Source organism: Rhipicephalus microplus, chromosome X, assembly GCF_043290135.1.
Source record: "Rhipicephalus microplus isolate Deutch F79 chromosome X, USDA_Rmic, whole genome shotgun sequence".
Classification (NCBI taxonomy): Eukaryota; Metazoa; Arthropoda; class Arachnida; order Ixodida; family Ixodidae; genus Rhipicephalus; species Rhipicephalus microplus.
The window spans coordinates 79,686,767-79,788,491 of record NC_134710.1 but is presented as its reverse complement, the minus strand read 5'-3'; the positions used below and the strand labels follow the sequence as shown (position 1 = coordinate 79,788,491).

Genomic DNA, 101,725 nt, shown 5'->3' with positions numbered 1-101,725 from the left:
CTCCTTCAGCATTTGATCTGACTTATTTGAAAATAAGTAAGGATACTGAGGGGGTAGATATGGCGATACCGCGGCTTCTGTTTCCAATGTTCCAAATGCGCCTTTAAGGACAACTTTAGCTACGGGAAGGCACTGACTGTTTGCTTCTACGGCTTGTCTAATCCAGGCACAGTCTCCTGAATACTGTCCGGACTGAACAAAAGACGGATGAACTACGTCCATAGTGGCTGCGGAGTCTCTAAGAACCCGACACTGCTTGCCGTTCACGGTAAGGTCGTACATATAGGGCTCTAACAACTTCATGTTCTCGTCGGCTTCATTTATAGATAAAAAGGCCACCTTTTCTTTCGGGCAGTGTTTCGCGAAGTGCCCTGTTTCGTGACAATTGAAACAAGCAGCCGGTTTTCTCGCCTCAAATTTCCTTTTGCTTGCCTCTGCCGACGCCCCAGGGTTAGATGAATTGTTTTCCTCACCCTTTTGTGCGAGACTTGTTGGTTGTTTTCTAAACGGCGCCTTATTCGGTAGTAGGAATTTTTCCCTTTTAGGCTCGCTGTTTGCCCCGAGGGCGCGGCGCGTAACGAATTCTTCAGCGAGCTCTGCGGCTTTTGTTACGGTGTTCACGTCTGGTCTATCCTGCACCCAGAAGCTCACCTTTTCTGGTAACCTTTGATAGAATTGTTCCAGACCGATACACTCGAGCACCTTGTCATGATTCCCATACGCCTTTGCCTCTTTGAGCCACTCCCCCATGTTGGCCATTAACTTGTAAGCAAACTCCGGGTATGAATCATTGTTCTCTTTTACGGCGTTGCGAAATTTTTGTCTGAAACCTTCCGCTGACAACCTGTATTTCTTGAGAAGGCTCGACTTTACCTGACTGTACTCGTCAGCCTCCTCTTTCGTGAGGCGCGCGATTACTTCTGAAGCCTCCCCCGGAAGTAGGGACAACAAGCGTTGAGGCCACGTATCCTGGCTGAAACCTTGCCTTTCACAAGTTCTCTCAAAGTTGACGAGAAACAGCCCAATGTCCTCCCCTAGCTTGTACGATCTCATTAGGTCCGTCATTTTGAACCTGACCCGCTCTGCGGTACCGGATGCCTCGCTGCCTCCTGTTCTACTATTATGGCTAATCTCTAGCTCGAGGCGCTTCATTTCAAGCTCGTGCTTTCGCATCTTATCTGCCTCGGCTTCTGCCGCTTTCCTTTCGGCCTCGGCCTCGGCCGCCTTTCTTTCGGCCTCTGCCGCTTGCCTCTCCTGAATCTCCTCGACACATTCTGACAGCTCGTCATCCTCCGCCCCCAATGCGAGAATCGCCTCTATCAGCTCTGGCTTTCTTTGAGAGTCCGACACCTCCAGATTTAACTCCCTTGCAAGAAGCAACAACATGGACTTTCGCAGGGATTTCAGATTCATGGCTGCCTCCAGTACCGCTGTCTCTGTTCCACAAAGATTCCTGTCCTGCAACTAATTAACCTTGACGGCAACGACAGCTCTAGATACCTGCCTTGCCTCAAGTTTTCCGTTAACTTAGTCTACAAATAAAGCTTCAAAAGCTCTTACACGGAATCCTGCCCTGTCACTGTTAACCTTGACGCCACTGACAGAAAGAGCTTAACCAAGCTATCACACAATTTCTGCCTGACGCAAGTTACCTGTTAACCCAATGACCAAGACAGCCCCTCTCTACCAGCTTTTACTTAACACATAGAGTAAATGCCTGGTAAAATTTAACAGAGAAAGCCGGCACTCACCCAGTTCGCAGTCATGTCTCCGGCGTCGTGCCTCTCAGAAGTGCCGTTCGATTCCCTCTGGCAGTCGATGAGCTCGTGTCCTCCTTCTCCTGTCGTCCCGTTGTTGAACTTCGGGCTCACTCCGTCCAGTGGTCGCTTTCGGGGTTATCGGCATCCCGCCGCTGCCATCCAGTTGTTGTGACTCCGGGTCCTGCCGGTCTCGTTTTCGGTAGCTGGCCCCGTCGCAGGATCCATCGTCCAACAATTCAGCGAGAAAGAAGCGCCCGAACGAACAACAGAGATTTATTTACATGTGGAGAAGTGGTCAACTGACCCAAAGAGAGAAGAGTGCGTGTGATACAAAACGTCTTCGGCATTTTATAGCGCCACGTTGTTGACACTGGGCGCCTTGTCCGCATCGTCAGCCAATACGGTGTCTCCGGCACCTCGGCCACGAGGGAGGGGAAAACACCTCTCACAACACAAGGAGTGGCACAACCCAACACGAGGTCCATATATGGTCCCGGCGCCCCAAAATGTTACCAAATATGGTCACGAACGCACAGCAGACCCCGTAGCTCTCCCGGCGAGGAGGAACCCGAATGGGGAGGTGGGGGTGGACGACACCGTCAGGTCAAGAACCGGTTCTCCCCCAAACTCTCCCTGTTTGGCTCCCCAGGGCCGGTCGTAACAACGCATAGCCTCGAATGGAAACGCCGTGAACGTCGTCGCATGTGAGGTCTTACAACGTTACTCCTTGTGATGGTATAATCACTGCTTCACCTGAACTGGATGACTTAGTCGAGACATTCACATGCAAATGTGCACGTGGTTACTGTAGTTCTGGTCCCGTAGGATTAGACTCGGTTGTTTGAGGGCATGTATTGGTAGGTCTGATTTACTCCGCATTCCTGGGATCATTAAGACTCAAGACCCAAGGAGGAAGCAGTGACTTTGATGCAGGTGCGTAAGCCTCAGTAAATGATGAGTGTTGCTTGCTGACAGTGGCACCAATTGGTCGAACATCCGCGTGCTTAGATTTAGGTGCACGTTAAGAACCCCAGGAGGTCGAAATTTCCGGAGCCCTCCACTACGGCGTCTCTCATATTCATATGGCGGTTCTGGGACGTTAAACCCTAACAATTATATTATTATTCCTCCACACTACAGAGGAAAGTGCAACATTTACCTATCCTACACACCGTATAACATATGTTGCTTGCGAGGCTCGGTGGTTTACTTCAACCAAGTTTAATGCAATTTTTGAATGCAAACCACCGAACCACCTGACATGCTATTATGTTTTTTTTTTTAGAGGCTCATGGTTAATGCCCATGCAATAAACTCCCTGGGTTTAGCGTACTGTTTGCGAGAACTTGGACGAAACACACGATACATATATCATTTCCAAAAGTTTGCACTTTCGTCTTCTTTTTTTTCCTGTATAGCAATAACAAACATCGCAATCCCCACTTTTATCTCCGTTAAGGCCTGCGCAGCAGAGATCAAGTTTTGCCGAGACGAAAGTGGGTGTGTTCCAATACTCACCGTAGACGGCTAAATAGACAGCTAAATGGACGGCGGCCATCTTAAGTCCCATTCAAATTTTCACGTAGCCGGCAACATAGACAGCTCGGAGAAGACCGCATCGTAGACAAATACGATGAAGGCTACATTGCTGTCTAAACAAGATGGCGGCTCAGCGAATCACTCAGATAGATCAAATCTCGCCGGAATGATTGTCTGCATACAAGCAGATGCTTTCCCAGACGCTAAATATGAGTAACGTATACTTTTTTTTGTTTCAACACGAAATAAGCCAGCAGTTACAACTGTTACGTTTGTATATTTTAGCTTTTTCTTCTCGACAAGAGGTGGCGCATTGTCGCATAAAAGCCGTCTAATTGTGCTCCAATTCTCGGACAGCATGGGCTCGATGCTGTCTTCTAAGCAGTCTTCGTAGACTGTCTACGTGCTGTCTAAGAATTGGAACACAGCCAGTAAATCGAGGAATCGTGTACCCATACTTGTTCTTCTCGTAAGAACTTTCTCAAGGGCAACTTCTTTTATGCCTTCACTACTGGCTTCAATGAGCCCGTGCAAGTCCACACTTTGCTCGCGCATGGTCTCCATGTAGTTCTGGAAGGGTTCCATATTTGGCTTGTTTAGAACTTGCATGATGCCCCCCCCCCCCCCCCCCCTACCGAGGTGGTCTAGCTGGTGGTTATGGTGATCGGCTGCCGACTCGAAGGTCACAGGATCGAATATTCACCTCGTTGGTCGCGTTTCAATGGAGGCTAAATGCTGGAGCTCTGTGTACTTAGGTTCACGTGCGTTAAATAACGTCAGGTAGTCGAATTTCCCGTATCCTCCGCTACAGCGTCCGCCATAACCGAATCGTATCTTTTTTTTGGACACAAAACCCCCAAAATCACTGTATGCGCCCTGATGACGTATGTCGTTTCACCCTTAAATTTTTTTTTGCCATCAATTTTATTTCTCCGCCGCGTGCCTACTCCGTTCGATGTCATGGGTCGCGACTTTTAGTGGCTGCTACACTTCGCCACTCGTCTATGCTGGTACGGATTTAGAACTTTCTGAATCCTTTAGTTATTATTTTTTCTTGTAGACTCCCGTCTTGTCGTTTGAATGCGTGGATCATCGAGCCATATACTCTACTTGGCCTCTTCGCCGTCTTTCCATGAGCTATGGTCCCAATAACTGCAGCTTATGTGCGCGATTGTGGGGCATGTCGTGTCGCTGAACCTATATTTTACGGCCTAGCGCATAGTTAGGACCCAGGTAATAGTGGCTCATATAAGAGACAGAATGCGAAAGCAAACACAGTATTTTTTTTTTGGCAAATCGTTCCGACTGACACCATCTTGGCATGCGACTGCGATGCCGTGGTCAACAGCAGAAATTAAAAGAAATCCTTTTATTATGGCCTGCGTCTGGACTTCCATGGTAAACAGCAAAATTACAAGAATGTAATACCAGGAAATAAAATAATCGCATACCATAAGATACGCATATCTTACGTATATCTCAAGAGTGACTCGAAGACACATATCTTTAGATTATAACAACGTTTAGCTTGTGAGGTGGTGATAATGTAAATGCAGTCCCGGCCCGCGGGAGCTAGCACTCGCATCGAATAAAACACACCCGCAGGTCACCCTCGTCCGCGCTTATATTAAGCACTTCCGGCAACTAAGAAATAATATATGTCTCCATGCTCTTTCAGCGCGCCGTCAGGGCACACGTGAGGCGTGAGCAGGTCCACTTATAGGGCCAACCAGGAGATCGTGCCTCCACGATGCGGCGTAACACACATGATGCGTTGCGAATGGCACGTTTTCTTGGCTCCATTCACACTGTGAACAACGCCAACCGAGAACATTGCAGTCGCCTTCATGGGGTCGACCTTGCCGGGCTTCGCGCGGGGTGTATGCGTCGTTACTGGTGTAGTGACGATGGGGTCAAGTTGAAGACGAACTGTGGGAAACGCCTGATACCGAAGCCTACCAAAGATTGTGTGACGGTTACCTCGTACTCTGATGAAAGAGGGGCGCACTCATTCACTCTTATTTGAATAACCAGAGCTTGTACGCATGCACTCTCTTCAAAGGTATGTGGCGTCGCGCGTGCAATGAATCGAATGATATTATGCAAGTACCGCAGTTGGTCGTATTTGATGTAAATAAACATGATGCTTCCATGGTAGCCATCTTGTGGATGCATCTTCATGTACGTGAGCAATATATGTACAAGTTTTGCTCGCACTGGCTATGATTTGGCGGGCCGTTTAATAGTTCCGAAATATTACGCAATCTTGGGAGGTCGCTATATCCGCGCAGAAGACAAATGACACAACAAAAATACTGCGAGGCAGGGATTGCGTGAAAGAAATTGCTGCATCCGGTCGGCGTGTTGCAGCCGCGTGGGACACGGATTCTCTTGCGACACTGAAAGACTCGGCCGTGGTCGCCTTGTCTCGTTGCGCTCGCGTTTTCGGAAGTCCTTGTCGGGCGCTGGGCTTTCGTTGCATGCTGCATTCGCCGCTGCTCTTGAGTAGCGCGGGGTTTCTTCTCGCTGGCTTCCTCGCGTCGGCGGGGCGAGGGTCGTTCGGCGTGCGGCCGCGCTGTGCGTGTCCGCGCCAGCGAAGCCGGACATACGGTGTCGTGGGCCCACAAAGGCGCCGAGGCGCGCGGCGAGGGAAGGCACAAAATGGGGCTTTCCTCGGGTCGCGCTCTCGCGGGCGGCGTTCAACCTGGTTGGCTGGCTGCGAGTGCACTGTCCTACTTTGGACGGCGTCACGGGCCTTCGCCGCCTCGGCCAACTCCAGTCGGCTCGCTGCAGGTGCGACAACACACACACACCCAGTACCATGGACAAGGCCCAGGAAGCTGCTGCCGCCGCCGCTGGCATGGCGCAGATGGACTACCCGGCCAGTGAGCTGGGTTCCATCGGCAGGGACCTCCTGCCACCACCGGTAAGCCTCGGACGTCAGGGCCCCTTTTGTTAGCTCTGGCGAATCATCCGCGATGACCACAGCTGAGCCCTGTCTTCCTCTTATCCCACACGATGCGCGCGTGACTGAAATGATGTATCATAGGTGTCGCCGCACTTTGAGGTTAAGACAAAGAACTGGTGTACTTAAGATGGTGCCTTATGCGTTTTACGCTCTTAAGCGTTTATTCGTTCCAGTTTTGCGCATAACGCGTATTTTTGTTGTGTTGCTTCTTTGGAGTTCGTGCTGCACGTCGGCCAAATGAACTCTCCCTGATCCACGTTACTTGTGGAAGTATACGCTCCCCGTGCATGGCATACGTGCGTTTCTAGAACGTTCGGGCGCTGTGCGGATGCTTGCCAGCGTGTTCTCTTTTTAGCAATTAAAAAATATATCGCTTGCTTTATTTCGCAGCACACTACTCTAGCATTCTGGCCACAAACGTGAACATGAAGCTTAATTATGTGTTGTCTTACGCAGTTCCTGATAGGTTACATGGTACTGTGGCTTGGCACAGTTTCTTGGTGAAACGAAACTCTGGTAATATCGAAGTAAAACGGTATTCCGCTTCATAATAGGGGGTTTCTTTCCGGTCGCAATATCTACTGAAGACGTGACGCCACAGAAGGATGGGGGCTCACTGACCGGCCTGGTTCTGTATCCTTCCGTAGCGTTCATTAACAAACGGCACTGATGTACCCTACATGCTGCCCGCGGAAAGACAAGTGAATTGCGTTAATGCACTGGCAGTTAACAGTGAGAAGTTCGATCTTGCCACCCCGGCTTGACTTTACTGTCGGCGTGCGACGAACAATCCGTCTGACGGGTTCCCTGAAAGGTACAATGGTATGTCGTTTTCGCATCGCAGTGGCAAATAAGCTGCTCATTGAAATGCCTTAATAGGGTCATGGGGGCGGAAGGGGGACAAGTTTTAACTGCGTGAAGAAACTTTTCGATGTGGTGCATTTATAATGGCGACATTTAGACTTAAAAAATGGAGGTGAGAATGTATGTCATGCGGGGTCTTTATGGAAAACTTCACTCTTGCTGAACGAAGTGCAGACGCGGAACAAAGTATGACGACCAACAAGTATACCGAGAATTATGTGTGATTTCTTTTGCCGTTCTGAGTAGCACCCAGTGCAGCAAGCTCGTTGATCAATGCTTCTGCACTTCGTTTTATCTGAACGACTGCCCTATTGTGTTGCAATTCTCGAGCAACGATCATTCGAATTCATGATTGCAGCCCCGCCGCGGTGGTCTTACTCGGCTGCTGAACCGCAGGTCACGGGTTCGAATGCCGGCTGCGGCGGCTGCATTTCCGATGGAGGTGGAAATGTTGCAGGCCCGTGTGCTCAGATTTGGGTGCACGTTAAAAAACAGCAGGTGGTCGAAATTTCCGGAGCCCTCCACTACGGCGTCTCTCATAATCATATGGTGGTTTTGGGACGTTAAACCCCACATATCATTCAATCAATTCATGATTGCAGTTCTTGTGCTCTTGCTGTTTTCTTTCTGCTAGAGACTAATAGATTAAAATGACATCGTATGTTCTTTAGACGTTTCATTGCCCCGTTTCGTGTACCATCACTCATGCACCATCCTTTTTGAAGTAACGTGCGCCGATGCCAAGCTTGTATAACAGGTAGGAGTATGATGCGAAGCTTTCAGTATAGGTAACCAGAATAGCCATAGGCGTGTGCATGAGCGCAAGGCCTTCTAGGAGGAGAGGACATGTTTGGAAGGGGGGACGCTGTGACTCGGGGTGGGGGCGCAATGCCCCACATATTGACATAATAGGGAGGGGAGCGCTGCAATGAACTTTCGCCCCCCCCCCCCCCTCTGAAGGGAAATCCTGCGCACGCCTATGAGAAAAGCCTCATGCAAAACAAGATGCGGACATAAAGTGTCGTTTTATGCAAGTCGTATTGTTTTGTGTCGTAGCCTATATATAGCTACTGCACGAAGGTCACGCATCAAGGTTACTTTTGTATGGAGCACCATGCGCACAGTGTGTCATCACTGCTATATGGGTGGTGTAATAGGTATATATGGATGAACCATCATTTGGAAGGTGTTCCACGCATGCGCAGTTTATAGCTTGGTTATGTAGTACAAAATTTTGGCGCTATAGCTGTGGACGCATATTCGCAGCACTTGATTTGGAGAGGCAAATAATAATAATAATAATAATAATAATAATAATAATAATAATAATAATAATAATAATAATAATAATAATAATAATAATAATAATAATAATATAATTATTATTATTATTATTATTATTATTATTATTATTATTATTATTATTATTATTATTATTATTATTATTATTATTATTATTGCTGTTGTCGTCATCATCTCTAAACTGCTGGAAGCCTTGCAAGAAATAATTAACAGCAGATATACGTATGAGCGACGCGAGTGAGTATAGACTTGCGCACCTCATCTGCGTGCCCCGCCGCGGTGGTCTAGTGGCTAAGGTTCTCGGCTGCTGACCCGCCGGTCGCGGGTTCGAATCCCGGCTGCGGCGGCTGTATTTTTGATGGAGGCGGAAATGTTGTAAGCCCGTGTGCTCAGATTTGGGTGCACGTTAAAGAACCCCAGGTGGTCAAAATCTTCGGAGCCCTCCACTACGGCGTCTCTCATAATCATATGGTGGTTTTGGGACGTTAAACCCCACATACCAACTACCACCTCATCTGCGTGCGTGCGCTGTCAAGCTCTTGGTCTATGTCGTCGACCGTGATTTGCGCCCTGAATTCGATGCAGAGTGGTAATAGCTGGATCGAAGGGCGAGATGGACCCAAGGCACAAGCTAAAGTGACATTTTCCTCCCACGGGATATTTCTATATAAGAAACAGGCGTGCTTCGGTTTTAGTTCTCGTGTTAGCGCTGAAGCGGGAACAGTCGTGTGGTCGAGACAGCAAGCTAGAAAGAAGCGATGACCACCTGTGGTTCAAATTTGTTCTCACTGTTCGACTTTCTTCCCCTCTAAGAGTTATAAGGGCCCTCTGTATTGAACTTGATGAGCTGCACAGAGAGGATGAGTTGCCGGCAGGCCTTGTGCGAGCTTAGGTCAGTCCGTAATGGTTTGCCTTCAGTACCCTTGCTGCTGCTCCAACACCACCACTTGTCTTGAACCCGCCGTGGTACACTGCGGCTACACTGTCGATGATGCAGCACAGCCTTTAAGTCGCTTATGCGCCGATAAACAGAATTTCACGAACACATGTGTTGCGCTGCCAAGAATGAAGGCACGGGTTTGATATATACCTACCTTCGTGGCCGCGTTTCGGTAAGGACGAAATGTATAAAAAACACCCGTGCTAGGTTTGGGTGAAGGTTAGAGAAGTCCGATCAGCATTGACACGTAGCCCACCATGCACCGTGCACTGGTATTCACGTGTAAAACACCACAAGTTTGAACGCCACACCACTAGCATCATTATCATATTGCTATCCCGCCGCATTTCGGAACTTGCCAGCTTTCGCGCCACAGGTGAGAGTGCGAGGCGATTACAATCGGCGCAGTGGTCGGCAGCATGCTGCCATCCGATACAGTCTGCAGGGTTTTGCCGCACTTCACAGAGATGTCACTCGTGCCCTTCTGATGCGAAGCGAGCAAGTTGCTCGCTTTGGCGGCAAAATCGGCAAAACACTGTGGTATGCAGTGTTATCTATAATAACGGCAAATTTTCAGAATGTTTAGATATGAGCGCAATTTTTAAAAAAAACATTCAGTGTATGTATACGGTAACGTTTTATGATGTGAAAAGCGCACCATAAACCTAGTTTTGTCGTCGTTATATTGTTCTACGTAATTTCGATTAATAAAAAGTTTTTTTAACTAAACTTTTTACATTATCCACTAGGGGGCTTACACACCAACATATTTTTTTCGCATAGTGCCCCCCCCCCCAACCCCTTATTTGTGACAATCTTCTTTTTTTTTGTAGCGGGAAACATTGCTTTATTAAGCCGGAAGAAGTAGCTTTACACTGCACCTGCGCTCGTACATATTCGATCAATATATATCTTCGTTGAACAGCCATACATTTTTTAATTCAAAAAGTCTTCAATATATGTTAATTAGTACGACTTTATTCCTCGTATAAAATTAGGAACAGTAGTTATCCACAATGTTTGTGAAACGTATGTCAGAGTCAAATGAAGTCGCTATCCTTATACGTGAACACATCTACACAAACAAATTCAATTTAACTACCAGCCCGCCCCTCTCCTTCCACCCAATAGTTTATATTCACGGGGAACTTCCTGCATGCTCTGTGTGCACCGTGTGCAAGATCTCACGACCGAAACAGTTACGTCCTTCAGATCTTTCTAAGGAAACAAACAAAAAAAAAAGCGTGAAATCAGTCATATGGCTATTTTAAATAAAGTATGTGTCTGTTGCAACAATGAAACAACTTATAGCACCCGGAGTAAGGAAAATTCGTTCATTCATTGATCATTTCGCAAAGCAACAGTTATGGTAGTCGCCGAATAGTGGAGGGCTCCCGACTAGTTTTTCGTAAAGCCACATACGCGTTTGTTGATCGTGTGCTCCTTTCGTTGTTCTCTCTCTCTCTCTCTCTAATCTTCTTACTCCCGGCCCTTTCCTTATACCCCGGTGTAGGGTAGCCAACCGGACTGCTGTCTGGTTAACCTCCCTGCCATCTCCCTTTTCCATTCCTTCCTTCCTTGGGTTTGGTGACGTGCACTTCAATCCAACTTCGCAAACTTTGTTACATATTCGTTTCCTATTGACCGCGTGGCCACCAACAGATGTCGACTGATCCATCGCTGAGAGAAGAAAACTTATCCCGAATAAAAGGAATGACGTGGGCTTAGGCAGAACAACACGTGCTAAAACAGGCGGGCAGATGTTCACTTAATAAAAAAGTTAGATGAGTCACCGTTTTTAACGGGGTATGCAACAGCCGCAGTAGCTGCTTATGCTGCCGCTGATGGTAGTGATAACGAAGATGATGGTATTCAGGTGGTGGCATGTATGGTTGTAACCAACGAGTAATGTTGGGTTGTAACACTAACTGCAAACATTTGGGTAAGGCAATAATATAATAATTCTTGGGGTTTAACGTCCCAAAACCACCATATGATCATGAGCGACGCCGTATATAGTGGAGGGCTCCGGAAATTTCGACCACCCGGGGTTCTTTAACGTGCACCCAAATCTGAGCAGCATAAGGGATATATACAAAATTTTTCTCTGCATCGAAAATGCAGCCACCGCGGCCGGGATTCGACCGTGACCGACGGGTGGGCAGCCGAGTGGCTTAGCCACGATACCACCGTGGCGGGCTTGGGGTAAAGTGGTACACATGCATGACGGAAACTTCAAAAACGCAATGTCTATCACAGACAAAAGAAAGGGAAAAAATAGAAAGGCATAAACGCCGTTTCTTTGATAACCTCGTATATATAGTTGTAACTTGTATACACGTCACGACGCGGGTGCGATTTTCTACTCGATAACGGTCAGGAAAGATCGAACGCTTTGCTTTCCAGTACGCATAAGTACTTTTACAGCGTGAAGGATCAAACACCAATCTTTTAGCGTGACAATTAACGTTTCGCTTTGGAGAATATAGCTGCTACTATTGAAAACTGATCTGTGTACCAAAAATGAGATCCCATCAAATTCGACCTTCGGTACGTTCTCTATATACTTATACCAAGACTACCTAAACACTGGCGAGCTTATATTCTAGTCCCCCCCCCCCCCCTATACCTGCTTCTTTTCATTTATTGAACTTTAGAAGAAGCTTGGGCTAATCGGTTTGTGTTCATGGTGGTGAATTTCATGGTGCGCAAAACATAAACATCAGTTAGAAGTCAGTGCCTTTTTCCAACTCTGTTTAGTTGTTTTCCCTGTGTTCGCACACTGTGTAATTCGCAATATTGATTTATGCCTTCATCTCTGGTATTTCAAAGCACTATAGGAACCTTTGCTTCGCTGGATGCAATGGTGTTATACTACATTTCTTCAGTAAATCTGAGGCCAAAAAGACTCCGCAGTGCAATACAATTCGCTTGTAACGATGTTTCATCAATGACCATCCAATGTGAATCACAAACCATTCATTGACTCCATAATTGTCGGTCGTCGACCAGGGCGCTTTCAGGCCTTATTTGCATCTCTCCTTCAGACCAGCCTCCATCGTCGCGCATCGCACTCGTTTCATACTCCCACAAGCAGCGCATGCCCGAGGTTTTAGCTATGTCATGCGTGACAAACGTCTTTCGAGTTGAATTTTGACGCCGCCTGCGCTGTAAACAAGCCTCGCATTGTGCCCCGTCACGAGCAGATTTTCAGGCCACTGTCAAAGGATCTCAAGAGATTCTTGGTCGCTAGACCAGCATCGGGCGTCTCTATTCCACGCGAGCTTATAGAAAACGCTCCGCCACGCATGCGCGGCCAGATTTTTTCTGAAAAACACCGTGCACTTGCCAGCTGTAGCCAGAACATTGTGGTCGACACCACGTCGTACGAGGCCGGCCATCGCGTGATGAGGCCGCTTCACGCCACCGCCATGTCGGGCGCTTTGCATCCCACATCGCTGCGCCAGGCCGATTGGCTGTGGCCTATTCGCTTGGCTTACAGAGCGTATAGGGGTCGGTTAGAGCTTGCGCTTGCCGATCGGCGCCACGTTGATGTGCGTGGCCGTTCCCGTTGTGAGCAGTCCCACCGAGGAAGCACCATACGCAAGCGTCGCGCCTCCATCGACGGTGACAAGCTGGCCTAACAGGGTATAGTTGTAGCCGGTATCACGTGCACAGAGCACGACGCTGTCGACGCATGTGCACAGGACGACCCGCCTGCCTGACCGAAACGTCACGTGCTCGTGTCATCGCGAATGTAACACGCTTTAATTTATACAGCACAAGGAACTGCTCATCGAAAGAGTGTCGACGGGAAGTATGTCAGGCACCCAAACTTGTCCTCCATAACGTCCGATTCGCGTTTCAGGATGCAGTTTGACGGACGTGGTTTATGAGGTCAAGCATGGTCAAGCAGACTCCACTCATTGGAACCACTCCTCCTCTGCAGAGGCGCACAGCCAGAATTTTTTTTTTTTGGGGGGGGGGGGGCACCTCTTTGATTTGGGGGGGGGGGGGGTTAGGGTTGGGGGGAACCGTCGTAAAATGGTTATTTTTCGCTCTCTATGACATGGCGAAAAAAAATTCGGGGGGGGGGGGCACGGGTTTGGTGTGTGCCACCCCCTGGCAACGACCCTGCTCCTCTGTTCATATGGGGTCTCACAATCGGCGTCAGGTTCAATGCTCAATGCCACTGTGTCCTCTATTTTCCCAAATTAGTTATCGTTGTTTGTACGAACCGATCACTCACCGCGTGTTTTTGTTTCTGGTATGATTGTTTTTCTAGTATTGTGTACATTGTATTTATAGAATTTCATACAATAACACCTATAGAGCGGAATCTGGTGCTATTGTCTACGCAGGCTTCTTCAGTGGCGCTTGTACCCGCATAGGAATTATGGGAAGTATAGGCTTCGGATCTGGTGCGGTTGGATCACGTTCTTGAGATTCACGACGCTTCTTTTCCCAGTGTAAAACAAAGTAATATGAAGTTATAATAAATGGAAACTTGCTTCATTTTTTTGTACGCAAACTTTATTGCAAAAAGAGTTTGTGACCATGGCATAGAGGTGAAACATGGGCAAACGTCACCACCAGGGTACGTATCGCTCTGTCATTGCGTTCCAGATTTGGCGCCAAGATAGAATCCATTCTTTTTTACCACACTTGAAAACAAACGTGCTTGTTTTTCTATCAAAAGTGTGCTTTATCTATTAACAGAAATAACAGTACAATATCGGGTGAGACACACTTAGATTTTCGTCTTCTGCCATGCTATGTACGTATATATGTCCAAGTGGTATTCCCCCAATGCACCTCTGATTTCGTTGTGAAATCGAGTCAGTGGAGCGTGACGATGCGTCTATTCAGCTTCGTCATCGTTTTGCAGTCAATTTAAAACGAGTTTATGCCAGATGCGCTCGTGAAAAGACATGAACTTGATGCAATATCTTGCACTGGCATGAGACGCTATACGTGTATATGCGCAGCGGTGAGTCGACGACGCTTCGTTTGAACTGTCAAATACGACTCGTAAAGCTCCAGCGTCGCAGCAAATCAGGAGATCTAAAAGCCCTCAGCCTCTTCGAGTTACAGAGTCACTGCTTCAGCCCTTTCCACCGCACACCACTAGCCGCGCTGCACGAAGAACGGAACGGAAACTATAGAAAAATGTCTGTAGACAGTTCGCTAGTTAACCCTATCCAATCTAAAGCCTGTGCTTCTCATAATTCCTACGGAGGTACACAATCGCAGTGTCAGATTCCTCTCGAGGTATTATTGTATGAAACTGTATGATGGTATTATAACCCCACCTCTTGCCCCGCCGCGGTGGTCTATAGCAGCTAAAGTACTCGGCTGCTGACCCGCAGGTCGTAGGAGCAAATCCCGGCTGCGGCGGCTGCATTTCCGATGGAGGCGGAAATGTTGTAGGCCTGTGTGCTCAGATTTGGGTGCACGTTAAAGAACCCCAGGTGGTCGAAATTTCTGGAGCCCTCCAGTACGGCGTCTCTCATAGTCATATGGCGTTTTTGGGACGTTCAATCCCACATATCCTTAACGGCACCCCCTAAGTAGCACCCCTATAAACGGGGCCTTTAAGGTATACCTGACCTGTTCCTTTTTTATTCGTCAATGGCACGACTGCGAATTCAAAGTATGTTCTTTTGCCAAATTTTTGCTAAATCATTAAACGTACACTGACGTTCGTTGTTACACAGAAAGCGAGTGGGTCCCGCGTTGTGGCTTAACGAAGATGCACATGAAGCGTCGGTGCTCGAGAGGTGCAACATCAACACGTCACATAAATCGCGTTTACACCGCTTCCTTATTTTCTTTTGCTCGTTAAAAACCCGTCGTTTTTCTTCCCGATTCGATATGCGTTCCTAAGGAGTATGTATACCTGAGGGGAGTTCTAGAGGACTAATTATTAGTGACGTATCTATCCTCTATTTATGTGACAATGTATGGCGTCAGGTAAAAGGGGCGCCGACAACGTTCACGCAATCTGCCTTCGAATGAAACTTTCGCCACTTTATGCGGATTTCCGCATGAGCTGGGGGCGTATTTCGAAAATGTATTCCGTTTAAGTGCCGTTGGCCATTCTCCATAGTGTCATTTCCAGCATCGGTATTGGTTGAGGTGTTCTCGTCCATTTTTACCATATTGAACGTTCATTTATGAATTTGGTCGTTCAGTATTCCTTCGTTTGCAGCCGTCGGATTCGGAGGCAGCAGGGATCGCTCTATGCCGGCGACGTTTCCTTGAGATTTACATCACAGTTACTACAGCATACTCGAAACACTACAATTAACGCCGCCATATACCTACGGCCTGGCTTCATCATCGGCTCGTTTTTCAATAAGGGGGTGTGAAACAAATAATCAAGCCCCCCCCCCCCCCCCCCAAAGTACTTTTTTTTTCATTCACTCGTTTCTCCGTTTAACTTGGCTTCTTGAGTCTCGTGGTTAGCTCGAACATGACAATTACACATAAAATAACTGCCGCCTACGTAACCATTTTTCCCCTCTCTTTCCTTCATAACACGCAAATCCACTCAATGGAGGAACCTTCGTGGAAGGTGAAAAAAAAAAAAGTCATCCTCAAGAGTTACTGTAGCACAAAACTATAACACGAAACATATACAGAGTTGATTCTCAGAAGGAAATACTCGCCGCTGAAAAATAAGGCTGGAAAATGGCCCAGCTCTTGTCAGCAGGGGTGCGCGCATAATCGAGTTTCGTAATCGAATCGAATAATACCTAATCGAATAGTTCGATTCGGTTTTCGAGTAGCGAATATTTGAAGTTTCGAATAATTCCATGGTACGAATGTCCAATACGCCACGAAGGCCGCTTGCGCAAATTGGTTAGCGTGGAGTTACGAAAATGAACGCTGACGTCGTTATAGACGTTGGCGTTCAATGGTTACCGAGTAACCCTTCGTTAAAAAGTTCACCGACGTCCTGATTTAAAAGCGTGTGCATGTTCAATTTTAATATGTCATTCTCGCATGCCATGGTTTCAGCAAACAAAGCCAGCGAAATGTCTGGAGGCTGGGAAACTGAAATTCTACATGAAATGTTGTAGTTTTTCAGTAGCAGCCACTGGCTGCGTTAAACGTTCTCGAGGAAATGAGCAGATTACATTTCCGTTCTCTTTCTTTCAATTTTCAATAAAGTACTTTGTATTCGATATTCATTGGATATTCAATATTTTTGCTACTATTTAGCACTATTTGAATCGAATTCGATCCGAGATGAAATTTCACTATTCGAAAACCCCTATACTTTAAGGCGGGGGCTGAGAAAATAAAAAGAAGACAAAGAAGCCTGTGTAGGGGTTTTACATTGCAGTTTAGTACTACGCTGTGCGACAGTTTTGCCACCGTTCACGCCCATTCCTCCTCTCTGCGGTTTTCCGTACGAAACTGGCTATTTGCGCAATGAAGGAGGGAGGAAAGAAAAAAAATATGCAACGTGACTTCTTTTGCTTTCGTGCAGAGCGATTCGCGAATTCATTACACATCATGCCGGCTATGTGTCCCCATTTGTCCAACAGCAGCCGAGTGTGTCGTCCTTTCGCCACGTCCCACTGCGGACGCCGTCAGGCGGAAGTGGTCCGGCCGCAGCACGCATGGCGGCCATTTCCGGACCGATTGTGCATGGCGGCGGGTAAGGACACCAGAGCAAATGGAGGAGAGGCAAAAAAAGAAAAAAACGAACGTGGCGCGATTTACTGGGAGCACACATTTTGTCAACGTCCTCTGCTCTAAGACACTTGACTTGAGCTTGCGGAAACCCTGCAAGGAAAGAGTCATGGATCTGTGTTATTTGCAGGAAAAACGCTGTACTGATTGATTGATTGATTGATTGCTATGTGGGGTTTAACGTCCCAAAACCACCATATGATTATCAAAGACGCCGTAGTGGAGGGCTCCGGAAATTTCGACCCCCTCGGGTTCTCTAACGTGCACCCAAATCTGAGCACACGGCTTACAGCATTTTCGCCTCGCTGTCGAAAAGGCAGCCGCCGCAGCCGAGATTCGATCCCACGACCTGCGGGTCGTGTGACCTAGCCACTATACCACTGTGGCGAGGCTCGCAGTAGAAATGCAGAAAATACATATGCCACACACCAGCCATGATCAAACCAGCCACTGTCTCGCGTAAGCACTACACACAAAAACACGAGGTCACGGGAAAGGCGTATCTATTCAAGCAACGAAGAGAGAAATTGAAACCCAGACATGCGCAATACCACTGATGTGTCCTTTATACACAGGCTGCCTTACTTTATCCGAAGCGCTTCCATTATTTACTGTGGTGTATTAGGCGTTAGAATATCGCCTCATTATGATGCACCAACTAGCCCAGCAAAAACTACGTCGTTGATCTGTACCGGCTTATTTCGCATTATTGAACTTTGTTAAGAGAAAGATACGTTGAGCTGTATAGCAGGATTAAGCTGTATACGTGTTAACTATTGCAGCGAAAGCTGTTATGAGATCACAACAAGGTTCGTGTACACCGTAGTTGTCTGCCGCCGCCGCCGGTGTCCGTAACCACTATCGGGCGAAATAAGAAAAAAAACGAAATAAAAACACTAATGACACTATGAAATTTGAACCCGGGTCCACTGCGTGCAAGCCCAGCATTCTACCATCGAGTCACGCCTGCCTTCGTTTTTCTTTAATGCATGAAATCATGACCAGTAATTGTGAACTACGCACAACACATTTCTTCATAAGTGAGGAAAATGCACACAAGTGTCCAGTGGGAAAAGCCACTCCAGAACGGGCTCAAAAGTCTCAAAAACACTGTGCACTTGCGCAGCTGCTTCTCGGAAAACGGATCTAGTCGACAGTGGTGGCTCGGCGCGTCCATCAATCATGCGACTTTTCCATAGTGAATGAAGTCTCAACAGCCTAAAAAGGTGATATGGAGTATTATCGGTCAAACTCTTCTTGAAAGGGAGGGACCTGATACCATGCGTTGGGATTGGAAGTTTTGTTGTCTGATTGTTCTTTTCAGAATGTACAAAAATACAATTCGTCACGACAATGAATAAAGCAATGGTTTATCGTCTCAGGTTGGTTGCAGAGTCTACAATTTACTGTTCAGGGCACATTTATTGATTTTTTGTTCAGCCACGTTTTCACTGGCAGAGTGCTAGTGCGCAGTTTAAAGAAAAACGCTTTCTCTGAAGGAGATATTCACATTCTACGTACACGAAATAATACATCGTGACCAGACAGAAGCCAATATGGCATTAAATAAACGAGTTCAGGGAAAATGTCATTCACAAGTGCAGCAGTTAACTTTGTTCTGTCAATAGTGTACAAATACTCTACACTAAATGTGGCTTTCAAAATATTTGCAGTATCAACAATTTATTTTAAAAATTCCCACAACGACGATTCCTTAGGAACGCCTGTTGTGACATAAATAAAAGGAAGGTGGTAGTCGAGACGGTTTTGAAGGTTGGCTAAAAGAAAGGAGTGGCAAACATCCTTGACGTAAAAAAAGTCGCAACACCAACTGTCGCAAAAACAAATGCTTCAGGCCGCTCGAGGCCATGCACCTTTTTCAAGTGGAAGAAACAGGTTTTCTCTTCTGATAGGTTTCCAAGAAGAGCTCCAAATAAAACAGACAAATATCCCACGAAAGGCTTGAATGGGCACACGAGAGCAGTGGAACACCTGAACATAAATTAGCTTTGACGCAAGGAAAGTATTGCACGCTTTCGCTCTCGCAAAAATCGAAAGCTCTCGTCCGTGCCATGTTGCTATCTTTCAATGGATCGTAGTTGTCGCGTGGTCCAGTGTGGGCCGCTGTTACGATAGTTATCGAGAGGCACAACAAGGTACCGCATAGGAGTCGCATTCCAATGGATATCTGTAAAGACCGAAGGAGTTTGGGTCCACATGCCTTGCCAGAATCCTCTACTTTTATCAACATTTATGCTGGTTCTATAGCGACTTAACAGAAACGTACAGTAGCGTTGACTGCCTCCTGAACGCTGGGTTTATCAACGCAAAAGAAAGCAATGTCATTCGCATAAGCTAAACTTCATCAACATCATATCGGCATCCTCTCATGCTAGAATTTAGAAGCACACTTGAGCATAATGGTTCCAGATAAATTGCAAAGAGCAAAAGCTGAGAGCTGACATCCCTTACGTACAGATTAATTTGACTGTATTATATTGGAAAGAGTGCGATTTACAATAAGTCTTGTTGTGCACTTCTTATGACCGGGTGGAATACCATTCTACAGTACATCAACCAACTGCAGGAGTCTTAGGGGCCGGAACAAAAAGGCATGCTGTACCTTATCAAATGCTTTAGCAAGGTCTATTTGAAGGAGGGCTACTTGGTCCATGCTACAATCAATACACTCAGGAACTGACCGTGCAACATGAATATTTGTCTGTACAGAGCTACCGCGATTTCCACATGTTTGGTGGTCACCTACACATTTATAATCACTGTCTGTAGCCGATTTGTCAGCAATTTCGCAGATATTTTGTAGTCAACGTTACATAACGATATAGGCCTATATCCGTTAACTTTCTTTAATGCTTCAGGATCAGTACTTTTTAGGATTAATGTTGTATGGCCCTGATAGAAAGAAGGAGGAAGTTCACCGTGTTCATAAGCCTCTTTAAAAAGTTGCTCAAGGAACAGTATCAGAAGTTCCTGAAATGCTATGTAAAAATAAGGCCATCTGGGCCAGGAATTTTGTTCTTCTGCGACGTTGTTATTGCGAATCGAATTTCTTCCCTCGTTATGGGCCCATCACCAGTGAGTCTGCCATCTTCTTCTAAGTGGGGCACAAGGGCAATGAAGTGGTCAGCTTCTTCCTCAAAATTCTTGAATCTCAGCCACGGCAAACAAACTTTTGGAATAATCTTCGAACGCGGCTCTTATTTCACATGTCTCAGTGCCCAGTGACTCAATTTGCAGTATCTGTTTAGAAAGTGCATATCTCTTTTCATCCCCGAGAGCTTTCTTAGTGGATTCCTCTTTAGTAAAATGAGTAACACGGGAATGAATCATTGCTCCCATGTTTACATCTGTATCGTATTTCTGTATCTGTGCTCGAACCACATATATCTCATGCACGTACAATCCCGGCTGTTGACTTGGAAAAGTATAGAGCTGAAGTAAATCACGAATATAGCTTTTCAGCGCTTTTTTAGCTATTTTGTATGAAATATTAATCACCTGATAATTAACCTTTTCTTTGAACCTTTCCCATTGAGCGAATATTGAAAGCTGTCGACACATGTGTCACCTCTTGTACGAATTCTTGAGCTATTTTCACAAAGAAATCCTCGCGCAACAACTGTACGTTAAGCTTCCATATAGGTCCCAGTTTAGAGGGACCTTACGAAAATCTTTAGGACCCCAAGAAATGGCGACCATGCAATGGTCTGTAAAAAAGATGGGTTTTACAGCATAATTATGAATGTGAGACCATATGCTTATAGATACGTACACATGGTTGATCCAAGCATGAGAGACATCCTGAAAGCGTGTAAACCTCATTGAGGGTGCATGCGCTCCAACATCTATTAAATTGTGGTCATACACTAATTTCTGGGGTAAAGCTGTACTTGCATCCTAACGATTTGTTATATACGAATGATCTCTAGTGTCACAAACACAATTAAAGTCTCCCAAAACTATCGAAAGTTCTGTCAGTGCTTAGCAGTGAAGTTAAAGAGAGGAAAAAAATTATTCATGTAATTTACTTTGGAGGGAGCATGACACAGATAAATCCCCAATTATGGGAATGAAAAAAAGTGACAAAAAATGAGGCGTCCTTGCCCATCAACATGTAGTGACGTGAAAATACGATTCAAGCGCTTCCTAACTACAAATAAAAATCATCCATCAGAAGCACCGCATGCAGGCTCGGATGATGTATAAACTATATTCTCGTAACACTTCCAGTGCAAGATCGGTGTCACGAGATACCAAAAACTTAGTCTCTTGCACTGCAGCTACACCAATGTTGTACTGCTCAAGTACGTGGGGCAACTGCCACTGACGCCTTACATTCCTCAAACCATGTACGTAGAGGGTCGCTATATACACACATGGGAAAGGTTAGCGCGGTAGTCACTTTGCTCTCTTAAAACTTTTGTATGTTTTCTTTCCTTAAAACTTGGATAGCTTTAAATCTAGTCAGAAATGTGTGCACTTCTGCGAACGCTTCATCACCTGCAGCGAGACTTAGTGTTCGCACCGCACCGAACCGCTACACAGTATATACGCGCAGTGTCGGTGTGCTCAGAGAGTGAACTTGCCGCGAATGTGCACGATGAACTACTGCGCCAAACTTTATTTCTATGTTTTATTTTACCTGCAAGATATTTGTTGCATTGACTTCGTATTTGCTCGCTACGAGCGCTTGAATAGGGGATTACCACTCAAACAACCTAAGACGGTTTCGCACTTAGTACCGTATAGCAAGGTAGTGGGAAAGTTAAGAGGGAAGTGGGGGAGGGCGAGAAAGAGAGGAGAGAGTAAAGCATAACATAGAAAAAAAGAGAGAGAGAATCAAAGAAGGATAAAGAATCATAAGGCATAAAGAGCGAGAAAGAGAGAGAGAAAGAAATAAATAGAAGAAGAAAAAGACAAAAATTAGATGGAAAAACAGAGAAAAGAAGAGGGGAAAAAAGAAAGAGGAAGATAAACAAGCCAAGCCGCCCAGCTCCGCTATTCCTCCAGGCTATATACAAGGCTGTGTTACGCTCTGCTATATAGCGGGCCTGGATACCCAGTGGTTACGATGCTCACTTTCGGGTCGTGGGTACGCGGGTTTGAATCCCGCCCCGCAAAAAAAAAAAAAAAAAACTTTACCGCCAAAATTTTCTCTCTTTCTCTCGCTGTACTCACTTTTTCAGCAAGGAAGAAATGAACGAAAAGTGCACGTGCTGGTTGGATGATAGTTTTTGTCGACACATGACGCTCGGATCGAGCAGCTCCACTGTTGAAATGACATGTTTTTTTCTTATTTTTATATTCACATACTCCTTATAGACAGTGGTATGTGCCATCGACGTTCTGAGGCGCTCGTAGCTACGTTGCGGCTCGTAAGCTCCGCCCAGCCCAAAGCGTGCCACCTCCCTGATCCCGGGCCAACTGGTACAGCAGCTGCAAAGCTGCCTCCGAGCACAGCGCGTCGGGCGAGCCTATACCGCTGTTTACAAAAATGGTATAGGTCTACGGCGTCTCTAATTGTGGTGTTCCTTTTCTGTATTTATTGGAGTCTAACAGACAATCATGCCAAGGGATTTATAGGGGGCGTTATTTGAAGTAATTGTAATGTATCTATGAAGAAAGAGAAGTTGACGAAAAGATGACTTGATGGGCAGGGATCGAATCTGCGACCTTCGAATAACGCGGCTATCCCCCCATGCACGTTGGATACCACGTTGAAACTCGCATTTCATATAAACTACTTCAACGAAAAATAAAAGGCACCGAATAACACTTTAAAAACAAAGTAGCTTTATCTTAGCACGGACGCAATACTTGTATCACAATAACTTACTTCGTTTGTTTAAATTAGATGAGAAATGCCGGCTTCATTCATGGTATAGAGACGTATGTATAAGACACAACTTTTGCTCTTCTTTTGTGTTCACATTAAAGCGACAACATAACTTCGCCAGACTTTCACAAAGTTTGTGTTATCGTGTCGACTTGGCGGGGCCCGGCATTTATGCCAACTCTCAATGACCATTTCTGTAAAGTCATTCTGACGAAACATTGTTTCGCCACTCACTCGACGTCGCCGTAACCGCTGTAGGTGAACAAAGTCAAGCAAACAAACGAAGTGGTTACAGCACGCCTCCACGTGTCAACCCTTTCGAATGCATCCCCGAACAGGTGGACCGTGTCGAAGTTGCTTCACCGTCGTATAGTTGCAGCCGCGTTACGCAGTTTGCTGGTCGCCCGGCAGGTGGCGTGGCGACTGCTGATGACCGCTTCGAAACCGAACTAACACAAAGGGTGTGCACATCTTTTTATCTCTGTAGTTGCGAAGCCATTCGACCTTGAAGTCAAGCCCTGAGGTGTACCCTCTTGTAAGCAACATCTGCATGCTTATCTCATTGCAGTCACGCCAGGAGGATGATGTATAGGCCAGCAGACGACTTTTTGAAATAATCCCACGCGAATACGGAAGAAGAATAAAAGCAAAAGAGTAAGCAATGACGTAAACAAACAAACCAATAAATAAATAAATAAATAAATAAATAAATAAATAAATAAATAAATAAATAAATAAATAAATGATGCAGCTACGGTGGAACCACGTCCTAAGTATCGGCTTAGATAACTGATCACTTGGTGAAGACGTTCTACACGTACAGCTAATTGACCTGTTTAGCGACGATTGATGTGTCTCGCACAGACGGTTTTCATTATCTCTCACATGCTTTAAACCTGCAACAAGGTTTCAAACATGTCAATAACCGCTCTACCAAAACACTGCCTGACTGTAACAAGTGTTTCGACAGCGGAATTCAGCCGGGATGCAATAGGGTGCAAGTATCTTAACGCGCTTTACTTTGTGTTACTCGGGTGGTTGCAAAATGATGATGATGATGATGATGATGATGATGAAAGCAGCAGGTGGTTGAATGCATAATTAAAATTTTGGTACAGTAATATTCAAATTGAGTCAGTCTCGGTTTTATATAATTGTTTATACTAAGTCTTCAGTAATCGTTATTCACTTTTCCGCAAGAGTTATCTTGGTGACATATTGAGTAGCAAATGTACGGTTGGTTTTGTTGGGCAGATACAACAAGGACGAACAGCGAAAAAGAGAAAAAAAAAGGGGGGGGGGGTTGCACTTTATTTCATAATTCACGACACCAACTCGGCAAACTGTTAGTGTTGTTAAAAGATGCAGAGCGGTTGCATGATTGCTGCACCGTGGTTGACGGAATGTAATTTACGCATGCAGCATGCTGCGCACAGCTTCTACTCCAGCACGCTTTCAACAATGGGTGTCTGCGAGCGTGGGGGTGGGGGTGGTGAATAAAATTAGGGGAGCCCAGCTTTAAGACGCAGAAAATGCTCCAATCCTTGCTGGTCGTTGACACGTTTTGGGGGGAAAACGATGAGTTTAAAGCATAGGTCGGCCAAAATTGTGGAGCTCACTCGGACTCACTCATGAAATATATATTTTCAGCTTCGTACTCACTCGGACACAGACAAACCGGCATTTTCCTGAACCGGACTCACTCAGACACATGCTCACGAAAATTTTCTTTAACCCGACTCACTCGGACTCACACCAACCAAAATATTACTCACCCGATCTCACTAAGACTCAGACTCACGGCTTGACCTGAGTCGGAGTGAGTAGACTCAAGCGTGAGCTCACCTAACCTAACCTAGCCTAACATAACCTAACTTAACCTAACCTAACCTAACCTAACCTTATGGTTGAAAGCGCCCACACACATTTGATACTTTTAACTGAGACAGTAACTACGCTAGCAAAATCAACAGCACCATAAACAATAGATGAGTCACTCGAAGAAGGAAAAAAAAAGGAAGGCATTGAAACACGGAAGCACAACAACGAAGCAATGAAGAAAAAAAAAGTCATCATATATATTTAATGGCTACTAAGAAACTATTGGGAAATAAAACAGTTCGTCGGGGAAATAAAATATTGAAAGTTCTTAAAAATAAATAAAACAGTTGTTCTATTGAGAGAAGAAGAGCAGCGTGGACATTTACTTAAATCTGTTCAACGCATTCACTTTGCCTAACGTTGCGGTGGGTTATCTCATACGGGTATAGCATAATGAGAAAAAAGAAGATGAAGTCAAACGTGGGTGTTTTCACGGTGGAAGTCGTCTCAATACGGGTTTGCTTTCTACTAACTAGTCACGGGTCGCGATCGCAGTTCGTAGTTTACATCTCGCTGATATGGTCGAGCCTCGTGTCCTCCCGGTTTCATTACAATCAAACGGAAACCATTAACCGAACATAGCAGAAAAGACTGCGCGTTAGCATTTTTTTTTTGCGATCCACCTTTTTTACGTACTACATTCTCTGCCTAATAATTTATTTGTTTGCATATTTCACACTTCAAAAAACATATACAAGATTTCACACATCAGGATAGGTTGACTACATACATTACTAACTTTAATAATTAAAGTGTCTGAGTAATCACTTTCTAATGAGTGGATAGAAATGGATAAGGATGTTGTTTGGGAGTTTATTGATAAAAAAAAAGAAAAGCAGGCCTCACAAGACACGCGCAGCCGGTGCGTTTCAAAGCTTATTCCCTTACACGACGCGACTTTCATCATCATCATTATTTTTTTTTTTAGTTTTGCCTCCACTAGCAACGCAACGGAACGTTGACCTGGATTACGTGGGGATGGTTGAGTGCGTCTGCACGGTGACGGATGGAGACGCCTCCCACGGGAACACCGCGGCGTGTCGCAAGGTGGCGCGCCTTCCGCGAGCGTGTTAAGTATTAAGTATTACGGCTCAGTGGCGCTAGCCACCGCCCGATCTAGAGGGTACAGCCATATCCATCCATCCATGTTGTGGGCCTCGCATGCTCCGAAGACGTGCGCAAATCTCCCGCGCAATATTACCCGATATCACACTCGTATCAGACGGAGACCAAAATTAACAAAGTGCCGAGTATACTCGGCGAAGCGTTGCCGCGTCGACGGGGCCACCCGTTTGGCCACCAACAGCTGTTTTACGTGATGCCTATCGCGATGCCTGTCGTCGATGCGAGCGTTACTGTGTCAGTAGCTGGCAAACATAACGCTCCTCAAACCTGTGTGTCTGCTACATTTCGATTTCAGTTTCAATTTGTTTATCTCAGATATGTATACACAAGAAATATGTCCACGAGCTAAGGCAAAAGGAAAGCCATTTGCCTCCTGACGAGGCCTTTACTCCGCACTTACACGTCAGACAGCAGGAACAAACAAAAGCAGAGAAAACATGTCGAATTATACAAATAATGAACTCCTCATTAAGCAGTATGCAAACAAGAATGAAATAAAAGAAACACTTTGACATGAATATAAGGATAATGTTTGTACAAACTGTAATAGAGAAAGTAAATGTGTTTGTATATGAAGTACATACAATAGAAGGCAAAAGGTAAACATGTGGATTTCATAATAAATCATTAAAAACTTATAAACTTATACATTTTTTAGGAGACATGAGAAGTAGTTTAACTTGTTTTTAAAACGAGAAATACACAATGGCTTCATTGGCCAGTTTAATTAATGACGGGTGTGCATTACACAAAGATATTACTTCACAATTTAAAGAAGTTTGTGGATATAGTTTCTCTCACAGATTTGTTCAAACTGCAAGCCAGCTTCGTGGCAGGCTAATTGACCAGCTTATACGCTTGCGCACTTAGCGACCTTCTCTCCCCCACAAAAAATAAAAATAAAAACACAACTAAAAATCAGTGGCGATGCCGCTGAGAAGTTCACCCACCTATATTCACTGTTGCATCACGCTTCGATAGCCCCCTCAGGTTAATGACATAATTAATCTTTTATTGATAAATAAAAACTGCAACGTCAGTCTCAAAGCACTAGTGCATAATTTAACCTATATAGCGCTTCTGAGAACGTTTTTCTGTGCCAAGCTGGTCTATGTAGGCAGTGACACACTTGACATTACGCTGACGTGAGGTTTTGGTAAAAAATGCAAAATAAAGGTGAAAGCGCGGCTTTCATTTTCAGCAATACCGGCAGCTCGCGCGTGATTGAATCCTGCAGCCGCTGTGGCCGAACTTTGGATGGTGACGAAAAATATTGAGGCCCGTGTGCTAAGATTTAGGTGCGCGTTAATGAATCCCAGGGGGACGAAGTTTCCGCAGCCTGGCATTACGGAGTCTGTCATGATGATATGACGATTGTGAGACGTTAAACCCTAACAGTTACTATTTATTTTGGGGAGGGAAAGGGGGGGGGGTGCTTCTTCGACTAAATTGACGGGAGACAATGATGTCGTCGCAACGACTATGGGGCATGCCGTAGTGGAATGGCTCCGGAATGTTCGACAACCTTCAACGTGCAACGATACATTCAAGGACAAGCAGCGAAAAAAAGGAGAAGCGAATGAAGGAAAAAAACATTCCCTTGTCCACAGTTGAGGGGGTATCAGGTTGCGACAGGACTCGCACCACTTTTCGTCGCATGACGAATCTATATGGATTAGCATAACACGCCCTTTGCTCAATATAAGCCATTTTGTTAAAAACCTATAGCTGTATACGTTCGAGGTGCAGCACCCTTCAACTGGATTCGAATTACGTTTTATACTGCTGTATAGCTATACACTCCTCCCCCTTTTCCTCCTCTTTCTAATATAGGGACAACTACGGCTTCTACTGGATTTGTTTTTTTTTTTTTCCTGTAGAGGCTTATCTCGAGCTCGAAAAAAGCTGCGCTATATGGAACTACAGACACTCGGTGATAATAAACTGAGCGAAAAGGGACAGCAGCTTCGTTCCCGGACGTTGCTGCACCGAAGACCTGGTGCATTTTCTTTTCCTTTCTGTCTCTAAAAAAAAGCGGGGAAAAATGAGCGAGCTGAAATTGGCGCTGGAGAAGAAAGAAAAGAAAGAAATGGATTCATAAATAAAGGCGAAAGGGGCCGTATTGTGCGCGCAGGCGCTCCACTTTCCAGGATCGTTGTGCAGGCGGGCGGACCTAGATTGCGCGTCGGGGCCGCTGCATGCGAGCGTCTAGGCACTAACCAGTTTCTTCTAGACCGAAGGATAATCTTCTTCCGCCTCGATAACTTTTCAGTGCACTCAAAGGGCGATCGTCGAGGCGCCCTCGCCCGGAGAGTCGTTCGTGCATGCCTGTGCAAAAGGAAGAACTGCGCGCAGCCGACAAAAAGCACGGGCCCCCGAATCGGCGCCTATATCCCTGCCCGTATCTTCCCGGACGCCCTGCTTAGCTGCGCGGGTCACACAGGTCCGCTGTGCTGCAGTGACTGCAGTGATCGCACGCATTCTGCCTAGCTCGTGTACAATTCAACCGTGCAAGCTCGATACGGATATCCCTGCAGATCCGTCGGTGTGTCGGCGAAAGGCGCGGCCTATTTGGCATCGCACAGTGACTATATAGCGGCGATACGGTAACACGGCGCGATATCATCTGTTCTACAACTCCCTTCTCTCTCGTTCGAGCCGCGAGCCAGGGCAGAAATCGTGCAGTTTACACGGGATTATCGGAGTCGCGAGCGTCCGCCTCTATACGGCGTCTTATAGGGAGAAAACCATCGCGGCTATAGGCTCGGACTAATTCGAAAGTGTTGAGCGCACATGTGGAAGTGCATATGAAGTTGTACGAACGCGCGCCGGGGTCATATGGCATATCCCGTATGCATTCTACGAAGACGCACGTATTTAACCATAATATGACGCTGTGTACACATGGCTGGGCGCCAGTACATCGCATCTGCTGCACGTGTTAACAAGGCTGTGGGATTTTAGAAACTTGACGCGTGTACGAGACGTCCCATGGATCAATCACCTTGAGTTATATAAATAATAAAAATTCGGCAGATCCCACGTACTTGGAAATCGACGTTATGCGAAGCATGCGGAAGGAGGTGACCGTGTTTCATTTTTTTTTATTGAGCGACACGTCATGAAATGACGCTAAATATACGTACTATACAAATGTTGCGCGCACAGACATATGTTGAAGAGTTGCAGATGTTTATATAAGCAGTTGTTTGCACTTGCGCAACGATGACAATTGGAACATGCGTCTTAGCAACACCAGAATCTGATATGAAGCACTGATGCTCGCGAGGATGCTGGCCCTGGACACTGCTATACATAAATCAACTTCAGCGCATGGCAACTAACCACAATTGACGTTAAGCCGACGTGACGGCTGTATCAAAGGAGTACGTACTTATGTAATGTTCATAAAATCGGGTAGGCAGCACTGAAACCCCTACTGACGTTTCACGAAGATTAACGTCTATTTGAAAAGTATAGTTTGAAGACCTGGCGTAGCTCTGTGGTAAAATGCTTCATTGCCACGCAAAATGCTTTGGTGCGATTCCAGCTGGGACCCTGGCACATATTCTTTGCATTCGTCGGCATGACGCTGCCAATGCCGGGTATTTATTAACGCTCGTGCGTTCAAACTGCCCATGCGTGTTCTCGTCGTTCCTGGTTAGATACTAAGTGTCAATCACCTGTGGCACATACCCGCGTACCAGCGGCGCATACCAGCCCGTGGGTATATGCCCCTGTCTAGCGGGAAGTGTTTGACGACGTACGCGACGGGATTGTGAGATTATTCATGTCTTGACCAGCGCGTCATATTCGTCCTACCATCTTACCTTCCCAAGATAATTTTGGTTCACGCCAAGTTAAGGGGGTAATCACGAGAGCACCCAAACGTAAGCGGCTAGATAGATAGATAAATAGATAGATACGCTCAAAGTCACCTAAGTCCGTAAAAAAAAAGCTTTGCATTAAAAAAAAACATAGGAATTACTTTGAGCTAAGATAACCTATGTACATATTGCTCCAAGTATATGCAGTGGAGCACCCAGCAGTGATTTGTTTGATCAGTCAGGTTTAGTTAGTTAAACATACCTTTTTATCTACCAAGATAAATACTGAAATAATTATCAGTGAGACATTTGTAGGTATTTTTTTAAGAAACGCTCTAAATGCGGGCTCATTTTTACCAGTTGATAAAGAAAACTCCCGAAATATGAAAAAGTAACACATGAATACCACATTTTTTTTTCTTTATGAAACTCTGACAATACCTCCCAATCAATGTGTTCGAAGATGCTACTTCCCGGTCCGTGCTGCAGTGCATTTACAGAGTATTACCCATTTATCGCGGGCTTTCTTTATCAGGCGGACAAAAATATCACGCAATTAGTACGTCGTTGAATTAAACGCAGACGTCTCTTATAGATGCGTACAGATGCCTCGTTTACGATTTGATAATCAGGAAACTGTCAAACTTCACTGTTGCATCACGCTTGTCATTACCGAATATGGTTAACCGATGTTGCACAGCACGTAATCCCCCCCCCCCCCCTCGCACACCCGGTGAACATGTTCTCTTTGCCAAGCACGTGCACATCTATATTACTATATTTTCCAATTTCCATATACATGCATAATGTACCGGCATTGAAAAACCAAGCAAAAAAAAGGTAAATAAATAGAAAGCAGAAATGAGCACGTTACATCTCGATCAAAAGTACTTTTAAAGGGCATACGAAAAAAAAAGGAGTGATGAGGGGTGATGATGGGGAGAGGAAAAAGTTATGCGTACATACAACAACCACGCAACATACTGGCTTCGATAGCGCCTGGTGTCTATGGTCCTGTGCTCTTAAAAAAAGCTAGTGGCACAAATTAAGGCATATTAGTGGTATTCCTGCTAATATCCAGCTACAACCCGCGTCTAAAAGAAAGAAATCAAAGAAAAGTCACGCAGCATTTCCAGCGTGTGCGGTGCACTTCATTCAGAATGCATGAGCTCTCTCCGAAGTCGGTGGTCTCGCCCCGCGGCACCCTCGCATACACGTTCTGTGATATGACGGCCAACCAAACCAGCGACGAAAATAAGTGATTTTCGCAGTCTCGGCGCAGGGAGAGAGAGAGAGGCACCAAATTGGGTCAATGAGCCGCCCGGCTCGCATACATCGCGTCTGGTGAACACGATTCGTCGCACTCTTTTCACGCGAACAAAAGAACGCCACAGGTTCAATGACCGCGCTCGGCGGCTCTCTCACACAAGCCTGGTAACCCGTCGGTAATGAAACGTGTGCAACAAAAGGAGTGACACGAGAATCACGCCGCGATGACCCGCGCAGCGTGCCGTTCGAAGAAGAGCTGCAGCCGCCCTGGAAGCTGTCGCAGGTAGTTTTCTGTCCTCACTCATGGACGACACGTACCTGAAGCAAGAGTACAAGTTAGACGTTTCAATCGTGTACAGCCGACGCCTATACATCAGAATGTTTGGACGACAGCGAGGCGCGCGCAAACATTGTGAATGTGGTCTCCATCAGATCCTGATCGCCAACGCCCGATTTCTGGGCACATGCTTTTCAACCAAGTGACATTTACAGTTCATAAAGAAGTTGTAAATAAAAATACAGCCGGCTCGGCAATGTAATTTTCTGGAGTCTAGTGCCAAGGAAACGTGATGACGATACCTGCCACCGATGCCACAAACGTATAAGTATACTAAGTTTTCATCAGCCATGATGTGCATATAGATAACTTCACAATGATCATAAAATAACGTCGCTCATGAACTGCCTGATTGCGTGGTCATTGTTATGAAACGAATGAGGGCAGCAGTGCAATACTGTCAAGAACAATAACGTCAAGGGTACAGCCGTGACGTCTCGCCCTGCAGGAGCACGAAAGAACTTCGAAGCGGGACTGGTCTTCACGCTCCAAGGCGCCAGTCGCTGTTCTTCGTCGTGCAGTGCACGCAAAGACTGTGTCTCTCAATCTGTAGAGCCGGGAAGGCCTTTTTAGCCATCGTTCTCTCCAGGGTTTCTTGAGGGTACGTTGTCTGATGGCGGTTCATTGAGGCCAGGTGGTCGGTGTGGTTAAGGGAAAACTTTATCACCTGGAACTTTCTGTTTCGGCGCCACTCGAGCTCCTCGGGTTGGAATAACTTTTGAACGCTAAGCCACCCATGAGTCGTATCATTCAAGAGCCAACTCGCCGTGGTGGCCCATTTGCCCAGAATTGAAACGTCGTGCGACTGTCTCAAAACACAAAAAAAACGATGTGAAATCGCCAATACAGAAAAGCGTCGGCCCAAGATGTCAGGTTGCAAATTCGAATCACGGTCACGAAGGTTGCATTTGTGCTCAGATTTGGGCGCACGTTAAAGAACCCCAGGTGGTCGAAATTTCCGGAGCCCTCCACTACGGCGTCTCTCATAATCATATGGTGGTTTTGGGACGTTAAACCCCACAAATCAATCAATCAATCAACGAAGGTTGCATTCACGCGTAGGCTAACTAAAAAACAATAAAAACTGCTTGCGTACTCAGATGTAGTTACCATGTTAAGCTACGGCGACCATACATGCAGAGCGCCCAAAACGCGTTAAGCAAGCACGATTTGGAAGCACGCGCTCTTCAAGGATCTGCGTTTTTTTTTTAATATAATGCGTGGCAGTCACGTAATGCCTTCTCATATCCCGGCATTACTCGTAACATTCAAGATTCCTTGAGAAAGCACGCGCTTTTGGGCCGCTTGGTCAGTATAGTTGCTATAGGACATGTCTCGTGTTATCTCCTCTCTCCCTCGACCGCAGTAAACAAAACAGAAATCAGAATCTCTACCCTGTATACGGTGTACCTCACAATCGTATACCGTATTTTGGGCATATGAAGTCGCAGAATTTAATTTTAGTCACTGTGTATTTTATCGCGAAGACATGTATACATTCTGCAGGATGTGCTCGGGTATTGTTGGCGGGAAACAACCGTGCCGAATAAGATTATAATCGTTTCGTAAACGTAAGCCGTAGCACGTGCCTAAGATTGAGCACAATGATGAAACGCATAAAAACTCCACAAGCGCACGCAAGTGGGCATTTGCCGCCATCGTGTATGCGTGTCACATAGCGTATAACATGCGGAGTATATGTATATATAGCCCCACGTGTCATGTCTCCAGCAGGACTTATACGATCCAGACATACTGCAGTGTGTCGTTGCACTTTCTTACTATGCAGCCTTCACACCAGGGCTGCTACGCTAAAAACAAGCAAACAAACTACTTTTTTTATAGCGGCAATAAGAAATGAACTTTCTTCGCATGCATCGTAAACGCATAGCAGGACCCGAGTGTTCCGGAAACCACGCGTGCAAAGCCCGATGCGATGACAGCATGCTTGAACCTTTCTCCACAGCACACCATGCAAATTGGGGTGTCAGGGAAACGCTATACGTGAAGCCGAAATTAACCCACATGTCTTAACTGAACAGCGTCGCTCGTAATTAAATGGCAGGGCAGAAGAGGAGATTACTTGATAATTAGTTAATTACTTATTAAATATTTGAATTACTGAGTCATACATGGTAAAACTTGTAAACAGGGTTCGACGTTTCGTCAAAACCCCTGTTTACGGATTTTTGTCGCAAGCTTTTATCTTCCCTTTCTATACCGTTTTTTTAGAGTGATGCATAGCAATTTAGCGTTTCCAGTGTCGGGTCTCTGTAGTCAGTATGCGAATCATGACGTATGCATAACGTGGCAGTGGTCTTCGGTTAAACTAGTCAAGCATATTTATCAAAAATCACAATTTGCACGGGCATATATATTTTTTTTTTTGTGCTAGCTGAACTCTTCGGTGTGCGGACTCAGGCGAAGATGCTCCTACGTGGCAAACCGCCATCTACTGCTAGTCGAGAACCTCTATCCAATTTTTTAGCCGTGGTCGCCACGGTCAGCGGCAATCACCTTCCATACGCGTCGAGTCTTGTGCGCCGGAAATCGAACCTGCGACCTCGTGCCCAGAAGCGAAGCGCCCTATCACGCAAGAGACATAGCGCGCGTAGGACGAAGCCCACACAAAAGGCTCATATTCCCGCGCCTCCTATAAGCGACGTTCCGGCCTGGTGGCCTGTCAGGGCTAAATATAGTATCTTGACTAAGCCGAGCAAAATGGTGGCCATGCGGAAAGAGTGTATATGGGTGATGTGTGGCAGCAGTTCATAGTGGTAACCATGCAGTCGACGAGAAAGGGTTCCTGCCGCTGATCGCCTCGCTGGCAGAGGCGGCCTTGGGGTCTTTGGTCCAGCGGCTAGCGCGGCGAGGCGGAGGAGGCCGGCCGAGAAAGCCTACGCCTGGCCTCCAGACGTTTTTAGTTTTTACATCTCCCTATTTCGTTAGGCAGCATAAATAATAACAAATAAAACATATCTGGCTCAGTCTCTTTGCGGCTGGAGTAACATCTAGACCAGCAGGAAGCTGGCGGAGGCGGACTGGAAGAACGGGCGATAGAACCGCCGGCGCAATCTAGCACCGCGAGGAAGTCTTACTACAATTTTTTTTTGCCTAACTCCGCGGTATTGGGGAAGAAAATAAAATAAAAACGAATTATAATGGGCGCGTGCGCAACTCGCCGCGTTGCCGCAAAAAATAAAGTATAGGAAGTGGTGGAGCTGGGCTGCGGCAATGGGGGCTGATTGTTCTCCGCTCGCCGGGGGCCATTGTTTGCGCTGTCGGCTGCAGCCGGGCGTGGTGACGAGGGTTATATCGGTGAGAAGGGGGTCAGCCGGCCATCAAAGCTAGCTGCGATGGCGAGACAACGGGGCCGTGACTCAATAGCCGGCGGCGGACGAGTTCAGCCGGACCACGGGCCGCCATCCATCGACCGCGCACGGTGTGACAGCCGATGCGCTCTCTAGCATCATCCTCGATGTATGGACCGTCGTCAAAGGGCGTTTTACGGAGCTCCTCGACGTCGCCTTTTATCGCCCGCCCGACAGGAAATGAAGCGCGGCGACGATTCTTTATTGCGCCACGTATACAAGCGATGGCCTGCGCGTCCTCGCAGTATCGGCGGTCGCCGTTATCCGCTGTTTGCCCAATGGCTGCAATCAACGGCGGTCATATATTGCGTCTCTCCCGAGAGCTCGCTTCGTCACGACCGTCCTCGCCGAAACCGCAATAACCGGGCCCGTCTCCCGTGATTGCATGCAGTGCGGCTCGTCGGTAATTGCGTATAAAGTACGGCCACTGCTGCAACGTCGCTTTCACACCCACCGTGCGCAGGGACTCGCCCCGTGCGGGCAGACCGACTTGGCTCGCCTCCCGCACTGCGCGCCACTTCGTGGTGGTGGAGTGCGCGTCGGGGGCGCCTTCCATGGTCAGCGTCCAAGGATGTAATACCGGGCGGCCTTTCAGACAAGCGCTAACTGAATGCGCCGCGCGACTCCTCCTATAGGGAAACGCCTTCTCGGAACCGCGCGCGGCTGTTCCATACTAAGCGGTCGCGCATGCTCATCACAATTCATCACTAAAACACATGAGATTGCGATCGTCTTTGTTTCGCAATTCTCGCCTCCCCTTACCGTGTTCTTGTTTTGGCGTGTTCAAAATTCGCTCGTAAAGTTGGCAGCTCGTTTCTTGTTCCGCTCTTAGAATAGTTGCTGCATTTTTGACGAGTAAAAGTAATGCGTAACTTCTTGTCTGTCCTCGTTGCATGTCGATCGTCCATGTAGCACGTCTACACAGTGACTTCGGCCACATCGGTCGCCAAATTTCAACGTTCATCATGTCATCTTGCTGAGAGGTGTACTAATTACTTACTGTTCTGTGAACGTTACACTTAGAGAACCACTATTTTACTATTGCAGAATGGCTTGCTTATGCAGCTTTGTGGTAATCTTAGAACATATACTGGGGAGAGGAAGAGAAAAGCGATGAGGGGGGGGGGGTTGTGATGAGAACCACGGAAAGCTTAAGTAAAAAGTAAAGGTGGTCATGTGTGCAGCACAGTGACATTAGCGTATGAATCCGACTTAGGTCGATGCTTAATGCACTTATAAGATTTAGCTACGTAGGAAATTGCTGTGCCACGCACCAATATGTTTCAGTGCATTGTGGCGTGCGTGATATACGGAGACTGCCGTGATTCAGGTCCCCCGAAAATCTCCTGCACCGGCGCTGTCTTGTATACTCGCGGTTTCGCTGATAGAAGCGCAACTTATGTTCTTTGAAGCATTACGCTCCTTTTTGCTTCTATTCGGTTATAAGAAAGGAAAAAAACTTTTTCGTCCAGCTTCTCGGCGCGCGCATTCAGCATCACTTTTTTTAACCTGCGATAAAGTTTACAGTTTCCGTTACTGTCAATACTGTTTACTACTGAGCAGCTATATTTTATAATATTATGCCTAGCATCACTATTGCCTATAGAATTCTCGCTTAGCAGTATCTCGTACAACGAATTCTACGTACGTGTATACGCCAAAGCTTTTTTTTTTTTTTTTTGTAGAAGGGGCTCCTCAGTTGTGGCGCAGGGCTACAGCAACAGGCGGAGCTTCCTCTTTGAAATGAATTCTACGCAGTTTCTCTTTTTCACTGTCATGCTTGCTAACATCGTCGTCTGGCATTGAAATCTTGCAAACAGCCTTACTTAAAAAGAAACAGGAATGAAACGGTCGACGTGAGAAGCCACATGTGCGCCTCTGTCATGTCACACACACACACACACACACACACACACACACACACACACACACACACACACACACACACACACACACACACACACACACACACACACACACACACACACACACACACACACACACACACACACACACACACACACACACACACACACACACACACACACACACACACACACACACACACACACACCACACACACACACACCACACACACACACCACACACACACACACCACACACACACCACACACACACCACACACACCACACACACACACACACACACACACACACACACACACACACACACACACACACACACACACACACACCACACACACACCACACACACACACACACGCGCGCATTTTTTGTGTGCGTTTGTGTGAGAGAGAAAGAGACATCATGTCTCCCTTCGCATGCGTGCATTCACAATGTAGTGCAAAACAGACAGCCGTTTAAGAAACAACCTTATGCCCAGCTGCTCTCGCGGTATGTGAACTAAACGTTTCCGCGTGCCCGCCAGCTGATCCAGAATATTTTGACTTTTCAAAACGAACATTAAGTTATTTTCTGAATTTTTTCTGAATTTCAACATCATTAAAACGTAGAGAACTAATGTGCTTTTTGTTCCCTTCTTAAGCGATTTTTTACCAACGAATATAAACTCCGTGTTTCAATTCTCGAGAATGAGTAAACTGCTATAACCGTGTAAGTTCAACATGGTATGAAAAAGCATATCACAGCTGTTCGGATAAAATCAGTCGTTATATCGTAGAAAAATGGTAATGATAGAACAGATGTCACAGAATTACGGCGTATATATACGCCGTAATCTGCTTCAGTATACTGAGGCGGACCCCAATAACGAGAACAAGCTCCCACGAGCCGCTTGGATTCGAACACACGTCGATTTTTGTATTCCCGCGCGATAATCCTGCGTTCAGATCCCACCTGCGGCTGTGGTTATGATTTTGTACACAAATACACAATATATATATATATATATATATAAATATATATATATATATATATATATATATATATATATATATATATATATATATATATATATATATATATATATATATATATATATATATATATATATATATATATATATATATATATATATATATATATATATATATATATTGTTGTTTGGCGCACTGCACAGAATACAATGTAACGATTTCAGTTCAATTTCAGAGATACCTGCAAGAAAACTATTGCTGACAATTCAAAATAAATCACAGCTGTAGGTTGTAGACAAACTGAGGATTTTTCAAAAGTATGAATGGGTTGAAAATGATAAAAAAAAAAGAGAAAGAATAAGCTGGAGGAGGAGAACCAATAATTTTTACACTACGAGTTCGCCGTCTTACAATGGTTTCTATATCACGCTGGTCTCCACCGCGAAAAACCTACAGTTTTTTACATGAAAAAATAGAAATCGATATCACAGATATTCTTTACACGGCTTCAGCTGAATGAAACACTTTACACGAAATTGGTGCATCATGGACAAATGTGAAACATACCGACATTTTGGGAAGTATACAACTCTCGCAAAACTCGCATCAGCGATGAGAATTTTTTTTTTACCAGGCGATGCCGCTGGAGCCGATGTTTTGACAAGTGGCCTCGTATTTGCAAGGTCAGCAATTTGACGAACTCAAGCTACCACTTGTCGAAGCGTCGGCGACAGCGACATTGCCTAAGAAAATATTTTTGCTCACTTGAAACTCCCCACTTTCCTCCGTACTTTATACTTGTTTGGATGATTCACACAAGGAATTTAGGGACCGCAGTGGTGGTACAGTGCATGTTGCAATGCTCGGCTGCTGAGCCAATCGACAGTCGCCGGTCCCTCTGGAGACGAAAGTGCCACAGGGCCGTGTCCCTACATTTTTTCTCCGTACCCTACATTCATGTCCGTGTTAGAGAACCCCGATCGGTCGTGATTATCCGGAGCCCTTCACTACGGAAGTGCCCCATGATGATATCCTCGTTTTTGGTACGCGAAACCTCCCGCAATTATTATTTTGTTATTATTGAGGAATTCAGAGATTTGACGTAATCAGTAAAGTAGGACGTATTTGTCTGCTTTAGGCAATTTGACCAACACAAGTTCACTGAGCTGTAAATTCTTTGTCTTCTCGTTTTTTCATATTTATTCATTTTTCATTCCTCATCCCACCTCCTTCCTCCTCTATTTTGGCAAAGTTCGTGAAATAAATGAAAAGTTCCATGTACTTCTTTCTCTCTTTGTTTTTTCTTTCCTTCCTTCTTTCTTTCTTCTTTCTTTCTCTCTTTCTTTCTTTCTTTCTCTCTTTCTTTCTTTTTTTCTTTCTTCATTTCTTTCTTTCTTTCTTTGCGAAAATCTGCCTTCCCCTCGTGAATGCAACAGAATTTTATCACATTCGTTCAAGGCTTAATTTTTTTGTAAAGGTAGTCCTGTCTGAATTAAATGTACGTTTCAATACGGGAATGTATGTATCGTACAGCTTCCCGCTCGTGGCACGCTTACATGGACCTACACCTCCGATAGTGAGAGAGAAACAACAAGATAGGCAGGTAACCAGGTTAATATATGTGGTGGGGTATAATCTGCAAGGTAATGGGAGAAGAGATCGAGAAGGGATGAGAAATACCCCAGGATTGCCTAAGAAAGGACTGCGTTTATTAATTAATTTACCTTAGGAAAACGACTGCACTCATTAATAACCATTCAATGAGGACACCATGAAGTGTTTCTTAATTGATCGAAGCGGAGCCATCAGCGACCCAACAGCAAGGCGGGTCGGTGCTCTTATGACTGGGCGTATTAATCACGACAGAGCCGATGACCATGTTTTTCAAAAAAAAAAAAGAACAGAAAAGAAAATGCGTCAGAATATGTATGTCTTTGCGTTCGTAGGCGGTGTCAGAGTGACGTCATGTGTGGAGGAACCACTTTTTTTGTTGTTATTGTTGTTTAAGTAAAGATAAAGAGCTCGTATTTTCTCTTCTTTTTCTTCACTATATCGTTACCAATGGGGCACAGTGCATTTGAATGTGTTAGCGAGTTCCAGCTGCGCCGCAAAAACGGTAAATTATAGACGTGGTCTGCGTCATCTGTTTAAATCTGGCCGCCTCCTACAAATCAAGGGCAAGTGTCCATGCGAGCTTTCGACAGTGCACGCCCACACTGAGTGGGTGTTCACTAAATAAGGTCGTACATACGGAGGGCGTACTAGCTTATACTAATCTAGTCGTGAGTGTAAGCGTGCCACTTAATACCTTTCATTCGGAAAAGAAGGGGAAAAAATGCACTTGCACCATGGCCAACAATTCGCAGCTGGAAGAGAAGACTTTTGGCGTATTGGGAAAATGCAAAAATAATATAGACGTGTACTAGGCATTTGTGGCTGAGTTCAATATTCACAGGAGTGAATCAATTATGCCGGATTTTGTTGCATGCGTTTCATTATGTAGATGTGTGCCAAACTTGCATACATGCAGGTTTGCAGAATATTTTGCGCGCTTCTTTAAAAGACTGCCTCAATCGCTTCAGTCCATTTATTTACATGTGAGCGAAATTTGCAAAAGTTTTAGATACGCGACCCTCTTCTGTGCTTTTTCACATGTCAAACTTTCAATAATAATAATAATAATAATAATAATAATAATAATAATAATAATAATAATAATAATAATAATAATAATAATAATAATAATAATAATAATAATAATAATAATAATGATAATAATAATAATAATAATAATAATAATAATAATAATAATAATAATAATAATAATAATAATAAGAACAATAATAATAATAAAAAGAAAACAGCGGTCACCGGAAAGGGCGTGCGAACGAGTGCACGATTGGGTGTAATAGTCATCGACGCTCCTTACTATTCGAAAGCTTATGTATAGCAGTTTCAGCCTGAAAAGAGAAGCCGCAGTTAAGTATTTCATGAATAGTGATTGCCCTTGTCGCAACTTTTTTTCTCTTCAGAGCGTAAAGTCATGGCAAAGTAATTATTAATAGGATGCTTTCCCATAAAAGTTTTCACACTGCACTGCCTGTATAAATGAAACTTGTTAGCGTGGTTCCTCTCTTTTTGAAAAAAAATGTGTTTTGGATTCAGCGCAGCTCCACATTTTCCGCCACTCATGTGTGTTAAGTTGTACAGTTATTTTCTTCAGAAACGAGACTATAGTTTCTTTTAGCGGGGAGGACGCACATTCAAAAGCGAACGTGTGTGAAGATAAATATATATGCCTGAAACTCCATAGTACTGTTGTATCATTGGAACAACAACGTAGTGAGAGTTGTTTCGTGGCCCTGATGTTTTGTTCGTTCATGCATACGCGCGAGTGCGTATATACGCGGTAAATTGTGCGCAAAGCACGTTCGCTAGTCGCCCCCGCTTGACTCGACGACGCCGGTGTTTGTGCGCAGGCCTACCAGCGTCCGGGCTCCGATCGTCTGAAGGTGAGCGTGGTGCTAGCCAGCGCCCTGGTCGCCATCAGCGTCGTCGTCGGCGTGGTCGTCGTGCTCGTGGTGCACCTGCGCGCGCAGCAGCAGATGCACTGCGCATGCGCACCCCTGCCCCAAGCCGCCGCCCTCAAGGTACGAACCTCGTGCGAGAACGCAGATACTCCTCGTTCCGATTCAAACTGCCGAGCGAACCCTCTTGCGAATGCTTGAGGATAACCCATAGAATCATGCCTGTACTGTCTCTGTCTTACTTTCGATTTCCAACTTCGCGCGTTGGGTGGCAAACTGAACAGTGTCCGATATGCCCTTGCCATTCCTCCATTCAACCACCACCAATGTGGTGATTCAGCCTCTCTCTCTCTCCTACCACTTTCCTGTGACACGTGGAGGCAAGCATGAATGAATATTATCGAAGAAAGGTGGCCCTAAGTGATAAATGTAGAGATCAGAACTCAAAATAGATTCCGGTTTCCTGGGCGAAAGATCGATTGCTCATTGGAGACTCACCTTTCGGAGGGAGGCGAGACCAAGTGCTTTCCGCAGGTGCCCCCCCCCCCCCCCCGAACAACTTTGCTCCCACGTATGGTGACGCAATTTTTTGTAGACACCCTTCCTGAAGTTGTGGCACCTTAATGTCGAGATATGCTTACGACGCCGGCTCGCCGTCGTTATTTAATCCAACCGCGTGTAGGAGGACCTCTCTAAGATGACCGTCTTGTTGATTCGGAGGTAAGCGCAACCGACATCCATTAGCCATTATATATACGGAAAGGAGAAAAAAAAATACGTGAAACGCAGCTTTAGATATGCTTACGCGCAGTTTACGTGCGCAGCGCTGAAACAATCCCCTCCTTCCGAAGAAGGGAGACGGGACGCTTATCTCATTGGTTCATCACGAGCGGTTGCGCAGCCGCATTTATATTCTTGCCTTAAACCTTAAACTTCTCTTCTCTCTCTCTTCGGCCATCAACTTCCAAACTTTTCTTCGTGATTTCGTGAAAATATATCTGACCTCGAACAAGTCGGCGCGCAAGAGGAAAGTGTAGAGCAAAAAACAATCACTGCCCCCCCCCCTTCCCCCGCTTTCTCTCTTGATTGCATCTTATGAGTAGGAATTACCTGAACGCCGTGATTCGCGCAAGATGACGAAATCCCGTCGAGAAGACGCTTCAACTTGGAAACACAGAATAACAAACAAAGCATTGCTTCGAGACAAAATGTTCGTCATGGAAAGACTACAGGGGTAATCTGCGGAGCGGTGTAGTCGTACGGGATACCGCAGAAGACATGACTTAATCGTATTTTCTGACTGTTTCTTCATCTATACGGAGACGCTTTCGAGAATACGGCGAGAGAGAAATAAAGTAAAAAAATAAGGCCTGCAAATGGGCTGCGCGAATATACGGCCGCGTTCGTGAGCGCCGTCGTGGCGCGCTGTTCGGCAGCAGCGGCCCTGCACGCCGTCTCTCCTCAGAGAGCAGTGTAGTCTAGAGGTGCACACCGGCTGACCTCGCGCACTGCGTGCCCAACACTCATGTACGGTACACGCACGCACTACAACAGGTTGGAGCACTGCAGCCGGTTTTCAGCACGTTTGACCCGCGAAGAACGGTGGCCGCCACGATCTCGAGGCCACTAGGCTGCGAATAGCGCCGTCCGAGGCGAGCGAAAGTGTATGGAGCCCCTCTTTTGTGCGGTACAGCGGGCCGTCTAAACGGCCGATTGCAAACTGCGGGTCTCTGTTTCTTTACCGGGCACTCTCTTTTCGTGTCGACGACCGCCGCGTTATTAGGGAGTTTTAGTGCTGGGTACACAAGCGGCTTGCGTACCCAGGACGGAATAGTATACGGGCCCATGCAGTCGATTCAGCAACGGAACACATGTGCGTGTCAGCGCGCTCGCGCCAAGTCTTCGGGTCCAGGCCGCGGGCTCCGATACCGGCCGTGGCGGTCACATTGCGGTGGAGGAAAATGCTCGATGCCCGTTTGCTGTGCGATGCCAGAGCACCTAAAAACCCATAAGTTATAGTTAGATACCGGACTTATGCAATGTCAAGTAACCCCCCCGTTGTTCTTCGCTTAATAATAAGCTGGCTTCATGCAGTAGTGTCCTATCGAAAACCAGTGCCGTGGCCCATCTCCCTTCTTTGGTTTATTTTCATTACGAAGGTCTCGGGCGTGACAGGTTTGATACCTTTATGCGAGGGCTTATTGACCAGCCACCTCACGTTCTCCGTTATGCAATGAGAATTCTAAAATCTCAAGGAAGCGAATTCTAAAATCGTCACCTGGGCCACGAGTGGCGTTTACTAACACTCACATGGTTACGCTTGCATCGATACGTAATAAATACCCGATAAAGTGGACGTGGAAAACGGCCGTCGCCGTTGAACAACTGGTAGTGGTTTCTTTCCCCAACGAAGGCAAGTTGATTTCCGTTTATCTTATAGCATAGCTCATATAAGAACTACAAATGCGTTACTTGGCTTCATAGTAATAAGTGCGCGCAGGCGACACGCTTGATGGAACGGCTGGCTACGCGACGCAACTGTTACCTGGGCTCGTATACCTGGCTGAGCCCTATAGCTGGGCTTAATTTCTAGCCCTTGGCATCACGGCCGTCGGAGAGACGTATGGGGTAGAAGCAAGGATTATAGGGCAATAACTCTCTATTTATAGGGTAATAACTTTCTATTGTCCACTGCTGAAACTTAAGACATTTGATGTTAGACGGACTGTTACACTCTCTCAAATCTTTCGTAAAGTCTACGAACCACGTACACCACACAAGCAATGATGCAAGTTTTGCGAAACTAAAACTCTGACAGCGAAAAAAGACAGCGAGGTTGGTGATTGGGTGGTTTCAAACAAATGCGTGCAAGGGAAAATATGGGGTTACCTGTGCCACTGTCTTATCGCGACACATGACGATACACATCCGAGTGTACTTGCTACGTGCAAGCACAATCAGATTTTTTTGTATAAATACATGTGGTCATTTATAAACGCTGCCAAACAGCATTCATGACGATCTCGTGTTGCTTGCAACTGCTGCACGGAACTAGTCGCCTCTGGAGGAGACACCGAGTGTCAGCGATTAAGTTCATGCAGCGACTATACCGTGTACACTGCAGGTTCTCACGGAAGACAATGGCGTTGAGACGTCTGTTGTCGCCAACTGAATCATGCAAGCGTTTCTCGTATACGCTTACTTGATGTGTTGTGGGCGTATAGGCAGGTAGTATATAAAGTGCTATTCTCCACTGGATTCCAGCGCCGTATTGTGCCGCAGATATCGGAAGTACATGATGTAATGAGACTGCGTTGTAGATGGCGTTTTGTCTTGCTGTAGACACTGCGCGGAAATGGACTATATAGAGGCAATCGAATGGCGTAGACTATACTGCCCTCGTTTGCGTGTTTTGTCTGGTTCCGCGTTGCGTATCAAGACGACGTCACGGCTACAGGTCTCAGCGTCGATACAGCACTCCTAAATATATGCCTTCATGTCGTTGACTCTCAGAGTTAGCCCATTCGAAATTATGTTCGTATTAAACGAAAAATAAGCAAAGCAAGTGAGGACTGTGAGCTTCGCGCGCTGCACATAGAAGTTGTCTCGTATCATCTCTGTGCAACGCACCCGTCAAAAAAACAGACATGTATATACCTGATGACGTTGACGTCTTCTCGACATACTGCTCTCTGGGTAGTAATTGCGATGTCAGAGAACGCATTTTACCCTCACCAAATGTAAAATTATGAATAGATCTCAGTGAATATAAAGAGAGAAGAAGAACAGGAGGGAAATCTAGAAATGTTAACCAGTGCATATATTTCACAGCTGAAAAGGCGAGAGAAAACAATACTCTGCCGTATATTGGCTGCTCTGCTATCTTTGAGTTGAAATGTGCAGATACTCTTGCGCTAACGTTGCACGCGCTTATGATCTGTATACTTCGGCTTCAGATGCGTGCAAATGCGTCGGTAGTGAAATTTTTGTTTTCGTAGCACTGAGATGGTGCTTGTTGCGTTCCACAGGGAAGGGCTGGTGACCTGTCGTCGGCTGCCAGTGGCAACATTGTCTCCAAGCTGCCCATGCCGCTCAAGCTGCAGTTGGATCCCCTCGCTGGGGTAAGTATATCCTCCGAGATGGACAGCCGCAGTCAGCGGAAGCGAACGTTGCATGGAGAAGGGTGCTGAAGTGGATCCGGGAAACGGTGGGACTGGAGGAATGCGCAACTGTTTACGCGTACTCTATATACACCTGCGCTTTAAAGATATATACTTCGGTTATAGGTCGCTTTTGACAAGGCGACAATAAACGCATGGATTATTGCAGAGACAAACGTTCATTTTTACTGCTGTTATTATACGATAAGTGCTCTCTAACGACCGGCCGACCATGGCATGTCAAACGCTTCATTGACTGGCGATTGCCATGACGCTGGCCAGTGATCAGGTGCCCTCATGTAAGTTTCCGGAATACTATATCCCCAAGGAAATGTAAGCTTTTTGTCCCCCCCCCCCCCGCCCTCCTCCTTTTCAGCACATCTCCAGCAATAGCTCGTAGCTGTGCGGATTCCCCAGCAGACCTCATTTGTGTTGTCTCGCAGTCTTGAAAAGTAATTTGTTGCCCTGCCTATCTTCAGAATAGACTCATTTTGTTAGAGCAGGAGAGCTAGAAATAGTCACTGGCGCTTGGGCGAGTCAGTGTGGCTTCATAGTTATGAGCGGCGAAAAAAAAAAAAAAACACGGGACACAAAATGATGACAACACAACTGTATACGAGTGCCAGATTCGGCGCTCGTATAGTTGTGTTCTTATTATTTTCTGTCCCGTCTTTTTTTGCACGGCTCACAACTAGCAATATTCAGCTGCATTTAGGGCATTAAAATGTACCTGCATACGGAACTAATAGACAAGGAGCTCCGCCTACGCTGTCGCTACACGCCTAATGACCCCACTTCTGTAACGACCCCCACGGACATGAAAATCGACGAACAATGCCGGCGAAACCGAGACACGTGAGTGAGACCGCCAAGCGAAGAACAAGACATTCGACTCGCTCCGACAGCGGCTTCCATACGAGTCGGCGTATTGTTTCTGCGAGACACGTACCTAATAACAGAGTCCGTCCTCGACGGTTCGCGTAGCGGGCCGTGTTGAGAGAGAAAGACATTTCCTGGCACCGTCAGCGCCCCGCCTCTTGGATCGAATGCGTCCCGTTGTGGCAACCCCTGTGTCGAGCGTAGATTATCTTGCAAGGTTTTAAAGCTTATAGAAACGAAGCATAAAATGAGGTAAAGCAGGACTGCAGCGGCAGGGTTATCTCTCTGCTGACACGCTTGACAGCTGGAAGAGAAGACTGAGGTAACCACCAGCAGCCTCCTTATACAGAAGAAAATCAAAGCTTGTGACCGCGACCAGGAAAGTTCGCCATAACCACGGCAACGGGTACACAAATGACCCGCCAGAACCTTGATTCCCCTAGTTCGTCAGGTATACTACTCGTTCTTCGATACTCACTTGTTTACCCCGCATCAAGGTATGATAGGTCGTGCTAAAGGAAACTCAAAAAGGAAGACGGAGCTCCACTTGACGACGTTTGTCACGAGAAATACGCAGCATTCAGCTTACAGAAAATAATACTACAGCCGTTGTGTCAGTTACTTCTCTCATTCCGCTGATTGTGTCTTAGTTAAATAATAAAAACGAATGCCAAGCTACCAGAAGTGCCAACAGCGCTAAGTCGCCAAGGCGTAACGATAGCTGTTTCCGCCGTCTCGTTGACCTCGCCTGCAAATGCCCCCAATGCGGTTTTCTGTAGTGCCAGCGCGTACCGTGCCAACGGGGGCCCGTGTCTGCCAACTAAAGGCTCGCATTTCGCCTCACTCTGTTTTTTTTTTTTTGCCGCATTCAGCAGCTGGCGAATCTCCCAGGAGCAGTGAAGCAACCTGCACTTCTCGATGCGTCATGTCTTTCTGTGCTGCTTTATCATTTTCTATCGCCACAAAGTAAAAAAAAAATGTCTCGATTCATAAAGACGGTGTCCTTTATTTCAGCCATGCATGCCATCTTCTTTGTGTACAACTAAAAAAAAAACAGCTTTTCATATTGAGAGAGGAGGTAAGAATGTAGGTTAATACTTCTTGAAAGTAATTAAAAAATAGCGCAGTGCTTGTTGCGTAGCTGTAGCCATAAGAAACACAAGTGCTCGGCGTCCATATGTATAGAGCGACGTCGATATATATATATATATATATATATATATATATATATATATATATATATATATATATATATATATATATATATATATATATATATATATATATATATATATATATATATATATATATATATATATATATATATATATATATATATATATACGGCACCGCGGCACCGCGGCGACAATCTTGGGTGGCCCGACATACGTCGAGAACTGAACAGCACGTGATAAGAACCGTATGTAGACGTACACGGACAGTTGGTTTCGTTCTCAGTGTTGACAGTGGTTCTTCCTCTTTTTTACTTTCTTTCTTTTCTTTTTTTTCGCCTTTTTTCTCCCCTTTTTGTTCTTTTTGTTTTTTTTTTGTTTTTTTTAGTTCTCTCTCACTCTCGCAAACATGTTTCAAGGCGAGAGGGACGCGGCAGCAACGAAGTTTGGAAGTTCATGTCAGTATAACTCATCCCCTGATGAAGGAAGGACCCCTCCCGAAACTGTTGGGAAATAAATATATTTATCCTTGTTGACAACGCTCCCGTTGTGCCATATCCCATACCTATATATATATATATATATATATATATATATATATATATATATATATATATATATATATATATATATATATATATATATATATATATATATGTGTGTGTGTGTGTGTGTGTGTGTGTGTGTGTGACATCTTCGAAAACGACTTCTGAGTGTTTACAAACCAGTAAGGTCCCTTTTCTTATAAGGGATGACAGCATAAGATGTAATAGTCAAAAGCTTCTCTGGAAGAATTGGTGGGGGAGAGGTCAAGACACCCCCCTACGTAATTCCTCTCTAATTAATAAATATTGAAATGTTGTATGAATGACACTGCTTTGGAATACATGTGAGTAGACGCGAGTATAAACGTGAATCCAGGTAAAGCTGAAAGTAATGCTGAGGATGAGTGGACACAACCTTAGGTTGGCAAAAGAACGTGGGACTCACTCAGACTCTACCAAGGAATATATTTTGAGCTTTGTACTTGCTCGAACTAAGGCTTACGAAAGTTTTCCTGCCACCGGACTCACACTCACGAAAATGTTCAAGTGGTCTAGCTCGGACTCGGACTCGCGAAAATATTACTCACCCCCAACTCACTCTAACTCTGGGCTCGATCTGAGTCCGAGTGAACCGACTCATGAGTGAGTTTACGAACCTATGGTCACTACACAAGAGAAAAATTGCGTAGGTGTAGTTCATCCATGTTTGTTAACATATGTGCACCATTCATGCTATAATTGCAAGCATCACCTGTACACCTACACAACAAAGTTGGTTGATGGTTGATATAACAATGTTCACTCAATGTGGGTGCCTTAGAATAATATGGCAATTACGCTCTTCCGTGTTCGGGTTTCGCCACTGAATTTTGATGAATTTCATTAGTTCACAGCTCATACTAGAGGCCGCTTTTTTCGAAATCTCAAAGCTATAATGGATTTTTCTCATAAAGGACTTCTATTTGTCTACTTGACATAACTGCCGTACTCCACTAATTAAAAAGTTAATTTTAACTTTCTTACTGAGCATAACAAATGATATCTTTAGCCACCTTATGACGTTTATGGCTACAGAATAAGTATTTGGGAAGGCAACAAAGAAATATTGCATTTCCCAGATTTTTTTAGAATTTGGGGCATATCTTGAAATATCTGCCACTATATAACAGCACTATGAAAAAATGCATGTAGCTGCTAAGCTTTAAAAAAAAAAAACTTCTATTTCCCGATAACTTCTGTGGCCTGAAAGACAGTTCTGGTACAAGAGGTGCTCGGTAAACTCTGCGGAGGCATGCAACAGGTGCCTTAGTTGATATATAGTACAGCAGTGTTCACAGGCCTCTATATAAGCAGCCACAATAAGAAGAGAGCAATGTAGGTGTACACCTCCAGCCTGGTGAAAATAGCCTCGGTTAATTACACGAAAACTCTACACTTTTTTCTTCAGTACGATGATGCATTTCCTAGCTTCAATGTTTTACTTTTTGTGAACGCCAACCAATCACCTTCAAGCTTTAAACATACAATCCTTCTTGAAAGTGTTGTAGCCTCAGACAAGTTTTTATGGGCAATTTTCCAAAAAGTCTTGCTAACTGAAGATTGTAGTGTCAATAGAGTTATGTGGCACATTGCACTGGAATTACTATCAATATGTACCTGGTATTCAACATGCATTCCACTGAAATAGAGCACTTCCCATTAATCTTCAATGTGGAAGTATTGAATTCCACTGTAGTGAGCACATATAAACGAAAAGACAAAAGCTATTCCAGTGCGTCTTCCAACTGTGTGGCTAACTAATTAACCCATTCAATAAATGCATTCCAGAATTTTTTTTTACTTTTTTCTATGACCTCTTTTTTTTCATACACAACCCATTAAACAAAATAAACCATCATGCTGAAATGCCAGAAGCAAAATGATTTTGTGCTTGCTGCAGCGGTGGCCTTTAATAAGTTCAACAATCCAAGGTTTACACTATGCGGAAATAGATTTGCATAATTTTAAATAGACATAGCATAATACCATTCCAATTTTTCTCTTATGTGCACCAGTAATAATAACTATACAAAGCTGACTTCCTGTCATTTTGATTGATTGATATGTGGGCTTTAACGTCCCAAAACCAGCATATGATTATAAGAGACGCCGTAGTGGAGGGCTCCAGAAATTTCGACCACCTGGGGTTCTTTAACGTGCACGCAAATCTGAGCACACGGGCCTACAACATTTCCGCCTCCATCGGAAATGCAGCTGCCGCAGCCGGGGTTCGATCCCGCGACCTGCAAGTTAGCAGCCGAGCACCTTAGCCACTAGACCACCGCAGCGGGGCTCCCTCATTTTAACTGCAACTGTACCCTACAAAACTGCTTGGAAAGGGAGATAGACACATCTCTTGACAAATTTCCAGTTTAGAAATGTGCATACTTGACACATCACAGTTTTACATTATATATTGAACGCACAAAATAGTGACTGTAAGCATCTGTCTGCCGAATAGTGGTGCCTTCTTTTTTTTTCAATTACTTTCCCGGATACATTTGTGCGATGTCTCATTGGAGTGACGGTCACCATAGATTTTCCTAAATATACGTTAGAGAGAACTCTGGTGCTAGTGTCTATGCTTCAGCTAGCATGAGAATTATGGGTAGTACATGGATTTGCCTAGTCTTCGTACTTTAGGTTCCTTCAGGCTCCGCGTGGCTTTAAGCTGCTTTGTCACGAAACAACAATCGGCAAATGTTGAGCATTTACACTTCAACTTCACCTTTTAGGATTATTATTTCAAATCAGCTCACGAAGATCTAAAGTGTTTGTTCTTTCATTTGATACAACACCAAAACAAAGCAATAAACAAAGCCACAAGTGAGATTCGCTGCCCGCTAGGAGGAAGACTAGGCAAATCTATGTCATACCCAAACTTCCCATGGTCGCAGAACGATCGCAGCACCAGAGTCCCATCTAGTTAATTTTAGAAAACTCTATGACGGTCACTGTATGTTGCCTTATCGAATGATTGTACAGCGAAAGTGACCAAGCGAAAATCGAGGCCATGTGCCAATGAAACCTTAATAGGTGGCACACGGGCACTTCCCATCTAGGTCGATTCTCGAACGCAATAGGCTTCCTTCCGTTTTTAACACAAATCAGCCAATTGCGATCAGGAAACTCGATTCCGATGGGGGCTCAACCGCAATCTAAGCTGCACTGTGTGGCATCCTATCAAAGCAAGCGGGTGTTCGTGTAACGTTAATTAATGCAACGCGGAGCATAGTATGCTGGCACCACAGGCAAAGGCAGAAACAAGTGAATTTACTGGAGACAGCTCGTGTGTGTAGAAAAAAAAGGGGAGGTGGCGTAATACAGTACTTGTGACTCCTAGGCTGGCGAAGTGTCCGCAAGATGATGAAGGAAAAAAAAAAAGGAAACTGCACGAAGGCACTCACGCAGTTTCAGTCTCAAACTTTTGAACAGCGTCTTTCGGGCCCATTGTCGGTCGGCGTCCCTTGCTCCATGCCAGACTAGACAAGTGTTCACCCGGATCACGGGCAAATGCGCGGCCTATACTTCACCTTGATGAACTTGTGCTGGAGATCGTAGATCCCAACGGCTTGTTTCCCTTCTTCGTCGTACTCGGCCCACTCCTTGCTCTCGAACTTCACGTCGTCAAAAACAGTTCCACTTTCAGCAGCTGTAGCAGTGAAACCATCCTTGGCGTCAAAAGCGACCGGTTCCACTCCGCGGCACTCAAAGACAATGATGGTCACGAACTCGAACGAGTTGTCAGCGCTGTAAGCTTGTATCGTGTCGTTCAGAACGTCCATGCTGTTCACACGGTTGCACAACTTGCACCTGAGAACTAAATTCGCCTCCCCGCGACTGCCTTTCATTGGTGACCGGTTGGAAGCCTCCACGGTTTGCCAAGCGCTGGTCTGCTCGCCGCAGTTCAAGCATTTCAGCCGAAGGTACCATACGCAGTCTGGATTCGGCTTGAAGCTTGCGACATTTTCTAGATTGGCGCGAAGTTGTAGTGCAATCTTCACCATTCTTTTCTCGATGAAACGTATATCTTTGCAGCGAGCCTTCACTTACCAAAGGAGGTCGATCTTGGAACCGATGCCTAGCAAACGTTCGAAAACGAGCAAGATGTCAGTGGCGATGGTGCTAACTACCGTTTTGGGCATTCGTCAGTTTCGTCAGCTTCCGCTAGTTCGATAGTTTGCTTTATTACTTCAACACTGCGTGATAATTCTGTGGTCATTTTCTTTTGTTATCAGCATGCAAAATATCCAAGAAGCATATGTTTTACGCATATATTTTCTTATTTTGTGTATGTGCACGAGTGTTCAGCGCACGATGAAGGAGCTCGTCGTGATTTAGTTTAGCATGCCATGTGAGCGTACACCAACAGGCGGGAATTTCAAAAGTGCGTCCAATCCGTTCGTCTGTCCGTCAATTCATGATGCTGCTAGAAGACGCGCTCGTGCATCGGCAATTTGCAAGCGAAAGTTCCCAGATTACGGTCATTCACTCCGTAGGCGCTTCGTGAAGGTTCATCAGCACCTGCAGGCCCAATGCACGAGCTCGTTTATTTTGGTAGACTTGTATCTGTATATTGCCACAAGACAGTAGTGGGATTGGGGCATAAAGAGGTAGAGGGTCTCTGCCTGAAAGAAAAGACTACGAAGTGGATAGAGACTGGTCCATAGGCAGTGGCTCGAGCTTTCGATCAACGGCTGACGTTTGCCTGCTCTGAGGGTTTGGCCAAGAATTCAGTAGTTGTGATTGATTTTGTTCATTCTTTTTTTTTCGTAAGCGTTTCTATAGTGTCCTGATTGATTAGCGAGTGTATTTTCAGATAGTACGACCAGGCAGATGCCGTTTTCCTCACCTGGACCAGGGGCTTTCCTCTGGTCTGCTTCTCTTCCTTCGCAGGAATTGCCAGTGGACTTGTTTTTACGCAATGGCATCTCATCCGTTCCTGTGGCATTGGTCCCAAACAACGATGGTATTATACGGATGAAGAATCCAAAAATGATTCAGACGGAGTTGAGAGCCGCTACAACTCACTAACAAAGCATCACAGAGGTCAGGCAGTTCGGCAAGGGTGGCATTCTTTGCTTCTCGTCTGACCAGCTCTGTGTTCGAGACCTCTAAAATGCTCGGTATTCGCTACCAACCCGGTGAGCGCATTCATTCCACCTCACCTAGCTTGCGTCAAAGGCCTCGTTCGGGGTGTCGATGTCAACTTGACCCCAACTGAGATATTAGATATGTTTTCAGAAGCAGGTGTGATAGCTATCTATAGATGTAGTCGAGTTGTGGACTAGAACAAGGTCCCAACGGAGTCCGTGATTGCTACATTTGCCGGGTCGAATCGCCCAACCGAAATCAAAGCGTGGCCTTTGATATACAGAGCGGAGCTACTATCACCTCGTCCCCTACAGTGTATTAAGTGTTGGCGTTATGGGCATACAGTGAAAGGGTGCAGGTCAGTACCTAGATGCAGAATTTGTGGTGAGACGCACAACTCAAACGACTGTAAAAGTAATGAAGAAAAGTGCTGTCTTTGCCATGAAGCACACTGCGCTGATAACCCAAACTGTTCAGCCAAGGCACGTGAAATCCAAATCCTTGAAATTGTAGACAGAAGGCGATGCTCCCGAAAGGATGCCATTGCCGAAATCCAAGCCCGAACTCAAGGGTATGCAGGAGCAGCTGCCCGCCATAACATAGCAATGGAAGCATCCTTTTCCCTATCAATTGCGGACATGATCGAGAAGGCTGTGGATAAGGCTATGCAACGCCTTGCTACCACCCTATGTGAGTCGCTGTCGCACATTAGCATCCTTTTCCCTATCAATTGCGGACATGATCGAGAAGGCTGTGGATAAGGCTATGCAACGCCTTGCTACCACCCTATGTGAGTCGCTGTCGCACATTGTGAATAACCAAATCGCACAAGTCTATGGAGCACAGATAGATATAAGTACGGCTGTAAAAAATGCTGAGTCTGCACACCCGACAAGTGAGGCAGAATCTGAGATAACTCCACCGGATGCACAGTCTGCAGAGTCCTCTGGAGAAGGCGTTCAGAGGCAAAGCGAGAGAGCACAGGAAGCTTCTCAGGACACACAAGATATGGACATAGATCTCAGATGCCTAAAGCGTTCTAGATCCCCTGTATCGAAAAAACCTGGCTCGCCGAAACATGTAAAAAGCAAGAAATACCAGAAAGACAACCTTTCAAAAACCGATTATCTAAAAGAAAGTATTTTAGATAAGGTGATTGCCGAAACCATTTTAACGAAATCATAGGGTCTCTTAAAAAATATACATTGGAATTGCCGATCTCTTCACTCAGCCATAACAGATCTGTTATACCTGTCTTCCAAATTCGATCCGGATATTATTGCATTACAAGAAACTTGGCTATCCACACATCATGTATTTCACCTACCCAACTTCCAAACCTTTCGTCTAGACCGCCCATTCAAAGGTGGAGGTTTAGCTTTCTTTATAAACAATAAAATTAGTTTAAAAGTCAAAAACTCATACAAATGTATGTCTTCTGAATGCGAAATTTTCGCGTTAGATATTACCTTGCCAGGATACCTGCCTTTCTCGCTAATAAACGTCTACTTTCCTGTAGGCGTTCAAGACACGATATTGTTAGATATGGCTGCTAATTCAGGCTGTAAAGAAAAAATTATAGTTGGTGACTTCAACTCTCACCATACCTGCTGGGGTTTTAGAACAGATCAGTGTGGACAACGGTTGTGGGACTGGTCGGTAGACAACAACTTATTGTGCCTTGACGCTAGAACTCCCACATTTATTCGAGGTCATTGACGCTCCGCCTTAGATTTAAGCTTTGTAAGCTCGGCCATTGCTAGTACATCGGGGACAGCCCTTGATTGCGCCTCCAACAGTGACCACTTTCCAATAATGTTCGAGATCGCTTGCCCCGTCAAACCATCATGCTTCCATGCCCGAACCTATATAAATTATGCAAAATTTCAACATGACCTAAAAACTGCTTTAGACGCTCCTTCTTAGGATGGAGATGACACTAAAGCTATGAAAATAAGCGCAGTAATCAAAAGGGCATACAAAAACGCTGAATTCGCTGTTAAATCGGCGAAGAGAATACCCTATAGCCCCTGGTGGAATTCCAACTGTTCACGAGATCACAGACGAAGACAGGCAGCTTGGAAGAAGCTAATACATAATCAGTCCCCTAAGAACTGGTCAGATTATAAATTTCTATCCGCTGTATTTAAACACACGGTGGCCCAAGCTAAAGAAGAATATGATAAAAGACATTTCGATTTGCTCTCGAAATCCAAAAATAAGAAAGCTTTATTTCAATATATGCGATCTCGCAAAATCTTGCCGTCTACATTAAATACTGATTATGAAAAACTATCATTGGAAGAAACGAAGAACTCTTTAGATTCAATTGGCAGAGGTCTAGAAATTAGATTTTCTTCGATTATGGCTTTCAACTGGCAAAAGTCTAGCATAAGCACTGACTTCGAAAACGTAACGCTGTCTGAAGCATCAAAAGTCATTCGAGATCTACCATCGTCAGCTCCTGGTCCAGATGGAATCACAGTTCCTATGATCGAAATTTTATTCAAGCTATCCCCCGGCGACGTCCTCAATCTTATAAACTACTCTTTAAAGAATGCCTGGATACCGTATGACTGGAAAATAGCTAAGGTAATCCCATTAATGAAAAAGCAAGGATTAGGTTTTACCATAGAAAATATCAGACCCATCTCGCTAACTTCGAACATGGTGTAACTCATAGAGAGGGTTCTAAAGGGCCGAATAAACTTCTGGATGACGAATAAGGTCATATTAAAGCCAAATCAAATTGGTTTTCGTTGTGAATGCTCAATTTGGTGTGCCCATGTGGATTTAGAGAGTCAAATACAGCTTGCTCGTAAAAGGAAAGAGTACGCCGCATTAGTAACTCTCGACATGGCTAAAGAATACGACAGTGTCGAGCCCTCTATTCTACTGACCACCTTGCAGAGTCTAAAGTTTCCTCAGTATATTACTGAGTGGATAGCAGAATTCCTAAAATCAAGGGAATTGTATTGCGTGGAGGATGGTTGTTGTTCGCATAAATTCAAACAGGAACGTGGTGTTCCCCAAGGGTCCGTCCTATCTCCAGCATTATTCAATATATTGATGAGCTCTATTCCAATTGTTCAGGATGTCAGTGTCTACATTTATGCAGATGATATCGCGTTCTTCGCTGCAGAGAGCGACATTTACTCACTACATCAAAAACTGCAAAGATATATTAATACACTAGAAATTTGGTTGCAATCCATTTCATTGTCATTGAACATCAGTAAAAGTGCGCTCTTGGTGTTTCCTATAGAAGATACAGTTTCAATTTCTGTATTGTATAATCGGGAACCTATTCCACAAGTTGATTCAGTCAAGTACTTAGGAATGATTTATAATGAAAAGCTAAATTGGAGCCCACACATTGAATATATAACAGCAAAGGCACAACGGGCGTTAGGTTCATTACGCAGGTTAAGAAACAGAAAATACGGGCTGCGCAGACACACGATGTTAATAATATATAAAATGTATGTGCGACCAATATTGGAATTTGGGTGTGTATTATTCTCGGGGGCCGCTGGTTATAAAATTAAACCGCAGTAATGTTAGAGCGAGAAGCCCTGCGAATATGCCTGGGACTTCCCAGATTCGTGGCGAATAATGTATTGTATCAAGAAGCGCGATTGCCAACACTCCTCTGTCGATTCCGCATTCTAACGGTTCAAACCTTCTTAAAGTTCTACAGTTTACCAGCGCGAAGATCAGAGTACGCATTTATCAGCGACCCTGACTCTTTCTTTCTTGCACATTGGCCTCGATTTCCTACCCCTCAGATAATTTTCGTCAAAAAGAAACTGGATTGCATAAATGTAGACATTAGCACAGTAATTGAAACTAATTCCTCAACCACCAACATTAGAATAGAGTACGATGAAATCTTCCCCCCACAAGCCAAGTTGCAATCTCTAGATTTTTGATCACTACATTAAACGATTACTTGGCACATGCAGAAACAAAAAATGTAATAGCTATAGATGCTTCTGTCAACAATGAAAAGGCAGGCGTAGGGTCTGATTTCTTCGGCTGGTCTTTTTCGGTAAGGCTTCCAGATTTCACTCCTATATTTGAAGCCGAGCTAGTAGCTATTATTTTAGCTCTTCGTAAAATTCCTATGACCGAGACCAGTGCAATCATCCTAACAGACTCACTTTCGGTGTGTGCAGCTCTGACAACCTCTGAACAATCTCGTGCCCTAGCAGCGTTCCACACATTAGCACCGCCGCATTTAAAACTCCTCAAATTAGTGTGGGTCTCAGGTCACTGCGGATTACAATTAAATGAATTGGCAGATGCTTTGGCACGAGCATCACTCGATGGACCAGTAATTTCAGTACTTCCCGAGTTAGAATACTTATCAGGGGTTAGATATAGAAAATTTGGTATTTTTACAGATAGTTTAGAAAATATCACACCATGGACAGATTATCAGCACCTCAAATTTCCATGGAAAGCCCAGTGGAGTCCGTCAAAAAAACTTGAAATTATAATCTCCAGATTCCGGTGCCGTGTCCCCCCATTAAATTTTTATTTACACAGAGCTGGTCTGACACTTCCCCCCCTTTGTCCGTTCTGCGAAGAATCAGAAACTATTGAACATTATTTTGGCTCATGTCGTAACTATGCATTAATTAGGAAACGACTTTTATATATTCCATTTACGAAGCTAGGTTTAAATTTAACCACAGAAAATGTTCTAAGTTTTGGTGCCTCTGTTTTGGGAAATTGCCACAGAGATGCATTCGATGCGGTGTGTAATTTTATTCAAGACTCTAAACGTTTTTCAACATAAAGCCCACGGTTAACAGATACTCAAAAAAAAACGGGTCGAAAAGTAATTTTCAATTCTGGATAAATCCGTGACATACCAAATTAATTGGGTTTGGCAAAACCAGCTGCCTGGTCGGCTCCCAAAATCAAGTTGTAGCTATTAGTGTCTACTTTGTTGTTGATTCTTTTTTCTCACTATCTAAATCTTTGGTTTCTTTCTTTTTTTAACATACTGTCTTCACTATACAACTCCCCCCCCCCTTTTTTTTTTCATTATAAGCAATAATGCAGTTATCGTCCATATGAGACTAAATGTTCTCTTGGCCAATCCCCCATCAGAGTGGGTGCGAGCCATGGATTAGAGGATACAAACAAACAAACAAACAAACAAACAAACAAACAAACAAACTGGTCCGAAACCGCCAGTGTGCCAGGCATTGTCGTCGCGTGTAAACGTCGTAAATATCCGCAAATATACGTTTCCTTGTAAGATTATTGGTGGAGGTGCTGGGTACGCCTACCTGGCTTTCCCGGCAAACCAACACGGAACTTCGGAGTGGTCGCCACCTTCATTTTCCTGCAATGGCTCAACAGGCCCACCCACAAGAGCAACAGCAGCCGCAGCAGCAGCAGCAGCAGCAGCTGCCTCCTCTGATTTTCCTGCCTCCACGAGACCCCGGAACCTTCTCGGGCACAGGCAAAAGGACAAGGTGAATGTTGAAGATTGGGTCACATTGTACGAGCGCGTGAGCGAATACTATAGGTGGGACCCCACGTTGATGCTGGCCAACGTTGTATTTTACTTGCGGGATGCGGCGCTCACCTGGTATGAGACGCACGAGTCGGAGTTGACCAGCTGGGACATTTGCAAACTGAAGCTTGTCGAGTTGTTCAGCAGGCCATTTGGGCGACAGCAGGCCGCGAGGAAAGACCTGGAATGTCGCGCGCAGACATCGACGGAATCGTATGTATCTTACATACAGGACGTATTGGGCCTCTGTCGAAAGGTGGACGAGAACATGTGCGAAACTGACAAAATCGCTCACATATTGAAGGGAATTGCCGATGACGCCTTCAATTTGTTGATCGTTAAAGATTGCGCCACCGTCGACGCGGTTGTGAAGGAGTGTCAGCGCTTCGAGCACGCCAAGAACCGTCGCATAACCCACCAGTTTGCGCGTATGCCTAATACTGCAGCCACTTCGACCTGTGAAGACAGCCCCAAGTTCACGCAAGCTACATCGTCCGAAAATGTCACCCGAATCGTTCGTCGTGAACTGGAAGAAATGGCTCCTGCAGCCATCGCCTCTGACGGTCCTCAAGACAATGCATCCACCGTCTCCCTCATCCAAGCCGTCGTTCGCCAAGAAATAGCAAATCTTGGCATCACACCTGTTTGCGCCGTTCGCACTACCGAGAGCTCGGCTTCTGTTAACCAGATTCCGGTGTACCCTTCCCGCTACCCTTCCCGCTACCGGAACCCTGCTGAATGGAGAACGTCGGATGATAGACCGATCTGCTTTCACTGCTCTCGCGCCGGCCACATTGCACGCTACTGTCGCAATCGTTGGTCATCCAATTCATCTTGGAACACTGGGACATGGCGTCGCTTTGAAGGCAGTTCTCGCCGCCTTTCTACTCCGTACGATCCACAGCCTGCTCCTACTAACGTTCAGGGCCGAAGGTTCAACCGGTCACCATCACCCCAAGGCCGCCGATCTCTCTCGCCGATGATTTCTCGATCCAGGTCCCCTGCACGACCTGGGCCCTCAACCTCGGGAAACTAGACCATGCAGCTCCCGGAGGTGACGCTGCATTAACGACCCATTCTGCAAATCCTCTGTTGACGATTCCTACACGCCGCAATATTTTGGACCTTTTGGTGGATGACGTTACCGTTACAGCCCTCATAGACACTGGTGCACACATTTCAGTCATGAGCGCTGCTCTCTGTAGTAAACTGCGAAAAGTGATCACGCCTCCTATTAAGTGTGCAGTAATGCTTGCCGATGGGAGCACATCTGCCGTTCTCGGCATGTGTACCTCTCGCGTGTGTATTGCTGGGCGCCAGACCGTCGTATTGTTCACCGTGCTTGAGCAGTGCCCACATGACGTCATTCTTGGCCTCGACTTTCTCTCTGCGCACTCCGCCCTTATCGACTGCTCGACGGGTCTTCTTCAGTTGGAACTGCCTTTTGACGCCGCTGTTGCCCATGACGCTCAAAGTCGCCTTTGTGCCACCGAGTTCCTGCATCTTCCGCCGCAAGCCGCGACTTACGTGCAGCTCGTGTGTGATCCGCCTGTGCGCGATGGTGAATATGTCATTTCACCTATTACCGACGTTGTGCTAAAGCACTCCATTGTTGTCCCGCACACCGTGGTGAGAGTATGCCACAATCAGACCCATCTGTCTCTTTGGACTTTGGTTTCTCCACGCATGTGCTGCCTGCTGGTATTAAACTAGGCGTCATGTCGTCGTTGCAAGAGTGTGATATTTCTGAACTGTCGGCTCAGCAACCTACTCCGCACGTCAACTTGCTCACTGCGCCCAACCTGTCAAGCATTGACATTGCCAAAATGATAGCACCAGATCTTTCGCCCTCCGAAGCACAAGACCTCCACCGTCTGTTGACATCCTATGCGGACATATTCGATCTTGACAACCACCCTTTAGGCCAGACATCAGTTGTGACCCATCACATCAACACCGGCGATGCCAACCCAATTCATCTCCGCCCTTACGGCGTCTCCGCTGCCGAACGCTCTGTCATCCAGAAAGAGGTCGAGAAAATGCTCGCCAAAGGCGTCGTCGAACACTCATCTAGTCCGTGGGCATCCCCGGTCGTGCTTGTCAAGAAGAAGGACAACACATGGCGGTTTTGTGTCGACTATAGACATCTCAACAAGGTCACTAAGAAGGACGTTTACCCTTTACCAAGAATAGAAGACGCCCTTGACTGCCTTCATGGCGCAAAGTTTTTCTCATTCATTGACCTTCAATCTGGTTATTGGCAGATCGCTGTTGACCCACGGGACCGAGAAAAAACAGCATTTGTAACCCCCGATGGGTTATACCAATTTAAAGTAATGCCGTTTGGGCTTTGTAATGCGCCGGCCACCTTTGAGCGCATGATAGACTCCCTTCTGCGCGGCTTCAAATGGTCCACTTGCTTATGCTACTTAGATGATATAATTGTTTTTTCACCGACGTTCGCAAGACATCTTGAGCGACTGTCCAGTATTCTCCAAGTATTCCGCAACGCTGGTCTCCAGCTGAACTCCTCCAAATGCCGTTTCGGCCGTCGCGAAATAACTGTACTTGGTCACCTCGTTAACGCATCTGGGGTACAGCACTATCCGGACAAAATTCGCGCAGTGACCCAATTTCCCGTACCCTCTTCTCCTAAGGATGTCCAGAGCTTCCTTGGTTTGTGCTCCTATTTTCGCCGCTTTCTCCGGAATTTCGCCGATATTGCGCCGCCTCTCACCGAGCTTCTTAAAAAAGACGTTCCATTTACTTGGAATTCGCCTCAAAGTGCTGCATTTTCGGTGCTTATTGCAGCCCTCACGACTACGCCAATATTAGCCAACTTCGATCAGACTGCCCCGACAAAAGTTCGTACAGAAGCGAGTGGCCACGGAATTGGTGCTGTTTTAGCTCAGCGTCAGTATGGACGCAACTGTGTCATCGCCTACACCAGCCACCTTTTATCCGCTGCCGAGAAGAACTATTCCATCACCGAAAGAGAGTGTCTTGCTCTTGTTTGGGCTGTCGCTAAATTTCGCCCGTACCTGTTCGGCCGCAGTTTTACTGTTGTAACTGATCATCATACACTCTGCTGGCTTTCATCGCTCAAGGATCGCACGGGACGTCTTGGTCGTTGGTCTGACCGCCTCCAAGAATACACCTTCTCGGTCGTATATAAATCTGGTCACCTCCATCAAGACGCCGACTGCCTGTCACGGTATCCAGTGGATTCACCAGACACCACAGAAAGAGCTACTGAGGCTTGCCTCTTCTCAATATCAGACTTTCTTGATATCGCTTCTGAGCAACGCCGCGACCAGGATTTACTTCCCATCATAGAAAGCCTGAGTTAGGCTACTCCACCCACTTCTCTGAACTTGTATTTCCTTCATGAAGGTGTTCTCTACCGCCACAACATGCGCCCTAATGGTCCTGACCGCCTTCTTGTCGTGCCTTCCCATTTGCGTGTATAGATGTTCTCCGACAGCTTCACGATGAACCTGCCGCTGGTCACTTGGGAGTCGCCCGCACTTATGATCGCGTCCGGCGCCGTTTTTCCTGGCCACGCCTATATCGCTCTGTGCAAAAGTATGTCGCCAGCTGCGACCTTTGTCAACGTCGAAAACGACCAACATCGCTTTCAGCTGGCCTTCTTAACCCTATTGAGATCCCTGCTGAAACATTCTACCGCGTAGGGCTCGACCTTCTCGGGCCGTTTCCCACTTCTGCATCTGGGAACAAATGGGTTGCCATGGCGACCGACTACGCAACACGTTACACGATCACCCGCGCTCTTCCAACCAGCTGCGCTACCGATGTCGCCGACTTTCTACTGCATGACATCATATTGAATCACGGTGCTCCTCGACAGTTCGTTACTGACCAAGGCCGATACTTTTTATTTCGCGTCATCCAGGATATGGTACGTTCCTGTTCCACGAACCACAAGTTCACAACGGCATACCATCCACAAACTAATGGACTTACAGAGCGCCTGAATTGCACTATCACCGACATGTCAATATATGTTTCTCCAGACCACCGTGACTGGGACGCAACGTTACCCTACGTCACCTTCGCTTACAACTCCTCCAGACATGACAACGCAGGCTATTCCCCGTTCTACCTTCTTTTTGGATGTGAACTCTCTCTGCCTCTTGATACACTCCTTCCCGCTGGTTCATGATCCCCTGTCACATACGTCCGCGATGCCATAGAGCGAGCCGACGCAGCACGACAGATTGCCCGAGAACGACTCATACTTTCTCAAGCCTCTCAGAAAGATCGATACGATCGTCACCACCGCGAAGTTTCATATGCACCAGGTTCTCTCGTACTCTTGTGGACCCCATGTCTTCACATCGGCCTCTCAGAAAAACTTTTATTTCGCAATGACAGACCATACAAAGTCCTACGCAAGATCACCAGTATGGCGTTGCTACCCCGCGGCGCTTTAACGCCGCGGGGTAGTGCCACAAGGCAGTAGCGGGATTGGGGCATAAAGCGGTAGAGGGTCTCTGCCTGAAAGAAAAGACTACGAAGTAGATAGAGACTGGTCCCAGCCCGCCAGTGTGCCAGGCATTGTCGTCGCGTGTAAACGTCGTAAAGATCTGCAAATATACGTTTCCTTGTAAGAATATATTTGAGCATGGATGTAGACTTCGGCCGAAGGGAGCGACTTCGTCCCGTTGAAACGCATTCCCGAGAGGCAGATGACGCTCCTAAAGCAGAGCCTCTCATATATCAACTCTAAGCTCTTATATGCCTCCTCCAGGAGCGTAGCCAGAATCTTTTTTTTTTGGGGGGGGGGAGGGGTTACAATTACACATTATGAATGTTCGTGTATGTGTTTGTGTGTGTGTCGCGATGTATTATCTTCACCGTATCAGGTTCTTCCCGAACCTGATACGGTGAAGGACGAAGCGGGCGTTATCAATAGCACACACACATTCAAACGTTTAATTCCTGAAAATAAAAAAAAACTAGACAAGCCACTCGCGTTCTATGAAATAAAGAGATAAGGGTCACTAGTTATAAATCAATTCACAGTTCACATGAACCGAAGCAAGAAATTCAAGGACCGCACTTCACCGTGCGGATTGGCCAGAGAAACATGGAGCGTCCCAGATGCAACGCCAGCAGCGTATACGTTGAGTCACTCTCGATGCTCCGCAGGGAGTTAAACAATGGGTCTTGGGGGTGCCTTAATTGTGGCGACTCACGTTCGGGTGGACTCTGGGGCGGCCCGTGGACTTCTTCTTGGCGATTCAGAGCCACAGGCTGCGAGGCACCAGGCGTCGGAAGGAGCCCCGGGATCTGTTCCTGCTGCTTCCGCCAACTCTCCTCTCCCCACGCGCTGCCCCTCCGCTCCTCTCTTCTCCTTCCCCGGTGCTCGTGCCATGAGGATTTCCCGCGTCTCTCATCTTATTTTCTTTTTGTTGTCTGTGTCGCAGTGACTCAACAGCATTCTCGTCTTTGACGCCATCACTTTCCCGGAGTCCTTACACTCAACACATGACACTGTGTAATTAAAAATTTTCGGGAGTTGACCCCCTCCCCCCTCCCATGGCTACGCCCTTGGCTTCCTCTCAAGCGCGCGGCTCGCGACTGAGTAGCGGACCAGACCGATAACAGCTCTACGGACTTAAAAATCAATATAGGTATAGCTTCGCAGCTCTTTTGAGAAGTCATTGTACCACCACTGCAGTTAAATAATAGCTGATTGGTGTCACAAGAACAGTTATTCGTTCTGTAACCCCTTTCATCGTAGCTGAATCGCAGGGCTGGGCAGTATCGCGATAGTATTTGAGAGATAATTTTGAGTATCTGTAATCTGTATGGAGATACATTTTAAAACTGCATTTGTATCTCAATAATGAATGTATCGCGACACTACGCAGGGCACGAGGTCTTTGTGTGTGTGTGCGTGTGTGTGCGTGTGTGTGTGTGTGTGTGTGTGTGTGTGTGTGCGCGCGTGTGTGTGTGTGTGTGTGTGTGTGTGTGTGTGTGTGTGTGTGTGTGTGTGTGGAACACGGAAGAGAGTGCGAGGACAGGCATAATCTTTGCGGCATGTTAAATAACAAAGCTTTGATAGTGACAGGCACCGGGAGCTCGTCAGTATTGGGCATTTTATTTTCTCTTGCTACGTCAATGACGAACACAATTATTTGACACCGTTTCCACGTAGCGTGTATTCTATTGTTAATCGTGGAACTCGGCACAAATACGCGGTATAGCGCTTCAAGTTTTGATGTAAACAACAGTTTTGCGAAGCTACAGAACGTGTAATATAATCCATGCTTATTCAAGCGTGAATTATGCCAAGAGCTCGAAGATTCAAGTCAATGCCGTCTGTCTGTCACTCCTTTGTAGGCTGAGCCTGTTCCTCGTACCGTTGGATCACAAGGTATTTGCATGTTTTCAGCGAGGGTAACGGTTATGGAGGCGTTGCTGCAATTAATCGCGCGCACGTGCTCTTCTGTATACAAGCACAACCGTCTTACATAAAACTCAATACGCTGCATGTACACGCGAGAATTGGGTGAGGATAAGTACAGCCGTTGTGCAAAACGATCATTGCTGTTCTCAAAGCTACTCCAACGAGAGCGAGGAAGGAACAGGTGTATCTGTAAAACGCGCGGAGGAATTACAGCCCTTGAAAGATTGCTGGGCAAGACCGCGGCTGGAAACTTCGATGGGACGGCCGTTTGATGGGAGCGAAAGCTATTTGCATCGCACACCCCGTCCATCGTGCAGTGCTTTCTTACAGGTTCAAGGACTTTCATGTACGATACAGGTTGCCACTGCGAATGCCGTGCCGGTGCAGAGAGCTATTAAGTGAGGCGCGCGCCCAGTAGACAGGCGTGTCTCCCGCTTCTAGCGGTCAACTTTTCCGCCAGCAAGTGCAAAGAAATGGCCATCTGTCTCCGCGCCAAGTTAGCGGTGTGCTTGGTTTGCCTTTCTTAGTGGTCGTATTTTCTCGCTATCGCTCGTGCGAGCAAACAACCGACGCCTGCGCCCGCGACTCTCCTCTCGTGGCCCGGCAGGCCTGTTGAGCTTTTGAGGACGAGCTTTTGAGAACATCCAACAAGCGTGTTTGTTAGTCGCTGCTCGTGCTTCTCTGCTTTTCTTCGTCTCTCCTTTTGATTAGCTCTAGTCTGCTTTTCAATTCATATTCTCATCCAATGTCGGCGCTGTCAGATTTTAAATTCACCGAGTAACTCAATCACATCTTTTACTTGAACACGGATTTTCACCTTAGCGCCAAGTGAAAACAGTCACTGCGCAGAACGAACCAATAGAGGACTGATGACGTCGAGCGCAAAAGCAGTGTCTGTGTTTGCTTAGCGAACCTTTGAAGGTGTATGAACACCAATTCTATACCCCACCTTGCAGCTCTATACTCAGAACATGGACGTTTCCTGAAACTTCTTTCTCCGTATTCACAAAGCATCCAGTGAGTAATGAGGGCTAGCTTACGAAAAAGTAGCCGCCATTTATGAAGGCGGAGATATGGCTCACCATAACTATATACTGGAGTGTTTTGTCAATTCGGCCTCGGGTACGTGTACATTTGTGGAGCGTTTGTTGCGCGCGAACAGGTTGCGGCACCATGACGAGGTGATGGTGTAATCAGGTGTCTTTTTTTCCGTTCCTTGTTGCGCAGCAAATGCTGAAAAAGAACCAGCGGGCCCAGGTGAGCTGCGTGGTGGAAAAGAAGAAGGCCAGCGAGGTTATCGCCCACGAACCCCGCACGGTGAGTATATACACAGATGACCCACACATTCTTAATCTTCTGTTTGTTTTTATACAGTTTCTCTTACTTAAAACAGGTTTCGTTAATTGCGTAAAAAATATCGCAGAACTCAATCTGTTCAGATAGATTATAGACTTGCCCGACAAAACATACTGTCTTGAGAGAAAAAGGTCGCTAATCGAGTTTGTCATTAGCCACTTTAGCCCGAATGTTACACTACCGTAATTTAGGATGGATTTCATTTAAGCCAAGTGCGACTAATGGAAGCCCTGGGAATATATGGTGTCACTTTTGACACATATACATCCCCGAAGTTTGTTTGAAAATGAAGCATTATGCCATTCCATTTCCTCCAAAACTGCTTCAAGTATGCTTTTAGAAGCTGTACCAGCGCAAATATGCTGAGTGATGAATTCACTACGCCAAGAGGTATACCTCTTGGCGTAAGCGGTGAATTGGCGTAAGTGGCAAGTCGTATATATACCATATACGCCTTACCGCGTTAAGAAAAGGACGTCAAGTGTGCTTGCGCAGCAACACAATGAACCCTATTGAGCAATGTGTCGGTCCTTAAGTCTATACACGACACGAAAGGCAGGGAAAAACCTTTCGCACTCGTCTGAACACTTTATATCGGCAGATAGGTATAGTTGTTTGTGCAGGAACCTCTTGTACCGTCAACGGGCCGAATAAACAAAGATTAGGTCGCATGGTTCTAGTATATTTTCTCGTAGACAGAGAACTGATTAACGATATAGTTAACGAGCAATTTTCAGTTGCTCTGTGCATTCCCATTGGCATTATACGCTTGTTATTCATGTAGTCTATCTGTTCATGTGTCTGTATGGCTCTGTATGAGTAATCTTGCTGCTGGGGTTTCACGAATTAAAACCACGTGATATGATCATCAGGCATGCCGTATAGTGTAAGGCCCCGGAAGACACCGTGGAATTTTTAACGCGCACCAAAATGTAGGTACACAGGTTCTCCACATTTCGTCTCCATCGAAAATGTGACCGCCGCGGCTGGGATCGAACACGTGACCTTCCGGTCAGCAGCCTGTCACCGTATTCACGGCACGTGGTCGGTGGCCGTGTGTGTGCGCGCGCGTGTACTTATGTTTGCGTTTAGTCGTTTTGTTATCATCATTTCGCTGTCTTTTACGGCTTCATTGTTGACCATCGTGATAATTCGACGGGTAACGTGCTGAATTACCGTAAGATCTAGGACGCTGGTGCGATCTCCGAACACGTCGGCTGCACCAAATAAACACAAGAAGGGAAGCCACGTATACACATACTTTTAGGTGCCCGTTAAAGTGTCGCAGGTGGTCAGAATCAGTCCCGGAACCACGCTAAAACGGTATGCCTCATAGTCATCATGTGGCTTTGGCACGTGAAACCCCAGAACATGTATATATTTTGTATACTTTCATTTCTCTTGATATGTTGTGGTTGAATTTCATGCGTACAGCTTTGAAACATCCGGCACTAATCATGGCAGAAGCCCCTCCACCAACTCCCAAATTTTCTCTCTCTCTCTCTTAATAAAAGGAAAAAAATTGTCTTCAAAGTGGAGAGAACTTGTCTACGAAGTGCAACGCACAACAGGAAGAAAAACTTTCAATCTTCACCATTATTTTCTTGCACACGCCACTATAATACCTCACGCAGAACAATAAAACTGTGGTGAAGGTATTTTACAATTATATTACGTTACTGAGAAAACATTCGTAAGTTTGCTACAGTTTAGCACAGTTTCTCTCTATCTTTCTCCCAAATGTTTCAAAGCTACTTCACGGGAGGCAGCGGCTGTCTCCGGGCCAGGGGCAGCATCCATTTTTTTTTATTGCGATAGCAATTATATGCACACTTTCGGCTGGATTTTGCCGCCGGTGTCGACTTCGGCGTCATTCACCATACATGTATACGTATCTATATATATTAAAGCACAATGAAAAATAATTCAGTAAAAGACTACGGCGAGCGGAATATAAGGTCCGACCCCTTGCGTGTGAGTGCGAGCGTTAGCCACTGAGCCGCGAAGGAGCACCTCCTTCGACGTTGAAACGGCAAACTATTTATATCTACCACTTAGCACTGGCGAAGGACATCTTGGGGGAAGTATCTTGTTTTCAACATTGCTAGCGAGATGGTGCAATGAACGCGCGTCGCCAGATCGTCACGGCGCGGTGGCGCACGCTCTCATCTCCTACGCGTACTTTGGCCCCCAAAGAGGGGGTGGGTTGGACGCTCACGCGTGCGCGCGCTTATCTCGCGGTGGGGATAATTGCACGCGTTGGGCTTTCACCGGAACGATTCTGTTGTAGTTAGCGGGCGCACAAAGGTCACTGCCCTCGCTGCACAGTCTCCGTTTGTGAAAAGGGCGCGCTTTTCAGACCCAGCGAAGTAACAACCGAAACGCTTATTCGCGTTCAGCTGTACCCTTGGGTACGTTTCGTGCGTCACATGTGCGTGAGAAACTCGGGACACGTTTCAATCTGCTTGCCAATGTTCGCGTGGCCTTCCAATTTGTTGCTATTACATTCATTGCTTCGCCTTTGCGGCAAAGCTGTGACTTTCTTAAAGCAACTATAAGCGAGCAACAGCGCGTCTCTCAAATGGTCTTCAATGCTTCGTGGGCATGAAATTCGTTTCAACAGAGGTCCTCCCGCACGCATCCTGGTGTTTGAGATCAAGTCCTGCGGCGCACTGGCTTCGAAGCATTCGGCCCTTGCTTGGTGCGGCCACACAACGCCGACTGGGCGTTGGGCGGCGCTGACCCGCTTTCATAGCGAAGCGGCGCTTCCTTGCCGCCGCCACTGCCGGCAGCGGTGATGCGTCCTCTCTTCCGGCAGTGGCCTTTCACTCGCTTCACGACAAGAAGGCTGCACACACCTGAGAGAGAGAGAGAGCGCTCCCATTTTGTGACTCATTTTCGTCAACCGCGAGGCTTAGTGCGTGGAAATTCGCTTTGAAGCCTACTCCATCGAGGTTTTCTGTACATGACTGCGCGACCGAGACAACTCGCCTCTCCTTCTAGATGTGCATTATCTTTATGGAAATGAAACTCAACGGAGAAGATTTACGCTTCGTGTTTGCAAACACGGAAGATGTGTGTCGCTTCATTCAACCAGTGTACGGTCTTGATCGGACTAGTGACTCAGTCTAAACGGAAGCTTCGTGCAAAACTGTGCAGAACAGAACCGTGCAGTATACAGCCCTCGCTGCACTGCACTGTTTTTTTCTTGCTTTATATATCATACACTATCAATGTGCGTACTTACTTTTTTGAGTTCTATCGATTCCAAGCACGTAAAAAGCACAACTTCCTCGTCTGAGTGCATGGTTGGCTGGTTACATGCAGATGAAGATAGCCTCGTGACACATTTGTGTCGTGCATTACCGATATGCGTGTAATATGCTTAGCACGCCGTCTTTTTTTTACCTTTGCTCTCTTTTCGGTTCAATCTCTTTTCCTTTTCTTCTGAGGCACGCAGTCTCGAGGCACGTGTTTTCCATGTCAAGTAAGTCTACTTCATAGTGAATGCCGGAAAAGCAACGCTACGCCGCGATTTTCTTGCTCGTTTTTTTTTGTGACCCTTTTAGAGCGCACAGCGTAACTCGCTGCCTCATTTACATTCGGCGACGACAGGTGGTCACTTAAAGGTGCGGTAATTTTATAAAGTGGTTTTTAACGACCGAGAATGAATACGTCCATGGTACCAAGTGGCGCACTGCATATGAGAACATGCCGAGTTTTCGAGCAAGTTCTCTTTATCAGAAAGTGCAGCGAATGTTGCTTGTGCTGCATATATTTCGATAACACGCCGTAACGTAATTAGGGCGACGCATATTGCGACAGCAAGGCGCCTTGATAAATTGAGACCACTTTTAGTGATGTTTCCCGACTGGTTTCTCAGGCCGCTGTCGACCTTCAGCCAAATTACTTTACTGCCGGTGTGTCTGGAATATATGTATATAATATCGGAAGTTGGGATGTTTCTTTTTCTTTTTTTTTCGATTATGGATTGTATAACTCTCACGGCTGCACACGAGCGTTTCGGATGGGTAATTGTCTACTGGTGAACGGAGGCTATTGTGCTGCAGTTAGATCAGTATGCGACGGCAGACGGTTGGTGGCGCCGTTGATATTTCTAAGAGTTCAGTGAAGATGCTCTTATGTGGTACTCTGAGATCAGTCCACGTATGGAAAGTAGAGGTAGGGAGGAGAAGAACTTAATGCCTACACTCATAGTTCACGCGATCTGGTCGATGTTGTAATTCAGAATTGTAGGTATTGATACAACTGTAGACTGATTGATATGGGGGGTTTAACGTCCCGAAACCACCATATGATTATGAGAGACGCCGTAGTGGAGGGCTCCGGAAATTTCGACCACCTGGGATTCTTTAACGTGCACCCAAATCTGAGCACACGGGCCTAGAACATTTCCGCCTCCATCGGAAATTGAGCCGCCGCAGCCGGGATTCGATCCCGCGACCTGCGAGTACCTTAGCAACCGAGTACCTTAGCCACTAGACCACCGCGGCGGGCACAACTGTATACTGCTACAGGTAACACAGTGGCTCAGGCGTTGACTCTGTGAATATTGAACTGAAAACGAAGCTTCCTTTCACCTGTTCCCAAAACTGCGCCATTGACTCAACAGAAGTACCAAACAGTATTACGAAATACAAGAATGAATTAAGCTACATCCTACAATCTGCTTTCGATTTTTTTTTGAGTTCAGGAGTTTCCTTACGCAAACAGAACTAGATTATGTTGCGTCTTCTAACGTAAAAGTGTTTATTAGTCTTTTTTTTCCTGATAGAGAAATAAATAAAAGCAAGAGACAGGGAGGTTAACCTAGACGAACTGGTTCGCTACCCTGTACGGGGGTGGGGAAAAGGGTCGGAAAGAGGATAGATATAGAGGGATATAAAATAAATTACCCGGTACCTAATAGAGTAACTGGAAAATGAAGGGCAACACCTGAAAAGTTTATAACTGCATGTATCGACGCATTTGTCAGTATTGCGCGTTGAGGGTTCTCGTGCCGCGGTGGATGCTCGACCATTTGTGTCGTTCTACTGCGGTGCAAGAGGTTCCCTTCCAAGCGAGGCGGTCGGCCCATAATGTGTCGATTCGGAGATCGGTGCTGCGTTTACAACGACATCGAAGCGCGGCTCACCTCGAACTTTCTTTTTCTGCCTGGTCGTCGCACATTGGAAGCGAGAAATCAGCGTAACGAAGTGGCAGGGCGTTGCTCTCGCGACTCGGGCCGTGCAGCGAGTATGCGTGTGTCGTGACCGCACGATCTGATCCGTCGACGAGGCGCTGCGGGCATCGCGAGGCGAAATGTGTAGCACGACACGAGGGCGGCCCCGTTTCGCAGGGAATCATCGTCTGCGGAGACCAAGCAACCTGCTCGAGTGACCGAGGAGGACACGAGGTCGGCGACCTACTCGCGCGCACTCGACCGGGAAGGTGTTTGCCCCCTTTTGTCCAGCCACGACGGGGCTTATTTGCAGAACTATAGATAGCACGCGTCACTCACTATCGCCGCGAAGCGTCTACTACATTTACGATCACCGATTAGCGCGCGCAATCTTTCACCGGCGTTACGAGACACAAGGTTATCGTAACTATTTATAGTATACGTGCTTCAACGTGCTGCTAAAAGGGGTGGAAAAAAAAAACACGCGACAAACGTGAACAAAGAGCTTTCTGTGTCGGTCGAGTCAGACAGACAGACAAAGAACTTTATTGTGGTGCCCTCAGCAGGAATCGAATGTTGGTCGAGTTGCGCATTTCCTTCACGTTGCTGTGAGTTTAATCTCTCTGGTTCGCCCTTCAGTGCGGCTGGCAACAAGCAAGCGAAGCAAATCACAGAAACAAAGAAGAAGACTTTCTATTCGCTGAAACAACTAAGCTTTTCGTCATCTCAGTGTTCGCCGCGGTTTCGAAAAGACAATGACGCCGATACGGATATGCCACGCTTGCGCCTTTCGCGCAAGCGTGGCGTACCCGTATCGGTGTAATTGTCACTGTGCAACCGAGAACTTCGAAGTGTACATAGCGCCCTATTAAAAAAAGAGGCTCTCGACTAACTTGAGATAAGCCATACAGCACGTTATCAGTGTCGTGTCCTTCCCGATCTCGACTGCTGCCAACGGGCGGTCGTCCTTTGTTTTCCGGTTGCGAAGTGGGCACGGTGCGTGCTTTGAGGGTGCTCGAAAATGCGCGTGACCCAGACGCACCTTTGCGGGCTACGTGGCCGCCTGCATGACGTGATAGCGAAGCTTTTTTTGAGCTGCACAGTCACGCAGGCCGAACAAGCTGCACTTCGCAAGTGCTCCTGATCACCGTCACGTGGTACCCAATGGGATGGAATGCCGGCACTCGACAGTTACACGAAATGCCAGACGCACGCACTGTGCAGTAATAAAACGTTTCGAAATGAGTCACGCGGCGAAGGCCCAACCATGCACGTGCCGCATTAGCCACCCAGACTTATTCACGAACAGCAAGATGATGTAGCACATTAAAGAACCACAGAAAGTTATCGAAAATAGTGCGGTGTGCGTCATAATCAAATCATGATTTTGACAAGTAAAACAGCAAGTTTTGTTTTCGTTTGTTAAACGTGTTTGTTGTTAGCTTCTGCCATCCCAAGGTGAGCCAATGGATACAGAAGGACACCATATAGTGGAATGCTTGAGATAAGGTTTATTCAAGTCTAAGTAAAACAGCTTTTATGGACTCTCTATTCTACCTCGTGCTATATACCCCACTGGTCTATATATATCGTATACTTGGTTCTAGCTCGAACACCCTCACCATATCACATCGGAAGCGACGTGCTTCATTTGTGGTTTCCTTCACTTCCACTACAGCACCATGACCGCTATACATTGTGACGGTGACCATGTGCACACCAAGAGCAAGTTGTCTCCAACTCTCCACTCCACATAACCCAGTCTTCATTGAAGCTACTACGATGACACATGCAAAAAAAAAAAAAGTTGAGCGATTGAAACTCCTTTAAAACTGATTCCCATTACGGACCAGAAAAATATTGCAAGGCAGCTTGTCATCACTCGTTAACACCTGATGCAGTCAGTGGCGCATTATTTATACCGCTATGCGGTTATACCTACCGCCATGTCTTTTTAATTTATTTTTCATGTTGCGAACGTGCCAATATGTGACGGCGCCGGCCTTTTCTGATCCCAGAATAAGTAAACAAGTAAACAAACGAAGATAGAAAAGAGAAAAAAAAAAAACTCGAGGGAGTTTTCGATCGCGAACGTGCGCAGAATTGTTTTTTCAGACGAAGAAGGAAACACAAGAAGTCTATCGAAAAATGCAAGCGCCGTTTGTATGACTTAATTAATTACTGAAACAACGGTAATGAATGAGGAATTTCGCCACGAACTTCACAACACTGCCGTATCGAACAGTGATGCTCTGTGCAGAGAATTTTCCCTTTTTCGGGGAATTTTCGCCGGTCATCTTGAACCAAAGGGATAAAGAAAACCTTCGTGATATTGCAGCGAATTTCAGGAATGGTTAAATTCTCCTATAATGACCGAAATAAAGTGGTCACAGTGTGCCTTCATCTGCGATAATCGATTCTGGCGCATGCACCCCGCAAGCATAACCGTTGAGTTTTGTTTCTGATGTTTACGTGGAGCGATTTCTATTTCACCAGTGGTGTTAGACTTGAAGCCCACTATGTGCAGCGTACTAACAGTATATGAATCAATAAAGTCATGCTTTTGATGTGCGGCAGTGGAGGGGCTAGTTCATGGTTTCAAAAGTCGCCAGTACGTGAGGCACGTGTAAATATAGTATGTGTGTGCACGTATGGGGGCGGGCATTAGTACTGTTGTGCAGAGAAATATGCTGGGAATTTCGTCAACGTTTGTAGAGGAAAATCACATAAATAGGGAGTTTTCCATGTCTCTGAGGGAGATTTCTTCGGCGTATAGTACGGGACAACACTGGTCTCGAATGCATCCGAGGAAGACATAGGGCGCAAATAATTTACCTATTAACGTCCATAAATATGCGTGATATCCCGCTGCCACCTCATTCCAAAGGTCTGCTGACGCCAAGGTCACTGGTTCGATCTTGTCTGCGCTGGCCGGATTTCAATGGAGGTGAAGTTCTGGAAGCCCTTGTATACTGTAATATGTTAGTGCACGCTATAAAAAAACCTCAGGTGGGAGAAATTTGCGGAGCACTTTACTACGGCATCACTCATAGTTGTAATGTCGTTTCGAGAAGTGAGACAATAGTTGACGTTATAATTATTAAAGGGCTTGAAACGTCCTCTAAATTGCTGGCTTCACGTTTACTGCAGTAAGCCAACTGTATGTATAAGCGAAGTCAAGTGAACCATATAATTCTGCATCGAGGCTGCCTGAGTCGAGATATGACGACGTTATTCCACATCCATATAGCGTTGATGTGTTTGAAGATGACAAGAATTTCCGGTGACAGCGGTTCGGAATTCACAGGGCCCTCACCTCAACAAATGAAAGCGAACACGTTCTGCGATTGTTTCACGAAGTCATTTTTAACTGTGCGAGAAAACACCGGTTATTAGCGGTTCTTCAATGAACACTGCTGCTTTTCCCATCGGAAACTGCAGAGAAAGTGGTGCAAGTAAGCAAGTTGGTGGTGCCAGCCTCGAGACAAAAGGGCGCTCACCTCCATCCACCCCCTCTTTCTATTTCCCCTTGTGTACTGGCACTAATCTCGACCGTGGTCATTTCTCCAGCATATAGATAAGGCGCACTCGCGGTTGGCGTCCTTCGTTCGGGAGGGAGTTCACGAAGGGTATTTTAGAGAGCGCCGTTAAGGACCGTTGTCTGACACGTGGAACACGAGGAGCCCCCCCCCCCCCTTTTTTTTTTCATCGAATCACTCATCCGTATGCACTGGACGGCTGGGTACGCTGTTCATACTGCAGCAAGCCTACTGACGGTTCATGGAGTGATGAAATAACGGTCCGGGACGCATCACTGATGTGGCGACTGAGACACGTGACACATTCTCCTAGTAAAGTTTTCCTGTAGTGAGCAAGCATAAGCAAGGGCAGACCTGAATGATTTGAGCTGAATAACGGTAATTTACTTTGTTCTCGTTCCGGAAAAAGAGAAAAAGGGAGACAGAAAGATAGATATATAATATCCCCGGCGCATTCTTCAAGATGGCGCATTCTTCGTCTACGGTTCCAAACTGAGTGCGGCGATGATACAGACTTAATGCAGACTAAGCGTCTTCCTTTCTCACTGTACACTCGATTTTGTCGTAGTGAGACTGTTCATCGGCGTCTTAAGTGTCTGCAATTTTTTAATATTTTCTTACTTTTTTGTTTGCTTCTTGAAGAGTTGTGAAGTCTTGATATCCGCGAGCAGAAATTTACGCAGAATCTTAACGGCCGTAGCTTTCTGCAAAGAGAGCAGTTTAACGTAAGCTGGTGTACACAATAAACCGCGCCTTTGTTCCAAAAGGGCGAATGGTTGAAACAGCTTTAGATCGAATCATTTAATTCATCAGTTAGTCTTTATTAGGATACTATTTCGGTGCGTGGCAATTGATTGATTGGTATGTGGGGTTTAAGGTCCCAAAACCACCATATGATTATGAGAGACGCCGTAGTGGAGGGCTCCGGAAATTCCGACCACCTGGGGTTCTTCAACGTGAACCCAAATCTGAGCACACGGGAATGCAGCATTTAAGCCTCCATCGAAAATGCAGCCGCAGCAGTCAGGATTCGATCCCACGACCTGCGAATCCGCCGCCGAGAACCTAGGCCACTAGACCACCGCGGCGAGGGTCGGTGTATGGCAATCGCACCATAAATTAAAGGCCAGCACGTATATATAGCTAAGGACAGCGGAGGGCGCGTCGTAACGTCACCTTGGACTTACCTGATATCCGTAACGTTCGTCAGAAGTAACTGATTGATTTGTGCGGTTTAACGTCCAAAACCCACCATATTATTATGAGAGACGCCATAGTGGAGGGCTCCGGAAATTTCGACCACCTGGAGTTCTTTAACGTGAACCCAAATCTGGTTCGTCAGAAGTATTCGACAGCGTCTTCTTGTTGCTATATTGGCCGCGAGGGCCTCCACTAGGGAGGATAGTTTTGACGTCACAGATAGGGTGAGTAGTTGTGGAATACGGCAGCTCTGCTTTCGCGACACCACTTGCATCGTCCCCCATGGCTGCACCGGCTCTAAGTCGCGATTTTACGATGCAAATTAGACACGAGATTGCCACCGGGGGCACCGATTCGTAGTTTGCTTGCCCGTATTATCAAGTCTTACCGCTTCTTTAAGCACTGAGCTTCAAAATAAAGGGAAGCACGCATGGTGTCTAGGGCAAAAGCGTAGAAATTCGGTGTTCTAGCAGACAACACCAACTGGCATCCTATGAGTGACGTCATCACGTAGGTGGCGCCACGGTATGTCTTCGAGGCCAATGGTATAAGCACTTTGCATCGAACAGAATGAATATAACGCGTGATAAATAGGCAAAAAAACAACAAAAGCAACACGTTCATTGAAGCTTTGCAAAAAAATGGCAATAAAAAGAAAGAAAAATACAATGAAAATGATAATGCCACACTAAAGTTTATCGCTACATGAGTTTTGGGCACACAGTATATGCAATGGAAAAGTTTTGCACCCGTTTTTCCTAGTGTTTTTCTGCCCTTATCCGCATAGCGACCCCACGAAAATGCCATTTTGATTGATTAACGTTGATTATTCGCGCCCCGCCGCGGGTGTCTAGTGGCTAAAATACTCGGCTGCCGACCCGCAGGTCGCGGGATCGAATCCCGGCTGTGGCGGCTGCATTTTCGATGGAGGCGAAAATGCTGTAAGCCTGTGTGTTGCAGACTTGGGTGCACGTTAAAGAACCACATGTGGTCGAAATTTCCGAAGCCCTCCACTACAGCGTCTCTCATAATGATGTGGTGTTATTGGGACGTTAATTAAACCCCACATATTAATCAATTACTCTCGACCTCAGGCTATATTGCGTTCTGTAGCTGAAGGTATAGTGGCTTTGATTCGTGGCAGCCACCATTCGGTTATAGGAGTGCAAGGCAGAGACGTTCGTACGCCGAGGGTTGTGCGCACCATGGCGACCTTCATGGGCCACCAAAAATTAACGCTGGGTTCTCCCGTTGACGAGAAGTCCAACCAAGCTACATGTAAATTATCTAGTATTGTTTATTTTACACGTCAGTCATTCCTTGCGTTTTGAAAAGACGGATACATATCTCTCGCGTCATATACCAAGCAATCAGTCCGAAAATAGCTTGCTGTTGCAGTAGCTATATATACACATTGCCGAGAGCAGCGGTCTTCCGGCCTTTCGCCTCAAACCGAGCCTTGAGACTATTCGAGCTATTTTGCGTCTCTCAATTGTAGATGCCAAGCTTACCCGTCGTTCATCCGACAACCTGGTGTCACACCACTTGTCACTGCCATAGCTTTACACTATACATGTACCCACTACGCGCTGCAACACATCGATTCATTTTAGGCCTCTATACATACAGTTGTAAAACACCCTACCTTCGAAACTCACTCGTCAACGCGAACACGACATCATCAGTGACGGCACTCTTTGGCCATCCATGGCCCCTGCGCCCCGAAACACCCCTAATATTCATTTAAATAGTGTTGATTTCATTGATCGGTTGGCGTCCCGCCGAGGTGGTCTAGTGGCTAAGGAACTCAGCTGGTGACCCGCAGGTCACGGGTTCGAATCCTGGCTCTGGCTGCTGCATTTCCGATGGAGGCGGAAATGTTGTAGGCCCGTGTGCTCAGATTTGGGTGCACGCTAGAGAACCCCAGGAGGTCGAAATTTCTGGAGCCCTCCACTATACGGCGTCTCTCATGATCATATGGTGGCTTTGAGACGTTAAACCCCACATATCAATCAATCAATTGACTGGTTGGCTTCTTGTATATATATGCGTAATTACACTACGCAAGCGGCGCTCAACGACTGTGCGCACAGATTGGTACATTCCTGTCTGCAGCTCAAGGCAACCGCGGTTATTTATCGCTTACATACTATTACAAGCAAGCCAGTCGCACTGACAGATTCTCTACAGGTTCCACCATTCTCGAGCTGTCCTTGAATGCGTGCATTTGCGTGCGCGACAAGAAGAGCTAAAGCGGCGGTGCCTGTGATTCAATGGAACGAGATGATATGCAGCCCTCGTGCGTGCACATACAGCACTTTTCGCGAAGTATTCTTCCCACTGTCTCTCGCTCCAACAAGCATGCACAGTGATACGACAAGCACTTGTCGCCAAAAAGAAATGTATCACTTTCCCCGCGGTTGGTGTTTCATTGTTTCTTCTCTTCCACAAAAAAAGAAGAAGAAAAGAGAAGAGATTTCACAATGAGACACTCAAGCCCAGTATACCTTTCGGTCTACGACAACAGAGGCCGGGTATGCTACCAACATGGCCATGGCCTTGTACTCTGGAAGTTTTACAAAAGCCACCTCTTATATCTAACAGTGTCAATGCACAGCGATCCTGGTAAAATGAAGTAACGTGCAATGACTGTGAAATTGACAATATATATATATATATATATATATATATATATGTGTGTGTGTGTGTGTGTGTGTGTGTGTGTGTGTGTGTGTGTGTGTGTGTGTGTGTGTGTGTGTGTGTGTGTGTGTGTGTGTGTGTGTGTGTGTGTGTGTGTGTGTGTGTGTGTGTGTGTGGTGAACCTAACAGCACCAAAGTCCTCCAGTTTTGCGAAAGTGACGATGTTTTCAAGTTTATCAAACTTTATTTTGTCGAGCGAACATGTTGGTCTCAGTAATTTGCTACTCTACATTTGCTAAATTTAAATGCGCACACATCTATACGCGTGCTTTCTATAGCAGCAGTCAAGAGTTCCACGTCGTTTCGTGTCGGTAAATAAGCGACAAACTCAGGGCGGCCGTGGTGCTCGACTTTCCACGTTTCAAAAAAGCGAGCTTGTCGAATTGGCGCTTTCCCCCACCTGAACTTCCTCCTGAAGGACCACGTAACATTCCTGTCTACTTTTTTCTCTTGTGTTTTTTTTTTGGTGATTAGGAGATATTTCGCTGTTGCTTTGATCGCCCTCATGTCTGCACACGTGTGCATCCGGTGATATTTATGAACGAAGCCCGGAAGCACCGAGTTCAATGTGAACTCGTTGCCACTGAGTCAAAACAACAAAACAACAGGTATACACATCCCTCACCTTTCTTCTGCTCTCGCTCCCCACTCCACCCCGCTTTTTTTTAATTTTCAGTGTTTAGCTTTTTCTCGTTTAAAATTATTGTATCAGCGACAGTGGTGTCGGTAATCATTGTAAACGCGCATAACATAATGGCGACTTGACGCTAAATACTCAGCGTTGTGAAGACGCACCAAACGTCTCAACGCGGGTGTCTTTCCTCGTGTGACATTCTCTATGGTGTTCAATTCCACCAGATATAAGTTCTGGTAGCGTGGTGGTTCAAGCATCTGGCTCAGGTACTAAATGTCCAGCGGTCAAACCTTGCATGCTTACATAACAGTGTAAACATTTTTACTCCTGTTTATTGATGAGCATCATGCGTTTCGCTGATGCCACTCGCGCACGCTTGTGTGTGATGTCGCTCGCGTGTGTACGTGACGTCACACCCGAAGAAAAGAGAAGTGATTTCACATTGAGACACTCATACCTTTCGGTCCGCGACAACAGAGGACGGGTACGCTACCAACGTAGCCATGGCCATGTACTCTGGAAGTTTTAAAAAAGCCACCTCTTATATCTAACAGTGTCATTTCACAGCGATCCCAGTAAAGTGAAGTAACGTGCAATGACTGTCAAATTGACGATTATTTCTTCAACGCGTCATTTCTATGCGTCCATTCATTCGGCGTGTTTCCATAAGGAGAAGTGCGATTTTGTGGATGCATTACCACAACGCCAAATGGCGATATTACCCCTAGCGTCAACCTCGCTTATAGGATACATTCATACCAAAAATAGCTCTGCGTCACCTGGCTGTAACTCCGTGCTCTCGACTTGCGCTCGCTCCACGAGACCTCGCAGCTGGCCAACAACGTAGATGTATCAGACCCAGGTAGGCTGATCAAAGACTGAGACGGTCACCGATGAAGCAGGATGCAGCAATGCCTTGCCGGGTTTATTGTCGCCGCTTATATTAGGCATAATCGGTCGGTGCGCACCGGAGTGCGCATCATGAGTCATGGTCAGCATGACCCAGCACGATACATCTCCCATCCTTTTTTTTTTTAACAAAGCGTAAAAAAGAAGTGCAATGCGATAGAAAAAATACCAATTCAACAGTATTCCGCCGGAACTAGCCGCTAAACTATTTGAGCAAAGTTGGGGCCGTATGCTAAACGTCTTGGTTCCTCCCTAATGCGCGCGGATCTTCTAGGTGCCGGCGAAGTCACGCGAGGCGGGCTCTGATGTGGAGGCTCTTCTGCGTCATCATCTCCGACGTCAGTGTCACTGTCGCTGGAGTACGTAAATGGCTCCGAGGTTGCCAGCAGCTGTTGGCGGTTACGCCGCAGCGTTCTCCCCTCTCCTGTTGCGACGTTGTAGGACCTCGGGGCTACTTTTCCCAATACCTTAGCCTTTTGAGACCAAGCCTGGCCTTTCACGCGAACCACGTCTCCCGGTAGGAGTGGTCTCAGCGGTCGTCCAGACGACGTCTGCTGGCGCTTTTTTACAGGACTCTTGGGCTGCAGGTTGAAGTCGGGGATCCTAGTGCGTAGAGGCCTGCCCTGCAGAAGTTTCGCCGGCGACCGGCCATCCTGCAAGGGAGCAGAGCGGTAACCAAGTAACCCAAGCCAAAAATCTTCATGTGTGGTCCCAGTCTTCTTAAGCAGCCGCTTTATAATTTGGACACCCTTTTCTGCTAGCCCGTTGGAACGTGGAAACATTGGGCTCGAAGTTATATGTTTGAAATCGTACCGTCTGGAGAACGTGGCGAATTGGTGACTTGCGAACTGGGGGCCGTTGTCTGTGCAGACTTCCATCGGTATTCCATACCTTGCAAAGATGGCTGCCAGCTTGTCGATAACCGCAGTTGCCGATGTCTCCTCGAGTTTTTCAACTTCTGGAAAATTGGAATAGGCATCAAAAACAGCAAGGTACGTGGCTCCAGCATAACAAAAAAGATCTACGCCCACTCGGTACCAAGGGTGATCAGGAGGGGTTCGTAGCAAGAGGGGCTCGTCCGGTTGTTTGTACGCATAGGTTTTACAGACAGCACAATTCCGTACAACGTCAGCAATGTCAGAGTTCAAACCAGGCCAAAATACTAAACGCCGTGCCCTAGCTTTGCACTTATTTAAACCAAGATGGCCCTCGTGAATGCGGCTTAGGGTTTCTGGACGCAGTTTCTTTGGTATAACTACTTTACAGCCCTTCAGAAGAATTCCGTCGACAACTGAAAGTTCCGAGGCGAACGGCTTGAGTGTTCCTTCGAAGTCTTTGTTTAACGACAAGCTTTCTACTACCGCACGTAGCTCCGGGTCGTTAGATGTTTCCCGAGACAAAAGCTGTTTCGTTCTTTCACTCACTAAAGATGACAAAACGGCCACTGCGTGTACTTGAATGTCGCCAAAATCCACTGTGTCTTCACGCTCTGATGGTGTGGCCCTTGAGAGCATGTCAGCAAGGACCAATTCTTTGCCTGGAACAAACTGTAGAACATAGTCGTATATTAATAAGCGCAGAAAAAATCTTTGAAGTCTTGGGGGCATGTTCCCGATATCTTTGGACGAAATGGCTAGCAACGGTTTGTGATCGGTGTCGATCACAATTTTCCTACCGTACACAAACTGGTGGAACTTCTCGCAACCGTATGCTATACCCATCGCTTCTTTCTCTATTTGAGAATAACGCTTTTCAACGTCGGTCATGGCTCGTGACGCGTAGGCGATAGGACGCCAGCCACTGGAGTGTCGCTGGAGCAGTGCGGCCCCTATGCCATCCTTAGATGCGTCTGCCGTTATCTTTGTCTCTTTCGCGGGGTCGAATATAGCGAGGAGCGGGGCAGTGCGCAGCGCTTCGCAGACTGCGTGCCATTCCTGAGCGTGTTTTTCGGTCCAGTCAAATACGGTGTCCTTCCGTATCAGGCTTCGAAGAAGCTTCGTTCTATCAGCGAGAGTTGGCACATATTTTCCAAAATAGTTTATTACTCCAAGCATACGTTGTACGGCAAGTTTTTCAGTTGGTACGGGCATTTTGCTCAAACAGTCTACAAGAGCTGCATTTGGACGAATTCCTGCTGAGCTGATAACATCGCCCAAGAAAACTATCTTCTGCACTCCAAACTGGCACTTCGCCCTGTTGAATGTTAGCCCTGCGCGTTGGGCTGCGCATAGAGCGGCTTGAAGGCGACTGTCATGCTCTTGCTTGGTTGCTCCCCACACGAGAATGTCATCAATGTACACTCTAACTCCGGGTAAATGGTCAAAAATCTCGCTCAGTGTTTTCTGGAAGACTTCGGGGGCAGATGCAATGCCAAATGGAAGTCTAAGAAATCGGTAGCGCCCGAACGGCGTGGCGAACGTGCATATCTTTGAGGTAGGTTCATCAAGGGGAATTTGGTGAAACCCTGCGTTAGCGTCTAGTCGACTGAAGAAATTCGCACCAGACAGCTCCGCCTCAATGTCTTCGCGTTGTGGCATCTGGTAGTGTTCGCGTTTCAAGCATGCGTTTACGCTTCTTGGATCCATGCATACCCTGAGGCTACCGTCTTTTTTTCTTACAATAACAAGCGGGCTTACCCAATCAGTTGGTTCGTCCACCTTGCAGATGATGTTCGCCTGTTCCATGCGCACCAGCTCTTTCTGTAGGGGTTCCCGTAAGGCCAAAGGAACGCGTCGCGCTGCATGGATCACTGGAACCGCATCGTCATGTAGTACCATACGATATTGCCGCTTCACGCACCCAGTGCCTTCGAAGAGGTGGCTGAATTTCTGCGTCGTTGGGAGAGACCGTTGCGTCATTGGAGTCATCCCTTCAGTGGTTACGAAATCAACCACCCTGGAGACAAGTGCTAGAGATTCAGCCAGTTCGAGACCTAATATACTCTGGCCCCGCTTCACAACGAAGAAATCTGCAAGGCACCGACGCTCGTTGATCGTAATCACCTGAGTTGTCACTCCGTAGTGCATGATAGCGTTTCCGCTATAGGATCGTAAAACGGAATTACTTGCCCTGAGGGGTGGATTCGTTCGGAATCTTTTGTACACTGACAGTGGTAATAAATTGGCTTGGGAACCAGTGTCTACTTTGAATGCAACTTCTTGCTGTCCAACTTGGGCCTTAACAATCCAATCTGTTTTCTGGATTCCGCACACGGTGACGTCCAAGATTGCAAAGTCTTCCTTTTCCTCTTGTACTTCGTCGACCTCATACTTTCTGCAACAAACCGCAAAATGATTTCGGCCTGCGCAGGCGCGGCATATTTTGCCAAAGGCGGGACATTTCCTAGGCTCATGTCTTCGATTGCACTTGCAGCACTGGACAGGAGCTTTCCGGCCTTGGGTGCGATGTAGGTAACGTTTTTCGGTGGCGTCCACTCTTGCTTCGTTACCTTGCCATGCTTCGTTTTGCTTGTTCGCGAGCTCTGCTGCTTTGCAGATTTGTTCGGCCTTCTGGAGCGTCAAGTCCTTCTCGCGTAGAATCTTTTCCCTCAGTTTAGTGTTCCAGGAGCCAAACACGATTTGGTCGCGTATCATCGAGTCAGCAAGCGGACCGAAGTTGCAATACCTTGCTTGCTTGCGCAGGTCTCTTATGAAATGTTCCACTGGTTCAGCTTCATCTTGCGTCCTTGTCCTGAAGACATATCTTTCGTAGACTTCGTTTTGCTGCTCTGCACAGTACTCTTCAAATTTCTTTACCACAGTCTGGTAGTCTTGCTTGTTCTCGCCTTCTGCGAATGTAAAGTTATTGAAGACTTCTAAAGCGTCGTCCCCAGCAGCAGTCAGGAGCCTGGCTGTTCTAGCAGCTTCTGTCAGTCGTGTAGCTGGCTCTGTTGCTTGTAGAAACAATTCGAACTTTTGTTTAAAAAGCTGCCAGTTCTTCTGAACATTTCCTGTCAGGCATAGTCGGTCCGGTGGCTTCAGTAGTTCCATGATTGTCGGCACCGGCGAAGCGATGTGGTAGCATCCGCCGTCGACCCCACTTCTGACACCATGTATCAGACCCAGGTAGGCTGATCAAAGACTGAGACGGTCACCGATGAAGCAGGATGCAGCAATGCCTTGCCGGGTTTATTGTCGCCGCTTATATTAGGCATAATCGGTCGGTGCGCACCGGAGTGCGCATCATGAGTCATGGTCAGCATGACCCAGCACGATACAGTAGACACACGACGCTCGACTCGTTTCTCTCCAGTCGAGCAGTGGAGTTCAATACTCTGACAGGCCGCGAGTAGTAGGGGACCTTAGCTTAAGTTCGGCGACCATTCAGTGACGGCTATCCTGGTTGCCACACCACTTCCTCTTATTCCGCTGTGACCGTTTACTACTACAGCTACTACAAGCGTCTATGGCCACAAAGGTTTATTCAATCATTGATCATGTGATTATGGACGTTAGTCGTCGGAATGGAGATGTATCACTAAGCTTCAACGTGGGTGCGTTCATGTTAAATAGCGCTACAGCTGTCATACATTAAGAGACATGTGAAAGCTCTCTCTCTGTTTATATATATATATATATATATATATATATATATATATATATATATATATATATATATATATATATATATATATATATATATATATATATATATATATATATATATATATATATATATATATATATATATATATATATATATATATATATATATATATATATATATATATATATATATATATATATATATATATATATATATATATATATATATATATATATATATATATATATATATATATATAAGAGAGTTTTAGAATAGCGCACCGCGAACCCTTGCGGTGCGGTGTGGTCGCTGCCACTGCGCATGCGTCGTAACGCGAGTCGGCGTTCGCGGACCGCACGCAAAAAATCCGAAATCACGTGCGGTAATGGCGGCCCGCATGTGGCCTGCAAGCGCTGGTTTCGAGGCTACAGTGTCACTGCAATCGTGCGTCTCGGATCGCAGCAGGGCAAACGCTGTTCTAAAACTCATATGGCGCCCGCTACGCCCGCAACGCCCGCAGCGCTTGCAAACGGTATTCTAAAACTCCCTATTATGGGAACACGTGGGCGAAATCTACTTGTCGTACGAGATGAGCACCGGCATTGCGCCCATATATATGACAAAAAAAAAAGAAACACGAAAGCTTCACTCAAGAATAAGTTTACACGAAGCACTGGACAAGTCCGTTTGAGTTTATGTTGGTCAAACTGCAGTGCGCCAGGACGGCACGCAAAGGAAGAAGTGCGTTAAACAAGCGCAGGGTTTCAATTCTTCAGCGCCGTCTATGTCTGACTGTATTGTCTATTTTCCGCCGTGAGACGCAGCTTGGCCAATATCAGCGTTCAAATAAGCATCCGGCTTCGACTAATAAATGCATCTTATAGCGCGCTGAAGGCTATAAAAAAAAAAAGACTTCTCAACGCGCTCGATAAATGCTGCGCTTCATGCTGATCGACCGACGATGTTGGCACTGTAGAGTGATCACCATCCCTTGAGATCTTTAAAATAGTGATTTTTTATCTGCAGTAAGGTATCATACAATGACAACTGTCTTCTGTATCGACTGATCTGCTAGCAAAACTGACAGTACCCCCGAGCAGCATAAAAGCATCGCAGAGCATTCTGGTGCGATAAAAAGTTTCCTTACTGTTATTGTCTTTCATAGCTGATCATTGTCGCAGCTAGCAGAAACAAAAAAAAAGAACAACTTCTAAAGCACGACATTGCAAGGAGAGGTGCTTTTTTTCAACGGAGCGGTACAAAAGTGCATGCGTGCCGCTGCTGACCCGCGTGGTGTGTCGAACCGGAAGCCGTGGTATCCCACAGTTCCCTGCGATTGCCTATTTTACTAGTCACCTATTTGGACACACTACTTCTTATTATGGTGGAGGGCAAGCCTTCGTAAAAAAAAGCGTCTTAGATCTACCGCGTCGCATCGACCGATAAAAAGCATAATGCTCTCGGTAGCGTCAAACACAGGACTCAAATTTGCGGTAAACGGTAGTATTAAGTTAAAAGAAATGTGGTAAGAATGCAATACATCACGAATAAACTGAGATACTCAAGTGTGTCAGCGTGTTGAGATGATTTTATGGGCGAATCCAATATACATCTCAATGGGCAAGTAAGGTGGTAGAAGAGATTGTAAAGTTTTCTGGCTCTAAAGCTAGCGAGATGTATCAACTAAACAGTTGAACGTAAACATGTATGTAAGGCCTCATCGAGTGTGAGGCCCACGGGACGGTTATATGCTCTCCCATAGTAGAGTACCTAGTACTCTTAAATCGTTACCCACTATATCTAAACACACAGGCCTGATGAAGTGTTAGGCCTGCGGGACGGCTTTAAGCTCTCCTATAGCAGAGTACCTAGTACTCATAATCGTTACCAACTTTTTCTAAACACACTAGGCCAAGTCATACTTTCTGGCTGTGTATTATGTGGACTTCTTATCGCACTCCCATTGGTAACTATAGTAAAGAGCGAACACTGGCGCGAAGGCTTGCGGCCGCCCTATTTATTGCTCTGATGTGAGCCCCACGAACGGCTGCTTGAACCGATAATATCTTTCGAGCTTCGGGATGATCATCGCATCCATCAAAGTCCTCGCTGCTCCCATAGCATTGTGGCAGTTGATGACATGCACAGCAGTCAGCGAGTAGTCATGCAGTCTATGCCGGATGTTTCACTTTGAGTCGAATGTTACCCGGTGGTTAGATGTCTTTGAGCAAATTTAGTAGTTGTGCGCAAATCGTGGGCTTGAGGCAGCTCAGCCGCGTGTTAAGGATAAATCATGGGCCGACGTTTATAACGTCGGCAGTGACGGCGTCGTACGGTGGCCTACCGCACATTAATTTCGACCCCACTGGATTATCCATCACACAGCTGAGCCTGAATGCACAAGCGGCTTTGCATTACGCGCCGTTGAATGTAGCCAGAATCGAACCCTGGAGCTCCGCAGCACCACTTATATGCCGTAGCAGACTGATTATATTCTCTCTTCTTTTTTTTTTGTTCGTAAGCAAGAACAACACCACTTTATAGAACCACTAAATAAACTTTGGGTTAAAGGATGACGTCATTTTTGTGTAAACGTTTGTATACAGAATTGTGTGGCTGAAGGTTCGACAAGGGTAGTCATTTTAAACCAGGCGTTATACTGAGAAATCTCCGCGAATGCTATATCAACGAAGGTCTCCCTGGTACATATAATAATAATAATAATAATAATAATAATAATAATAATAATAATAATAATAATAATAATAATAATAATAATAATAATAATAATAATAATAATAATAATAATAATAATAATAATGCTATAGAAAGTGCGTGTGCATATGTGCGCATTTAGATTTAGCACATGTAGAGTAGCAAATTACTGAGACCAACATGTTCGCTCGCCAAAATAAAGTTTGATAAACTTGAAAACATCGTCGCTTTTGCAAAACTGGAGGACATTGGCGCTGCTAAATTGGATCGTATACAAATGGATAAGTGAATGCCCTCAAAACAAATCCGGAACAGCGCGCTACAGCGCGTTAATGATTTTCTTACCAGCCCATGAGTCCTTAACTCCGATCTATAGGTCGATCAATCAATCAACATGCCGATCGTGTTTGAGTGCAAGAACTCGCCAATGGAGGTGATTGGTCTCGCGTGAGCTCATCCACGTCGCAATACAATGGTAGCGTGGCATACATCTCAAGTTCGCAATTTCTTCTCGTGAAACAGATGGGATACATGCGGCCTCCGCAGAGTCCGTCGATTTGAGCCACGCATGTTAGCCATTGCGCTATGGCAAAAGAGAGATGGTGGCCAAAGAGAGCGACTTGTGTTTCTCGTCTCGCGCAGCTGATGACGCCGTTCGGCAACATGACCACCGAACCACGCATGGTGCACCTGACCGGCGAGCGAATGATCTTCTCGTGCCTGACGGGAACCCGAGACGAGCCCCGCGGAGCCGGCAACAAGTCGCGGGATCCGGTGGCCGCACCGGGCCAAGGTACGTGTATACACTCGCTTCGGCGCACCGGGTTACTCTGAGCGAGAATGGAAGAATGTGCCTGTGCAGTTCGTGCTGTACAGGGCCGAACGCCTATAGCTCTTCGTCGGCCAACCATCGGGATGAACAGGTCTATGTGCGAAACTTTATTGAAAGTCGTGAGGCGCACGACTCAGCGCGCATCCAAAGCAATTTTTGAATGCGAAGCATTTCTTTACGAACTTCTGCGACTTTGAGCGTATCTATCTATCTATCTATCTATCTATCTATCTATCTATCTATCTATCTATCTATCTATCTATCTATCTATCTATCTATCTATCTATCTATCTATCTATCTATCTATCTATCTATCTATCTATCTATCTATCTATCTATCTGTCTGTCTGTCTGTCTGTCTGTCTGTCTGTCTGTCTGTCTGTCTGTCTGTCTGTCTGTCTGTCTGTCTATTTATTTATCTATTTATCTATTTATCTATTTATCTATTTATCTGTCTATCTGTCTGTCTGTCTGTCTGTCTGTCTGTCTGTCTGTCTGTCTGTCTGTCTGTCTGTCTGTCTGTCTGTCTGTCTATCTATCTATCTATCTATCTATCTATCTATCTATCTACTTACATGACATGCATGTCATGATTTACAGGTTAGGATGTATCACTTATGTTCGCCATGCAGTCAAGTCATATACCATACCAGTTTTGCAATATGTCATGTGAATGAAACCACCGCAAGATATGCAAGACCATGAAATGTAAATCATGACATTCATAACACACGTTTCATAATTTTCATGTTGTGACTAGTGACTTATGCTCGTCATACAGTCATGTTATGCCTTACCAATTTTGGTATAGATCCCATTATGTAAATGGCCAGGAGAGCTATAAGTCGTAGGCGGCTATAGCTATAGCTGGCTGGCTGGCTCGCTAGCTAGCTAGGTGGTAAACTTGCCGTTTTCATATCAACTAAATTTACTCATAGAGCGAAAATTAACTAACTGTGCATATATATATATATATATATATATATATATATATATATATATATATATATATATATATATATATATATATATATATATATATATATATAGTCCAAAGTTACTTTGTGTTTGTAAACACAAAAGCCTTTAAAGATCCTGCCCCCCCGGTTCCTGGCCGACCCCATTTGTGGGTGTGCGCCAGAATAACAAGGATCATCTTAATCATGTTATCTCACTGATACAATGCACTGTAACGGAGGAGCTGGTGTTTTTCGTGAGGCCTACACGGTGCGAGAAGGGACTACACGATTGCAGCCTCAGAAGCAGCTGCTTGCTGAATTAACCGAGGGTGCACAGGGTGTGAATCGAGTACGATGTGCGACAAGGCTGACCAGAAGAACCCAGAAGCCAGCGTGCTGACTAGCAACCCTTATCCAGGGTCAAACGACCATGAGGCCTGCTCTACTAATCCTATGGACACATTGGATTCATCACCAGAAAAATCGGAGAAAATGAAAACTAAGCGTGCGGTAACATTGTATTCATCAACAGAAAAGCCACAGAAAGAGGAAACTACAGAGGTAGGGGTAAGTAGCGTAACCATAAGCTTTTCGAGCCATTATGCAGCAGGTAAAAAGACAGTTTTATGCTGTGTCTGGGCTGAGCTGGGCCGCGGCGCCGACGAAGACGAAGACGAAGAAGGAACAGCCGTAGCACGCCGACGACGCCGCCGGCAGCCACCCACGCGCCGAGGGAAACACGTCCGCCGAGAACAGGAGTCCATCACCAACTCATTTATTTGCACATATATACATATAGTACATATAACGTAAATGCAAGGCGATAAGCGGTAGCAGTGTCAGGACAGAAGCAGCAAGAGCTGGCCGGATATAAGGGCATCGTCGCAGCAGCAACCAGGCAGTCCCAGCTCGCGCCTCGCGCCAACGTGTCGATGTCGCTCCGGTAGTGGGCATTCCTCTTTATTACATTCATAACACTGCCACGCGAGGCTCCACATAACATTTGAGACTGAAAGCGAAACTGAACAGCACAACACAACACCATCCATCCCTCGAAAAAAAGACACTCATAAGAAAATGCAATAGAATAGCATACACAGCACGTTGAAGAATACACAGCACATAGAGCAACGAGCCTTAGCACAAGATACTTAGTACACTTTGTACAAGAACAAGAACCTCCGATCAGTCTATATAGACATCGATGAACACACAGAACACTAACAAATGTACACGTAACAGTGCAAAATGAAGAATAAAAAATATATAACATGCGTACAACAATACAATAGCAAGACAATTAGCACATCACATCATCCCCTCCCCAGAAAAGGTATGTCCACGCAGTCACTGGCATGTTCGTAGAGTACGGCACCGACGCCTGTGCTAGTGCAATTTCCATGACAGGCGCCTCAGGTGCAGCCGCCAACAGCAGTCAGGCGGAACGAAGGAATCGGTTCAAGAGCGTTTGGTCCAGTGCCCCTTCAGCCCAGTTGGAGCCGAAACACGCAGGTAGTGATGATGAGGCTGCGATGGGGGATTGATCGGCACCACCGATGCAGGAACCGTGCGGAGAGAAGGAATGGGCACGGTCGGCGCAACCTCGATTGGCGGAAGCACCTCCACCGCACGCAGAACATGAACTGCCTCAGGAGGCTCGGCTGGCACACTCGGCGGCTGCATCTCCACGAGGCGTAGAACAGGAACAGTGTCCAGAACATCATCACCGGTCATAGGAAGCCCAGCCGAAGCATGAGCAGGAACAGGCCGAACAGGAGTAACTGGCTCAACTGTGGTCAGGAGCAGCAGACATGATGGGAACATTCATTCTGGCAACGGAATCACTCCCAGTCGAAAAAGGCAGTCAGGGTATGCTCAACTGCAGGCATCACTGCAGGAGCAGGCACATCACAGCATGGGACAGTTCTGCTGAAACTTGCTCACGGAGCAAAAGAGGAAGATATCGAAGCTCAGTAGGAACTGGACTCACATCAGGTGGACGCACCACTTCTGGCACAACGTTGCGCACACACAACCCAGTTCACGGGTGAACAGTGGATGGAATTCATTAGACGATGGAGCAGGAAAAGAAGGCTCAGACGTTGTGTGGTAACCATCTACATTCAAAATGGTGACCGTATTTGTTTGGTCGCTACTCGAAGTAGTCGAAGTGACTGTATCTTGAAGTGGAGCAGAACTGTAGACGGCCTGATAATATCCGAGCTTACCGCACACCAGACAAGTTCGGTTCCGAGCCGGACACTGAGTAGAACTCGATAAGTCGCGTTCTTTGTCTTCGTAGGCATCGTGGCCATGGCCAACCCCGACACAACATTTTACATCGAGGTTGACGCCAGTGCCATGGCAAACTTGAAAGCCGGAACCCGGTACACGCTGGTGCCAATCGATGAAGAGCAGGCGACGGTGGCTGCCATACTAACCCCGGGCATTGCTCAGACGCTTGCTTGGGGTCGCACACTGGAGGTTCCTGGAGAGGAGGTTGCCGCAAACTCTACAAAGGAAGACATCACCAGCAACGCGTTTGGCCTGGAGCGGAGCATGGTGAACACTTTCGATGCGCCTCGCGAGACCGAGAAGCCGGGCGCACCTCTCAACGCAGCTTTCGGAGGCTCAGAAAAAATAAAAAAATGACGTACACATCTCTGATGCATGTTGCGCCGTACACAGACGGTGTCTGGCGCGTGTAGCGTAGCAACGTGGCGTCGTAGTCGCTTGTGGCGTGTTGCATCTGTGCGGCAGCAGTTGCTTCGTGAGCATGTGCTTGATGCTCCTGCTGCTGTAGCACGGAGGGGTTATAGATGTGGTTTAGCATATTACGTTTCACTTGAAACAACAGACATTGACATCAGATTAAGCTCAAAATACACATTGCTAAGCAAGATGAGTGGTCAAGGCGGTAAGTGGTTCACTGACGAGGCTTCATTTAACCTGACAGCTTACCTGTCGCGCTGCATGCTAAACACCATGCGGTGTGTGCGCCCATGCAATTCCCGGTCACGGTGGTCGCATTTCGGATGGGGGCGAAGCGCAAGGACGCTCGTGCACTTAGGTTTAGGCGCGTGTTAAGGATCCCAAGGTGGTCGAAATTCATCCGGAGCCCCTTAATACTGCGTGTCTCATAATCACGTCCTAGCTTTGGCACGTAAGGCCCCAGCAGTTATCAACTCCATAGCCCTCAAATTGGGCGCAACGTGGCGCATGCTTTCCGATGGCTGCATGTACGTGTTTGCACTGTATACAGCTACGAGTTTCCATCGTTGGCTACAGCTACAGCCACGGTCGCACACCGCCAGCCAACTTACTTAGATGCAATGCTACACATACGTCCTGTGCTATTGTCCGTCTATACACAAAGACTAAGGTTGATAAAGTGGTTCGTCTGTTATACGGGAATCATATTGACTATAACAATACCAGTTTGACTTATTCCCGTCAAGTTGATGTGTACCTTTCACCTGTAATATCTGTGAACTATAGGGGAAGTATGGTTATAAGCAAACTGTGTCGTTTATAAAGGGGAGCTCATTCATTATCTACAGCTGCTGATTTCCCCGACATTTCTTCTTTTAACCAACAATATCCGTTGCTAACCTACTTTATTCTTGAGATAATTAGCTCGATTGCATTCTAGTCTTCCCGCGCGGAGTGACACCCCTCGCTTTCTCGCTCATCAATGGCTCGCACTTTTGCTAGCATGACTTACATCGCATAGAAGAGAATAGGCAGGTCACTGACGGCAGTAAAAACAAAAACGATGTTTGGGGGATCCGTACCGATGCCTTCTTCAGAGTATTATAATCGAGAGCTCCTCGGAATATCGTCTGGTCTGGCTTGGAATTTCCGCCGCACTGCGCGAATTGCGCAGCTGGCACAGCCCACAGTGGGAGGAAGTGTGTGACGTCTGCCACTCTCTTCGCAGGACCGAGCCGCATGAAGCGGGGCATCGCTGAGGAGAAGGACTGCGCCTGCAACTGCTCCTGCTGAAGGGCATCGACATCGACAGGTGCCCTCGGCTTACCGCTGCAGCGGCGGCTACCGGACAGCGGCGTCCGGCGTGACCAATAATAATAATAATAATAACCTATCGCCCCACAATGAGAGATATACAAACAACAGGCCCAAAGACCGGAGCATCCGCCCCAAACCAGGGAACGCAAAGACGCCACATCAGTGTACAATTGTGTATATCTTCGGACAACCTTGGCAATAAAGCGTACATGTGCTTCGAAATTGGAGAACGAACCGTATGCACTGGTTGATTTCCCGAAGATTCGCTCAATTGAAAGGTTATCTTTCTGTGTGATACTCTGTACGCTCCACTGTCGACAAGACGGTAAATACACTTATCTGATATGATGAACGCCGTCACAGTCACATAGCGGGGACGTTCTATTGTTTAAGTTCGTGGTATTGCCGCAGTGATTCTCAGCGCTCTCAACAGAAATTAATCATGGCCACTTTTGCAACAGACATCTATAGATGTGCCGCGCAATCGATAGCTCCATAACGGGAGGACTTTGCCTGAATCAGCAGGGCATGTGCCCGCAATATTCTGTCTTGAAATCCACGGTGCCTATAATGTTGCACCGATCGATCAGCCCTTAATCAATCAGTGTCATTTTTTTGCATTATGGGGATGTAGAGGCACGTGCAGAAAGTTTTCATATTCCAGAAGGGCGCGGGGCCCATATATATATATATATATATATATATATATATATATATATATATATATATATATATATATATATATATATATATGGGCCATATGGCCATATATGGGCCATATATATATATATGGCCATATGGGCCCATATATATATATATATATATATATATATATATATGGTCATATATATGGTCATATATATGTCATATATATCATATATATGGCCATATATATATATATGGCCATATGGGCCCATATATATATATATATATATATATATATATATATATATATATATATATATATAAGGGAAAGAAGTGTATACCTAAGGGCTCGTTTTTCCGTGTTTTAACACAATATTAATGAGATCTAACAGACAGTAATGCCAAGGAATGTAGAGAGGAAGTTATTAGAACCAATGGAATGTAAAAAAGAAGAAAGAAAAGTGGATGGAAAAATAAGCAGCCGTGAGCAGGAATCGAACCTACGACCTTCGAATAACGCGTTCGATGCTCTAACCACTGAGCTACTACAGCGGCCTTCCCTTCATCCACTTTTTTGGTTTTTATATGTGAATTTAGAAGTAGGAGTGACAGTCAGAGCCATCTATAAGCCAAACGACGAGTGTGAAAACACTCTTATGCGCATGTTTGGCGTCACGTAGCACGTGAACTTATTATGAGCGGGCAGCTGATTAATTGTCCCTCTTATACAACCTAAACACACCAAGTCTGCCAGTACGAGACCCTCGTTCAATGAAATAAGGGAAAGAAGTGTATACCTAAGGGCTCGTTTTTCCATGTTTTAACACAATGTTAATGAGATCTAACAGACAGTAATGCCAAGCAATGTACAGGGGAAGTTATTAGAACCAATGGAATGTAAATAAGAAGAAAGAAAAGTGGATGAAAAAATAACCAGCCGTGATTCATCCACTTTTCTTTCTTCTTATTTACATTCCATTGGTTCTAATAACTTCCCCTGTACATTCCTTGGCATTACTGTCTGTTAGATCTCATATATATATATATATATATATATATATATATATATATATATATCGGGTTCTGGCGGCCGATGGTATACACCCAAGTTTTGAGGGTGTTGCCCTCATCGCCAGCCACCTGAGATCGCTGCTTCTGCGAAATATGGTGAGGTCGCCGTCAACCTGGCTTGACCATGTACCATTAGGTCTGCCGGGCCCACCGAGAGAACATTGTCATTCCCGGAGTGAGAACCCCAGCATCCGCGAAGCAAGCGGGATCCCGTGCCGACGATCATCACCACGAGCGCCGAGGGGTGCTCCTCATAGATCAAGAAGCAAGAGCCCCTACAACACGACTCGGGGCCACCCAGAGGCTTCCGGTGACAGTGCTTCTCCCCCACGCAGGGACTGACTCAACAACCCGTCAGGTACGGCCCGCTCCAGCACATATTGGTCTCGTGATTTCATGGCCTTAAGAAAGAATGTTGATAAGCGCGTGAGGTTTGAAATGCATGCTTCAAACCTTAAAACATATATTTCATCGGGATTCGCACCAAAGGGTCTCACTGTGCAACTGCAACCCGCAATGAATAACTTCAACAAAAATGAGCAGCGGCAATGGAGCAATATCTTAAAAGATGCATCTATTAGGCTTACACAGGTCGTAATACAACACAGTACACGTAAGGCCGCGGAACTTAAAGAAGAACAAAAGGCGCGACTAAAACAGTCAAGTTTAACGCAGTCAGAAACAGAAGAGCTGGCCAAATACGAAGGAAAAAAGAGATTGACCATCCAGGGCAAGAAGGACAAGAAATTGAGGCGAGACGGTGCGTGGCCGACTTTAAAATACTCCGCCAGCAATCCTCCCACAACGTATACAGATCAACCTGTTACCTCTCATCAATCTCCACAAAAGAGCACCGATGTCACCAATGTGGTTAACCTTTCCGGCAAATCTTTGACACCTGCGCAAACAAAGCTGCTATCAAAAGGTCTAACCTTCTGCCCCGCCTCTGGCAAAATTGATGAGTTTAAACTTTACCAAGATTTGGACAACTTTGCCAGAACCATGCGTCTAAAAGAATATTTTCATGATCGAAGCAGCACGCAACAAAATCAATTTTCAGATAAATCTTGGACTCCAGGTGAACAACGAGACAAATATCTAGACATGTACATTTCAGCCGTCCAGGGTGATATAGTCAGGGAATATGAAAAGCGCCGACCCATTCGCAACAATCTGTCCAAAGAGGAGCGGGAGGCTTTGCGCAGTTTAAGTGACAGCCAGAGCATCGTTATTAAACCAGCTGATAAGGGTGGTGCTGTGGTTGTACTCGACAGGACTGACTACATCAAAGAAGGGCTTCGCCAACTGGCAGATGAAAATTTCTATAAACAACTCCCTTGTGATCCGACAGAGGAGTATGAAAGTACTATAAAGGCCTCACTAATATCATTACGTAAAAGTGGGAAGATAACCTACCCTATGCTTAAAATGATGTCACCTGGCAAATCGTCTCCCGGGCGTTTCTATTTACTACCCAAAATTCACAAGACTAACAATCCCGGCCGACCCATAGTTTCCAGCAACGGTACTGCTACTGAAAAAATTTCTAGTTTCATTGACTCCGTGATTAGGCACATCCCACAATCATTCCCATCATACATCAAAGATACCAGCCACTTCCTTCGAGAAGTCTCAAAACTTGTGGTACCTCTAGATTGCTATTTGGTCACCATGGATGTCTCATCACTGTACACAAACATTCCCCACACCGAAGGAATCGCCGCCACAGTCGCCGCCTATGGAAAAAGTAAATCGACGAGTGAATTCGACGAAAGCGCTTTAGAGGTGCTCCTAAATCTGGTACTTAAACATAATAACTTTGAATTCGACCAAAATCATTATCTGCAAGTAAACGGAACTGCCATGGGAACCAAAATGGCCCCAAATTACGCAAATATTTTCATGGCCTCTTTAGAGATTCCTTTCCTCGAAAATTCTCCATTCAAACCTATATTTTACCGACGCTTCCTCGATGATATATTCTTCGTGTGGGCCGATAGTGAACATAATCTTTCCAAATTCATTTCCGGTTTCAACTCCGTGCATCCTTCGATAACATTCACGCACACGTATTCGCAGAAGAGTGTTCACTTTCTGGATGTCACTGTATCACTCAGTGGCACCACCGTATCTACTTCCCTGTATAAAAAACCAACAGACCGCCAACAGTATCTGCATTTCCATAGCAGTCACCCCCATCACTGCAAAACAGGTGTTCCTTACTCTCAAGCCCACAGATACAGAAGAATTTGCTCTGAAATCACGCAATTTGACACCCACGCACAGGAATTGAGAACAGCCTTCTTGCGTCAAAAGTACCCCGAAAAAATAATTGACAATGCAATTGAGCGCGCTCGCTCTTTGGACCGAGAATCAACAATGGGAGAAAAAGGTGGGAATAAGGATGATATAACTTCAGGGGCAAATTTAATCCTCACATACTGCGCCGCCGCCCCTCGGGTGAATTCTATACTAAACCGCCACTTCAACATACTTAAACAGAGTAGTCGCCTCTCTGCCATTTTTCAGACTCCGCCCAAGGTGGTTTACCGAAGAAATAAAAACCTGAGAGACTTACTGGTCAGGGCGAAAACACACAAATCCGACCACCATCAGGGCTGTAGACCGTGCGGGAAACCTCGCTGCAGGGTGTGCACACACATGGTGACCACAGATACGGCCGAAGCCTCCTGTTCAGACTATGTGTACAAAATTAAAGACGACCTTAACTGTGACTCAGCCAATGTGGTATACAAAATTCGCTGCGAGGTGTGCAAACAGGAATATATTGGACACACGGAAACCGCGTTCCGTTTGCGTTTCAACAACCACAGGGCACACGTAAAGGGCCTCCCCAATTTGCCGTTCTCCAAACATATCAATCTTCCTGGTCACTCTTTCGAACGCGTAAGTGTCATACTCCTACAATCCGGCTTCCAGAACACACGGGAGCGCGAACAGCGGGAGTCATACTTTATAAAGAAATTCAGATCACTTACCCACGGAATCAACGAGAGCCCTGGGCGACTGACGTGTCTCCGCGACGTTTCGTGAAACACAGAAATTGAATTACTCAATTAATTTATTTATACATACGTGAAGTCGCACACGCAATTTAGTCAATATAGCGAAACTAAACGAATTCGATGCTACGTAAACCGAACGGATTGTGTTAGTATTATTAAACTTTATTTTCATTTCTTAATACTTTTTAGTATTATTTATTTTTATATATTTTCATCCTTTACAAGAATACCCATTTATTTATTTTCAGTATGACTGGTTGTACATTTTTCAGCAAGAGAGGGCAGGTGGAGGGAGGGGGAGAGGGCACATTAGCTTTCCAACGTGGCCATTATATTCCGAAAGCTGGAGCGGGTCGTATGCTTCTTGTGTGTGTGTGTGTGTGTGGCCCGATGCCACGGGCCAGCCGCCGAACCACGTGAACTTAAACTCGATCCATGTGTGAGATGCGAGTAAGCGGCAACATGTTCCACATTTTTCCGTTTTTCTTGGTCGCCTCCGCTGGCGGCGCGTCTTACCTATACGCAGCAACAATGCCAGAATTACCCGCTCGTTTCCGGCGGCTCTCCGTCGCTCCTTTCTAGTTCCTCTCCTTCTTCTGCTTCTTGTTGTCTGTTGCTACCTCGTTCGCCCGCTTGTCTTTTTCTCTCTCTCTTTTTTTGGAGGGTCTTTAAACTGTGAGGGTGACCCTCTGCTACGGGAACTTGTATCATTTCACTTACATCCTCCGAAGAAGGCTGGTCCACCAGCCGAAACTGTTAGGATTAAATAAATATTTTATTGTTTTGTTTCCTATACTGCACTATTCTCGAAGTTTATACCTTTTATTACGGTAGCCGGAAGAAACTCTGATCATCTATTTCATCTATATATATATATATATATATATATATATATATATATATATATATATATATATATATATATATATATATATATATATATATAGTGAGTGAGAGAGAAAAACTTACCTAAACTAGTAAGAAGACAATATTCAAATGTCTGTTACATAAAAAATAACTTTCTTGAAGCGTACGCTTATATCCCGCATTTATTTTGCACAATAACCACGCAAATGCCTCGTTATTCGTCATTCTGTAATTTCGTTCACAATGCGGCCACGGCGCCAGGTTTTCTACTTGACCACTTCCCCATGATCCGAACTTTAATAAGTCGGAAAGGAAAAAAAAAAGCAACCATAACCAGTCTTTTGTGAAACAGCTGCAAGACAGGATGGCCAACAGTCCATTGGCAGTGGATGAGCGCGCTTGAGCCAAGCTCTTAAAGAATATCTTGGGCCTGTCCGGGTTGCATCATGGGGGGGGGGGGGGGGGGGCATGATGCAACCCGGAGAGAACCCTCCCCCTCCCCGTACTCTACGCCTATGTGTGCGGGCAGGGTGGTCAGTGACGAGGAAAAAAGCGCAGGCTGTAAAGTTTGAAAAATTTACCATCCTTAATATACTTCAAAACGTTGGTGATCATAGAGGGTGTTTCAGCTAAAAAGCACCAAGCAATAAAAAATTTAAAATGAATGCTACGCGTCTCCAGCTAGCGCAGTATTGTTCTTAGCTGCATGTAGCACGTTAGAATATTTTTTTTTGATCCGCCAAGCACGGTAATTAACAAGGGTTGCTTAATGAACTTTTTAAATATTGACTCTAGAGAAAAAAATTCAATACAAGATTTTTAGTTGTTATTCAGAAACAAAAATTTTCAAGTTACGGTAAGCTAACAACGCTGGTTAAATTTTTTTCGAGAGTTTGTTTAAAGTGCCCGAAATTCAAAAAAAAAAAGTATACCACGTGATTGCCACCTAATGCGCAGCGCTTTGAGTGCCCTCAAATGTAAGTTACATTTGAGGGCACTCAAATATAATAATGATAAGATGTATTATTATTATTATTATTATTATTATTATTATTATTATTATTATTATTATTATTATTATTATTATTATTATTATTATTATTATTATTATTATTATTTGTACCACGGACATCTTCGTTCACATAGCATCCGCGCAGATTTTTCCAGTATAACGCCTGGCTTAAAATGACTACCCTTAATTGTCGAACCTTTAGCCACGAAAATCAATATGCAAACGATTACACAAAAATGACGTCATCTTCTAACCCTAATTTTATTTAGTGGTTATATAAATCGGCGTTGTCCTTGCTTACGAACAAAAAAAAAAGAGAGAATATAATCAGTCTGCTACGGCATATAAGTGGTGCTGCGGAGCTCAAGGGTTCGATTCTGGCTACATTCAACGGCGCGTAATGCAAAGCCACTTGTGCATTCAGGTTCAGCTGTGTGATGGATAATCCACTGCTGTCAAAATTAATGTGTGTAAATTCACCGTACGACGCCGTGACTGCCGACGTTACGTCGGCCCATGATTTATCCTTAACACGCGGCTGACCTGCCTCAAACCCACGATTTGCACACAACTACTAAATTTACTCAAAGACATCTAACCACCGGGTAACATTTGACTCAAAGTGAAACATCCGGCGTAGACTGCATGACTACTCGCTGACTGCTGCGCATGGAATCGACTGCCTCAATGCTGTGGGAGCAGCGAGGACTTTGATGGATGCGATGATCATCCCGAAGCTCGAAAGAGATTATCGGATCAAGCAGCCGTTCGTGGGGCTCACATCAGAGCAATAAATAGGGCGGCCGCAAGCCTTCGCGCCAGTGTTCGCTCTTTACTATAGTTACCAATGGGAGTGTGATAAGCAGTCCATATAATACACTGCCAGAAAGTATGACTTGGCCTAGTGTGTTTTGAAAGAAGTGGGTAACGATTATGAGTACTAGGTACTCTGCTATATGGGAGAGCTTAAAGCCGTCCCGTAGGCCTAACACTTCATCAGGCCTGTCTGTTTAGATATAGTGGGTACTAGCAGAGTACCTAGCAGAGTACCTAGTACTTTAAGAGTACTAGGTACTCTGCTATGGGAGAGCATATAGCCGTCCCGTGGGCCTCACACTTGATGAGGCCTTACATACACAAAGGGAAGGTTTATTAACCATTCACGAAGTATACACGAACTTTCCGGGTTACATCCTATGCAACAAAAAAAAAATAAAGTTCAGCGCCGTTAACAATGCATGTGCTTAGGCGAACGGTTATACGTTAACAGTAAGAGTTCATAAACTTATAAACCATAAACTCAAGAAATTGTGAGAAATCACGACTCTAAGCAAACATAATAACAATGCAAAAAAAGCAAGTCGTTTGCGAAAACAATTGCAAAAACAAGAGCAAAAGCAGGGTTTAAAAACCATTCGCGGAGTATACATAGACTTTGGTTGCATCATATGTAATAAGTAACAGTTTTTCACCCTACTTTTGAAAGAGCATTTCGTAGGCTTATAAACCATACACTCA

The 101,725-nt window shown here is 45.9% G+C and overlaps 2 protein-coding genes across 2 annotated transcripts; one reads left to right on the top strand and one right to left on the bottom strand.

The window, feature by feature from the left end:
- Positions 1–5,888: 5,888 nt before the first annotated feature.
- On the top strand, positions 5,889–93,816 carry LOC119176142 (uncharacterized). The gene is made up of 6 exons (XM_037427294.2): positions 5,889–6,225; positions 41,081–41,251; positions 45,157–45,249; positions 66,214–66,303; positions 88,409–88,559; positions 93,498–93,816. The coding sequence occupies exons 1-6, from the start codon at positions 6,121–6,123 to the stop codon at positions 93,560–93,562; spliced, it is 675 nt and encodes a 224-aa protein (XP_037283191.1). The 5' UTR covers positions 5,889–6,120; the 3' UTR covers positions 93,563–93,816.
- On the bottom strand, positions 51,427–52,027 carry LOC119176143 (CXXC motif containing zinc binding protein). Its single transcript, XM_037427295.2, has one exon. It carries the CDS (start codon positions 51,928–51,930, stop codon positions 51,427–51,429), a length of 504 nt encoding a protein of 167 aa, XP_037283192.2. The 5' UTR covers positions 51,931–52,027.
- Positions 93,817–101,725: the final 7,909 nt, after the last annotated feature.

What these genes read in the sequence shown, in the direction of transcription:
- LOC119176142 (XM_037427294.2), top strand. Translation starts at nt 6,121, where the DNA reads ATGGACAAGGCCCAGGAAGCTGCTGCCGCCGCCGCTGGCATGGCGCAG. An exon ending in GGGACCTCCTGCCACCACCG is followed by an intron (nt 6,226 to 41,080) that starts GTAAGCCTCGGA and finishes GTTTGTGCGCAG; the next exon opens with GCCTACCAGCGTCCGGGCTC. An exon ending in CCCAAGCCGCCGCCCTCAAG is followed by an intron (nt 41,252 to 45,156) that starts GTACGAACCTCG and finishes TGCGTTCCACAG; the next exon opens with GGAAGGGCTGGTGACCTGTC.
- LOC119176143 (XM_037427295.2), bottom strand. Translation starts at nt 51,930, where the DNA reads ATGGTGAAGATTGCACTACAACTTCGCGCCAATCTAGAAAATGTCGCA.